The 142,593-nt window shown below is 41.5% G+C and overlaps 2 protein-coding genes and 1 non-coding gene across 4 annotated transcripts; all 3 read right to left on the reverse strand.

Annotated features, from left to right (window-relative positions):
• Window positions 1–3,928: 3,928 nt before the first annotated feature.
• FMC1 (formation of mitochondrial complex V assembly factor 1 homolog) lies at window positions 3,929–7,832 on the reverse strand. The gene is made up of 2 exons (XM_049893257.1): window positions 7,629–7,832; window positions 3,929–4,222 (listed from the first exon to the last, which is right to left on the reverse strand). The coding sequence occupies exons 1-2, from the start codon at window positions 7,764–7,766 to the stop codon at window positions 4,019–4,021; spliced, it is 342 nt and encodes a 113-aa protein (XP_049749214.1). The 5' UTR covers window positions 7,767–7,832; the 3' UTR covers window positions 3,929–4,018.
• Window positions 7,833–8,421: 589 nt separating this feature from the next.
• TRNAR-CCU (transfer RNA arginine (anticodon CCU)) lies at window positions 8,422–8,494 on the reverse strand. The gene has a single exon. It is a non-coding gene; the product is annotated as a tRNA-Arg (tRNA).
• Window positions 8,495–18,087: 9,593 nt separating this feature from the next.
• UBN2 (ubinuclein 2) lies at window positions 18,088–117,577 on the reverse strand. Of its 2 annotated transcripts, XM_049893126.1 has the most exons (17): window positions 116,926–117,577; window positions 112,015–112,107; window positions 99,651–99,752; window positions 92,273–92,410; window positions 91,566–91,669; window positions 88,592–89,081; window positions 82,751–82,821; window positions 75,736–75,865; window positions 70,242–70,360; window positions 69,620–69,733; window positions 68,942–69,085; window positions 68,154–68,204; window positions 66,124–66,166; window positions 60,169–61,719; window positions 54,478–54,709; window positions 53,784–53,873; window positions 49,489–50,885 (listed from the first exon to the last, which is right to left on the reverse strand). In XM_049893126.1, exons 1-17 carry the CDS (start codon window positions 117,337–117,339, stop codon window positions 50,836–50,838), a joined length of 3,936 nt encoding a protein of 1,311 aa, XP_049749083.1. In that variant the 5' UTR covers window positions 117,340–117,577; the 3' UTR covers window positions 49,489–50,835. The 2 variants fall into 2 exon arrangements, with proteins under 2 accessions (XP_049749084.1, XP_049749083.1); XM_049893127.1 differs by lacking the exons at window positions 49,489–50,885; window positions 53,784–53,873; window positions 54,478–54,709 and adding an exon at window positions 18,088–18,277.
• Between the last annotated feature and the right edge of the window lie 25,016 nt (window positions 117,578–142,593).

Genomic DNA, 142,593 nt, shown 5'->3' on the forward strand with positions numbered 1-142,593 from the left:
GTTGAAGAAGAGCAAGATTGGAGTTAAAGAGACCAATTAGGGAAGGGATGAAAGAGGTCTTGATCTAGGATAGGAGCTCTGGTGGCACAGCGGTTAAAACACTCAGTTGTTACAGAAAGGTTGGCGGTTTGGACCCACCAGCCCCTCTGCAGGACAAAGATGTGGCAGTCTGCTTCTGTAAAGATTACAGCCTTGGAAATCCCGTGGGGCAGTTCTGCTACGTCCTGTAGGGTCGACTTGATGGCAACAGGTAGTCTAGGATAGCAGTAATAGATATTCAAGAGATCTTTAGGAGGTAGAGTCGAATTAATTGAGTGATAGTTTAACTGAGGATGTGAAGGCCAAGAAGCAATCAAGGATAACTCAGATCCCTGGTTTGAGCAGCAGCGAAAGATAGTGCTGGTGATGTGATGGGAAATACCAGAAGAGGAAAGATTTGTAGGGGAAGATGATAAGGACCCGTTTTGGATGCATTGGATTTAAAATGCCTTTGAGTTATGTAAGTGGTGCAGTGTGCTAGGCGGTTGGACATACAGGTCTACAGCTTGGCAGGGAGGCCTGGCCTGGAGTTATCAGCACATTAATGATAACTGAAGCCTCGAAAGTGGAGGTGATAAGCTAGGGAAAGCATGTCAGGTGTGAGGTAAGCACTTGGGTCTGAACTCTGAGAAACATCAACTTATAAGGGATACACAGAAGAGGAGACTGGAGACAATGAGTAGAGCGATAGAAGAAATCAGAAGGCCATGTCACCAAAGCCAAGAGAAAAGAAGGGAGAGGTCAGTAGTATTAATTTTTTTTAGAGATCAAACAAGGAATGTAAAGGCTGCCCTGGGATCAGTGACCTGAAGGTACCCTTGGGAGGTACAGTGAAGGAGCAGAAACCAGTGTGCTGTACACCATACTGTTAGTAATGGTTACCACCTGAGGACAAGTGGCTGGTGAAAAATGAAGACAATATGCACAAACATGGATGAAACTCAAAACCAGTATGCTGACCAAAAGAAGCTGACTCAGGAATACATACTATAGGATTTCATTTCTATAAAATAGTAGAACACATCAAACTAACCCATGGTGACAGCAAGCAGGTCAGCCGTTGTTTGGGACGAGGTGTGGGGAACAGGCTACTCACTGCAACTGAGCTCAAGAGAACTTTCTGGGGTCATGGAAATCCTCCATAACTTTACTGGCGGTGGTTATTACACAGGTGCCAAAATTCATTGAATTGGACACTTAAAATGGGTGTATTTATTTACGGATGTAATACCTCAATAAAACAGTATACATTTTTAAAATGTAGAAAATGAATGTAACTCAATATAATTCACTAAATTTGTGAAGAGGAAAAAGAAGGCAGTAGCTGAAAAGGCACTTGAGATAAAGGCAGAGTAGTTTTTAGATGGAAGAGCCTTGAGCATATTTAAATGCTAATGGAAGGAATCCAGTGAGAGGAAGAGCTCCAAGAGGGTAAAAGAGACAGCAAAGTGAAAGAATGTGATAAATGAGAGTCCTAAGGCAACACAGTGCCAAACAGGAATCCCGGTTCTGGGCTTTCCCAATACAGAAAGTAGGCTGCTTATGCATTTTGTGTTCAAGGATCAACTCTTTCCATTTGTAATATTGAGTTCAGCTAATTCTCTATCATGACACTATTAATAGGACCTACAGATTGATTCTATATGGTCAGAAAATAGCCTGAGTGAATTATTTAAACCATAAGAAATCACTTGTCTTTACTGCTGAAGACCGGTGGGCTTAGAGAAGGGTGAATAAGAAAAATGGAGATTAAAAAGACGAAAACAGTAATATCTTCTTTTTACCGGGTACACATTATGCACTGTGCAAGTATTTTATGTCTACATTATTCTCATTTATCACAACCACCTTGTGAGGTAGGGATTCCCGTTTCAAAGAAGAGGGAAAAAGCTCAGGCCAAGTAACCTGCCCAGGATTACACAGCTGGTAAAGTGTAGAGCTGGATTAAGGCCTAGGTGTATGTGACCCCAAACCCATAATAATAATTTCTTACCCTGTTAGGAATTCTGCCTCAAATATCTTTTAAAGTGTTATTTGTTATATACACAATATTGTAGCAACGAAGGAAATCAGAATTTCTTGAACCTATCCTGATCCTTTTGCTTTCTTCCCTTACCAAAGTGTAAACAATCTTCAGACAATACTAACAAGCGCATGCCCATGAAATAAAGCAAGGAACAAGAAATGCATGCTAAACGTTTCTTTTTGATCTGTTGAAATGTTTGTTTGACCTCTTAGTACTATTATTTTAATGTTAATCTCTTAGACGAGAGTTTTGAAATGCTTTATGAATAGTTCTGTTGTTCAGTTTATATTCCTCAGCCAGCTGACCCATACATTCAAAAACATTTTAGTGAATGTAAGCTATGCACACATTACTATGGAAGGCGATTTGGAAACTACAAAAATGAATGAGACATGGTCCAGGGAAAAAGAGGTTTTAAGACATACCTACAATTATAACTAGCATATACCATAAACACACTGCCATCGAGTCAATTCCAGCCCATAATGACTGTATAGGACAGCGGAACTGCCCCATAGGGTTTCCAAGGAGTTGCTGGTGGGTTCAAACTGCCAACCATTTGGTTAGCAGCCAAGTTCTTAACCACTGTGTCACCGGGGCTCCAGCATATACCACAAAGAAACCAAAACCAAACCCATTGCTGTCGAGTTAATTCTCATAGTAACCCTACAGGACAGAGTAGAACGGCCCCATAGTTTCCCAGGAGCAGCTGGTAGATTCAAACTGCCAACCTTTTGGTTAACAGCCAAGCTCTTAACCACTGAGCCACCGGGACTCTGAGACACCATAAAGGGGGCACAGAAAAAGAACTGTTACTTCAGGGCATTAGAAACAAGAGGATCATATAGGGAATTATTTTAATAGTTCAGCCAAAAGATTACCAGTGCTAGAACTGAGGCAGAGGGAGTAAGGGTAGAGAAGGGGAAGGGGATTTGAGCTACTTACTGCAGAAGCAGAAATTGTTGGCTGATTAGACATGAAGAGAGGGGAACACAGCCAAGTGCATGACAGAGCCATTGGCCCAGATAGAGAATTCAAGAGGAAGAACAATTTGACAGGGAGATCAGAAGGCAAACGGAGAGAAATCACACCACCTGCCTCCCCTTCGATCCCCTCCCAGCAGGCTGAAGTTTAGTGGTGGCCCTTCCTGTTGGCCTAGGAGAGGTAACAGCTTCCCGCTGCTGTTAGCCCCTAGGAGCTCCAGCATCTCCTTGATTTACCATAATTTGCCTACACTTTATATGTAGTCCATCACCAATTCTCCTCAATAACCCTACCTGAGTGTGCCACCTGGTTCCTGCCAGAACCCCAATGCACACTAGTGTATTTTTATAACATATATAATTGTATGTTTGTATACAGGAAAAGCCCTGGTGGCACAGTGGTTAAGATTTTGGTTGCTAACCAAAAAGTTGGCAGTTCAAATCCACCAGCCGCTTCTTAGAAACCCTATGGGGCAGTTCTACTCTGTCCTGTAGGGTTGTTATGTGTCGGAATTGACTCCATGGCAATGGGTTTGGTTTTTTGGTTATACGTACAGCAAATATCTGAAAAGAAATAAACCAAACTGTTAGTAATGGTTACCACCTGGTAGTGGAGTTGGGGAAGGGCAAGGGAAAAGAAGAGGGGGCTTTTATATGTCTACACCATTTGAATTCCTTAATAGGCTTGTAAAAAAAAAAAAAAAAAAGGCTGTATTACCTTTAAAATTTTAAAAAAATAATAAAGATTTTTAAAAGTAGGTCAAGAATATCAGTCAGCCTAGTATAAGAAGTTCAGTAAATCCATTGAGAGTAAAAATTAAAACTTCTCTAGTTTATTCTTGTAAGAACCATTCGGCCAACAAAATTACAGAGAAAAGCCTCAAACTTTAAAACCATTTAATGACAAATACATATTGATAGAAATGATTAAATTCTCCCGCGAAGGAAGGGTCCGAGGCATCTCTCGTTTTCACGGCTCCCAGCCCTTCCCTCCAGGCTGCCGGGGCAGCTGGAGACCCACCAGGCCCGCGGACTCCTCCACGGAGCGCTCGCCCTGGCCGTGAAATTCCCGGTGCAGGGCCACGTGCTCCCGGACACTGCGCAGCAGGCAGAGGTAGGCGGCGGCTTGGAAGTGAAGCTCGTGTTGGGCTCTGCACAACTGCTCCCCGGTGACCTGGAGAAGCAGCAGGTTAGAGACGTCCGGCTCCACGGAGGAAGGCGTAGTCAAGCATCAGCTCAGAGGGAGTCGCACCCAGGAAATGCAGCGCGTGTGCGGGTGCCGACACACACAGAGAGGCACTCTGTATGCAGGAAAGCTGACCTCCAGCTAAGCATAAGGAGTTTCATGGAATACAGTGTCCCCGAGTCTTAATATAGGAAGAAATCATCTGGTTTCGACTCCCTCATTTTACAAATGAGGAAACAAGCCCAGAGAGGCTCAGCGGCTGGATCGGGGCAGAGACGGGAACTATATCCAGGTCACTGCTCATTAACGTCGCCTAAGGAATAGAAATGGAACTTTCTCCCCTTCAAAGAAACAAAGGGCTGCATTATTTTACATCTGCGTGACTTTGGTTAGTGTGGCATATGCCCTTCGTTGCAATGAAAATTAAAAACTTATTTTGTTTGAAAAATAACAGCTTTCTCCTCAACAGTAACAGTAAGGAAATAAAATATAAAAATAAAATGCATACATTCCTATTACGTAATTCCATTTGCTCTCACGTTTACTTGTCCACATGAAAGGTCTGGATTCTGAGGACTTTACAAGGCTAAAAAATTCATATCCATTTTCCCCAGGGACTCCGAACCTTGTTTTTTCTGCATACTTAATTTCCAGATTAAATAATTTAGCTGGGTGCCCTTTACTTAAGGGAGTCCTGGTGGCACCATGGTTAAAGTGCTTGGCTGCTAACCAAAAGGTCAGAGGTTCAAACCCACCAGCTGCTAGTGGGAGAAAGATGTGGCAGTCCGCTTCCCTAAAGATCTATAGCCTTGGAAACCCTATGGGGCAGTTCTACTTTGTCCAAGAGTTACTATGAGTTGGAATCTCGAAGACAGTGGGTTTGGTTTTGGTCCTTGACTAGTTTTGTGTTCTGAGGTAGTGGGAGGGTAGGTGAGACAGAGATGTGTGCATAGCCTCAAATGACTTAAGGAGCCTTGTCCAAGTGTGGATTATCCCTGGGCACCACTACCGATATAATCTTCCTTTGACCTTTCTTTCTCTATTTGAACACGTAGGTTGGAATCTGAGAACTACTTTCTTTCTCTATTTGAACACGTAGGTTGGAATCTGAGAACTACTTTCTTTCTCTATTTGAACATGTAGGTTGGAATCTGAGAACTAGAATATGTAGCTTAAGATCTGCAGATCACGTGTGGAACCGCTCATTAACTGCTCAGATGCAGAATTCATCTAATTTAATCAAACATACCTTTTCAGTAACTAAAAATATTAGATCAACACCAATATCAAGCATCGACAAAGGGTAACATTCATTTCTACTATATAAGCCAAGATCTGTTGGATCTGAAATGGGAATTCTATGCGAGCGTAGGACAAGAGAATCCTGCTTTTGATTTGGCTGTGCCTGAGAAGTCAGGAGAGAAGGGCCAACAAGACCAAATGGAACCAAAAACTGCATTTTTCCCTAAGGAGAAAAGGGAGGCTCCACCCTAAAGGAATCTCTTCTGCCTAAGGGAAGGATAGAGAAAAGAGGCGTAGAGTCAGCTCTTGGTCAGAAGGAAATAGAAACCGTTCCTGTATTCTCATATGCCTCCCACAACGTAGTGTCTCTAGAATTTTTAGCATGAATTTCAGATATATTTCCAAGGAATTCCAGAGTCATTGCCAAGCCTCTTTCAGTGTCAATAGTATTGCCTCCATAGGGTACAACTATAATCATGTCACCTCTTCAAAAATCTTAGAATGGCACCCATTACACTCATGATAAAGCTTAAATTCCTTCCTACTACCTACCTCATCTTCCTCTCCTTTACCTACCACATCCTGAGCTCCAGACATTCTAACAGTTGTTCTCATCTCTGGGTTTCAGTTGTGCAGCTTCTGTACCCGGATCCTCATCTTCCCCAACCCCCATTAGCTTGTGAACTCTACTTTGACCTTCAGGCCCCAGCCTAATGAATTCTCTCCTGAATGCCTTCCTTAAAAAAGCCTTCCCTCTTTATGGGAGCATCGCACGCTGCTCCCTTAGATCTAATTTATTGTTTCTTGTATGCATCCTCGGGTGTACTGTGAGCATCCTAAAAGACGAGACCCATGTGTATCTTACTTTTTTTTTAGCCGAAGTTCGGGTGTACTGTGAGCATCCTAAAAGACGAGACCCATGTGTATCTTACTTTTTTTTTAGCCGAAGTTCCTAGCACAGCCCGTTTTTAAACATTATGACCTTTAAAAAAATTAGTTGAATTTTAATTCTAAGATTTTGCGTTCTAACTTCCATGGCTCTCAGAAGTTCAATGGTTAGGATGATGGTTCTCCTTTCCCTACCCTAAAGCCCATGCTGACTCTCCAAGCTTCTCTGCAAGCCAGTTCCCTAACTCCAAAGGCAGCAGTTAGTTGGGTGCCAGGTAAAGTGCTCCTTATTCTTCTACATGTCCTTGTACAGGTTACTGTCCCTTGAGCCTCTGTCGCCACGTTTGAAAAAGGGAATTCTTCCATGTCTTGTCTAACGGGATAAGGAGTGTGGATTTCACAAAGGAACTTCTCAAGCATGGCCTCCCATCTTTAATCTGCTACATAAGTAAAAATTCAATCTCGTCATGTACCCAGCTAATGTCTATAGCACAATAACGTAGCTGACCTCATTACAGGTTTCTAGTACAGCTATACAAAACCCCCAAAAACCTAACCCACTGCCGTGGAGTCGATTCCGAATCCTAGCGGCCCTACAGGACAGGGTATAACTGCCCCACAGGGTTTCCAAGGCTGTAAATCTTTAGGAAGCCGTGTGGCCTCCATAGGGTACATGTCACCTCCGAGAGGATTCGATCCGCCACCTTTCGGTTAGCAGCCATTCGCAGCCGAGCGCCTTAACCACTGCGCCACCAGGGCTCCTCACAGCCGTAAAAGGCACCATTTTATGTAGGGCAGAGGGCACAGATAAAGCACGGCTCTCGCTCTCCGAGAGCCTCCCAGTTGGTTGTCCCTGCTCCCCAAACTGCTGCTCAGAACACCTCCACTCGGGGAAGGGCGAGCGCGAGCCCGAAGAGATGCCGTGGCCTCGCGTCTGGGGACACCGCACGCCTGCTACCGCCATCTTTTCTCTCCATCCCCCTCCGTGCCCTCCGCTCCGCTTTGCCCCGGCTTTCCCCTCCGCACGAGCAAAAGCCCAGCCAATGAAATGCTCGGGGGCGGCGCCACCCCAGAGGACGGCCACCGTGTCCCCAGAGCAGCCTGGTCCCCAGAGCGGCCTGGCCCCGCGGCCGGGCCTCGGCGATTCCGCGTCGGACCCCGGGCTGCAGGGAGGGTCGGCCCCAGAGAAGCCGGCGAGCAGCCCCCGCGCCCGACCCCGCCCACCCCGCCTCTCCCCCGGCCCCGAGACACCGGGCTTCCGTACCCGATGTGCACGGAAAGCCTTCACGAGGTACCGATAGGCCGCGGTGTCGCGATAGGGCCGGCCGGTGGCTGCGCTCAGGTAGCGCAGCTCCCGCAGAAGGCCCCGCCACGTGCGCGCTGGCGACCCCAACGCCGCCATGTTCCCGGCCGTCCCCGAGGCTGACGACCGGCGGCGCCCACGTCCCTCCCTATGCCCCCCCAGCCCGGCCGCTTAATGGTCCGGTCGGACCCGGCTGCCGGCTCCCCCTATCGACCGAAGAGCAGTGGAACGTCCCCCTTCGCTAGCCTGCGAAGCCGTATTAATTGAGCGCCGAGCGGCGCCCTAGCGAGCTAGACAGAAGCAAACGAAAGCCGAGTGTCCTCCGAAGCGCCGCGAGGGGGCGGTGATCCTCCTGTCACTGCGTCGTTACGACGCCCTGAGCCCACCGGCCGCAGGCCCGGAGGAAAAGCGGACCCAGTGGGAGTGGGTGTGCGTTTGGTGTGGAATACGTCCAGGAGGTTTTTTTTTTTTTTTTTTTAATAATTTCTAGGAGGGAAGTATAGGGTCGCTATAGGTCGGAATCGACTCGACGGCAACGGGCTTTTGGTTTAGAAGGGAAATAAAAGTTCAGTGTATTGACCAACTTGCCCGCAACCGTACAGCACCTCCGGCTCAGAGGGAGGAAATGGAGGCTCTGATACGGGCAAATCGCAGCCCAACAGCTAGTAAAACCACACATACACTCGCCCATAAAGAAATCAGCATATTTTACTATGGAAACAAAAAAGTATTTTTGAGATAAATAAAACGTAAGCACCCCAGATGGGACTCGAACCCACAATCCCTGGCTTAGGAGGCCAATGCCTTATCCATTAGGCCACTGGGGCTTCTATCAACTGTGTACTCTAACGACGTATTCAATATCTTTGTTTTACGACGTCATCCACACCTCCAATTCCCCGTAACCTATCCTCGGCAACCGCACGCCGTACCGACGCGCGGGCCGTGGCATGCTGGGAGTCGTAGTCTAGAGAACAGAAGCCGCGCTCCTGCTTCGGGAGCTTTTTTCCTAGAAGCCGCACCGAAGCCGGACGGAGGACGGGCGCGCGCACGGCTGGCGTACGGGTTAGCCCGCGCCGCCACCCCCGCGCCTGCGCAAAAGCGGGCAGCGACGTCGCATAGCCGGATGCACAGGCCGGATCTCGGAGACTCGCCTGTGAGCGCCTGCTCTGTCGGGTTTTTACCGGAAACAGCCGGGCCCCTTCCGGCGTTGTGGCCTTCCGGGCTCAGCTTCGCAGCAGCCGGCCGTTAGGTGGCGTCCACAGCGGCCACTTTCTGTTTCCGGTTGAGCCGCTGAGGGTATTTCCGCAGAGCCGGGGGCGGATTAGAAACGTTTGCTTCGTCTTCCGAAGTGAGCGATTCGGTGAAGAACAGGGCGTAGCGGGGAGTCTGGCGCTAGTTTATTAGAAATGAATTAGGCGTTGGTTCACTTCTGTTCTGTACCTAATTGTGTAACTTGGATGAGGCACGTCTGAATTTCAGCGACCTTACACTTAAACTCTCTCAGCGGCGCCCCATTGCCCGTAAAATAAAGTTCAGACTGCTTAAACTGACGGGAGGAGCCCTGCCTGAATTGGCCCTTACCTGTATCTTAACCTTCAGGTTCCACTAGTCGTTTTCTCTCATCCTCTGCTCCAGGGATCTGAACTTCTCCCCCGTCTGTATTCCCTCCACACCTGACTTGACTCCCTGCGCCTGGAGCTTAGCCACTGGTATTAAAATGTCCCGTTTACCGCTTGCACTTCAGCTTAGGCTGGAGGTCTGGGTTAGACGCTTCTCCAGGCCCTTGCGGACAGTGTGGCACGGTCACAGCAATTCTCTTCGCCTCTGACTCCTGCCTTTCCCGTGCCTTACTCTCTCGTACCTAGAGCTCCGCAGACCATGTTCTAGTTTTCTATATCCGCCATCATTGTCAGGTATTTGTGTGAACTCTAAATATCTAGGAGTGGGATTGCTAGATTACACAGAAAAAAAAAAAAAGTATTTTTTTTTTTTTTATGGTAAGTGTATGTTTCACTTACAATGACTTTTTTTTTTTTTAAATAATAGCTTCGTTTACTGTTACGGATTGAAATGTGCCCTCCCAAAAGATATGTTGAAGTCCTGACCCCTGCAGTTGTGAATGTGACTTTGTTTGGAAATAGCTTTTCTTTTATTATGGGTCAAGTGAAGTTTTGTCATTGTAGGGCCATCCTAATCCTATTCCTTTCTGAGTGGCATTTATAAGAGAGAATGACAGACTCAGAAATAATCACGCCCAGGAAAAAAAACATCATGTAAAAATCTGCCAACAAACCAAGAAATGCCAAGAAACGCCTGGGGGCTGCTGGAGGATGAAGGAGACAAGGAAAGATCTTCCACTAGAGCTGACAGAGAGAGCAGGACTCTGCTGATGGCCAGCATTTGGGCTTGGAGCCTCCAGAACTGTGACAGAGTACATTCCTCTTCAGAGCCACCCGCGTTGTGGTGTTTTGTTACGGCAGCCCAAAAAAACGAAGACACTTACCTAAACATTTGTTATTGTTGTTAGCTGCTGTGCTTAGCACCACTGTAATAATAATATCAATAATAGTATCGATCATTTATCACTTTCTCTGTGCCAGACACTATGCCAAATACTTTACATATGTTGTTTTGTTTAACCTCTCAGTAATCTGTGAAACAGCTACTATTATTTCCTCAATTTTATAAACTATAAAATATGGATTTTCTAATAATCATGAAACAAATATAATTATGAAAATATAAAATAGGAGCACTTTGTAAATCTATACATCATGTTGTACTAAAAATGTCCCAAGTAACAAATATTCACGTAACCTTAGAACAGTTGTTTTAAGTTGTGGTCTCCGCTACGTAAACACTTATATTGATTTTGAAAGAACATTTTTAAAAGCTTATTTTCAACACCAAGCACTTGCATACGTGTGGTGATAACTCAGATTCATACAGGGAATAAATCTGTATAAAGTTTCTTCGCTACTTTTTTTTTAAAACTGATTTTGTCACGTGGCCTCCATAAGCACCTCAGACCTTGGTGGCATAGTGGTTAAGTGCTATGACTGCTAACCAAAAGGTTGGTAGTTCGAATCCACTAGGATTCGAAACTCTGTGGGGTAGTTGTACTCTGTCCTATAGGGTTGTTACAAGTCGGAATCGATGGCAGTGGGTTTGCACCCTATAATATGAGAGACCTCGTAATGGTTCAACTATAAGGCAGCTCTTTTCTGGGGATGTTTTGGGTGAAGAAAACTTGTATAGTGTGCTCAATTTATCTGATAGTGAACCCAGCATGAGAACCCAGGGCTCTCTGACTCCAAAGCTGGAGTTCTTAATATTGCACATTGGTACTTTGCAGACTCGGACACAGTTATTTGTTCAATGAACTGAACATGATCTGGAAGAATGCTTTTCTGCTTTTAGTTTCAACTCATGCTAGCGGCCTAGTTCCTCTGATCAAATTCTCAATTCATTGGTGCTAAAACCTGGTCTGGTGGCAGCCAGCTGGGAGCAGAACTGAATTCCAAGGAAGGTTTGGCCTCACTGTGAACAGCAGTGCAGGTGGGAACATACTGAGGCAAGATGTTCTGAAGCCCGCTGAAGCTCCTATATCTAACACCCACAGGGGAGTGCTCTCCTGCTGGTTTCTACTGGTCAGAGCTGTGATCCTTGAGGACTTCTGGGTGGAACCATCTCCTCTCCTCTGAGGGGGTTTGCCTCTGTGTCAGTGAGAGTGAGGGCATCAGGCCAGTGGGTTTCCCCACTGGCTACACATTACAATTACCTGAGGAAACTTAAAAAAAAAAAACAGCAGTACCTGGAATCCACCCCTAGAAATTCTATTTCATTGTTGGGCTTGAGGTCCAGGCAACGGTCTAAGTGAGGGCCAAGAACTGCTGTCTCAGGCAGGTGAGCAGCTGAGGCAGTGATTGACTGGAGGGAATCAACAATCATCCTGATTTCTCCTTTCTCATTCCCGTATTCCTTTCAGGGTCCAAATTGTTCAGAGAGATCTCAAAGGCAAGACCTTTCAGATAAGAAGGAACATGTCTTATCTTTGAAAAAAATATTTCATTCTTAGGCAGAATATTCACAACAACTTGCCATACTGACCTCCAAAACCTTCTCTTACCTAATTTCATACTAGTTTCTGCCCTTTGCCCGGAAGTTTATGGTTCGTCCTTGCTGCTGGACAAACCCTGTATTACTTTAGAATTTAGGTTCATCTTCAGTTTCTACTCCTGGTTTTCTATCTTGAGGTTTAACATATTTCTCTCAGTTCCATAGTGCTGACCTTGGTTCATGTTTCAGTTGCCTCAACTTTTACCGTTGTTATTTTCCCTGTTTTCTTTCCCAATAAAAGCTAGATTATCTATGTCTCAGCTCCATCAGCTTCCACATGAGTCAGGACGGAACTTCTTAGACTCAGGACTTCCCACACCAACAACTCTCCCCTCCTGCGTCCTGGTCCACCAGCTCCAGCTGCAGCCACCCTTTGATAGAACATTTCATACTCTGGCTGGAATCCAAGTCAACAGAAAACTTGCATGAGTCAATGGAAATGAATTAATCTCTCATTTTATCAGCCTGTAGTTCACAAGTATGCAACTTTAAAGGCAAATATGCAGGAGGTTAGGGAGAATGCTATCAGTTATTTTCCTCTTCATATAAATGTTTAACCAGTTGGCTAAGATGAAGCAGATTTTAGCCAGCCCTGACAAAATGGAAGAATTTATTGGAAATTGGTCTTCAATAACCGTTGCACTGTTGTAGTAGGGGGTGATAAGTAATTCTGGAATTTATTTTTTACTAAACTGCTAAAAGGCACTTCTCTCTCACCTCTGCCTTTCTTACGCTAAGGCAGAGTAAATAATCATAAAACCTTAGCTCTATGTAGTCACTAGTCTCCAAAGATGGCCCCCAACAATCCTCTCCTCCCTGTATATGTGAAGAGGTGAAACTCATTTCCCATCTAGCTCACTCCACCCCCTGAAATCTGAGCTGGCTCTGTGACTAGCTTTGACCAATAGAATGGAGCAGAAATGACGTTCTGGGACTTCCAACCCCAGGCCTTAAGAAGACTGGCAACCTTCATTTCTACGGTGCTGTGGCAAGCCTAAGTCACATGGAGGAGCCCTGAGCCAGCCCCAGCAATGCTCTCAGCTGATAAAAGCTAACACCAATTGCCAGCCACATGGGTGAGCCATCTTGAATGTTCCAGTCCAGTGAGCTCCCCCATATGACTGCAGTCCCAGCCGGTATATGGAGCAGAAGAATTGCCCAACGAAGCCCAGTCAACCCTAAGAAACATTAGAGATAATAAAATGGTGGTTATTTTAAGCCAGTAGTTTTGGAATCATTTGTCGCACAGCAATAGAAAACCCAATCAGTCTGAAAAAACTCTCTAGAGGCAATTTAGCCAAGCTCTTTAATTCTGCAGCTTTAGAAAATCTTGATGTCTCTGATGCAGGGCTACAAACTCAAAACCATTCAACAGAGGCCAGGCAGGTGACATGAGGAGTGACTTGTGAGGAGTCAAGAGGGTTCCTACCTTCTTCAAAGGAGGCAAACTCTTTTCAGCTTGATCTCATTGCATGGTAGGAATGTGATCCCGTGTTGCCAGAGCCTCGGATTTATCAAGAAAGAAGTTGGAAATCCAGAACATTCAGTAAACCCCCTTTCTAAGTATTAGCTGTCAGTTAAAAACAATAACACTGGCTGTCAGACAAAACACTTCTGTTGTCCCGGGGCGGCAAGTTTGCAGACTATGTCCTAGAGCACTTCACGGGCAAGATCTCACTGGATCCTCACCCCTATCCCATGAGGTAGGACACTGAATGTACCCATTCACAGATGTGGGAATAGGCTCAGAACAGTTAGCTACATGATTTGTCCTGTGGTAAAGCCAGTATTCGACCCCAGGCACTCTTAACTCCAAATCCCACTTTAAAAATTATAACAGAAAACAGATTTTTATTAGAAGGATGCTGGTGACTCTCAGAATATCCCGGAAAGTCCAGAGAGCCAGGCGTGGAAACTACATGGCCAAGAACCTCACCCCAAATCCTGCCACAGATCTGGTCCCGTGACAACACCACCATGCACGGCTGTGGAAGCTGGCCATGGTGACACAGTGACACCGGGCAGGTGTGAAATGCTGGCACCAATGCTGCCACCCCAGGACACCAGCTGTAGCTGGCTTCTCTACTGCCACTTGCGCCAGAATGGATTTACATTATTATCCAAGAGTCGCATTGTTGGGTGGGTGCTTCTGATTGGTAGAGCCTGGGTCATGTGCCCTTCCATGCCTTGGCATCCGGGGAGGCTGGGAAAGCAAATATTTGATTATCACTGAGTGCCTACTCTGAGTTAGGCATTCTCCTAGATGCTAGGGAAATCTGAAGCAGACAGAATAGGTAGACCTTCCTGTATTCACAAAGCTTCCATACAAGAGAGGGGAACCCATTGCCATTGTGTGGATTCCAACTCAGTGATCCTGTAGGACAGGGTAGACCTGTCCCATAAGGTTTCCAAGGCTGCAAACTTTATGGAAGCAGACTGCCATATCTTTCTCCTATGGAGCAGCTGGTGGGTTCAAACCAATGACCTTTCAGTTAGCAGCTGAATGCTTAATCACTGTACCACCAGGGCTCCTTAAGAGAGGGAAAGACAAACAATAATCAAACAAGTAAAACATAAAGTGTGTCAAATGGCGATGCAATCTGTGTAAGTGGCTGGGGTGGCTCTGTTACACTGTGCACGGGAGGTCCTCACTGATAAGGTGACACTGGAGTAGAGACCCAGTGATGTGCATGACCTGACATTTTCAGCATGTGTGTATGTGGGGTGGGGCAAAGTCCATAGTTTTAACTAGAGAGACCTCACCTCCATCCCCCAACCATTGTGAGGTCATCTTTATCTTGTCCTTCTGGCTCTACATGAGGCAAAGGAGGGTTCTGGGACAACAGTTTTTTATGCCCAGTGCACTGTGGCCACAGCCCTCTTAGGGTTCAGGCTTTACCATGGCAACGGCAGCAGTGACGCATGTAGGAATCTGGGGTAAGTTTGGTGAGAGAGAGCCAGGACTAATGAAGGGTGTGTGTGTGTGAGAGAGTGTGTATGTGTTCTTCCATCAGTTGTGACCCTGTAGCTGCGCATCCTGAAGCACTGGTTTCTCAGCCTTCTTGATTGTGGACCCATATCTGTAAAAGTCTTGTGCCCCCGCCATAAGCCTTTGTATTTATTTTAAAATTATCTACACATGCTAGTGAACTAATGTAGTATATACATTATAAAACACGCACACAGAAATAAAAAAGATGTCATACAGATGACATAAACAATATTTTGAAAATACTTTTATTGTATTTATTAACACTAAAAAAAAAGTCCTAATTTCTCTCAGTAAAGAAAGATTAGTATTTACAATTTTAGTAAAAACAATGTAATTCAGTATGTTTCATTATTTCAAGAATCTTGATTTAACCCAGTTTTGGACAACAAAATCACATAGTGATAAACACTTCTAAACATCCATTTTCAAGTTTCTCTCTCCACAGCGTAAGTTTCTTTTATAAAGGTAATTAATTTCTTGCTTATAGCTAAAAGAAATCACCTTTAACTTAAAGGGACCAATTAAGTATGTTCATTTCTTTCAAAATATCAGCTCAGTAGCTGTATCAGCCAGGGTTGTCAGAAAAACAAACCACTATAGGCATTTCAAGCAGAAAGGAATTGAGTACAGGGCATTTAGATATTTGACACTGTTAAAAGGGACCCTAGGAGTTAAAGGTCGGGGGAGCTGCCACTAAATTTCAGGTCCGTCACCACGCTGCTGTCACCCAGGCCAGGAAAATGTGGGGAAACCCTGGTGTGGATCACAACTGCCCCAAGTACTAGAGATAGGTGGGTGCTAAGATCCCTTAGAGGCCACTGCAAAACTTTAAATCTCCCATGGCCTAACCATTTGCTGTATTCTACACGAGAAACAAATACCACATTTTCCTCCGCCCTATGAAATCTCAGGAAACCCTGATGGCTTAGCGGTTAAGCTAAGGCTGCTAACCAAAAGCTCAGCAGTTCAAATCCACCAGGTGCTCCTTGGAAACTCTATGGGGCAGTTCTACTCTGTCCTATAGGGTCACTATGAGTCAGAATTGACTCCGCGGCAGCGGGTTTGGTTTTGGGTATGAAATCTCACGTAAATACAGTGGCAGAAATAAATCACATCCAGAACCTTGGAGGCAAGGTAGTTTGGGAAATGTAGTTTGCATAATTCCAGTCCCTGTAATTCACAAAGTAGCATTTAGGTATGTGAGGATGAACCCTGGGTGCCCAAAAACACACACGGACCACACAGTAACATACTCTCGACAACTGAGTGTCACCACAGGGGATGTCAGCAACTAGAAACACTTGTCTTTTTTGCAAAAGAAAAAAAGGTAATTGTTTTTATAAGTTTGACTGTCTTAAATACTTTCCTGCAAGATGATCAGTAAATCTCTGTGGTCTATAAGATTTTCATGGTGACACCCTATTTTATTACAGAGAAGTGGTTTCTGCTATTTACACATTGTGCTTTTTATCTAATTAACCACACTGACAACATCATGTAGAATATAAACTACAACATGTCCTAATTCTCAGAAGTAAATATGACTACGACTTACAACAGAGTTCCGTTCCCACGACTCCGTAGTAAATCATAAATCGAAAAATCTTTTTTTTTTAGTTTTCATTATTATTGCCTTTCATTATCAATATCTTTACAAATCCGACCTTTGGCGATTGGCGTAAGAATGATAACATCAGCAAATTACTCACGGCAACATTGTATGTAGTACATATTACTAATGGTAAAAACCAAAAAAAACCCAAACCCATTGCCATCCAGTCGATTCCCACTCATAGCAACCCAATAGGACAGAGTAGAACTCACCCATAGGGTTTCCAAGGAGCAGCTGGTGGATATGAACTGCCGGCCTTTTGGATAGCAGGCAAGCTCTTAACCACTGTGCCAGCAGGGCTCTATACTAATGATAAGATGTAAAGAAAAAAAAAAAAAAAGGGTCGTAAGTGCAGTTCATGGTAACTAGTCGGGGACTACCTGCACAGTACTTACAGTAAGACCTACGAAAGCCGGAACCTGTATAAGGTGGAAATCTGTCAGAAGGAAAATTCAATTCCACTAAATAGTGTGGAAAACTTGCGAGACCTAGAAAAACAAGGTAGTCCTGGTGAGTCCTGGTCTCCCATGGCTCACTGTATTAGCTAACAAGCTGGACCTGGGAGATGCAAGAGCAAGCACCTTCCTCCTTCTCCCACTGCTGCCTGCGAACGAACCTCCTAGGTGGGTCCTTTCTCTCCCGCGTAAAATCTGGGGTGTTCACACAGCTTTCCCAGGAAATGCAGGGACAATAAGAAATTCGCCTTTTTTCTTTGCTTTTAAAAAGTCCCATCCGTATAACATCACAGCTCTAAAGCTTTTTCTTGCCAGCTGCAGCGTGCTTCCCACCCCACGCTCATCCTTCTCAAGTGCAGTCTGTTGACTGGTCCAGCTCGATTTAGGCAGAAACCTACTGGGATGATTTGATAAAATTGATAGGTTTTCTAGTTTCTTTCAGGTAATAAACAAGAGGAAGAGTTTTATTATTATGAAAAGAATGGTCTCTTTTTCTAAGTATTAGCAAGTCTCATCCGGTGTTAGACCAACACTTCAAATGCCATCTAATGGAAAGCGTCTCCCCTCTGGCAGTCTGGAAATCTGGCTAAGGAAGAGGCCAGGTCAGCTTCATTTCCCTCTCTTCCACTTCCTGAGCCCAAGTCCTGGGCTTTCCACAGTGCAGCAGGGGGAGAGAAGGGGAGGTCTCACATGGTCGGTGCAGGTGTAAGCTGGTGTTCGTGGCCTCTGGGAGGGAGCAGAATCCAATTGTAGCTTCTTTCTGTCACAGCTGCTTTCTTGTGGGTTCTCAGAGACTCCCCATCACTGGGGAACTCCGGCTGTGGTTGGGGACTCAGGGTCCCTGCCTCAGCCCCTCAGTTTCCAGCAGTCCTCCCTTCTGTTGGGGCTGTCTCATGCTTTCAGATGCTCCCTTTGGCTGAATTCCTTTTTCAAATGACCAAACTTGGCTCCCTTTCTTGCCCACAGGAACTCTGGGAACGCACGCCATTTCCAACGGAGCCATCTCTCCTTTTCTGGTTTTTCCAGAAGCTGGCCACCTACGCTTTGTCTTTTAGACTTTTGAGGAGTTAGATACCAGTCCCTGTGTCCCTCAGACTCCACAGGACACATCAAGCTCTCCAAAGGGTTCTCTTCAAGTGGCCCCTCATTGGCATGGGGTGAAAAGGAAGCGTCCCTGCCCTCTTCCCTTGGGAAGAAGGGAAATGTCCAGCATGCTGACACCAAATTCCAAAGAAATCTGCTCACTTGCTCTCACATAGCCTGGAGGTGAGCCCAGTTCCTCCTTCCCAATGTGCAGGAAGTGCTTCCCAAAGTTGCATCACAATCTCTTGCGTGTGGGGCACAGGTGGTCTAGCGCCTCCTCCCTTAAGAATGTGGAAGTACTTGGCACCTATGGTTTTCTTCTCAGCCTTTGGGGTCTCTGGTGAAACTGACACAGAAAGAATCCCATTTTAACAAGTGAAGCTTTACCACTGTCAGCCCCTCCTCCTCAAGGAACTTCCTGATTCCAGATGATTCCTGATACCTGTTACCCGATGATGATAGGTGGCATGAGAAAGTTGGCCTGTGTGACTGTTCAATGTCAGCCCATATATTAAATATTAGTATAATTAATTTTCTACGAAATAACAGGACTTATGTTTTTGGCATTATGGAAGATTAGATGTGCAGAGAAATCGCCCTCAATATAGGGCAACTTGAAGTGCTGGGTGAAATTTTAACAAAGAAAATACTTTTTGAAAGCATGACTGAGCTGGCAGGCAAGTAAAGGAGAACTGAGAAACTAGAGACCAGAAAGGCAGATAAAAAGGTGAGTGCCTAAAGCAGCATTTGCCCTGAGGGTACCTGCTGATCCTTGGCCACCTAACCCCCTGCTCTCAGGTGATTTGAGTCATAGCAACCCTATATGACAGAGTAGAGCTGCCCCATAGGGTTTTTGAGGCTGTGATCTTTACAGAAGCCAAATGTGCTACATCTTTCTCCCACAGAGCAGCTGGTGGGTTTGAACCACCAACCTTATGGTTAGAAGCCAGCTGCTTGACCACTGCACCAACAGGGCTTGTTCTTGGCTGCCTAGAGTCTGGATTTTAATTTGCCTCAAGCAGTCAGAAGGAAAGCAAGCCTGGGACTAGCAGGGTAGAAGTTAGAACATAGACAATTGTGCAATACTAGGACCCCCAAAGATTGGCATCCATTGCTGGTAATGAAAACAAAAATCCCTGACCTAGCCAAAAAGAGACATTTCTGTCTCAACCTTACCTGACAGTGGGGGAATGGAGTGGGAATGGAGGGCAGGGGAGGGGAATGGATGGGACCTCCTATTGTTGTTAGTTAACATGGAGTCGATTCCGACTCATGATGACCCCATGTGTGCAGAGTAGATTCTTTCAGAATCAAATCACCAGGCCTGTCTCCTGAGAGGTCTCTGGGTGGGCTTGAGCCACCAACCTTTTGGCTAGTAGTCGAGGACTTAACTGTTTGTGCTACCCAGGGACTCCATATTTGTGGCTGAAGTGCATACCATCTCTGTGGCCGAGAATCCTCAAGCTGAAAACTTAGTGTGCAGTGGTCCTGGGTTGGTAATCTCTGGAGGAATCTGGAAGAAGCAAACTCAGATACTCTTCAGAGGAACGCGGGTTAAATCTAGGCCTCAAAGAATGCCCATAGCTAAAGTTCCAAAGAGCAGGGGAATATCATAGTAATAAAAAATATCACCAAACACACACAGGCAAGTTAAAACCCAGAATCAAATGCGCAGGTGATTCAAGGTCTACCTCTGGTGCCTAGGGCTTCACTGTAGAAAACGCCCCTGAGGCTCCCAAGTCCCTTCTTAAAGCACCCCTAGGGCCTGGACCCTGGATTCTCCCCTTAGTCTCCAGTATTAGCTGAGAAAGCTGACGAACCCAGGGAAAACCAAGTGCAGAGGTCAAAATAACCAACTATTTGAAGAGTCCAACCACAAGAGAGACAACACACTGAACAGCCTGTACCAGACAAACCAGAATGGAACAAGACAGATCAAGAATTTAAAATAAGCATAATAAAGATCCTCACAGAGATAAGAGGGTAAAAAACAAGAAGAAACAAGTAGTTATATGGAAACAAATGGAAATACTGGGTATGAAATATGTAATAGTTGAGCAAACACAATATATTGGATGAAAATAAGAATGGCTGTAGATTTGAAAAATGAATAATGACCTAGATCAGCTCAAGGAATTTTCCCAGAAAGTACTGGAGAGTAATAGAGGGTTGGAAAATATGAAAGACTATTTAAGAGATGTGGAGAATAGAGGTGTCAATATCTGCATAATATGAGTCCCAGGAAGAGAGAAGAAAATGAATGGAAGGAACAGAATATCTAAAAAAATCCTAAGTGAAAACTTCCAAAAATAAAAGGTAAAAAAGACTCTAATTGAAAGATCTCATGAAGCACCAACCAGGATAGGGAAAAACCTAAACTTTGACACATGAGAGTAAAATTTAAGAACATTAAAAACAAAACAAAAAATTCTTAAAAGATTCTAGAGAGAAGGAACAGATAGCCCACAAGGGAATAAGAATTGGATAAACATCAGTTTTCTTATCAGAGACAATGGAGACGAAAAGGCAATGAAGTTACATTTTCTAAGCAATAAAGGAAAGAACTTTGAACCTACAGTATTATATCCAGCTAAACTTTTATTTAAATGCGAGGATACAACAAAGATACTTTCAGACATACTAGGCCTTAGAAAGTTTATGCCATAGCAAGCAAGGTTGTGTCATCTGCATATCAAAGGTTGCTAATGAGTCTTCCTCAAAGCCTGATGCCCCGTTCTTCTTCATACAGTCCAGCTTCTTGGGTTATTTTCTCAGCATACGGATTGAATAAGTATGGTGAAAGGATACAACCCTGATGCATACCTTTCCTGACTTTAAACCCCTTGTTCTGTTCAAACAACTGCCTCTTGATCTATATACAGTTTCCTCCTGAGTACAATCAAGTGTTCTGGAATTCCCAATTTTTTGCAATGTTATCCAAAATTTGTTATGATCCACACAGTCGAATGTCTTTGCACAGTCAGTAAGCACAGGCAGGTGAACATCTTTCTGGTAGTCTCTGCTTTCAGCCATGATCCACCTGACATCAATAATGATATGCCTGGTTCCATGTCCTCTTCTGAATCTGGCTTAAACTTCAGGCAGTTCCATGTCGACGTACTGCTGCAACCACTTTTGAATGATCTTCAGCAAAATTTTACTTGCATGTGATATTAACGATATCACATGATTTGATAATTTCTGCATTCTGTTGAATCATCTTTCTTTGGTAGCTGCCTTCCAAATTTCTTGGTATAGATGAGTGAGCACTTCCAGTGCTGCATCCATTTGCTGAAACATCTCAATTGGTATTCCATCATTTCCTGGAGCCTTGTTTTTGAGAATGCCTTGACTTCTTCCTTCAGTGACATTGGTTTTTGATCATATGCTACCTCCTTAAGTGGTTTAATGTTGACCAATTCCTTTTGGTACAGTGACTCTGTGTATTCCTTGTATCTTCTTTTGATGCTTCCTGAGTCGTTTAATATTTTCCCTATTGGATCCCTCACTATTGCAACCCGAGGCTTAAATATTTTAAGTTCTTTCAGCTTGAGAAATGCTGAACCTGTTCTTCCCTTTTGGTTTTGTAACTCCAGGTCTTTATATATTATAATACTTTACTTTCTCTTCTTGAGACACCCTTTGAAATATTCTATTTAACTCTTTTCCTTCATTATCTCTTCCTTTCCCTTTAGCTATTCTACCTTCAAGAACAAGTTTCAGAGTCTCTTCTTACATCCATCTTGGTCTTTTCTTTCTTGTATTTTCAGTGGCCCCTTGCTTTATTCATGTATGATGTCCTTCATGTCATCCCACAACTCGTCTGGTCTTCAGTCATTAGTGTTCAATGCATCGAATCTATTCTGGCAATGGTCTCCAAATTCATGTGGGATTTACTCAAGGTCATACTTTGGCTCTTACTGTCTTGTTCTAATTTTCTTCAGCTTCAACTTGAACTTGCATATGAGCAATTGACAGTCTGTTCTTGGCCTTGTTTGGACTGATGATATTGAGCTTTTCTATTGTCTCTTTCCACAGACGTAGTAGATTTGATTCCTGTGTATCATATCTGGTGAGGTCTACGTGTATAGTCGCTGTTTATGTTGTTGAAAAAAGGTATTTGCAATAAAGAGGTCACTAGTCTTGCAAAATTCTATCATGTGCTCTCTGGCATCGTTTCTATCGCCAAGGGCATATTTTCCAACTACTGCTCCTTCTTCTTTGTTTCCAACTTTTGCATTCCAGTCACCAGTAATTAATGCATTGTGATTACATGTTTGATCAGTTTCAGACTGCAGAGGTTGGTAAAAATCTTCAATTTCTTCATCTTTGACCTTAGTGGTTGTGTGTAATTTTGAATAATAGCTGTATTAACTGGTCATCCTTTTAGGAGTATAGATATTATCCTATCACTGACAACATTGTACTTCAGGATAGATCTTGAAGTGTTCTTTTTGACGATGAATGCAATGCCGTTCTTCAATTTGTCATTCCCAGCATAGTAGACCATATGGTTGTCTGATTCAGAATGACCAATATCAGTCCATTTCTGCTTACTAATGCCTAGGATATCGGATGTTCATGTGTTCCATTTCATTTTTGACAATTTCCAATTCTCCTAGATTCATTCCTGATGTTTATGAGGGGTTTTTTTGGAGGATGATGAAAATGTTTTGGAACTTAATGTATGGTTGCACAGTTCTGTGAATGTTTTAAAAACCACTAAACTGTACTCTATAAAAGGGCAATTAAAAATTATTTTGTTGTGTTTTAGGTGAAAGTTTACACAGGAAATTGGATCCCATTTAACAAGTTTTATACAAATTGTTCTGTGACATAGGTTACAATTTTTACAATGTGTCAGCATTCTCATTTTTTCCATTCTGTGCTGTTTCCATTGATCTAGCTTCCCTTCCTCTCCTTGCCTCCTTATCTTTGTTTTGGGTAAATGTTGACCGTTTGGTCTCATATAGTTGATTGTTTAAGGGAGTACATTACTCATGGGTGATGTAGTTTATTTTATAAACCAATCTATTATTTGGCTGAAAGATGACCTCCAGGAGCAGCTTCAGGGGTAAGTTCAAAGGGTTTCTTAGGGGATAATCTTGGGGGTTCCTCTGGTCTCTATCAGTTCAATAGGTCTGGCCATTTTTAGGAATTCAAATTTTGTTTTACATTTATCTCCCATTCTACCCGGGACCTTCAAATTGTGTCCCCCTGGTCAGAACAGTTGGTAGTGGTAACTGGGCACCATCTAGTTTTTCTGGTCTCAGGTTAGAAGAGCCACGGTTCATGTGGGCTATTAGTCCTATGTACTAGTTTCTTCTTTGAGTCTTTAGTTTCCTTCATTCTCTTTTGCTCCAGACAAATAGAGACCCATAATTGTATCTTAATGGTAAAAGTGTGATTTTTATGGTGTGAAAATTATATCTCATTGAAGCCATTATTTTAAAAAAATCAGAAAATATATCTGTGATGGTTCAGATTGTGTGTCAGCTTGGCTGGGCCATGATTCTCAGTGTTTTGGAATTCTTGTGATGTTGTGGTCACTTCTCTGTTGATATTTGATATGTGATCACCCCCACGATGGGATCTGCTGTGAGTAGCCAGTCGGTTGAAGGGGAGTTTCCTTGGGTGTGTGGCCCAAATCAAGTGTGGCTGAAAGTTCTGGCAGGGCTTGGGGGGCTTTTTCTCATTCTGGATCCAGCAGTTGGCTCCTGTTCATCTGACCTCTGGTTCTTGGGACTTGAGCTAGCAGCTTACCTGCAGTCTTGCCTGCTCATCTTGGGATTCATCGATCTTCACAGCCTGTGGGTAACAGCCCTGCTCTCTGACTTACCCATCTTGAATTTGGTATCCCCTGTGCCTATGTGAATCAGGAGAAGCCCTTATCCTGACCTCTGGACTTGGGATGTTACAGCCTCTCAACCTGCATGAGTCATTTCCTTGATATAAATCTCTCTCTCCATATATATTTATACACTGTTCTGGTTTTGCTTTTCTAGAGAGCCCAGCCTAAGGCAATATCCATAATCATAAAAAAAAAAAAAAAAGAAGGTTGTAACATGGCTAAGACACCAGTAGAGGGGAATGGTAGGAAAAGACCAAAGAGAAATGTTTTATTTCCAGGGGGGCATAAAGATATTGACAAAGTTGAAGGAATTTATACTTGAAAATGAACATAAATATGAACCTTAACCACATAGATAAGCCCCTAGAAGATAAAAAGTGTGCTCAAAATTTAAATTCAGCAAAGGAAAATGCAATCTATGTACTGGAAGGCAGGAATGGAGAAAAAATAGTGCTATAAGTAGAAAACAAAAAATATAGCAGAGAGGCCCTAATAGGCATTATTTACATTAAAGTTACAATACAAAAAATTACAATGTTACAGAAATTATAATAAAATCACTAATTAGAAGACACACACTCAGAATGGATTAAAAGAAGATCTAGCAAAATGCTTTAAAACTAAATGATGCAGAAAGTGAAAATAAAGGAATGAAGAAAATATTACAAAAAAATATAACCCAAAAGATAGCTGGGTTATTAAAATTTAATACTAGGCAGGGCAAAACATGTGATAAAAAATGAGATTATATATTGTTAAAAACAACAATAGATGAAAAAGATATAACCATAATGCACATATATGCACCCAATAACATTCATAATGCTTTGAAAAATTAAAAATAAGAAGCAACCTCTGGAAACACTAATCAAGAAAAACATATGAGAGAAGATGCACATACACAAAATAGAATGAAACTAGTGGGAAAAAAACAGAGGCAACAGAGATTATAAAGAAAAAAATACTATGAGTAATAGCAAAATGAATACATTTGTTAGAAATTTTCTGCAAGTGTTGTCATATATAGGTGTTAAGGAAAAGCACTTGATCTAATTCAACACATACATATGATCAACATTACCAGAATATTAGGAATAGAACTTTAAAATATATACCTTAAAAAAATACATATATATTTTTTTATTGAGTTTTAAGTGAAAGTTTAAACAGGGAATTACGTTACCATCTGGCAATTTCTACACAAATTATTCAGTGACATTAGTTATATTTTCACAATGTGTCAACATTCTCTTTAACTGTTCTGGTTGTTCCATTTCCAGTACTATAGTTTTCGTGCCCCCTTATCTTCTCATCTTTGCTTTAGAGTAATTGTTGCTCTTTTGGTCTCATATAGATGGTTTTTTAATGGAGCACTGTGCTCACGGATAGTATCTTTTATTTTGTGTGCCAATCTGTTGTTTTGCTAAAAGGTGACCTCAGGGGATAGTTTCAGTTCAAGGTTTAAAAACAGGGAGTCTTCTAGTCTCAATTGGTCCAGTAAGTCTGGACATTTTAAAAGAATTTGAGTTCTTTTCCAGGTTTTTCTCCTGTTCCTTCAGGGTCCATCTATTGTGGCCCTGATCAGAACAGTCAGGTGTGGCAGGTGGACACCATCTTGTTCTTCTGATCTCAGGGTAGATGAGTCCGTGGTTTGTGTAGGCTATTAGTTCTATAGACTAGTTTCTTCTCTGAGACTTTAGTTTCCCTCTTAAGAATAGAACTTTCTTAATGTCATAAAAACTATATACTAAAAATCGACCACACTTAGAAGACACATTAGATATTTTCTCATTAAAATCAGGAATAAAACAGAAATGCCACCTTCACCACTTCAGTTTAACATAGTACTAAAGGACAAGTCTATTCTAAGACATCATGTACCTGTTGCCATCGAGTCGATTCCAACTCATAGCATAATACTAAAAATTGGAAACCCTGGTGGCGTAGTGGTTAAGTACTACAGCTGTTAACCAAAAGGTCAGCAGCTTGAATCCACCAGGTGCTCCCTGCAAACTCTATGGGGCAGTTCTACTCTGTCCTATAGAGTCACTATGAGTCAGATGTGTAGGAGCCCCTCAAACTGAGGCACTTGGCCCTAAAAAAACGGCTAGTTTGGGTCTGAGTCCAGGCTTCATCTTAATGCTTGCTAACTTCTCTAGCATTCTGTGACCTTTGTACAGACTTAAAAGTCTGTAAATAGGAAACAGTTTCTTTGTGGTTAAGCCAAGGATAAGGGAAGAATATTCCTGAGAGAGTCCTGATGGCCTTAAGCTTATCCAACATGTCCAGAGGCAACCACCCTCCAGAAATATATTGTTCCTCTATTTTTTAAACCAAATGTCCTTGGGAAAAAATACTTTGTAATCATCTTGTGGCCACCTATATAGCCCTATAGCCACTACTTCTGCAATTATCTTGTATAACCAATCCCAATAACCCACATATATACTCCAAACCAATCCCCTTTGGCTGCTCAGTTCAAGATATCCTGCCTCCAACTACCTTACCTTACCAATTACCAATCACAGATTTGCACTGTTGTTATTGTTGTTAGGTGCCATCAATAGTTTCTGACTCATAGCAACCCTATGTACAATAGAATGAAACGCTACACTGTTAGTTCCTGGTTTTGCTACATAAATGGACCCTTTTCCCCCTCCTCTTCTCTGGAACATTTGTTTCACTTTTTGAGATCAGATGTTTCCCTGGTTTGGACTGATTTTGAACCTTCAATAAATCTCCTTGTTTATACTTAATGGAGTATGTGTTCATTACTCTTTGACGTTTATTGGCGTCAGAAGTGGAATTTGAAGGTGCATTATCTCTAGTGGGCAGCCACCTGGACATTGAGGTTTTGGCACTCCAGTACCAAGCACAGGCCCCTTGAAGCCCTCCTTTCTCCCAGAGTTCTTGTAAGCCACCCAGGTAAATAGCCTCTCATATCAAACTCCACATCCTTGCATTGAGTTTTTCAAGATTTATTGTTGGTTATCTGTTTCTGTTATCTCTTTTGTACTTTCATTTTTCAGTTTGCTCTCTGAACGTTTTGATGAGTTCTTGCCAGACTAGGCTTGGCGAGGCTATGTAGTGGCAAATCCCTTATAAGACTCCAGTCTGATCTCAAGAAAGCCAAAAGATTTACCCCTTTAAAGTTTGAACTTTTAAGTGCACACATTTGTTTTTTATCCCAATTTGAAATGAGTAACATCAATTTGCAGGGGAAGTTAGCAGCTCCTGACCTGTTTTGTGAACAAGCACTTCCACCCCATAACATGCTCATTCTTAAGCAGCTGGCACCACCTAACCAGGGACAGTTTAGAAAAATCAGTGACTAATTTGGGATATTTGGAACTTTCTAAGCTGATCTTTGCGTGCAGTAAATCAGAAAAACAAGGCTCCAAAGTGAAATAGCTTCAATGGGATACATATTCCGGTTGGTATCTAGAAGCTTCCAAAAGGTATTAGATAACAAATTGCCTCCTTACAGGACATTCTTATCTAAATTGACTGGGCAGAACAAAGAATTACAGTGCCAAAATCCTATTCCTATACCCTCTACTCTTTTGCTGACTCCCTCTCCTTTATAACCTACTTTGAAACCTGTCTGAAATGTCCTTTAAAATCCATCTTAGTACAGAAGGTGAAGAGCCTTCCTATATTACTTTTGCCCCCTACACATGCTCAGAGCCATGTAGCACTATAAAAGATTTTCCAAAGCTATGTGAATGTCCTTACAAGTCTACTGAGTAGCTTATCAACCTGGGCTCCCAAATTTGTTTAAAATAGTCCATATGATAACTGGGCTTCTAATAACTAGTTTGAAAAACTTTGATATAAATCAGTGTATTTGAAAAGTGTACTGAAAAGAATAAATTGTTCATTTTAATTGGTATAACAAGGCCTTAAAAAAGGACAAATTATTCTAAATTGTTTCTCTAAAGGATCCTATAAAGCATGCAAAAGCTACAAAAGAAAAAAAAACCAAACCTGCTGCCATCAAGTCGATTCCGACTCATAGTGACCTTATAGGACAGAGCAGAACTGCCCCATAGGGTTTTCAAGGGATGGCTGGTGGATTCACACTGCAGACCTTTTGATTAGCAGCTGAGCTCTTAACCACTGTGCCACCAGGGCTCCCTGCAGGAGATATGGTTATGAAAATATGATAATTTCCTACTTCCAGAAGGTATTATTAAATTAGACTATGGCGTCAAGAAATTTACCCTGATTGGTTAAATGATAAATATATAAATTAAATAGTCTTAATAGCCCCAGGAATTGATGAAAATAAATTCATTCTGACAATAGTTTTTATATTTATGTCAACCTTAAAAGCAAAATTTTAAAAGCAAACCCTTCGAGACAGGTTTGTATTGAGTGGCTTTGAAAGAGACCTTACAGGCCCTTTCTGGAATACTCTGATAACTGCCACCACCAGGATAATCGAGCAGCTGCAATAGTGGGGAAAACTAAAATAGGGGGGCCGTCTCTGTGTAACTAGCAACTGGGCTAGTCCAATACTGCTTGCCCTTGAAATGGTGGAGGTGTGGCTCTACAAATGACTGAGGGCTCTGTGAACTTTGCCCAAATCTTCTGACATTTAGAAATAATTAATACTGAGGAAATTAAGAGAAACAACCTTGCAGACAAGGTAGCTAAACAAGCTGCTTCTAAACGTGTTCTTGCCTTTATAATGAATAAGAAAAAAGATTTCCCAAAATTGTTTATTAATGACTTTAATTTTCATACATTAACTTTAGAGAGACTTTTAAAATACCAACAATTAGCTCGAACAGAAGAAATCAGAACATGGGAAAAGGCTAAAATGCTTTAGAATGAAATTAGAAGGAAAGAATTTAATTATTGCTTGTCTTTCAAAATACACAGACCAACTTAAACATATGCAAATGAACTGAGATCTTAATACTTAGGTTTAATAATAAGTGTGTTCATTTTTGCCCCTGAAAAGGTTGTATTATAAGATATGTAACAAAGGCAAGAAATTTAAAAGTTTTATTAAAGATAATTAATTTGATATAAAGTTCTTATTTACTGCAAGTTTAATAGGTTAATTTATGAGATTTTTAAGAATTTTAATGTCAAATAGCAAATAATTGAATTTCTTGCTGTTAAGACAACAAAATTTTATTTAATTACTGGGTTGAGGATTTAATTTTATTCTTTGTTCAATCTGCTTTGAAGGGAAAGGTTCAACAAAATAATTCCCTGAGACTAAAAAGCTATGAAATATGTTAAAATCCTAACAAAGTTTTGCTCAATTTTAATAACGTTGTTTCCTGATTTTACTGTTTATTCTGTGTTATCTACCTAAGAGGCCAAAGTTCATGTTAACTTTATGCCCTTGACTGAGAAAACAAGTCACTTGGCTTTGGAGAACAACTAAGAGTTTTTTTACCTTAAGATCTTTGGTCAAATAACTCAAGTATTGTTTCCTCGGTGACCTAGGATAAACTCCTGACAACTCTGAAACTCATGGAAAGACACATATTGAAAAAAATTGTTTCTGTCTTATAAAGAAAATAATTTTTAAAAGATTTATTTAATATGTTACCACTTATATAAAACATGCCAAATCTGGAGAAGTATCAAATTTTCTTTGAATTAAATTTTATATATCAATAATGTTAGCCTGATATTAAACAAGCACACATTATGTCATAATATTATTATTTCAATTGCTAGTTTGATCACAACTTTGTTTCCTTTGAATTTAGCATCATCAAGGCCAATGGTTTTAGCTACAGAATACACATTGTTTACACACTGAGTTTTATTACTATTCAGATGTTTAGAAACTTAATAATCTTAATATATTCTTAGTATATCCTAACTATTTAATATTATGTCTTAAGATTGTTAGGTGTTGTATCTGAAGCTCTCTGAAAATAGCTTAATCATTATATTTAAAGACATTTTCATCTAAAAGTTTTTATTTTGAACTGACTTGATTTAGCTTTGCATTACTTTTGTAGCTAATTCCCATCAAGTTTTTCACTTAAAAATATTATTATAAATTAACCATGAACATTTTAAGTTGTCATGTGCAAATAGGTTTTAAGGAACTAAATTGAAAATGTTAGCATGCCTTGAAAAACAAGAGAGAAGGAAAAATGACTGGTTGTAAGTTTTTAAGAGAGAAAGAGGGAGAGACTTAAGGAATAGAGACTGAGGGAGTAAGAGACTGCATGAGAAGAAGATTTGGACAAAAACAGAAAGATTAAATGAGAAAGTAATACAGGGGATAAAGGAAAGAATGAATGAGAGACAGGAAGACAAAAATGAGGTTTGAAATAAAGAACTATGTTAGTAGCTGAAGGAACAGATAACTAGGAAAAAGGCCAGTGTTTAAGTTAAGAAAGAAGATCTATATAAATGAAGAGAAGATAAATTATAGCTAAAGTAAGAGTTAAAGAAAATAATTAAAAAAATTAAGAGCTGTGAAAGCAGTAGAATCATAGGCAGAAAGCAAAGGAGCAGATTACAATCTAAGGATAATTTAAATTTAAAAGATTTAATAATATCTGAAAATCAGGGCTCAGATTCAGCCTCAGAAAGTGAAAGAAATGTCTAAGATATTAATTTAATGGCTAATAAGGTTAACTTTGGTACACCAGCTTCAGTTGTTTATAACATTAAACTCAGAAGGACTACAAAAGTGTGACTGCTAGAGACAAATCAGTCATGGAAAGAAGAGATAATATATTTAAAATATTTTTAATGCATTGTCCTATTCTGTTATATCAAAATATGGACATATTTTAAGCTTTCTTGTTGAATTTGCATATCCTTATAAAATATTATTTTTTATTATTTTTTTAGAGAAACATGTTCATACATTGCAGACTCTGGGTGCCAAATTATTCAGATAGCTGCCCTTTTTATATAAATATCACCTTGGCACCTTGATCAGCTTAGACCAAAGTTCTTCCCTTAGTTCTTTTGAACCTGAGGTCCATGCCATTTGGATCTCATAAACTTACCTCCTATGAAGTAGATACCAGAAGGCACATGGCCCTCCCTAATGTTGCTTATACTGACTTCAGTATTGTTCAACCAGAATTATTGAAATATTGCCAATCTGCAATGCAATATCCTAAGGAATATTTTTCACAGGTTAAAGAAGACTTTGACGACCAGAAACCAGAATCCCAAAATTTGCCTAACATTGCCCCAGTAGATTATGTATACTGGAAGAAACATCAACCAAAAGAATCCTTAGAGCCCCGTTGGAAGGTACCATATTTAATCCTCCTTACCAACTCCTGTGCTGCTAAAAGGAGTCAAGCCCTGGATCCATCTGTCCCAGCTTAACTGAGCTACTTTTCTGGAATAGTCAGCCCCCGGAGACTTAAAAATCACCTTTAAACGATCCAGTGGCCAGAAGGAGGTGACATCCAAAGATCACAGAGCCAAAATCTATGCAAATTGCTGAAATTCGTGAACTTTATTAAAACTATTCATATGGTTTTAGTTTTATTACATACTTGTGATATATAATCAAAAACTTGTTTAGCTTTTATTTTTCTTTGATAAATTTTTCTAACGCTTGGACAGAAAAATGCTTTTGTTAGATTAGTCCAATCGATCGCTAATATTGGTAATTTGACTGAATGTTGGTTCTTTCATTCTTCCTCTTCCCCACAAACTGTGCATGAAAATTCAGACCCATTGGTTTCTCCTATACTGAATTATAGTTTTGTAACCCCTGCTACCATTCATTTTAACATTTTTAAATGAGCCATACGTGTTAATGACTATGGCATCCTCCTGGGTTGTTAGCCCAACCTCAGGTACCCTGTTTTAATTTAACCCAGATTGATGACAGGCAATGTAAAATTGCTCCGATGAAAGAAACTTCTTACATACGAACAATATCTTGAATAATCCCTGAGTCCAGTTTAGAATGTCTGAGAGCATTATGACCTTGCTCCTTTTGTCACAAAAGATAAAAAACTGTCTAACTAAAACTGATTTGGATGAATTTTGTCCCACCTCTGCACTAAGCTCTGAAACATGCTAAAAATGTGATGATTATCCACCTGTAATAATTCTTTAACAGAAACAGCCCGAGCAAGTCAATCGATCCATCCCATTTCCTTATGATTACACTGGAAGGAAAATGATTTGTGCTCCTTATGTATTGTATGTGGGGGATCCAATTACCCCACAGTGAAAGAACAATGTCTGGTTAGCCAACCTTATGCTTGGGCGCTATCTTATTTGAATAGCTGGAACATGACAAGCCAATGTACTTGAGGCCTTTTGGGAATCCCTCTAGAGGTCCATTCCTAAGAAGAGAATAAACACAGGGCTGATGACTTCTAAAATCTTACTCACCATAAATGAGATGCAGACTCTTTGAAATGGGTGGACCAAATGAAATACCAAAGTCCTATAGCTGAAAAAACCCAGATTAGAATGGGTATTTCTCTGAGCCTTTCTATTCTGGTATGGATAGAAAAATTTTTTATGGCTCAAATCACTGATGATATTGCAGATGAAATGGCAGCCTACCAAAAATCTTTAAATTCTCTATATAGAATGGTTCAGACCATAGTTCTAGATTTCATCCTAGCACAAGGTGAGGTTTGTGCAATCACTAACTCTTCCTGTGTATATGGATTAACACCTCAAGGCAAAAGGCTACTTGATTACATATAGAAGATTCTGGTGCCCATCTGATTGGTTTGATATCTTCAGCTGGTTACCAAAAAGCACTGGCTTATGGATCAGATCACTGATGTTAACAGGTTTAATTATATTTATTTTGCTTGTAATTATCATTGGAGCTATCAATACTACATGAAAGCTACATCCAACATTTTGGCTCAAAGAGCCAACCTAATGCCTCTGAAGAGAATTATATATAGAGATAAAATTTGTTTCAATAACAAACTGGAGGAACCTCACACCTTAGACTAGTCTTTTGAAAAAGTTTAAGCTGATCCTCTAATATGACTCTGTTCCACATAGCTTCTCAATTAAATACCACAGAAGGAGAATGCTAAGCCATGAAATGGTGAAGAGACCAGGTGGTGGTGCTTGGCTACTTGAATAGTAGTGTTTGAAGTCTTAAAAGCTTACCAAAGTAAGCAGTCATCTAAGGGATAATATAATCATCCAGTCCATGTGGAAGAAAGCATTCTTATAGTGATCAGCGGATGTTCATAGAAATCCTTGATCAAAAGAAGGTAATGTATAGGAGCCCCCAAAACTGAGGCATTTGACTCTAACAAAATAGCTAGTCTGAGTCCAGACTCCATCTTAATGCTTGCTAACTTCTCTAATATTCTGTGGCCTTTGTAAAAATTTAAAAGCCTGTAAGTAGGAAACAGTCTCTCTTTGTGGTTAAGCCAAGGATACGGAAAGAATGTTTCTGAGAGGGTCCTGATGCCCTTAAGCTTATTAGACATGTCCAGAGCCAACTGCCTTCAAGAAATATATTGTTCCCTATTTTTTTTTTTAATCCAAATGTTCTTGGGAATAAATACTTCGTAATCATCTTGTGGCCACCTGTACACCCCTATAGTCACTACTTCTGCAATTATCCTGTATGACCAATCCCAATAACCCACATATATACTCCAAAACAATCCCCTTTGGTTCCCTACTTTGAGATATTCTGCCTTTGACTACCTTACCTCACCAAGCACCAATCATAAATTTGCACTGCTAGTTCCTGATTTTACCACATAAATGTACCTTTTCCCCTCCTGTTATCGGGAGCATTTGTTTTGCTTTGTGAGATCAGATGTCTCCCCATCTAGACTGTTTCTGAATCTTCAATAAATCTTCTTGTTTTTACTTTAATAGTGTACATGTTTATTACTCTTTGACAACATAAAAGTGCAAGAATTGGGAGAGAGGAGATAAAACGGTCATTAGTTTAGATAAGATCACCTACACTGAAAAGCTAGTAAAATAATTAGATGAGTTACTAGAATAAAATAGTTTCGCAAAGTTGCTGAATATAAAACAAATTTTCAAAAATCAATAGCTCTCCTTCATATTGGCAATAACTAGGAAATATAAGGATACTATTCAAAAAAGCAACAACTATAAAGTAGTTGCTATGAGTTAAAATTGATTCATCGACAATACGTTTTACAAAGTACCTAGAAATCAATACAAGACTAAGGCCTTTACAGAGAAAACTTTAAAGCTTTATTAGAAGACATAAAAGAGGGTTTGAATAAATGAAAAGGTATACTGTAAGTGAAATAAGAGTCAAAAACCAAAAAATCAAACCTGTTGCCATCAAGTTGATTCCGACTCATAGCGACCCTATAGTGCAGAGCAGAACTGCTCCACGGGGTTTCCACGGAGCGCCTAGTGGATTCAACTGCCGACCTTTTTGCTTAGCAGCCAAACTCTTAACCACTATGCCACCAGGGTTCCCATAACAGAGTAAAGATTCTACTATTCTTCCCAAACTATTCTACAAATTAAATTCAAACTTAACATTCCAGCAGGATTTTTAGGGAACTTGAAAAACTTATTCTATAATTCACATAGGAGAATAAAAACCCATAATTAGCTGAGTCAACATAGAAAAGCAAACAGAGGGAGACTCTATTACTAGATATTAAGGCATACTAAAAATCTGCAATCCACAAGAATGTAAAACAGCATGATACCGGTGCGGGAATACATAAATAGAACAATGGAACAGAATAGAGAGCTCAGAAATAGACCCTTGTGTATATGAGACCTTGAGAGATGATAAAAGTATTACCATAAACCAATGGGAGAAGTACTGATTTACTAGATAGTGCTGGGAAACTGATTAACTATATGGAAAAAATAGAGTGAGGCTTCAAAATTACACAATATACAAAGGTGGACACTGGATGGCAGACAATAAAATGAAAGGGAAAATACATAGCCAATAGAAGAAAATGTAGAAGACTATCTTTGTTACCTAGAAACAGGAAAGTGTTCATAAACAAAACCTCGAAACACAAATGTAAGACAAAATGTGGACAGATTTGACTATTAACAAGGTAAGGATTTCTGTTAAATAAAAGATGCCATAGACACTGTTGTAAGACAGGTAACAGACTAAGATGTCTGCCATATCTAAAATTGATAAATCAATCTGTATGACATAAAAAGAACTTCTAAAATCAAATAGAAAAGGAAAATACAATTGAATAATGAGCAAATTCACAGACAGGAAGACTAAATGTGGTCTTATTTGTGGACACGACCTAGGTACCCATCAGTAGGGGAAGAAATACGCAACGTGGTAGATGTGTACTCTGGAATCCCGTGCAGCCATAGGCAACAACAAACAAGATGTGCACATAGCAACATGGATAAACCTAAGAAAGTCACGTAAGAAAAGTAGGAAACAGCCAAATTTATTATATGGTACCACTTGCATGAACTAAAATCGCATGCACGTGAAATAACACTGCTTGCTTCAGAAGGATGTGTGCACAAGGGGCAGAATGCTCCTGAGATGCGAGGATGGCAGACTTTGGACATGGTATCAGGAGGGACCAGTCCCTGGAGAAGGACATGGTGCTTGGTAAAGGGTCAGCGAAAAAGAGGAACACCCTCAAGGAGATGGATTGACACAGTGGCTGCAACAATGGGCTCAAACATAACAAGGATTGTGAGGCTGGTGCAGGACCAGACAGTGTTTCGTTCTGTTGTACATAGGGTCGCTAGGAGTCAGGGCCAACTTCATGGCACTTAAGAACACCATCATGTGTATAAACTAGAATTGTATATGTACGACACCGCTTATTTTAGGAGAATGTGTGGATAACAAGAAGCACACATCCTATCAGAGCGAGTACTAATGGGAGGGAGGGGAGCGTGGATTCGGGGACATGGGGGACCTAATCCAAACTAAAATGAGGGAACAAGCAAGTCCTGCACTGAGGATGACAAGGTGCCATGAACTGAGGCACGTGATGAATGCATTACTTGCACGTGACGTACCATAAAGTACATACGAATGGCACCCATGCCCATTGCACACAGGGTTGGGAACTGCAGCGGTCCCTTGACCATGAAGGTAGAGCCTGGAGTTGCCCGGGCGCTTCATGTGGAATCTGACTCTTGGAACGGCCAACCTGACAGCCACCCAGACTTTGCTGACATGGCTGGAATCACTGGCTAAAGTTTCACCTAAACTAGGTTTCCTCTAGACAACTCAGTTATATGAACCAAAACATTCTTTTTAAGCCATTTCGGAGTTTCTGACACCCACAAAGACTTTTAACTGATATTCTCTCCTGTACTTTTAATATTAAAACAAACACACAATAACGACACCAAACAGATTTTCAAGAACAGGGTGGCATGCATCTCTTTGACAGGCTTGGAGCAGTTAATGTCTGCTTCTAAGGTCTCCACTACAGAAAAAGAAAAGTTCCTAGCGCTGTCTTTCTGCTTGCGGCTGCCAAGACTGAATGGGGGAGGTAGAGGGATTACTAAACAGGGCCGAGGAGAGAGGGGCAGTTTTGGCAAGTCAGAAATAACCTTGTAAACAGTTAAACGATTTCCTCCACAAAACCAAACCGTTGCTGTCAATTCCGACTCATAGCAACTCTATACGACAGAGCAGAACTGCCCCATAGGGTTTCCGAGGAGCTGCTGGTGGATTTGAACTGCTGACCTTTGGGCTAGCAGCCGAGTTCTTAACCACTGTGCCATGAGGGCTCCTTACTCCACAAAAGGAATCTTAAAATATGAATTCGCTTGAGAGGTGTTGGAAGAGCATTTCTCTTACTGGAAAAAAAAAAAAAACATCTTACAGACTTAGCAAACCAAGAGGAAGCATGAGACAAACAACAAAGGCAGAGAAGGGACAGAGTAAGAGCGGCCAAGACGTGTTAGCACTTATGATGTGCGAGGCACTGTGCTAGGTGCTTCCCACCCCTCATCTCTAATTCCAACAAGGGGTCCTGCCCAGGCCCTCATCACTGCACAGGTGCGGGAATAATGAAAGGCTCTAGCATCTTGTTTAAAGTGACTCGGCTCTGCAGTGGGAATCTGGAAGCCTGTGTCTGTCTGATGTCAACCTGTGCTCCTTCACAGTGTGCCACCCTTCTAGAAAGCAGACCAGACAGAGGGACATGGAAGGGCAAATACACAGAGAGAGAAAGGAAGTGGCATCAGGGTCCGTGTAGATGCAGAAGAGCTATGGTTTTTGAGGTAAGGACACACATGACATCCAGAGTATTCCTGCATCGGAGAGCCCGACACTGTCTTGTGCAAAGCTCACGATCTCACTTGCAATGTCATCCAACCCTCAGTGTACCCAGAATCAGCTCTTTGGGTTTTATTTCCAAATTTTGAACTTTTTTAAAGTCAAGGTTTATTTTCTCCTGTATTTCTCCAAGCTTTCTATGTATATGAAGTAATGTCACAGATCTCAGACACTCGCTTTCAGATCTAGAGTGCTGGATTGTTCAGTATCTGTGCCTACATGAGCCTTCACCTGCCTGTTTACTAGATATGCACAAGGGTGCCAATACATACGTGTGCTTTCACCTGTGATAATCATCTAAATGCCAGCCATAAAGACTGGACACAATACACCACAGTGACTCCACAACCGTGGAATACTGTGCTTGTGTTTAAAGAGAACAAGGCAGGCCTCTAGGTACGGGTATGGAGCAATCTGCAAGACAAGACTTGTGAAATAATGGCAGGTACAGAACCATGCATATGGGATGCTGAATTCACCTTAACAAGCCAGTACATATTTACGCTTAAAAACGGAGACAGTGGTGCAGTGGTAGCTCTGAGGAAGGGGAAGAGGGACCACAGGTAGGGAAGAGACTGGCTTTTCCTCACTGTACACCCTGGTACTTGGTATTTTTCCCCCTTAACCAAATTCAAGGATAACCTTTTTCAAAAAATCTTTATGAAAAGTTAAATAAGAAAGCACTCTTTTGACTTAGCTTCTCTGTTTGAATTCACTCCAAGTTACCTGAAAATTACTTATTTAAACAAGCAGTTCATTTTATCTTCCCTCCAAGCCAAATCCAACTTGAGATCCAGTAGGGTCTGAGTGGAAGTAATAGGTTCTTGTCCCCTCCCTCCTCCCAGCGAGGACACAAGAGCCTCCTGTCCATTGCTTTCTCCCACTCTTCAACCAAGTCTACCTATTTGTTTCTTAAAAAAAACAAAAAAAACAAAAAAAACCAGGAACAACAATTTACCCATGTTATCCATGTTCACTGATTTAAAATTTAAAAGAAAAATAAGAAAAAGCACTCCTACCACCACTGTCTTTTGAGAAGTATGTCTTTATATAGCTATCTATGCATATGTATGTTGACTTATAACATAGGCACCTTGGTCATTTAATATTACTATATTTACTTAATCAGTCCCCTCTAACATGGCATTAGACTGTTTCCAACTTTTTTATCTATTAGGAACAAATCCCTGTACACAAACCTTTGTATAAGTTGTATTTTTTCCTTAAAATAAATAAATCCATAGGAGTGAAATAGCTTAGCCATCCATTCGTAAAATCTGCCTTCCAGCTCAATCTATGGTGACCATTCCATGCATCCTTTTCTTAACCAATCAGACACCTTCCCATGTCGAATCTCAGGTCTGAGGCTATTTTGCTTAAGTGGAGAAGTGTAAAACATGTTCTCTGCTTTACGTATTTTCTCTACCCCCTTGAATAACCCCACCTTCTTGACACCTGACCTTCATTCTATTCAACTCTAGAAAGCTGGTTTTATTTATCTACTTGCTTATTTCTTGGCTCTTTGAATCATTGTATTTTGAAATCCTTAACTCCTGGGGCACATCTTCTTTTTAAAAACTTAGTCTTTTATTTATTTTTTTTAAATACAGGATAAATAATAAAACTAGTTGGATTTTATTGTTACCATTTTTGTAGATTTCAATTACAAATAATTGCTGCTATTATTTTGTGTCTTTTCGATACACATTTATGTATGTACCCAACAAAACTAGCACAATATCATTAGCAACTTTTTAAATACCTTTTTGAAATTCAATATATGGAAAACACTTCCTGTCTCATAACTACTCAATACTTGCAAAATATTTCATTATACGGAGATCATAATTTAGCCACTCTGAGAGCTGAGCACATTTGTTCCTTTATTTTTTTGTTATTATCAATATTATTGACAAGAATGTTTTTGTAAAGAAATCTTTGTCTTCACTCAGGAAAAATTCCTAGAAGATAAAATTAGTGTGATAGGGTAAGAATAGGTAAAATTCCTGATACACAGGACAAACTGCCCTCCATGGGAAATGAGTAGTCACTTCACATTTCTGCCAATAATGGTATTAAATTATTTGTATTCTTCATGAATGGGATTGAACATTTTTCACATATAAACTGGCTATCTGGATTTTTATTTTGCAGCTGAGCCTCTACCAAACACTTAAATAAAACTTCTTAGTTCTCAGTTGCCCTGAAAAAACAATCAGCTAGCTACCTAGTGTTTCTTCTGTATGCTGCTGACCACTAGTTCTACAGGATGACAATAAAAGCTAACATCTGTGAGGTGTTTTACCGTGTCAGACATTATGCTAAGTGTCAACTGGGATTACATGAAAAACTCCTTCTAGTCAAATACGCTTGAGTAAAAAAAAAATTAATGGGTTTTAACAAAACCTTGTTTATTAACAATGGAACCTTTAATAATATGTTAATATTACACATTTACAAGATAGTGCAAACATAGTTTAGTCAAATTATCTGGCCACATATTTTTTTGCCCCCAAAAAGCATCTGGGGCTATTACCAAGACACACTTTTGCAAAAACCGTCCTTAAATGTTAGTTTCTCTGTAAAACTAAGGATGTCCACGCAGTCCTCAGCACCACGACTTTCTGAAATCCTTTATCTTCATGACAATACACTGGAAATACATTTAAGTAAAAGGACAAATAAGAAAAGGCACCCATGCCACGACTCCTCGTATTTCTGGGTGTTTGTCCCATAGATTTTTCTACATATGTATGCAGTTACACTTATAAAATACCAACTGCTCTGACAAGTTGCTTTCTATCTCTTCATCTGTTTCTGCCCTCTACCTGGCTTTCTAAGGTGTGGATTCTTTTTCTTCTCTTCTAACAATACATTTCCTAGAAGTCCTCTACCCATAAGGCTTGAAAAGATGACACTCTGCAGTAAGTTCCATACCTGCATCTCAAGTGCTCATCCTGCAGCAGCCATCTCTAAATAAACACACCTGCACCCCAATACCTCCCCACATACCCACACCCCATTATCCACACCCACAACCCCATTATCCACACACACACATATGCCCCTATCCACAGGAAGACTCTCATAATCTGGCGCCCTCCACTAACCCAAATGTACACCCACAATCAGCAGGTCCACTTCCTGTTTCTCCCTCGCCAAATCCTCCTGGTCCCCGGAGGCCCAGCTCCAGTGCCATCCACTCAGTCTTCCCAGACCACTCAGTCCAATTCCTCCCCTCCTCTGAACTCAACTGTCAGGCAGCAGGGGCCTCGCCTGTATGACACATTCTGCATGTTTCTCTTCACTTGTCATGTGATTGTAAATTGTGGGAGTATGTGGGCGGGGGGGGAGAGTGTCCTTTGCCTGCCTAACCCATAGTACCTAGCCCAGTGTGATACAGACAAGAGAGGCTCAATCACGACTGTAAGAATGAAATCTTCAATCCAGGTTCACCCAATAACTGCGCAGACACGGGGATAATATGTACATTCCTCTTTATTTAATACAACAAACACGTAACACGTACAAAAAGAAAATCAACACTCATGTAAAAGGCCCTGTCACAGACGTTTGACGGCCAACATCTACACCCACTCAAATAAGGCTCCTGCTGGCAACAGGGCTTTGCTAGCGACACCTGGAATATGAGCAAGGCTGTTGCAGAAAACAAAGAATAAACATAAATCCCTGCCCTGAAGGAGTATATCCATGGGTTAATCTATGAAATCCACAGACTCCTATCTAGGAATGTTTAAGCTATCTCAGATGAGACGTGTGATTTTTTTTTTGGCGGGGGGGTGGGGGAGGTTAAAAAATTTAGCTGCCCTTCCTCCTTCTCAGAAAATATATGAGCTCTCTAAAAACTGAGACCAGCAACCACCAAGCCGGGTTTGACACTTTACCACTGAAGTCCAAAGGGCACGTGGAACTGACGACGTAAAGGCAGGACAGCAGTAACCAGAAGTTTAAGGTCCTAGCCATTCCTGGGAGCGAGTACTGAATCGACTGCTGGGAAAGACACGAGGGACACACCGTGGCCCAGTGCAGGGGTCAGGAGCAGCGGTTTGCCCATATTCTCGCTCTGATTAGCGCTGGGAACTGAACAAGCAAAAGCTCGTCTCACAAAAGCCTTACACGAACACACACACACACACACACACGCCCACACCATCCACAGAGCATCACCACCCCTTTCATTTAAATTTATTATTATTATTTTTTTTTTACTAAAATAATACAAAAAAGGGAGACAGGTGTATTTACAAAAACCCATGGCTGGTACAGTACATAATTTTTAAGACACACTAAATGCTACAATCTTTCAGGTCCTGAGATTATTACAAATATCAACTCAAAGCCTGTGTTTAGGTCCAGTTTTTAAAGAGGAAAAAGAAAACCCCAAAATGTTAAGTCACACACTTATTTAAAATACAGTATATCCCTTCAAGTTAGCAAAAATGCACCTCCCTGTCAACGAATGTGATACAGTAATGGGTGCCGTCCACCTAAGGAGCAGCAGTGACCTGGGCCCCTTCCTTCCACATTGATTTTGAAACACGCTGGCATCTTTGTGGAGGCGGCTAAAGAAAGAGGAAAGTTGTGTAACTGGAGGGAAGTTCCTCTACAGACTGAACGTTTGCTGTTGAAGTAAGTCCTGTTTTTCCTTCTGCTACCAAACAAAATCCACAGTGTAAGGGCTGGAAAGATGTGCTTACCCAGATTAAAGACCAGCATCGTTACTTCCAACCGGTTACAGCACACAGTTCTGCAGTCCCATAATACTTTTTACAACTGCAAATTAATTTTCTTGCTTGTAGTAAGAGAGAAAATACCACTCACTTGGTCACCTTGGTAGACTCTGACTAACACGTGATGCGGGGCATGAAATTTTCACCAAAAGAGATTTATTTTCCTCCTTTTAAGTTTGACAATGTTTAGCAAATGAAGCACAGGGAAAGGCCCCGGTTTACATATTCCTTGAAGAACATTCTGATATTTTTGATATCTTCCGTGGTGAAATAATATTCCAATGACAGCCAACAAAGAAGAGTGCAAAGCTCAAACCCTTTCTCTGGAGATGGCCATGGTTAGAGGAAAGGATTTGTAGGGTGGCACCTACTTCTACTTGGAGAAGGGCCCCTTGCTTAGCTGAGGTCTCAGAAGGTGTACATGATTAATTATGCAGGCATGGCCAAAGAACCCAAACCAGACCCGCTGCCCTCAAGTCAAATTCCAACTCATGGCAACTCTACAGGACGGAGTAGAACTGCCCCGTAGGGTTTCCAAGGCTGTCATCTTTACTGAAGCAGACGGCCACATCTTTCACCCATGGAGTGAGCGGCTGCTGGGTTCGAACCACTGACCTTTTGGTTAGTAGCCAAGTGCTTTAACCACTGTGCCACCAGGACTCCTGTAGGCATAGCCAGGATTTAAAAAGTTGGCCGTATTTCCAAATACTTATATAAAACACTAACGCCTTTGTTCGTGGAGAATGGTTTCCTTCTATCTTAATGCCTCTAGCCAAAAGTGTGGCAACGCTTGGTAATTGTGCAGACACAGGAACGGGCAGCCCACGTACTGGCAGAGGGCGCTCTGCTCCTGCAAACAGCAGCAACCAGCAAAAAGGAGGGCGGCTTGCAGCTGCAAAGATAGAAAACACAAGCTAGCTAGGATCTGCCAAGCTAAGGGCAGGTTATCACACAGGACACTATACCACGGGCTGGTCGTGGCTGTGGCCAAGCCCTAAATGTGCTTTGTGGCTGGATGGAGCCGCTACCTTCAAAAACAGATGAATTCCCAAGTTACCTCAGGCAACGGTCATCTCATTTTTATTTCAATTAGGCTTCCATTAGTGCTCTCTTACAGAATGCTTTAAAACCAGATTTAAGATAAAACAGAATTAGATTATTAGTAGCAATATGGGGGCAAATTATGAATGGAGAGTTTTCTGAGGAACGTAACATTGCTAAGGATTTGATGGCCTATCTGACCTGCACCTTCGGGAAGCAGGCTGACTCCTGGGGAGGCATGAGAGAGAGCAAGCAAGGCAGAGCACGATGGGACAAAGAGCCCCCACAAGGTCTGCGTCTCTTCCCAATCATGTTGGAACAACCTCGCAATGGAATGGAGCTACCACCATAATTCTACAGTACAGAAATCTATTCTTTAATACAAAGGAGAAGAGCAAAAAAATTTCCAGTCACCAGTCATGACCAAGTGACTCTAAGTCCTGGGCAGACAGGCCCCTTAACTACACTCCTTATTTCGAATAGCATTTTGACCTGTTTAGACAACTCTTCAGAAAAGTGAAGTTTAAGTAATAAACAAACCACTGTGAAATGGAAATATGTAGGAAAGGTTGAAAAGTATAAGTATTAGAAAACAAAGAAATAAAGATCAAGAATGGCTACTTTCAAGCAAATGGTACTTTGGGGTATTTGAGAAAAATGTAATTTAACGTCAAGTTCTTCTAAGGCAGTCGGATGGAAATTTTCTAGGAGTCCCTGCTCAGGTCCTCTGCTGGGCTATAAACAAGATCCCAGAACATCCCTGGAGCCTCTACTCAATTCAATGGGGACACAGGATAGTTTGCCCAAGCGAGCGAAGGAAGGATGTGAAAGTAAGTTAGACCTCTCCTCCCCAGACTCTTAACAACATGTAATTTAAATTCCAGTCTACCAATTGGTTGTTGGAAGGTTGACTTGGTGGCTCAGACTAGAGGAAAGAATGAAGACTACAGGAAAAGAGGAATCCAACAGGCGGCTCAGACCAGAGGAAAGAATGAAGACCACAGGAAAAGAGGAATCCAACAGGCGGCTAAGACCAGAGGGAAGAATGAAGGCTACAGGAAAAGAGGAATCCAACATTAATCATCAGAGCTCTTCTCAGTCAGACTGACCTTCCATTTAGCTCTGCAAGCCCCAACTCTGTGCCACGGAGTCTAAACCTCTGACAGAATCCAACTCTGGGATGATGTTACCATAATGACCCACTGACATCCATAAGTCCACCTACAGTTTTGTACTAGTGAGGGGAGCTGTACTTAATTTTTTAATATAAAGTTCACATTTTAGGATAGACGGACACACGACATATCTCTATCTTATGCTTATCTGTTAATTTTCCCTAGTGGAACACACATTCGACAAAACCCTTATGCCTTATTTCTTTGGGTAGAAGTCCTGGCATTTGCTATTCGAAAAACTGAAAAAGAGAAAAAATGTAGGCAAATAGCGGGAAATAAAGAGTATGTTTATCTGCATAGTTGATACTGAGAGGCTACTAACTAAGGCCTTATCTGGAAAAAGCAACAATCCCTCCCCACCCCCAAAATAATAACAGAAGTTCTTATCACTAGAGATTAACTGGGCCTTGACCAATCCTGGGAGTTAACCTCAAGCTGTTTGCTCCCTCCACTCCCATGAGCTGGATAATTCATTCATTCTCTTTCCTGAAAACAAGCTACAACTCACATCTACAAACACGCTCACTAACTAGCAAGGCAGCATCCATCCTTCCCATTGTTGTTGCCATTTTGAATGCTAAGAGGAAAGCTGCTGTATTACTACTTCACTTGCATGGGTGGGGTGGGAGGAACAATCCTGACTTCCTCCTGGGGGCTAGGGGAAGCCAGCTTTCCTCTACCCCCCCAGCCCCACCCCCCCGCCCTGGCTAGGAAGCATTAGATGCCTCCAACTCCTCCGCGGTTGACCCAGCATGACTTACCAAGGTAGAGGTGGTGTGCACAGCTGACTGTGTAGTGCTTGCCTCGATGCAAAGCCACATAAACCTCTAACTAAAGGAGAAGTACATGCTCTCTGACTTATAAGACCGTGGAGACCATACATTCTCAGAAAGTTCAAAGCTTAGCTGTCACCAAACAAAGAATTTAAGGAAATCAGATTGAGAAGATGGAAATATGAGGCAGATAAAATTTTCAAGATCACTGATCATCTCCAATAAGCAATCATCCAAACTTTATCTAGCCTGAGCTCCGGGACTGGCAAAAATCACCCAAGTAGTAACACCACAAAAGATCCAAAAACCTACTTGTAATTACGCGACTCAGTGTCATTCTCCCCCGCCCCCTCAATGAACCTGAAACTAACCATTTTATCCCACCACAAATATAATATGTTTAAATAACAAATATGTATCTAAATTAGAATTCCAGTGATTTTTTTTTTTAACTTAAAAATCGTATGGTGTTTCATACCCATTATAAGGGAAACATTTTTTCAGTCTCTGCAGGAAGATGATAATACTATTTTCACTTATATAGGACATTTTTAGAAAAACTCAAAATACTTTTGAAATAGTAAAGTCTCTGATATCCCTGGGAGGTAGGTGAATATTGTTATACCCACTTTTCTAATGGGTAATCTGAGGCACAAAGGTTACATGATATTCCCCCTAAACACAGTCATTCCAGAGTAACACCTGTCAGCACTCACTAGTGGGGGTCTCTGCTTTCTCCTTTTGGGCCACCAGTCTCCTCTTCCCAATTAAAATCTTACTTCAAGGGGGCAATTCTTAGATACATTTGCACTGGAGCTTTGAGGATTGGTTGAACTTAGCCCCTAGGAGCATGTCACATCTGTTTTCAACAAGAAACAGGTAAATCATGGATGTTGACAGTTACGTTACTTTGCTCAAGGGAGAAATCTAAGTAACCAGAAATCAGATTAAGCCAGTGTAAACTTATCTGGCAAATAAAAAGAAAACTGAAGGTCTCTCAAGAATGCTATAGGTGATGTGAGTATTTTCTCATTATTTGAATTTTTTTTTCTAAGTTTATTAACCTTTTAACAGATATGCAGCTATGAATTCTTCAAAATGCATTTCCCAGGAGGAAACACGATACCTCTTTAATGCTGGCAAAGCTGCTAACTTCCTTCACAAGTTATTCAGACATGATTTTATGGTCCTGACTCCCGCCCCTCACAGTGCCCTTACTAACGTGACCCACAGAAGACCCGTTTTTCCAATGCTTTCTCCTGTGTTAGTTCTGCGAAGTTTGAAGGGTACAGAGCAGTAGGTCACATCCAGGAACAGTCAAATGAGTCTACTGAATTTATTTTATGTCTGATAACCGACTTGTTATATATATTTTTGTTAACTTGTACGAACAGATATTGAAATAAAGATCGCATCTTGTAGAAAGGCAATGTCCCAATTGCCAGTTTCAAGCCACTAAAAGCAATAGAACAAACAAGGCAGAAGTTTTGCAAACATTATTGAAAGGGGCGTCTTCAGAAAGGATGCAATGGTACAGCAGCTACTAGTTACATATATATATATGCATTACATATATGTCCGTGTGTGCGTGTAAATACATGCACACAAACATACATACATGTATCTTACACATATATCTGTACACATACAAAGGAAGAGTATTTCAGCATGACGTGATGCTGGCAAGTTTGAGATTCTTCCTCCTGAATCCCTGACTTATCAGCCTGTCCTTTAGGATATCTGAGGACAATTTCAAAAGGGGTGGGGAAAAAAGAAAAAGAAAAAAAAAGGCACTTAACCGAGACAAAGGCCTGAACTGAGCATGTCTTAGGAGTAGTATTCGCATTTTACCAGAGCTAAGAAGTGATTTACAAAGAGTTAAACTTCTCCCCTTAAAGTTTTATAAAATAAAATTGCATAACACGTTCTTGTGATCAGTCCTTTATCTACTACTGCGTTGTTCTTCCGCTTCATTATTACAAAGACAAAAGCTACCCCCTCCCCCCCACCGCCACAAGCAAAAAACAAAATGAAACAAAAACCCAACCATACTCATATAACAGAAAATCAAAGTGCCCCTTTTGAGGATGTAGGATCAGCAGACATTACAGTGCTGAAGTACAGGGAACGTTCTCAAGTTTGGCCTGATCATAGATTTTTCTCATTCTTCTTTCCAACTTAAAAAACAAAAATGAACAAAAAAACACAAATGCAAAACCTACATGATAAAAATACAGTGACCAGTGTGCTTTTACGGTACACTCCTAAAATAAAGCATCCTAATTCTATACATGGGTCAAACTATAGGATAAAAATCCCCTAGAAATAAAGAACTGTAGATTAAAGTCAACCAGTACAGGCAAAGTTCATTATACAAACGTAGCAGCAAATATGATAGATAATTGGAGTCCTAAGAGATGATCCCAAGGGATACAGAGTTCTCATAATCGATGGCAGTTTGAATAACAGTAGAATTTTTATTTCAGAAAATGTCTTGAACCAAGTAGAGGTGGAAAGGGATGTGGTAGAGGGCAACCAGAGGAGAAAGACCAGAAGCGCCTGCCCTTCCCAACCCTGGGTAGTAAACAATTCAGATCTGCTTTGGAAAAAAAAATATCCTGGGTTAAAATCATTTCCAATAAGTTGTTTCCACCAGGTGTCAAACCCACAGCATTCAAACATATGCCCGGCTCTTCCCCTTGACCTTGGTGATACAATAAACCCAACTCAACTTCCATGATGTAAAAAACATAACTGGGGCTAACAACATCCATCGAAGGGGTGACGGGCAAGGGAGTGCACTAAGGCAATCCTCAAAATGGGATCAGGACTCTGTCCCTTGAGATGAACCTCACTTCTTTTCCCGAAACCTTTTTCTTCAGGCTCTTTAAAAATCATGATTTTTTTTTTTAACGCTTTGATCTCAGAAGCCTATGAGAAAGCATTATCATTGACTTTCAATGGAAATTATTGCTCGCGTTTCCTTTGGAGGCTCTGAACGAGCTTGACACCTTGCTCCCCCACAGTCTCCATCCGAGGCCCAGCTCTGTCTCTGAAGACAGCTTGGCTGCCCGTTATTGCTTGTGAATACTGAGGATCAACTTGTATGTACAGTAACAGCTTATATTATCAGTGAAGGCAAGTTAAAACACAAGACAGATGAAAACAAACAGCGTCATCTTCCTGAATCAAGAATCCCGTGAGGGGGACCTAACTAAGTGTGCTGATCACTCTTCCATTGGGCTAATGCTCTTCCCAAACACGTCACTCTACGGCCTTTCCAACTATTCAACGTCTGAAAAAATAACATGATCGGACTTTTCAGTGCAAAAATACAGTATGAGTCGCAAGTCTCTGTGCTAAAAATAACCAATTTACATGTTTGCTTTTCAGTAAGAAAAACTGTAAAGACGGGACCATGAAGTACGGAGGCCATTTGCAATGTAAACGGATCTAGAAAAGAAAGGGGTCTGTATTTACATGCAGGAACTCTCTGACCACTCTTTCTCTGTGTATGATCTACAAGTTGTCTAACCCATCTGTACAACAAGAGGGTGTACCTGACTGAGATGACAGAAGGAGGGTCAGTGCAAACATGGTGGGGCGAGGGAGCCTGGCAGCAGCTCTTCGGGCATTGAGACTGAAGAGAAAAAAAAAATATAAGCTCCCCATCCGGACTTTTCAGAACTGAGGGCCTTTAGGCATCTGACTAGTTAGTATAAAGTGATGCTGGGAAGAGTTCATGACTCTCTTTTCTAAAGACAACAAAGAAAGGAGTCAGCAGGGATCTTCACGCGGCATGATTCAGAACTGATGGGCTAAGAAATTAATGTCATTTCTTGATTGAAACCTCTAATGAATTTATATATACCTCTGTGCGTGCACATCTATGTATATATGTCACACACACATTATACATACGTGTGTACATACACGCACAATGGTCAGCAGGGAGATGGAGCAATGTGCACTCCGCGAAGACCTGACTTCTCTCCTGGTATGAGGAATAAAACAAAGACTCTTTCCAGAGCAAAGCTCCCATCACTTACCCAGATACTAGCAAAGGCATTTTTTTTTTTTCCAAATTAGATAAAAGCAAGAGGTCCACTACACTGGAATAAATCAAGAACTGGTAAGCTTCCCTAATTAAAAAACCAACAAAACCTTAATCAAGTATACTCAGTACAAGTCAGACCTTTTTGCAAGACGCCACCATCCTTCCAGAATGCCCACTATGGCTGACACGCCATTCTTGTTTCACTGGTAAACTGAATTCATAGAAGCCAAGAAATCGTACCAATCATTCCTTTGAAATAATTCTTTCTCCTTATTGTAACAAGTTCTCGGAACTGAAGTTTTTAGTTATTTATTAACTTTGTTGCTATGAAGCAAGCCCACGCGCCTTTGAAGCCAAAGGAGAGGCATAGAGACCTGAATAGATCTGTAGAAATGTAGTCACAGTCCTATAGATTATTTGGGACTTTTGTTTATAAAAGCAAAAAGTATTACATAAATAATACTTTTATTTAAATAAACTTGATGGTATATAGGGTGATGTGTAATGAAAACTTAGGCTCAAAATCTTGCTACTACCAGCCTGATGCTGAATAGGTTTTGTAATTCTGTTTTTTTTTTTTTTGGTTAGTCTGTCATTATACATGGACCACAGAAAGAGCTTGAACTACTTTTATGGGTATAGTCTGAAAACATTTGGAAGCCTAAACAGAAAAAAAAAAAAAAGGCAGGACCATGATGAGGTGAAAAAATCACATCAAACGCATCCGAACAGATGCCCTTCTCCCCCGACACCCTTTGAGGACTGTGCTGTTTCCGTAACGAAGGGGTCTGTCTGAGGTTTACTTTCATACCAGCGTTATAAAGCTTTAAGATCCTAACTGCTCCCGATCAGTTTTGCTACACTGGATACAGGGAGCACAAGTATGCTGTGACGGTTATAAAAAACAATCCCTTCATCCTAATGTAATTCCTCCTTTAAAATACCATCTTCAAAATTCAACACAGATGAATGCCGTCCTGAATGATGACTGAGAGGCCTATGCAGTGTGCTGGTAGCTAACCACCCCCTGCAGTGCCACTAGCTGAGAGAAGAGAACACGAAGCTGTGAACTGAGGGAAACAGGGGCGCTGGGGCTCCCCGACAGTTCGTGCTGGCTGGCCTGCGACGGCTCACAGCACTGAAGCAGCAGTCCTAGCGCAAAGGAGCCCCACTTTTCAAGAGAACAATGTGAACACAGTCACATTTTAACATCAAGAATGGCAATACTGACCATCGATACCAGATGCACAAATCACCTGAAGAAAAGAGTTAAGTACCTGCTTCTGAATGGAAGATGCAACTGACCCTTTTACAAAAAGGGGAGGTCTAGGTTTCGTCTGACTTTAGAAACCAAGGTGACTCAGTAACATGCATGACTGTGCTAACACGACTTTCCTGCGGCATCCCCCACCCACTGCTCTGCGTGGGGAGCTGCTGCCCATGGGGAAGGTTCAAGTTTGCTCAGGATTTTGAGGGTACGGCACGTGCTCAGCTACTGCTGCATCGGATATGGGGTCGCTCTTTTTTTTGTGTGGCCAATTCGCTGCATCGTCTACTCAAACAGACGTGACCACTACTCCTGACAAACTGGCCTCCTTCCAGGATACTGCCTTCTATTACACAATTATGTCTGTGAGTGTCCAGATTCGACCCCTAGGATGGATGGCGTCCACCCCCAAATCCCTTCAACTGCCTCTTTCTCCCCCGGGAAAAATCAAATTTGTACTTCTGTGGGTTTGACAACTGAGTCTCGTTCAAGTCAGTTAACATGATAACTTTGTCTTTCTTTAGAGGAGACCAAAGGTCACTAACTTTGCCCGAAAGCATTGCTTCCTCCTGCACCTGACTTTGATCAAGTAATGTTTTCTCTTTTCCTCCTCACCACAGTGCTTGGGACGAGAGAATGTAAACATCGACAGAAGCAGCAGCCCTGTGACCACACAAGTACTTTCCCTTCAGGTAGAGTCCGCCAGCCAGTCACACGCCTCCTCTCCTTTGCTTGCTGGGAAGTCACTGAGATTTCCGTGGTAGTTTAGTGTCTCCTTTACTTTGGCCTCCATCTGAGAAAAAGAGATGTTGGATTGGTGTGGGCTGGCATGTTATCATGTAAGTAAAGCAAAACAATTAACTTTTATGTGGATGATGTGGCTAAAAAGTTCACTTTTAATATCCTACATGCTGTAGCATTAAAAGGCTGATGAAACACAAAGGACATAACTCAACAAGAATGATCCTCTTGTCTCAAATGACTGGGGTTCAACTGGTTTCAGTGGCCTATAAAAACAAGTATTTATAAATCAAGTAGTTCAACATGTATTTATCGTCTGCCTCATAGCCAACGGTGTCAAACGCTGTCAGGATTACAAAGGAACCAGAAGACATAGTAATTGCCACCTTCAAGGGACCTACCACATCTTTTGATTTCCTTAGAAGACTTGGTGAACTTTCATTTCTTGCAAGTGGAATTAAATTTGTTCCCATGGCATTGGCAATTAATTCTCAATTGTTTTGTAAACGAAAGGGGGTACACTGGCAGCGAAAACCCAGCTCAGTCCTTGTTTGGTCCTAACCTGCCGTGACAGGAAGGTTAACCACTGGGGGCAATGGTTCTATTTTGTTCACGTGGCTCTTTAGCTGTTTGGGAGGAAGATGTTGATTCCTCCATTTTAACCTCAGCTGAGTTACCACAAAAGCTGAGAGAGGGGAGCAGGAGGGGACACGACACCTGGGCAAGAGTCAGGCTCAACGAGATCAAGAGCCAACAGAGCACAAAGTCTCTTGTAGGTCGCTGCCTTAGCAATAAAAGCGAAGCCCCAAAGACAACCCAGGCCTGAGAGAAAAAGAAAGGGGAGGGAGCCTCTACTCTGAGGGAGGAGGCAAGACTAGTGGAGGTGGGAAGGAACAAATGATTGTATTAAAACAACAGATTCTAAGGCTGGAAGAGACCACAGGAGTCACGCTGTGTGGTGTGCTCATGTGATACGTAACCCGCCCTGGCAAAACAGAAACACAACAGAACAACTGCCTCTACTGAAGAAATGATAAATCAGTGAGGCAAGACAGTCATTTCAAAAGTTGTAAGAAGAGACTACTATTAAAATTATTTTGGTGAGAACATCTAAGGAACTGCTTTTTCTGTTTATGGTGAGATATTATACACCTGTGTTTGTAGAAAGGGTTTGACCTGAGATATAATTAAATTCATAAAGCGGCAAGGTATTTTTAAGTGGGGTTTTACTCAAAGAAGCTTCAGTTAGTTAACAAAATACTCGTATTGCTGGATTATGAGATTCTTTAGACCAGGGTTCAGCAAACTGCAGCCCAAAGGCCAAATCTGGACTGCCACCTGTTTTTGTAAATAAAGTTTTACTGGAACCCAGCCACACTCGTTCCTTTACATATTGCCTATGGGTGTTTTTGCACTAAAATGGCGGAGTTGAGATCATATGGCCTGCAAAGCCTAAAGTATTTACTATTTGGCCCTTTACAGAAAAAGTTTGTTGACATCTGCTTCAGAAAATAAAGAAAATTCACATTAATGAGCTCTCACTATGTATCAGGTACCATGCTAGAAGCTTTAAATCAGTTATTTTTATTAACTTCTCACAAGAAGCCTATTAAAAATACCTTATTGTCCCCAACCTATAAGCAAGAGACGTGACGGTCAAAGAGGCAGTTCTGGAATCAAATCCAGGTCCGACCCCCAGTCCAGGGACTCAGGCTTTAAAATGAAAAACTCACAGCAGTTCCACTTCCATTACGTGTTGGCGGCCATATTCCTTCTCCTATCTGCATGGTGGTGCTGCGCAGACAGTAAGATAACGCACACAGAAGCCGGACGGCCGGTGTCGTCTGCAGCCACCTGTGTGTCCATCTGCCCAGGAGTGGACGGCTCTGGGCCAGACCCATGCCACGCAGTTGTCCACAGCCAGGCTGGAACTGCTCTAGTCAAGGGCAGAGACCCTCAGCATTTAATTAAACCTACCGAGGAGTTCAGGGAATTGAGGACCCTGACAGCAACTGTGCACGGCTGGGTTTTCTATCTACTCCTCCAGAAGCGAGTGTGGAGCAGTGCACCAGTGAGGACTCTCAAGGGGTTTCGCTGACCCGTGGCCTGGAGACTGCCTTACAGCTCCCACTTTTGCACTGTGGTCTACCGCAAACTGATTCAAAGTCTAGTGAGGCCCCAGTCAACTTCCTGGGTGAGAGGGCAGCTGAACAGTCTTCTTTACTCAAAAGATCCTTAAAATGGCCTTTGGAACAGTGTCAGCAGTCAACTGCTGGTGACAGTGAGAACCTGAATCTGGTGTTAATACGACCCAACCTGTATCCCATGTCCTGCAGCCAAAGCCTCACACGCCATGACGACTCCCTAACCTCAGCTCCAGAGTGACCCAGCTGGGCCTGCAAGGACATGATGGATACAAGCTGGGTCATAGTAAGTAACTTCATTACCACTCAGGGGCAGAAAAGTTTAAGGGTTAAGGATACAGGCTATGTGTTTGAATCTCAGATCAAACGCTTACTAATGTGTTATCTTGAGCTCTCTGACTCAGTTTCCTGATCTGCAAAGAGAGGACAGTTATGTACACTTCACAGGCCCACTGAGAAAATTACGCGTAAGCAGTCACACACCTTCTTGCACTTAGTAAGCTTTCAATAAACGTAAACTATTATAATTACTGTACATGACTCCTGTAAAATGCCTTACGAATCCTGTTCTTGGTTCATATAATGAACATGTTCAAAAAGCTTGGCTCTTCATATACAAGTAAGAGTTTTCTTTACTTATTCCCCCTCTTTTAAAAGGAGTTTGTTGCCGGTGAAGATTTAGTCAGATGAAAACGTTTTCCCCAACCTTTGTCATTCCATCCACGTTTTTTTCAACAAAGAAAAGCCCAATCTCTATCTGTACGCGGGAACGAGCCACGAGGAGAGGAAGGAATGGCAGCTCTTACCGTGAAACGTCTGCTGTAAGTGTGCAGGCAGAGGGGAGTGGGAAAGTGATGCTGCGTGCTGAGCTCCCGGCTGTAAACCCTTTAGTAAATCTAGAGAAAGAGAGACTTGTCAGCGACCTTTTCTAGACTTGAACTGCAGCCCTCTCAGATCGAGAACAAAAAGCAGTTGGATTTATCAAGTGCAAGCATGGCCTCTGCCTTCAATACATTTTTAAAGATTTACATATATAAATGTATATGCGTATGCACATAACCCAGTAAATCTGACTTCCTCTTATTACGAATTTCATTAAGGTAGAAAATGTGGTACAGACGGTTCATAAAAAAATTGTAAAGAAAATCTCAGACTCCAGTAATTTGGCTTGTTATGTATTGATGAAAAAAAAAAACCCGTTGCTGCTGAGTTGATTCCGACTCATAGCGACCCTACAGGACAGAGTAGAACTGCCCCATGGAGTTTCCAAGGAGCGCCTGGTGGATTCGAACTGCCGACCTTTTGGTAAGCAGCTGTAACACTTAACTGCTATGCCACCAGGGTTTCTATGTATTGATGAAGTAAACTATATTTCTTAGGAAAAAAAAAAAGCCTGTAATCTTCAGTCACTCCAAGGTGACAAGACTCAATCGGTATAAAGCAGTGCGGTTTCCTGTTCTGCCACGCCAGGTAGCTCCTTAAGCATGAGCGCACACTTACTCTGAGTTAGGCTGTGGTGGAAAGCGGCTGAGGTAGATCCCGAGGTGGTTGTCACTCCAGCTGTGTCCGTTCCAAAGCCAAGTAGCTCCAAGGGAAACTGGAAGGGCATGGTCACTGGAACAAGGCCACCCAGCATCCCAAAAGGAGTCACATTTTGATTTGTTACAGACAAAGGTGATGTCATGAGAGTCAGAGGTGAGGCATTAGCCAACAATGACGCTCCTGCTGTGGACTGCAGAAACCAGGGGTCAAAACGGAAAAGAAACAAAGTGCTTAACCTACACTGACTTATATACTCACTGCCCTCAGGACGCAGAACTGGGTCTTGTATTTGTTCATGCTCCCTCTGTGGAGGGCAGAAAACCTGTTGCTGTCCAGTCGATTCTGACTCAGAGCGACCTTGTAGGGCAGAGTAGAACTGCCCCATAGGGTTTCCCAGACAATAACCTTTACAGAAGCAGGCTGCCACATCTTTCTCCTGCGGAGCCACTGGTGGGTTCCAACAGATGATTTCTGGTTAGCAGCTGAGCACTTAACCGTGGTGCCACCTGGGCTTCTCGGACAGCAGAAACCAGGGGTCAAAATATAAAAGAAATAAAGCGCTTAACCTAAATCGACTTATTTTACTTAATCCCCTCATGGGTATAAGACTGTGTCTGATATGCTCTGGCAGAAACTTTGTGAGAAAGAAACTAAGGTGGACAATGCGCTTCAAAGAGCTACCAATATTGGTTTTGAAAATTTGCCGGTTACACTGGGAAATATTAGCATACTCAGCTCTTCATCACCACTTTTAGACTCCTCAGCAGCATGTGAACAGTGCCCACAGTAAAAACGCTTGCTCTCTTGCGGCCCTCATTCCTGACTTTAGATTTCCACTTCTCCACTTGTGCTCCTCGCCCACAGACCTGAACCACCAGTAATTCATTCTACCCGATTTCAGCTTGGCCTCTGAAAATGCTCAGTCATTTTACTATTTATCTGACAGGCCTCCCCACACAGTCCCTGCAGCTGCTGCTGCAGACTGTCATTCTCTCAGAGCCTGCGCTCTGTCCTCTAACTCCCATCACGTGACCCCAAAGAGACCAGCCTATCCCACTGAGGACGCTCTTCCACATCCTCAGCCTTGCTTGTCCCCGCATTTGCCCTCTGCCGTGATCCCACCTGTGCAGAACTTCCTTGTACAATATCTATGGTTGTACCCTTACTTGCACATCTCCTCTGCCTTCTACCTCTTCTCTCTGTTTACAACCATGTTGCTATTCCCGGCTCTCCCTGAAGCCCCAGCAGCCATCTTACTCATCTGTATTCCTTTTATTAGTGAACTTACTGAATAGCAGTCTCCATTTCCCACATTACCTAGTGTTTCCTTAACCTCTGAAAACTGGCCACTGCTTCCCTACTTTTCTGAAATTGGGCTCCCTGAGGGAAGTTACAGAGCGTTTTGACACTTCCCAGCTGGGTTCCGAGGCCATGATTATAAAAACAAACACTTAAATCAGACACATAGCAACAGTGATGAGCTTTCATCGAGACATTTCTTAAGTATATGCCATTAAGCTAATTTAAGTCTCTGACCAACTCTGTTTACAGGAATTAAATCACTTTTTCCCATTTTGACTTTCTTCTTATCTATGTGCGCTTATCAACAAAAATGATGCCATTACATTTTCTCTGTATTGGGGTATTACCTACTATAGTCTTTGCCTCTGTGAGTTTTCTTATTTAAAATAAATAGATAAATAAAAATAAAACCTTATTTTACCAACTCCAAATTCCCCTGGTAAAAAACTTACAGTTCTAAATTTGGTCAGGAAAATTGAATTCTTTGATTTTTTTAAGTCAATAATCATAAATGTTAGCTACCATCAGTTTTATGTGTTTTGTGTGTTGATTATTTCTAACAGTAAACATAATTAATAAACAGCTGATTGTCTTTTTTGGGTCTTAATGTTGGAGAAAAATGTAGGCAACTTCCCCACAGACATATACCGCATCATATACGTTTATACACTTCCTGGTCCATGCCACTGCGGAGCAGAAGATGAAGACCATCTTCAAGACGCCTCCTATGCTGGCTCCTTCACTACCACTCTAACCTCTCCTCTTCCTTATCACCTTCATCCACTCGAGCTCAAATTCACATCCACAGTTCTAACCTCTCATCTCAACCCCAGCCCCGCATTTCTAAAGGTTCAGCGGGTAATTCCACTCGGCTTCTACCACCACCCACCTGGCACGTCCACACTGAACGCAAGGTCTTTCTCGGTCAGGTTCCTGCCTTACATGTGAACTGCTATGGTCACTAAGCTCATCCTTTCCAGGCACGCAGGCTTGACACCTCGGTTGTGAGGAGTCATAAACTGGAGGACACATGAGATTCTGGCCAACAAACCCGTTCTTTCTTTTCTCCTCACCACAAGCTCCTCCAATGCGAAGAACAAATCTCTGTCACTGTAAGCTTGTGCCCGACAGCTATCACTGCCAGTCCTTCCCTCTAGGCCAACCAGGACAGACAAGAGTGGTGCGTTTACAAGAGAATAAGTAAGTCGGAAATAATGTCTTGAAGCAACTTGGATAGGAATGATCCTGTATTGATTTAAAAATCAACAACAGTCATTTCTTCTTTTAATCCTGCTTCCACTGCAGTCTTAGAGAGGATGATACGGAGTCTCTAAGGCTGTATGCCCCAAGCTAGGGATGAGAAATCCTAACAGGGAGAACTCGTCTCAAACTCTCCTTGAGGGGCTTATGGCAACATTCAACTAGATGGGAAGCAAAAATTAGGGCAACTTCCTAAACTAAGTATTAGCAATAAAAAAAGATACCGTGACATAACATTTTATACTTTCAAAGAACTTTCCCATCCATTTTTAATGTTTGTAAAACTAAATTGAAACATTAGATATCTAAAGGTTACATGGCCATTTGTAAATTTTTCTAACCTAGAAGTTGGTGACCTTTCAGAAGTGGGAGTCTACAGTAGAAGCTGTCAACATGAAGTGGGTGGACACTTCAGGATAAGGCCCAGTGATCAGAATGTTTTCCATGACCTCCACACTCCACCCCCAGGGGAAAACGTGAAGGAAACCTTCCCTTCCTGTGGTGGGCATTACATCTTTTTTTTTTTTTTTTTAAAAACACGTGTTCTTTTTTGGTGAGTACCTCTATCCCCCCTTCCTACAGCACCCAGAGTAATCTTTTGAAATGTAAATCAGACCACACCACCCCTCAGATGCCCCACCCCCCAGTTTAAGTTCCTCCAGTGGCTTCCCACTGCACACACAATACAACCCGAGAGTCCTGGTCTCGACCCACAGGTCCCCATGCCGTGATTCGGGTTCACTCTGATCTCAACACCTACTGAGCCTCCCTACAGTCAGCCCTGCTGGCCTTAGCCTCATGCTCTTTCCCACCTAGGTGGCTTCACACCTACTGTTGTCCCCCCTGCCTGCACAGCTCTCCCTCCTGTCATCACATGGCTCATTCAAGTCTCAGCTCAAATGTTACCTCCTCCAAGAGGCCTTCCCTGACTCCTCTATCCATGCTGGCAGCCATCACTCTCAGTCATATTACCCTGGTGTATTTCTTCATAGCACTTATCACATTTCTTAATGATGTTTTTTTTGTTTTTTTCTCCTCCTATCTAGAATGTATCCTCTGTGAGAGCAGGGATCCTGAGTATGTTGTTCAGCCTATAACCCCAGCACCTAGAACAATGCCTGGCACATGTTAAACAGTCAACATTTGCTTAATGATCATTTCTAGAATTATGAAGTGGCAAAGACAGGATTCACAGAAAAATCATTAATCTGAAGGGCAAGAAAGAAGTCTCTAAGTGGGAAGTTATCAACTAGAAAGCACAGAGCTAACGACCTGAACCTGGAAGGATTTTCACGTCTGCTAACCTACCCTTCTCACCCTGCAGGTGAGCAGATAGCTGGAGGTGGCCCACACTTAGGTGCTAAGGTTCTGCAGCTCAGGTAGCAATGCTGGTCGCAGTGTCGGTATGACAGAGGCAGGCTGTAGAGGCTATAGGCAGCTGACAGACGTCAACAAGGAGCTGCATTAACACCAAAAGCACCGTGGGCGCACCAAAACGTGGGGACCACCTTGCCCATGACTGCCCATTCTTTAGTCAAACCAACCAGAGAGGAAAGAGATCAGACATGGGGGCAGGACACCAGGGTCCCAGGTTACAGAGTCATTCAGGAGAGAAAAGAAACCAGGAGAGTGTGTCTACTTCTCAAAAATGCCAACTTTGCCCTGTAGCTTTAATGGCAAACCAATTATTTATTGGACGGTATCTGGGTTCTTTTGGGAAAACAGAAATGATCAAATACAGGAAATCCTCTAGGAAAAAACTGAACCGATAGATTCTACAGTAGGCAAAGGATGGAGAAAGACAACCTTAAGTTCAAAGAAAACTAAGTAGAAATAAATTTTTAACTCCAGGGAAAAAAATGAAAATTTCTAATAAGAAAGCAAATGGTTCAGAAACAATAACCAGAGTCATAATAGGACAGAATTTTCTTGAACTAAAAAAACAGTTAGGTCTGAGAATGAAAGGTGTTACTATGTTCTGGGTACAAAATTAATAAAAACCAGACAAGCCCAGCTATGGTCTGGGGTCACTTGACTTTCAAGAAAAAGGAGAAAATCTTAGTAGCATATAGGCAGCAAAAACACATTCATTCTAAATCCACACTCACTAACATCAAGTTGATTCCGAAACATAGTGACCCTACAGGACAGAGAAGAACTGCCCTGTATAGAGGCTAGAGATCTTCAGGGTAGCAGGCTGCCATACCTTTCTCCCATGGACCAGCTGGTGAGTTCCAACTGCCAACTTTTTGGTTAGCAGCCAAGCACTTTAACTGCTGTGCCACCAGGGCTGCTTATTCTCCATAAAAAAACCCACTGCCATTGAGTCGATTCCGACTCATAGCGACCTTATAAGGGAACAAAAAACATCCGAGTGGCCTCAGACTTCTCCTCAAGCCTAAATACTGAGCAAGGATCAGGGCAGCAGCATTCACAAAGTTTGGCGTGGAACAATGTGTGTGCCGGGAGTCATACCTACTCCTGAGGGACAGCACAGAAGGAAACTGTAAGATGCGCAAGAACGCAGGTAAAACATCAGTCACGTTACCTTTTGTGAAAGGATTCCAAGGGAAGTTTAAATGAGAAACTCAGGATTGGGGAAACTGTGGCCTAAAAGGACTGCAGACCCTAATACGATACAAAAACTATATACAAAAATAGTTTTAATATTAACGCAAAATAAAAAAAATTTATTTGAAAAGATAAATGCTTAAAAAAAGATAACATAAATGTATAAATGTGATTAAATAAAAAATGAAGCTGGCAAGAGAAAGGGGCCTGGGGTGGAGAAGAGAGAAGACGAGTGATGTATGTTCAGCTCCCAAGTTGCTGCTTTCTTCAGGACTTTGACAAGCGACTTAGTTTTAAAACTGCATTTTAGCTGTGTTTTTCAAAAAATTTTAAAGTGAGCACATGATGCTTTACTGGGGAGAAACAAACCAGTAACCAAACACAGCCCAACAAAAACTTCACCCGAAACAAGCCCACTCCACGTAACCTACGTTCCATCAGCCTGCGAGTAGACTGGCTGACAGGCAGCATGGCGCCCCCCTGGTTCCATCACACGGACGTGCACACCATACATACCTGCACACTGGCCGTTACCACTGAAGACCCTGAGGCAGAGGACGGTCTGTGTGGAGTAGACAACGGTTTAGTAGCACCCTGTGTTCCACTTCCTGTTCCCCCAGACAGACTAGTCCTATTAGCTCCGCCTGAGTTAAGGTTGCCACCTCTGCTGGCAGGTACACTCAGTGCGACTCCACTCAAGCTGCTCTTCCCGACAGTTCCAGTGGATGACGAGTTTGTTAGCTTTGAAGAGGCCTGAAGATTTTTTGCAGATGAAAGGCCTGAAGTGCGATTAGCGGGCAGTAAGTTCAAGGTGGGAGACTGTCTGCTGACGTTCATTCCACTGGGCTGTTTATGGACGGGGTTGTTGCTGCTGGAGTGACTACCCTGGGCTACTAGTGCATTTGGACTGGAAGAACTTGGGGAGACAGTGGGCTTGGGAGTTGGGTTGGATTTAGAAATAAGCTTAGCTGATACCGAAGGCTTAGCTGACAGCGAGGGCTTGGGGGAGGGAGAAGGCTTAGGCGAGGGCAAGGGTTTTGGAGATGTGGCAGGTTTCGGGGAGGCAGCGAGTTTGGGGGATGCAGCCATTGAGAAGGGAGATTTGAAACCCTGCGTGGAGATCTGGGACACCATAGCCTTGGCTAAATAGTTACTGGAGGTAGTGGTGCTAGGTGCTGTCCTAGAGACCAGGGGGTGAGACCCCGGAGAACCATTTCCAGATGAGGGGGTGGGCAAGGGGAGGCGGTACATGAGTGGCTTCTCTGAAGTCTTCATAAGTGGGGATGAGCAGGAAAGGTGGGGGGTATTACTTAATTTCACCACTGGGTTGGTCTGTGATTTACTAATGGTTGCTTGCAATGGAGACACGTAGTTCTGCTGGACAGCTGAATGCTGGTGCACCTTTGTGACTTGTGTTAATGAAGACGCATCTTGGGCCTCTGACGTTCCCAGAGCGTGAGAAGAGGCAGCGACTTGGGCTTGGGATGAGGAGGAGACGTGGGTCTGTGAGGAGGAAGAAGCAGGGATCTGGCCTGACCTCTGTAGCCCTTGCTGAAGTAGCCTGGCTGGCAAAGGTTCCAGGGAAACTTTAGGGTTCTGAATCGAAGACCCAGCAATAAGGCCTGAAGAGATGCCGGTCTGAGCTAAATCCTGGGGTTTCTTTGGCACTGGCCCGGTGTGACCAGCAATCAGACTTGACGAATGCGCAGTCGGAGTAGAATCGAGTTTTTTGGGAGTAGCCAGTGGCAGCTTACTCATGATGCTTGCTAACTTTTCTTCTCTCAGTCCCGGACGAGGTTTTGTCATTGGCATGTTTATCCTGGAGCCAACTGGGGGGCCCTTGTTCCCATTGTTGATAACAGCTAGAGCTTCAGAAACAAGCTCCAGTGAGGGTGAATGGAAGGAAAGGTCTTCATCCAGGGAGTCGTCAAGGCAGATGGTTTCCTGGGCTGTTGCTGAGCCAGAGCTGGTGGAGGCCACGGCAGAGGTGCTGGAGCTCACCAGAGGGCCGCCAGCGGGAGCCGCCACGGAGGTGAGGGTCTTCTGGTCCTTTTTTGGACTGCACTCCTAGTAAAAACAGCATCGTATTAGGAAAAATTAAAATATTTAATAAAAAGTTATAAAATATCAATTTTTAAGGGACTAAGAAATTCTCATGATGATCAAAATTATTTTTCTATTGCAAATCTTCTTTAGAGACTGTCAAAATCAAAATAAATCTTGAAAGGATAGATAGAGCTCTTGACTGAGCTGTTGTCCCGAGCCAAAGGTATCTGGTATATAGCACATACCTGCCCTAGCTAAGCAAGCTGAGCTATGAAGTGGGCTTGAAACTTAGTCAAGGTAACAGTCCTGTGCTGGCTGCATTATGGGTGAACCCCCTGCCGGCCTGTATCACATCTTCAGGCACCACTCCATACCCATCTGATCAGAGACCACCTTCTTTTTATTCTCCTTGACCCAGGAGAATTCCTGCCTTTATATTAAGACTCTACCCCAGCTGCCTAGTCTGATCTGCTAAGATGCTGGCCTAACAGTAGTCCTCCCATTTCTGCCTCTTTGTATGCTTTGGCCTGCAGCTACCCCCAGCCAGCACAGAGAGAAACGAAAACATCAATAACATCAAACTACAAACAAAAATAAAGCCAAACCCAGTGCTGCTGAGCTGATTCTGACCCAAAGCAACCCTACAGGACAGAGCAGAACTGTCCCACAGGGTTTCCAAAGCTGTAAATCTTTACGGAAGCGGACTGCCACGTCTTTCTCCCATGGAGCAGCTGGTGGGTTTGAACTGCCGACCTTTTGGTTAGCAGCTGAGTACTTTAACCACCATGCCACCAGGGATCCTGATTCAATCCTAGAGTACCTAAATGATGTTTTCTAGTCATTACAGTGGAAGTCGTTTGTAACTCATTCAACAAATATTTACCAAGTGTCCACTATGAGTAAAGCACAAAGCTATGCATACAAAGGTACCGCAGAGTAAAACTCTGAATGCCTAGGAGAACGCAGTCTGTTTTGACAAAAAATTCACTTTCTTAAAATTCAAGGAAGAGATGAGAGAGCAGTTTATTCAAAGGGCAAAGAACTAAAAAGTAACTGTTTCCTTCTGAAGAGAAATAAAAAGTATCTAACTCATTTCCTTTTTAAGATTAAGAAGAAATAAAACCGTTATCTAAAAATCATGTCAGTTTCTTCAGCTAGTTTCTTAAAAACAAATAAAACGAAATCCCCAAATGTGCTGAAACCCAGAAGTCTTTTGTTGTGCACTGATTGCCACAGACCCACACTTACTGTGAGCACAGTGGGACCCAGTGGAGAGGAGTAGGCTTCACCACCCGCTTCTGAGCTGTTACAGAAGTCAGTTGGTAGGAAAGCTCTACGTTCTAACTTCCTTGGCAGCTTTTCTGAGCTTCTCTACCAAAACCCCTGACTGAAGACCTCCGTGCCCAGCAGAAGTACCTGGTACAGCTACAGGAGGGCCACATTCACCTGCTGAGATGCCTGGAGGTTTACCACGACATGCCTTCCCCTTACCTGGCCAGTGAAGATCCCAGCTTTATAAAGAGTGTGGAAATTGAGATGGAAGAATCTATCAGGATGATATTGGCAGTGCTGCCAGTGTAAAATTAGGGTTTTCAATAACTTTTCTTTTTTAATTTTTATTGTGCTTTAAGTGGAAGTTTACAAATCAAGTGTCTCTCATACAAAAATTTATGCACCCCTTGCTATATACTCCTAGTTCCTCTCCCCCTAATGAGACAGCACACTCCTTCCCTCCACTCTCTCTTTTCGTGTCCATTTGTCCAGCTTCCGACCCCCTCTGCCCTCTCATCTTTTCTCCAGACAGGAGCTGCCAATATAGTCTCACGTGTCTACTTGATCCAAGAAGCTCACTCTTCGCCAGTATCATTTTCTATCCCACAGTCCAGTCCAATCCCTGTCTGAAGAGTTGGCTTTGGGAATGGTTCCTGTCTTGGGCTAACAGAAAGTCTGGGGACCATAACCTCAGGGGTCCCTCTAGTCTCAGTCAGACCATTAAGTCTAGTCTCTTTACGAGAATTTGGGGTCTGCATCCCACTGCTCTCCTGCTCCCTTAGGGGCTTTCCGTTGTGCTTCCTGTTCAGTAACTTTTTTTATTAATAATTTTTCTCTTTATAAAAACCGCCTTAAAGCCACCCAATGGAATGCTGTGTAGCTATTAAAGAGAATGAAGTAGCTTTATATTAACTGACGGAGAAAATTGTTCAGGACATATAACTGAGTCAGAAAAGCTGGTTGTCCCATTTCTATAAAATGTTAATTCAATTTGGATAAACACACAGTTAAATGGATGGACGGAAGGAATGGAAAGATGGACAGACATCCAGAAGAAATGGCAAACGTGTGCCAGAAAGAGCTTTTTTCTCTGAGTGAGGAGAAATTTCTAAATATTTTTACTTTTCTCTTACTTTTCTGCATTGTTTGCACTTTCTACTATAAGCATTTCCTTATATTACCTTTATAAGTAGAAAAAGTATATGGGGGAGGGGGAGGGGTGCCGAGTAGGAAAAAACAAGCCAGCACTACAGCTTTTCTACTTTGGGAAAAGAAAGGGTAATTTAACCATAGAAAAACAAACAAAATTCCCTCATACCATCCTAACACATCCACTGATAAAATCCTAATAAATTTCCGATCCAATTATTTTATTAATCATATGTTTGAGTAGATGTATCAAAACTGAAACAATCTTTATGAAGGGCATTATGCGTTTAATGCTCTAATAAAGTGTCAAAATAAAGCCTGAATTCAACAGAATTAATGAAAGATTGACTCAGTAGTATCTAGATTAGACGACAAAGTAGGTTACTAAGAAAAAGAAGACTATTTACTCTGTACACGTAGACCTCAACTTACAACTTACGACATGTTCCAGTTACGATGAACTGCACTTAGAACAACTGGTTTCTTTTTTTGCACATCTTATTGTTAGTAAGGAAACCCTGGTGGCCTAGTGGCTAAGAGCTCAGGCTGCTAATCAAGAGGTCGGCAGTTTGAATCTACCAGGCGCTCCTCGGAAACTCTATGGGGGCAGTTCTACTCTGTCCTAAAGGGTTGGTATGAGTTGGAATCAACTCAACGGCAGTGGGTTTTTTTTTTTTTTTTTTTTTGGTTTATTGTTAGTAATACATACTACATACAATGTTGCAGCGTGTAATCTGCTCATGCCATCATTCTCAGATGTTCACTCACAGATACTCAAAGATTAGATTTATAAAGATGGTGATAATAAAAGGCAGTAATAATGAAAAGCACAAATATTGACCTTCTGGCCATAACCTCACAAGCAAAGAAGGGCATCTATTCAAGGAGAGTATGGAAAACATGGAGAAAAGTCCAAAACCTAAGGGTATGGGCTTTCATTAAAATTTTAATTTCAAATAGTTATATTTTTCATTTCTAGAGGTTATACTTGATTTTCTTTCAAATTTGCTTTATCTATTTTGATAGAATGTTTTTTTATTCCCTTTTATTAATATTTAAATTTTTTGATACAATTAGTTTCACATCCAATAAATCCACCCCTTTACGTTCTCAGGGAATCTAATTCTGTTGTTTGCGGTTTCCGCTGACTGTCAGTCATAGTGACTTACCTCCTGTGTTGTAATTTCAGATTGTGAGCTCATGTTTGACATGGCTTTGATCTGTGGTGAGTCCTGAAGGCCTATGATGACAGTGCATGATACCAGAGAATTTGCTTTTGCTAGTTACCCTGGGGTATTACTAACCTAGTATTTTTAAGTTACTTTCTTAGCTTGAAGTATTCCTACATCGTGCAGGAGTGTAAATCATACTCCTAAACCGTGAAAATCCTCAGATTCTCAGGGAGGACTTCCTTCCCGTAGTCCAGAGCCCAGGCCAAGGCAATTTTCTTAATCTCTTTGCTGGTGGGTGAATTTTCTTCTAGTCCTTTCTTTTGCTACAGATGTTATCCTTTGAGGGTCCCAGCATTATGCAGGGTCTCATTCCAAATCCTGGCCTAGTACAAACCCACAAAGGCCTGGACTGCTGTGCTCTCAGAAGACATTAAAAGATACACTGTGAGTGATGGAACTCAGCAGACCCCCAAGGGCAACCACCGTATCAGTGACAGAGTTAATAGGCAGCTCTTTCTTTGTTTTTGGCCCTTAGAGATGCTGACATTCTTGTAATCTCAGCTGTTCTTATAAAAGATATTTGCTGTCTTTCATACAGCATTTTTAAGGAGTATTAAGCTTTATAATTTAGTTGTTTTATGCAAATCTCCCACTGTACACAGTCATCTATTCTCCAAATACAAGATTCTAAGGATTTTTACGAAGTCTACAAACATCCATCTTAGAGTCTGGTACCTGCTGACCTATTCTAAATATAAATTATCTTCTAACCTTAAGGGTGTATTTCAACCTGCCTCGACTGTGATACTTAGAGGTCTGGTTCAGGACTTACCTTCACTTTGGGTCTAGGTGCAGGGATCACCTTTTTCTTTGCCCTGAGAGAAAAGATTAAAGACGAGGCCCTTTCAGTAGTGTTTAGATCATTCATCAAGCAGTTATAACATAATTCTGTATTTACACGGGTGATACTCTCTCCTACTACTAGGAAGGCTCTTTTTGGGAAAAAAACTATACATAAGTGTTCAATTTATATGTGAATATATAGGAAAATTGTTCCTAATTTGGATTAACTGGAAAAAAGGCCAAATAATTAGTAAAATATAAAATTTACATGATAAAGTTTTTTAAGAAATGAAATATAAATACATAAAATATAAAATAACTTAAAATCTCTTAAGCTGCCCAAAGAGATCCACTTCAAGGAATGGGCAAGAATTTACAACTGTTGGTTAGAGAGCTTCAAGGAGCTTCAGGCTCAAATTCAACCTTGCCAACAAGTTCTGAAAAAGGTTTTACTTAAAATACACACACACGCACGCAAACCCTCAAGTTGAAAAAAATTTTTTTTAATGTAAAAATTCAAATAAAAAATGTCAAAATGACCAAAAAAGGGGGAGGGTGACAGGTGAGAAAAAATACCGTGGAACCTTGGAACCTCTGGAAACCAGCATGAAAAAGTTTGAAGATTTAAAAAATCATATGTGTGCCATAGTAGGAAGTGTTCAGTACATGTTTGCTAAATAACTGAAGGGTTTATGGGCTAAGATACCGCACATTATCTGAATATTTCTACTTTACTAGATTAACACTGCCAATCTATAACTTAAATTACGGCTGTAATTTTCAAAGTCAAATACTTGAGCAAGAGGCATCCCGGGCCCATTTATTCCATAGATTCATACTTGTGGCCACAAAACAAAGTTAGTGGTAATAACGAAGTTATTTTTTAAAACTTGAGGGTAGAGGACCTATGAAAACACCTGCTTTAGAATTAAAGGCATGAGTTATATATACATGAACTGTAACGTATGTGATTTTAGAATTATAGGGGAATTAGAGGTTAGAAATATTGTTGACACAAATGTATATTTTTCAGAGATAACTAAAACACTTGAAATGAAGTAAGCCTATATTGCATGAATCCAAAATATCTAAATTTATACTAGAAAACAAGCATGGCAAGAACTGAAAATCACAACCACCTCAACACATCCCTGGTAATATACTAGTAAAGTGACCTTCCTAAGAACTGAAAAAAATGTATCTATTATAACCATATACAAGCACAGGAGGAATTTTGTAACACTGCCAAAAAAGATGCTAACCAGGCCTTTTAGTAACTTGCTAATTTTATTCTGTAATAAGCCTCAATTCTTTACTTGTAGGCTACAGATAAATAGCATTAGGTTGTAGGCAAAAATAAAACTCTGGTGGAATTGACCAATATTCACCCAAAAAATGTAGCCACAGAAAAAACTTCCCCTTCTACCTGCCTATCAGGAAGATAAGAGATCTCACTAAGGAAACATTCTGTTCTGAATAGAAGGAACGACGTGAGACGTAGGTTTATTTGTGGATAAACCATCTGCAGGGCCAGGCAGGGTAGATACGAACACACAACTGTACAGTAAGCTAGGGCAGCTCCAGGCTACAAGTCACCTATGCAGGCGGTCATTAAGTGGTGCAGGAAAGGACACAAAAATACTGAGGGTCAAAGGCCCAAGAATAAAGGAAAACACCCAATCCCTTCCCATTTACACAGCCCCCTACTGCTCCACTACTGAGCCAATGAGACAGGCAACTTTATATGTAAGGAGAGCCACTCAATGGCAACTAACAACAACGTGATTCAATAGGTTTCTGGAAATTAGCATGAGAACTATTTCAGTACATAAATGTGTTCTGAGGTCCAAACAGTCAATACTCAAAATGATTTTTCTAAAAGATGGCGGAAGATGAGGATTGCCTAAATGGACGTCTGGGTCCTGTTTCAGCTGGCATTTAACAAACGATACTTTGCTTACTAAAGTACACGATAGAGACAGAAATAAAGGAAGAAATCTAGAGTCTGCTTTTACTCACGGCGCAGAAGTAAGATGATTGTGTACACTCCGGCTTTCTTTAAAAAGCATTCTGGAAAAATTAAAATGACATAGTTTTTTAATAGCAGATAATAACAAGTTAATCACTTTATTTACTTTTAAATCATTTGATTTTCAACAGGCTATTATTTGATTATTTACCAAGTAAAAGTTGTAATGGTACAGTAAACTCAATGGTCCATTTTACAGGGAGCTTTATATCACCTCTATTTATTTAAATCTTTTCACAGACCAACAGATCTTTTCCGTAGGTTTAAGATGGAGCGCTTTAACACGACAGGTTGAGACAGCCAAGTTTATTAATTTTTAACATTCTCTACTTAAAACCCTTTAGGCTGTAAACAGGGCTGCTCTAGCTTTCTGAGATACCACTCTACACCAATTATTTTCAACAGGGCCTAATGCTAGGTGGGTCTCCTTTTCTAGGCTCTAAATCTTGTATTCAGTTCCTTATTTTCACATTACTCACAGAAAGTTCCCCTCCCAAAGTTCCTTACCTTCCTTACTCTCCCTTTTTCTCCACTAGACAATTCAGAGTGTGAAATAGAAAAGGTTGTCAGTAAAAATCACCTTTACATTTATCTCTACATCCACACGACTAATCTTTTCATCTTTTAAGTGTCTAAAGTTTTCAAAGCAGACATAACCTGAGCTGGCCATATAGAATGCTGAACACATTAGGGTCTTAGCAAAATGAATGTTGTATGTGTGTTTAATAACAGCAATAACAAGAAAGTAAAATAAAGTCTAGGACGTCACATTTCTTACCTTGCCTGCATCCAGCCCTTAGGCCACAATGGTTTCACCTCTGTCTCCATAAAGGATTTAAGATAATCCTCAGCAGACTGGCTTTTATTTGGCTCTAACTCATAGCATCCCAATTTGATTTCAACAAGGTTACATAACAAAGTTCTAAACAGATTAAAAATATATATATTTATATATAAATCTGACTAAAATTATAGAAAAAGTTTTAAACAGATTGTTTAAAAAGCACATAAATCTGACAGCAATGACACAGACTATTATCTGAAGAATTCAGAAAATGAATTAATCATTTATTAATCAAGGCATCAAAGACTGAGAAGGGCAGTCCTCCACCTATACCCTCTACTTGGGGTAGAGAAACACTGGTAAGTAAGACGGCTGATCTATGTAAGTATACTGAATACTCCGCCTTCCGAAATCAGTATGACTTAAAAAGTAATTAGAGGATTAGCTTATAAAAAGTATTACGCAAAAATAAAAGTGATAGCCCTCTAAGGATATCAGGATCAAATTAATCTTCTTTTGAATAATTAATGACATAATGAGTATGTAGATAATTACACACTGATCTTGGCTGTTTCCAATCCAGTCTTCCATTTACTGTAGACACCTTTGGTGAGGAACATTATTTCTGCACTGTCTATCTGGTTAGAAGTGAAGGCTTTGGTGAAATCTTACCTAATAGTGTCATCCCAGTGGAATTTCTTTCTTGGTCCTATGACACGTTTCCCTGGCTTCTCATCATCATCTTCCTCAGATCCATTTTTTTCTCGCTCTTCTTCTGTTTGCAACCTAAAAATGAGAACAGTTTATGAACCAAAGTTTTAACCCAACAATGCCTATAATATGCTCCAAAAACACTTGATGAATAGTTTACTTAATATGAACTCAAAAGATAAACACGGGATCTACCTTTCAACCTAACACTTTGGAGCAAGTTATAAAGGGATTGGTGAATAAGGGCTTCCTTAGACTACAATGTAAAGGCATGAACACTCATCTTCTAGTTCAGCCAATATTTGTGTTCAACCCCAGCCAGTCAAGTCGGCATGTGCAAGGTCTGACCGGTGTCAGCTCTTGCTTCGGTCACGTCCATACATTCAATCAACAGACATCTTCTGCCTCTGACAACCAAAGCAACTGAGTGGGAAGCGACATGTCATTTACAGAATATTCAGTGATGTCATTTCAGTGCTGTAGCTGGATTTCTACTTGGTGATGAGGTCACGTAAGACCAATCTCTAACAGCTAAAAGTATTTGTTCAATGCAAAAGCCAGTCCAAACAGATGAGGTACATACTTGGCGCACTTCGCTTGACTACGAGCCTGGCAGTCCTCCTGGTATTTAAACAGCTGTTCAGGCATGACATTGCTGACAGCCAGTTTCAGTTTTTGCAGAGGTTCTCGTAAACGATCATCCTGAGAAGAAAATATACTACAAGTTTTTTTCAAAAATATTTACCAAATTTATCATGCAGACAGAGCCTCAAAAGATGAAATTTTTGTTTTAGGAACTGATTATATATATTTGGAACATTAACTTATTTAAATATGGACATTTCTTCTACAGTTTTGAGCTTTCATGATGCAAACTGTGTATTATTAAGATGACCACATTTCCTCTATTAGCTAAGGAGAGGGACTATGAGTTGGAACTAACTCAACAGTACTGACAACACCACACATAGACTTTGTTATTTGTAAGAAGAAAATAATCAACTGGTTGATTGAAGTGGTCAAAAACAAACCCACTTGTTTCTTCTTTTGCCCTGAACCCATATGAATAAGTATCTATCTCCCAGTTTCCCCTTTCACTTTGGCTTGATGTTACATTTTTCTTGCAGCCTAATTCACCATTACTGACAGTAAATGTGCAAACAGGATGCTAACATGATGGTAGTCACCCAGACAAATCCTGTGTCCCAGTGTTCCTGAGGAGTGTGTTTTCTTGTGGCACTTTGTCCCCAGTACAGCAGGGATTTTTGCTGTTGTTAGGTGCTGTCAAGTTTGTTCTGCCTCATAGCGACCCAATGTACAATAGAGCCAAACACTGCCGGGTCCCACACCATCCTTACAATTGTTGAGCCCATTGTTGCAGCCACTGTGTCAATCCATCTTGTTGAGCATCTTCCTCTTTTTTGCTAGCCCTCTACTTTAGCAAGCATGATGCCCTTCTCTAGGGACTAATCCCTCCTGATAACATGTCCAAAGTATAAAAGAAGAGATCTTTGCTTCTAAGGACCATTCTGGCTGTACTTCTTCCAAGAGAGATTTGTTTGTTCTTCTGGTAGTCCATGGTACATTCAAAATTCTCCAAGAACAAAAGAGTTCAAAGGCATCAATTCTTCTCTGGTCTTTTGTATTCGTCGTCCAGCTTTCGCATGCATATGAGCTGGATGAAAATACCATGGCTTGGGTCATGCCCACCTTGGTCCTCAAAGTGATTTCTTTGCTTTTTTAACACTTTAAAGAGATATTTTGCAGCAGATATGCCCAATGCAATATGTCCTTTGATCTCCCGACTGCTGTGGAACCAAGTAAAATGAAATCCTTGAAACTTCAATCTTTCCTCCATTTATCATGATGTTGCTCATAGGCCCAGTTGTGAGGATTTTTGTTTTCTTTATGCTGAGCTGTAATCTATACTGAAGGCTGTAGTCTTTGATCTTCACCATTAAGTATTTCAAGTCCTCTTCACCTGCAGCAAGCAAGGTTGTGTTATCTGCGTATCAGAGGTTGTTAATGAGTCTTCTTTCAATCCTAACACCACATTCTTAATATAGTCTAGCTTCTCCGGTTATTCGCTCAGCATACAGATTGAATAAGTATAGGGAAAGAGCACAACCCTAACACACACCTTTCCTGATTTTAAACCATGCAGCATCCCCTTCTTCTGTTTGAATGACTGCCTCTTGGGATATGTACAGGTTCTGCATGAGCACAATTAAGTGTTCTGGAATTACCATTCTTTGAAAAGTTATCCATAATTTTTTATGAGCCACAAAGTCCAATGTCTTTGCACAGTCAATAAAACAGAGGTAAACATCTTTCTGGTATTCTCTGCTTTCAGCTAAGACCCATCTGACATCAGCAATGATGCTGGTTCCACGTCCTCTTTTGAATCCAGCTTGAAATTTCTGGCACCTCCCTGTTGATGAACCGCTGCAACCGCTTTTGAATTACCTTCAGCAAAATCTTACCAGCCTGTGATATTAATGATATTGTTCAATAATTTCCACATTGTGTTTTATCACCTTTGGAACAGGCATAAATATGCATCTCTTCCAGTCGGTGGGCCAGGTGGTAGTTGTCTTGTGAATTTCTTGGCATAGATGAGTCGGCGCTTCCAGCGCTGCATCTGTTTGTTGAAACATCTCCATTGGTATTCCGTCAATTCCTGGAGCCTTGTTTTTCGCCAGCGCATTCAGTGCAGCCTGGACTTCTTACTTCACTATCATTGGTTCTTGATCATATGCTACCTCCTGTAATATTGAACATTCACCAATTCTTTTTGGTACAGTGATTCTGTGTAGTCCTTCCACCTTCTTTTGTTGCTTCCTGTGTTGTTCGATTTTTCGCCCACAGAATCCTTCAATATTCCAACTCTAGGCTCAATTTTTTTTTTTCTGTTCTTTCAGCTTGAAAAATGCCAAGTGTGTTCTTCCCTTTTGGTTTTCTAACTCCAGATCTTTGCACATTTCATTATAATACTTTGTCTTCACGACTCACCCTTTGAAATCTTCTGTTCAGCTCTTTTACCTCATTGTTTCTTCCATTCACTTTAGTGACTCTACATTTAAGAGCAAGTTTCAGTCTATTCTGACATCCATTTTAGTCTTTTCTTCTTTCTTTTCTTTTCAATGACCTTTTGCTTTCTTTACGTATGATGTCCTTGATGTCATCCCACAACTCATCTGGCCTCCGGTCATTAGTGTTCAATGCATCAAATCTATTCTTGAGATGGTCTCTAAATTCAGATGGGATGTAATCAAGGTTGTATTTTGGCTTTTGTGGACTTGCTTTGATTTTCTTCAGCTTCATATGAGTAACTGATAGTCTGTTGTGCAGTCAGTCTCTGGTCTTGTTCTAATGATATTGAGCTTTTCCATTGTCAATTTCCGCACATGTAGTCAATTTGCTTCCTGTGTATTCCATCTGGCAAAGTCCATGTGTACGGTTGCTGTTTATGTTCTTGAAAAAAGGTATTTCAGTAAATAAATCGTTGGTCTTGCAAAATTCTATATGCGATCTCCAGCATTGCTTCCATTACTACGACCGTATTTTCCAACTGCTGCTCCTTGTTTCCAACTTGTGAATTTCAATCACCAGTAATTATTAATGCATCATGATTGCATGTTTGATCAATTTCAGAATGCAGAAGTTCATAGAAATCTTCAATTTCTTCATCTTTTGCCTTAGTGGTTGTTGTATAAATTTGAATAATATTTGTATTAACCGGTCTTCCTTGTAGGCGTATGGATATTATCCTATCATTGACACACTTTAGGACAGATTTTTAGTTGTTCTTTTTCATGATGAAAGCAATGGCATCCCTCTTCGATTTGTCATTCTCAGGACAGCGGACCATAGGATTGACCAATTCAACATGGCCAATTTCAGATCCTTTCAGCTCACTGAATGCCTAGGGTATCAATATTTATGTGTAGCATTTCATTTTTTGACAATTTCCAATTTTCCTAGATTCATACTTAGTACATTTCACGTTTCCATTATTTATGGATGTCTGCAGCTGTTTCTTCTCATTCTGAGTCATGCTACATCAGCAAATGAAGGTCTCAAAAGCTTTGCTCCATCCATGTCATTAAGGTGGACTCTACTTTGAGGAAGGAGTCCTAGTGGAGCAGTGGTTACACATTTGGCTGCTAATCGAAATGTCAGAAGTTTGAACCCACCAGCTGCTCCATGAGAGAAAGATGTTGCAATCTACTTTCAAATATTACAGCCTTGGAAACCCTATGAGGAAGTTCTACTGTCTTACAGGGTCGCTATGAGTTGGAATCGACTCACTGGCAATGGGTTTGGGGCTTCTTTGAGGTGGTAGCTCCTCCCCAGTCGTATTCAGAGTGTCTTCCAACCTGATGGGCTCATCCTCCGGCACTATGTCAGACAACGTTCCACAGCTATTCACAAGGTTTTCACTGCCCAATTTTTTTAAGAAGTAGATCATCAGGTCCTTCTTTCTACTATGTCAGTCTGGAAGCTCTGCTGAAACCTGCCCACCTTGGGTTACCCTGCTGGCATCTGACATACCAGTGGCGTAGCTTCAGCATCACAGCAACACACAAGCCACCACGTATTTCTATTACTGTCACAGGTGCAGAAAAATTATAAATGTAAAACTCTCTAGCTCCTAACTTTCCTTTTCTTTATTGAAACAACTGTTTCTAAAATGTGATTTTGGGGAAGGTGGAGTTTTTAGGAGTGCAATCACTTTTATGTAATATTATTAATAAAAATATAAATAAATATTATTGCTAATAAGTATTTTAACCTATTCCATGCACAACAATGATAGCATCTGCTATAAAGTCCCTTATGAAAAATGTGACTATCTAGTATCACAGTCCGGATGATCACTTTTTAAGAACTATGTAGCTGAGACTTTTTACCTGGAAAGAACCCAAATATTCATTAACAGGAGAATAAAAAAGTTAATTGGGAGATATTCATACAGCAGAACACTGTATACACATACGATGAATGTAAAAATGAATGGATTTATATACGCTTACATACAGTTTGCGAGCAAATGAAACACTTTTATTTTGGGGGGAAACGAAATATTTTCTATGATTTTTATGAGGTCCCAAAGGATTCTTAGAATGTGAAGAATTTTAGCTCTAACAGCGTTCTGCCTCACCTTGGCTCTCTTTGGCCATATGGGTTATCAAGAATGTTACTTTTAGTTTATTCATTTGTTGTGTTATTCAGTCTTCTTCTAGCACCTGGACAATTACACCGCGCTTTTTTTTTTCCTTCTGTACAGCATGTCTGTGTTGAACATGGTGTCTCTCACAAAAACAGGTATTCAATAAATAATTTATAATTACCAAAAAAAAAAAAAAAAAGATTTCCACTATGTGTAAAAACAGATACATTTGGTTTACACAAAATTGAACGTAAAAAAGCTAGGTGCAGAAGAAAACAGTATGAATCCGTTTATAGGAAGCTCAGGAACACACAAAACTATGTAATATAATACGTAGAGACAGAAATATATGCGATAAAATTACACAGAGAAAAGGAAGGAAAAGGTCTGTGTCTTTCTTCCATTGCCCATAGGGACATTAAAGAACTTCAAACATCAAACCTAAAATGTTACTAAGAAAATACTTTGTAATCTGCAAAAAGTTGTTTTCCTACTTCCAGTTCTTTCACATTGGCCAGCCCACTTCTGTCACTTGAATGTTTAGAGGTAGGCTCCAACCGTCAACATCTAAAGGAATGAGGCATAGGCACAAACCTGATACCTCAGGTAAATTTCATTTGTTCATTACTGCTGTACCACATTTTTATGCAAATAACGCACACTTTCTATGCTAGGTTGCCAGCCTCACCCTCCCCCTCCCCCGATATTTTTGCAAGTGCACTATGCTAATTTTTTTTACAGCAGCATGTAAAAAAAAAAAAAAGCCTCCTATGGTTATCTGGGTATGGTTATTAAATACGAACGATGTGACCATAAAGCAATTCAAGGCCAAAGGCCCCAAGCGAAAACCAGCCTCTTTATTTTACAGGCTACAAAACCCCGGTGCAGATGTCCTTCCTCTTACCTGGACATTGAGATGTAACTTCCTTAGACGTTTTACCAGCGTTTCTTTATTGCATGGCACAAAAGCTTCGAGATGGGAATAGACACCACTACGAATGACAGGGCCTAGCTCCTGTAGCTGTAACTCAATGCTGACCAAAAACAACAAGAAATAAACAGTATAACATTTCTTTTAGGTGGCATCGTAAGGCAAGAAGGCAACAGCAGTATGGCTTTTTTCTTATTTTTGTCTTCCATGGTTTCCTAGATAGTACTTTTTATTGGAAAAAACATCCCAGTAAAAGTAATGCTATTCCAAGTCTAGTTTGAGAGTAGAATTTATATAAATTACCAACAAGCTAGCAAATGATGTTCTGGTAATGAGGACAAAGTCTATGTTTAGAGTAAAGCACTGGTACCCCATTACTAGCTGAAAGCTCATTTATTCAAAGATATATCCACGCCTCCCAGCAACTGCTATACTAGGTGACAGTCACATAGTATCACTGAGTTCTTTTTTTCTTTCCTTACAGGGGTTTGAAAAGACTACACATTCAGAAAAGGGGAAGCCCTGTGATTACACACACAGACTGTTTTGCCCATCTTTGTCTTGTTCCTGCACTAAGTAGGTATTTAATGGTTTGTTCATTTTATTCACATTTTCTAGTTCCTATTTCTATCTATAAATTAGGTTTTTGAGAACGAAAATAATTTACTAAACAGGTATTTAGCCTAATAGTAACAAATGAGAGAGAGAGAGAAAGAGCTCGTAACAGTCATCATATTTTCAGCAGGGTAAGCCTCCTAATAAATAACTGAGGCTCCTCCCAAGATGGAAGACAACCGACCAAGCAGCTGCTACTGAAGGAAGATGAGAAGGCATGTTAACTCCAAGGCCAAGACCCAACTGCGGCTCTTGGCAATAGCCCAGGTCCAAATCGTCACAGTTTATTACAGGAGAAGGCGCACATAGCACCTCTCACAAATGGAAGATCCATTCAAAGATTCGACAATACGGGAAGAAAAGAAACCCTACCATACCAAATGTACTCATTACCAGTAAGACACACTGCAATTTCAGAAACAATGAAATGTGGAAAACCATGCTTCCTAGAGTTGGTAATAGAAAATTACTGGTATTAGAGAAGCCAGAGAGACAATAAAAATAGTTTAAGACTTACAAGAAGCAGAGCGTCGAACGCAGAGGCTCATGTGGAAAAATCACCATGGTCATGAATTTCATGCATAAACCTTTCATCATGGACTGAATTATGTCCCTCAAAAATATATGTCAACTTGGTTAGGCCATGATTCCCAGTATTATGTGACTGTCCACGATTCTGTCATCTGATGGGATTTCCCGCTGTGTTGTAAATCCTATCACTATGTTAATTAGATGGATTAGCAGCAGTTATACTGATGAGATCTACAAGATTAGACAGTGCCTTAAGCCAATCTCTTTTGAGACATAAAACAGAGAAGGGAGCAGAGAGACAGGGGCACCTCATACCACTAAGAAAGCAATGCCAGGAGCAGAGCATGTCCTTTGAACCTGAAGTTCCTGCATGGAGAAGCTCCTGGACCAAGGGATGATTGACGACGAGGACCTTCCTCCAGAGCTGACAGAAAGAGAAAGGATTCCTAGAGCTGATGCCCTGAATTTGGACTTGTAGCCTACTAGACTGTGAGAGAACAAATTCTCTTTGCTAAAACCATCTACTTGTGGTATCTGTGTTACAGCAGCACCAGATGACTAAGACATCTTTGGTTAAATAACATTATGTGGTTAGATCTTTATTAAAAAAAGTCTGGGTAGAGGGTCTTCTAGGCTTGCTGAAGGTAAGTTGAAGCTGAAAATAAAACAGAAACTTCAAGTGCTAAGAGAGCCCTGGTAATGGACAGACTGACTCAATGACCTACTTATAAAAGGCAGTGGTTTCCAAAGAGGGGATAACTTCAGATACAGGAAGAGCTGATTCTCTGCTCCTAAGCAGATAGACACTAGGTAGAAATTAGAGAAAGAAACTTATTAATCCTAGAGGTTACTGACTATATGTAACACATGTACAAATTTCTACTGGAGAATAGTATACTTTAAGCACACACTCCTCACATACCTACTTTAGTATTTTTTTCCTCACTAGGAATTCCAATCTTTTAAAGTCTAAGAAGTATTTGGGACAAATAAAAATCATGGTAATGAAAAGTCTGAATCTCCTCAGGTACTGCCACAGATTCTATGAAAATAAAGCTTACCCGAACTTCTTTAAGGGTGAACTTCCTCAAGGTCCTGCCCCATTCTCCCTACCAGGTTCCAGTAACCTGAATTCGGGCTCCTTTTCCTTCCTTAAATCTATCTCAAAAGCAGATAGCCATCCATAAAGGGTCATAAGAATGGGCCTGGGACTTCTGATAGTAAATCGTGAGCATGAGATCACAAAAGGCCCTGTCGTTGAACTAGAGCCAAGAGTCAGTTGTGTAAGTAAGGAGGCTAGAGGCCCCCCATTACACCCCCAGCTATACAAACTCACACGTGGCTCCAGGGACGCGTCAGAGAAACGCAACGTGGGAATCCACAGCTGGAGCAACGGCCCCTTCGTAAACCAGATTCTTCTGCTTGGGAATACCTACCACGGAATCTTCTCTCCGGATTCTAGGAATACACTCTTTCCCCATAGTTGACATGTGATGCATCTTCCTATGTCACATCAATCAACTCCCTCTTTTTTAAGAAATGGGACAGGTATTTCTCATTCAGTAAAAAACGCTAGAAAAAGAAAATCTCTGACTAATTAGAGTCGATTGAATTCTGAGATCTAATTGATTTTCTAGATTTTTCCTCAATAATTTCAGACACGCTAATATTCTCCAAATAATACAGCCATCAAAAACTACCAACTGAAGGAAGACTTGGGGAGCAATAACCCAAACCCATTGTCTAAAATAGCTTATTTCATAGCAGGAATTCAAATGCTCATTGATATGTTAGCTGATAACAGACAAGAGCGGCTTTTCCTGTCCATAAACAGCCACTGTATGCAGATGGAGGGGCTCCAGTGTTACCTGAAGAGGCTTGGCGTTGACTAGGGTAGAGATAGAATTGAAAACTGTGTAGGGTTTCTCCAACTGCAAAGTAACCCCTCAAAAAAATAATGGAAAGGCTACGGTACAGGATGAACCCTTTCAGTCTAGAAATCTCCCTTTATTTCCCAGTGAAAGAGACAGAAAGCCAGAGAGCGACTAGCTGATTCATGAGTCCCTTCCTACTGAGATTCAAAAGTTACGCTACTCACTCAAGAACTCCTTAAGAAGCATCTGACAACGAGATGGCAAACGGGTCCTATTTTGAGTGTCGGTTTTATTTCGATGGTGTCCAGTTAGGTTTATCGGTAGTATCTGCCTATAGCAATTTGCTGAGCAGCACTGTCAGGATGTATCACAGGCAGACAGCGCCATGACTCATTAGTACAGCTTGCCTCAGGCAAAGGAGGAGACAGGGAAGGGGATCAAGTCAGCACGTTGCGTATTTGTCGACCGAGGCCAAATTCAATTAGGCAAAAGGGAAGGCATTTCCCCGTTCCAACAAACTGCTAACTTTCTCCCCAGGATTAGGAACCAATGATGAGGCAGAGCCAATATCCCTGAATTATTTCATGAGACTCACCACCCTAATCACTTAGGAGAGCAACCCAGTCCCAAGAATTAAGAGGTATTTGTTTAGGAAAGTAAAAAAGAGGTGAGAAGGAGTAAGATCGTGAATAAAAGGGAAAAAACTCAACTCTGAATACCAGGACCTGAGGAATGATGGAACAGCCTCTGAGAAATGAAAGATAGATGGATTCCAAAAAATGAAAGGCTGTGTTATGGAGGAGCTTGCTAATGGAATGCTGACATTCTGCTACCTTGAGATGCTAAGTCCCAAGAAAGGTCTTTTGACTTCCCCAGGGGACAAACAGTTGTTTCCTCTCAGAGAAGCGTAAAATAGACAAGAACAGTCTCAGTCACAGGAGGACATGACCCAGTCAGCTCAGGGCTCCCAGCAGAAAGAAAAAGCAGAGCTAGTCAGATCCCCGATTACAGAATCTGGGGCAGTGCTGATGAGCAATGGTTACACTGGTTACGGAGTCTGGAGTTTAAAAGGGAGCGGGGTGGAAGGAGGGGGAGGAGACAGGAAGCACTCGCCTTGCTTTCAGACAGACATGGCTACAATTAAGAACCGGAACAAGAAAGTTCTCTGCCACCATGCTAGTTGTATACTAGGCTGTATGTTTCACGTGCCCATGGGGACCAAAACCATGTTTTAATGATAGAGAATGTACCTAATTATAATGGTTATTAGAACTTCCTCCTTTTTATCTCATGACAAGCTACCTCCGTTATATATTTTAAAAAAAGGGACCACAGTACTAGAAGCAGTGCTTTCCTGACGCTTCCTGCAGGATGCTAAGGGGCCACGAAGCGCAGGCATACACTGCTTCCATCAGAGAGACGCAAAAACCTGCTGTCTTCTCCACCACCACTTCTTTTTTTGATCATTTCTGCTTGGAGTCAATTATACACTCAATTCCCGCCACCTAAGGTCAAAATCTACGAGTCAATGGGTTTATAGGATACAGATTACATGACCATGACTATAGAACCCACAGCTTCATTAGGACCTAACTCTCAATCAAGAGTGCAAAATTATCACTAAAGACAATCTATAAACAGGTAAATATACGGAAATCAATGTTTATTACTCGCTGCCGTTGAGTCAGTTCTGATTCACAGCAACCCTACAGAGGAGGACATTGTGCTTGGTAAAGGAGAGGGTCAGGCAAAAAGAGGAAGACCCTTAGCGAGGTGGACTGACACAGTGGTTGTAACAACGGGCTTAAACACGGCAACGACTGTGAGGATGAAGCAGACTGGGCAGCGTTTCATTCTGTTGTACATCGGGTAGCTACGAGTTGGAAGTGACTCAATGGCACCTAACAACAACAACGTCCATTAGTGGTTGGGGGAGTGGGGGAGAGTGGGAGAAATACTCCCTAGGTAGTAGTCACTTTTTGTTTACGGAAATGGGAAAAGTGGCACCAAATATGGGTGAAGTTTGTACAGCATGACTGATGCAACTAACATCAATAAGCTGTACCTACAGAAAAGTGATGAATGGGCCTATGTTAGGTTGTGTATGGTTTTGCAACAAAAAACAACTCAAAAAAAGGGAAGGGGGCTACAGATGCTGATACTAGTTAGATATAACCAATCACCTCATGGGACTAGTTCTATAAGTTTGGGGGCTTAGGGCCATGGTCTCATGAAACAATCTAGTCAACTGGGGATAATATAGTTGTTTTTTTTTTTTATATAATTTTTATTGTGCTTTAAGTGAAAGTTTACAAATCAAGTCAATCTCTCACACAAAAACCCATATACACCTTGCTACACACTCCCAATTACTCTCCCCCTATAATGAGACAGCCTGCTCTCTCCCTCCACTCTCTCCTTTCATGTCCATTTCGCCCTCCACCCTCTCATCTCCCTTCCAGGCAGGAGATGCCAACATAGTCTCAAGTGTCCACCTGATCCAAGAAACTCACTCCTCACCAGCACGTAATATAGTTCTTAAAATTTATGTTCTACCTCCCAGTATGGTGAGTAGTGTTTAGGGTGTTAAAAGCTTACGAGCGGCCATCTAAGATACAACTACCGGTCTGTATTCATCTGAAACAAAATAGAATGAAGGAACTCCAAGAACTGGAGAAGGAACTGGACTACAGGACTAATCGTCTACATGAACCACTGCCTCCTTTACCCTGAGACCAGAAGAACTAGATGGTGCCCAGCTACCCATACCAAAAGTTCTAATCAGAAACATGATAGAGAAACTCCGATAATAAAGGGAGAAAATGTGAAATACAACTATGTGTCTAGTGGAGTCCCTGAGGCAGTGGTCGTGAGTTGCTCTTCAAACCTTTAATTGAAACTAACTCCATAAGTTATCTTTAAACTAAGTAACAGGTTAGCCCAAGGAGTAAAGATTGTCACCCTTGAGTATTATGTTACTTAAAAAAAAAAAGAAAGAGATTATATAAGACCAAAGGGTCCACAGGTATTTCAAAATATAGATGAGAAGGTTGAGGGGCAGGGAGATTAAGTAAATGGAAAGAAACAACTAGAAGAGAAATAACAATGTTGACACAGTGTAAAGAATGTAGCCAATGTCACTGATCATTCTGTCTAGAAGCTGTGAAATGGGAGTGGATTTTGCTGTGTATATATGTTCACCACAAATAAAATTTGAAAAAAATAAATACAACTGATATCATGTACCAGTCTTCAACCCCTCCTTCCCAATCTAACGTCTGTCCTCTCCACATTCCTCATCCCACCCCACAACCATGATTTTTTCATTCAACCACACTTTCCATTTGGCTGCAAACATCTGTATGAATTATAATTAACCTCACTAGATGTCGATGGGATTATTTTTCCTGAGTCTGGACAATGAAATCAGATGGAAAATTATACCAAATTTAGCATAAACACTCTGGGCTTTTCATGTAACCCATTACCATGGAGCCGGTTCTGACTCACAGAGACCCTACAGGACAGGGTAGGACTGCCCCATAGGGTTTCCAAGGCCATAATCTTTATGGAAGCAGACTGCCACATCTTTCTCCTGCAGAGCAGCTGGTAGGTTCAACCACTGACCTTTCAGTTAGCAGCTGAGCACTTAACCACTGCATCTCCAGAGCAATGTAAAATACATTTAAGTCTAGGTTAATATTCAACCTGTACAATGGTCACTTTCTCAAGGATATATAATACTAAAAGTTTTGACTATCATAAGTGCTTGAGAATCATGACATGGAGAAGCACAGTTTTGCTGAGAAACACACGTTATACTCATTCAGCTGTGAGGCTGAGATGTGGAGCTAATGCTCACAAGATGACCGATCACTCAGCAGCTGTGTCTCAAAGGCCTTCCTTCTATATTTTAAGTGGATAAAATAATCCTTAAAATTTTTTCATCGAAGAAGAAAATTACTTACTCCAGAAGAATATTATTCATATCCTGCGTAAAGAATTTTTTCCTTCCCTCTTCATCAAAAAGTTTGGCAGCCTAGAAAAACATAAGATTGTCAATGTAACTCACAGTGAACAATCAATTTGAAATGAGTATCTAATGAGAAAAACCCAAGAACTTCCCATCAGCAGAGTGTGACATGAGTTGTGGCACAGAGACAAAGCCATTTGAGACCCAGATTCCACTGGATATTAGCTCCCTGTATTAGCTTCCTGCAGCTGCTATAAAAAATGATCACGACAGAAATTTATTCTCTCACAGTACTGGAGGACAGAAGATCAAAATCACTGGCATCACTGGGCTGAAAGCAAGGTGTCTGCAAGGCTGCACTCCTTCCAGAAGCTCTAGGGTAGACTCTGTTCCTTGCCTACAGACTCGCACGGCTGCCAGTATTCCTTGGCATGTGGCTGCATCACTTCAGTCTTCAAGGCCAGCATCTTCCAATCTGTCTCTGCTTTATCTTTACACCACCTTCTCCTCTGTGTGTAAAACCTCCCTCTCTTCTAAGGATACATAAAATGGCATTTAGGGCCTCCTGGATAATCCAGGATACTCTCCCCTTCTCAAGATCCTTAACTTAGTCACATATGCAAATACATACACATATATACACACGTGTGTGTGTATATACATATATATATGTTTTTTTTGCCATATAAGGTAACATTGACAAGTTCCAGGGATTATGTATGACGTGGATATCTTTGACAGAGCCATTCACAGGTTATAAGAAGAACGAAACTGAAAATTAAATAACAATTTTCTCTTCACAATACCTACAATGCTTACCAAAGGCTTGAATAAAGAACAGACTTATTTCCTTTGAGTAAAAACAAGAATTTTTTTTTTTTAATTTTAAGCTTTGTATCCTTACAAGCCTTTATAAGGCCTCGTTATGGAAAATTAGAGTCGATCCCCTGGTATTCACAAATATACATGTATATATATATATACAAGAATGTTTCAAAGCAACACTTAGTGGGCCTACCGTTGATGTATTAATATTCTGTGTTCTATTTATTAAAAATGGTGGTCTTTACCTACACTGAAGTGATTTTGCAGCCCATTTATAGGTCTCGATCCACAGTTTAAAAAACAAGACATTGTTTGTTCCCATATCTATTTACCAGACAATAAGCTTCTTGAGGCTGGGGCTATGACTCACTTATCTCTGTATCCTCAGGACTCAGCTCAGTATTTGCCATAAAGTAGGCAATTAAAGAGTGCTAAAACAAACTGCTGCACATGTACTGTTCTTTTATACTAATGTCCGTATTTATCTCAATTTTCCTAAATTAACAAAATTATACATACAAGACCTGTGTAGTGCTTTGGTGTCTTGTGTGTTCTGACTATCCCTAAGGGTCATCAGTTCTTGCTGTGATCTGCAAGATAACACTCTCCGGAAACATGTCTACAACACGTCAGACATCCGATTATCCACTTTATACTCATTACCAGGTTTGTTGTCAGTTGCCGTACAGATAATTCTGACTCACAGCCACCCCATGTCTGTAGAGCAGAACTGCTCCATAAGGCTTTCAAGGCTGTGCCCCTTCAGAAGCAGACCGCCAGGCCTGTCTCCCGAGGTGCCTCTGGGTGGGTTCAAATTGCCAACCTGTCCTCCTAATATTCTGAAGAAGGTGGTATTACAGGCCCTACATTGTAAAAAGGAAGCTAATTCTCCCACTGCTCACACCATGTGCCTGAAATCACAGTCAGCAAGCCCCAGGTACGAGGTCCACACCGGAGCTTTCTGACTCCAGCCGTGCAGCACTGCCAATAGCACAGAGCTGCTCTGCTTGCCACAAGCACGAGAATGACAAAACGATTTGCCGAGATCAAGACAGAAAGCAAAAAGATTAAAAAAGTTTAATATTTCCACCACTGTATCCCGATTTAACCAGCTGACCAGAAGCAAAAAGTACATAAACCAAGACACTCTACCATAATCATCTGGGGCAGAATTCACCTTGAGATCCATGAGATTTAGACCACTGAGACCCAATTCAACAGCTCCAGGAAGCACAGGCCAACCCTGTCAATCTGCCAAGCTACCTGACAATTTCGCACGCTATGAACAGGAGAGGCGGCTTTCTGAAACTGCTTCAGTGCTCCTTCGAAGGGCCAAGACTGGGTATGTGTAGGGGACAGAAGTACAGGAAGAAAGCTAGAATGAAAAGAAGAAAGGAAATCAAAAACAGTCAAGAGGTTGAAGAGTGGAAGAATGTTACAAAGCAAAAAAGTGCAACAATAAAATCCTGATCAGACAGACGTGAGCATTTTAGCTGAGGATGAATTCTCATCTCCTGAGGAAGGACACCAACTCATACTCCAAAGAAAACTCTGGAGAATTCACAGAGATCAGTAAGTGATAATTTCCTAGTAAGGGGTCAGGAAGGAACTGTACTAACCCTGTCGCGGCCCCTACAGAGACAGACGATCACTTCTGAAATGTGAGATATGACCAGGCCCGACAACCTTCAAACCCAGCCATTACTAACCCATTCTGACGACTGAGTGAGAACGATGACATATAACCTGTTAGGCACGGGGAAGCTGGGAAGCACGACCGCCCTGACTTTCAATCCTGGCTCAGCCACTAGAAAACTGCATGGCCGTGGGCAAATCGCTTCTGAACCTTAGCTTCCTCATCCACTGAATGGCTGGGAGGACTAGACGACGCAGTCTGGACATCACACACAGTCGCGCACCCTTCCTGCAGGGCACACAGTGTGTTGTGCAGGGGTGTGGCACAGCAGCACTGGACTGTGGGAAATGAACAATAGCTACTATTATGAATAACTACATCTTGAAAGGCATGGGTCACACCACTAGAGAAGTTAAGGATTTTAGGCATGGGGCACCAAAAGATGGCAAAAAGCCCGCACTCTGGGGTCAGGCGAACCTCTCAGCTTAAATCCTGGCCCACCACTTATTAGCTGTGTGGCCTTGACCAAGTTCTTTAATCTGCCTCCATTTCAGTTTCTTAACCATAAAAAGGAAATAATACCTACTTCATAAAAAGGTTAAAAAAAGAAACCTAGTTATGTAATTAGTAAAACTGTAAGTAGATTATATAACTTTCAAAAAATAAGCACAGAAAACAGCAAAATAATAAAAACAAAGGATGAGGAAGGAAGGATAAAACAAAATATTAAAAAAAAAATCAATCTTAGGTCAATAAGCCAATTTCCATTTATATACTACCCAGAAGAGAAAGAGCTAAAATAAAGGAACTCAAAAAGGTTGAGAGTAAACAATGGGTAAAGTGATGACATGCAAAAATAAGCAATGAGAAAGGCATCACTACAGTAAAATCAGAAGAAGCTGCACTTAAGGAGGAAAGCGTTACCAGGGTCACATACAGAGAATCACCACGACGGACATACAACCAGCAGGAATCTCATGGGCCAAACAACACAGCACAGAAATAAACACAGTAAAAACTACAATAAACATATGCTATACAGCTGGAAGAAACATTAGCAATGAGACACAGTCACAAATTTCTCTAAGTCCTGGACTGATGAAGTAGACTAAAATTAAATTAGTAAAGATACAGAGGAGCCAATTAATAAGTCATGACTTCAGAAGAAACATTAATGAACAAAAAACAGAAAAAAGAATTGATAAATAAAATCCAAGTGCCAGTTGTTCGAAAAATTAGACAAATCTCTCGCTCCCCTAACCAGATATTTAAAATTGAGACAGACCTAAGAAAAATAAATACAAATAAATATAACATGTTGTCAGGCGCAATTAAGTCAGTTTTGACTCACAGAGACCCTAGTCCTGTATCACTGTGTCAATCCATCTCATTGAGGGTCTTCCTCTTTTTCACTGACCCTATGTTTTACCAAGCATGATGTCCTTCTCCAGGGACTGGTCCATCCTAATAACGTGCTTAAAGCACATGGGATGGATGAAGTCTCACCATCCTGGCTTCTAAGGAGCATTCTGGCTGTATTTCTTCCAAGACAGATTTGTTCATTCTTCTGGCAGTCCATGATGTACTCAATATTCTTCACCAACACCATAATTCAAAGGCGTCAATTTTTCTTTGGTCTTCCTTGTTCATTGTTCAGCTTTCACATGCATGTGAGGCGACTGAAAATACCACGGTATGGGTTAGGTGCACCTTAGTCCTCAAAGTGACATCTGGCTTTTTAATACTTTACAGTCGTCTTTTGCAGATTTGCCCAATGCAACACACTGCTTGATTTTTGACTGCTGCTTCAATGGGTGTGGACTGTGGATCCAAGCAAAATGAAATCTTTGACAACTTCAATATTTTCTCCATTGATCACGATGTTGCTCACTGGTCCAGTTGTGAGGATTTTTGTTTTCTTTATGTTGAGGTATAATCCATACTAAAGGCCGTGGTCTTTGATCTTCATCAGTAAGTATTTCAAGTCTTCTTCACTTTCAGCAAGCAAGGTTTCATCAGCGTATCACAGGCTGTTAATGAGTCCTCCTCCAATCCTGATGACAGGTTCTTCACAGAGTCCAGCTTCTCAAATTATTTGCTCAGCACACAGATTAAGTATGGTGAAAGGATTCAGCCTTAACTCACACCTTTCCTGATTTTAAATCACACATTATCCCCTTGTTCTGTCTGAACAACTGCCTTCTTGTGTATTGTATACAGATGACTAATAAATTTTAGAATGTTATTCAAATAGATTATTGTAATCCTAGAAGAACAGTCAATATGTTACAATCCTATTAATAATTATTTTAAATAACAGTACAATATTTGCAAATACATGGATTAAAATCTAGAAAAATAAAGAGCAGTTTAACAGTGGTTTGTTAAGGAGCCCTGATGTCACAATTGTTAAGCACTAGGCTGCCAACCAAGAGGTCGGTGGTTCAAACCCACCAGCCATTCCAAAGGTGAAAAGACCTGGCGATCTGCTCCCGTAAAGATTACAGCCCTAGAAACCCTATCGGGCGGTTCTACTCTGTCATATAGGGTCACTAAGTCAGAATCGGCTCAATGGCATACAGTAGCAGTTTGTTGGGGTCAAGGAATGTGCAATAATGGGGGAGTCTTTCCCTAAGTACAAAATACATTCTGCGGGATTTGTATTACTTTTGTAATTAGAAAAAAAAACAGATGAAAAAGCGACATGTGTTCAGACGTACACGCTAAAATAAATAAAAAGCAGGCATCTTGAGCTAGGTTTGGCTCACTTTAAGTCAAAATTTTATCTTCCTGAGATAAAATGGAGAACACGTGTGCTAACATAACTGGATTTGCAGTGAGTTAAACTAAGAAGGTTGTGAATCCAAGTCGATTTGGAGAGGAATCTACGGTCATCCTCCAAAAGCCTGACTATCGGGTTTGTCCTTGCGGGAACACAGAAAAATGCATGGTCACTAAAGCTGCGGACTAGCTGGTAAAGTAGATTCTACAATAACTAGGTACCGATATAGTCTCAGCCAAGGTCAGGCGCACTTCTGCAAGGTAGTTATTTGCTCCTTGCTTCCCTCCATATTCCTTACCTTACAGGACCATGTAGCTAATAAAAACCGTACCTATGAGACCTATGCAAAGAAATGTTTATGCTACAAGGTGAAGTGAAATAATAAAATCGTCACCTGTATCCATGTTATAACTATAGTTATTTCTATTTAAAAGAAAATGCCTGTATGTATAGCCAATACCTACAAAGAAACGTGGAAAATAAACAGCAGCTATGATAAGGGTGTTGGGATCGTGAGTTATTTTTGTCTTAAAAAAAGTATTCATTGTTATGTTTGTAGAGAAAATAACAACAAAGAGAACCATTACACTTACGACGCGGAGGTCTTCGATACGTTTTTCAAGAAGCACAGGCAGACCCTCTGGGAGTGTGGGTACCAGCTTGGGCGTAACCTGAGAGGCGTAGCTTGGGTGGGTAGTGTTTCCGTTCTCTCCCCCTGACTCAGACAGGGGGCTCCCATCAGAAGCAGCATCCAGTAATCTGTCAAAGTCAAAATCATCTAGCATCTCTAGGGCATTCTCTGCTTCCTGAAACAGTTCATGTTCATTTGTGCTAACAAAAATGGGGAGGTCTGGGTCGGCACTGCTCAGGTTTAAGTCCGAGACATCATTTCCCAATGCAACAGTGGCAGAGGGGGGCTTATTCAGACCAGAGGTCTGTAGGGTCGCTGGGACTTTGGGGTTAGGTTCCTTCTTCAATGCATCCTTCTCTTTCTGAAATTTCCGGATCATGGCAGCTAGAGAAAGAGAATCTTTATAACGTTTCTTCTTTTTTTCAGACTTGTGTGAATTTAGAGCCACAACTCTGTGAAGACAGAAGGTGAACGGTTAGGCTATAAATGATTTTGAAGGTTAAAGTCTCGTGTAAATAAGCAGGCAGAGAATTAAAATAATCACTTGACAGGTGGCAGAGCAAACTGCTTTCACCTTAATATCTCATTAAATTATACATTTACAATAGTGTCTTCTTAAACATTACCTGGATTAAGTCATCTATGAAAGGTAGACTGAGAAATGGCCATTACAGTGATGTAAAGGAAGTGGGTCAACAGAAACAAACCTGAATGTAGCTCAGGTTTATTGAAGTATATACCCACTCCACACTTAGTCATATGGTTATGCTCCAAAGACCAGGTTGTTAAGCGAAAATGGAGGGTGACCACATCATATCACAAAATGGAGAATGGTTATACCATTATATAACTGCCAAACCACTGAGAATCATGGCCCAGACAAGCTGACACATAACCTTAACCATCACAGCCAGCGTTACTCTCACCTTGCACCTCCATGTTCATTACTGTCAGATATACGTCATTAATGCATAAAATAGTGGGACAGATTTTCTCCTATTGTCGTAAATGTGCAATGTCAGATAACGAGAGAGTCGATAAGTGAGAAGTCGGTGTACTAAGTTATACTGGAATGTTCACATTCTTTAGCCTACCTATAGTCACCTAAAGAATGAACTAAGTAAAGAAATGCACTTTTGCTGAAAATAGGTTTGCCTTACAACTCGAGAAGGCCATATGATACACCATATCAAACTGGTACCCAAGGTGGTTTGTGCTTCAGACCATGAAAGAAAAACAAAATCTCCTGTATCTGAGAATCTTTATCCACCATGCCACGTCGTCCTAGACCCTATTCTAACTGCTAGTAACTGCAGATCATATTCCACTTTCCACTTCAGTAAGGGGAACAGCAGCGTTAGACAATCAGGTAGAGATGTGTGATTTTCAATGACAACACTTTCCCTACTGAGACTATGCGGAAAGGGTGGTCTCAGTTTAACTATCACCTAAGGAAACGTCTCCAACTTCCACGGCTTAGATGCTTTGGTGTGTACTAAAAAAACACAAAAAAACAAAAAACAAACCCATTGCTTTTGCATCAATTCCGACTCATGGCAACCCTACAGGATAGAGCAGAACTGCCCCATAGAGTTTCCAAGGCCACGATCTTTACGGATAGAAGCCCTGGTGGTGGAGTGGTTAAACGCTTGGCTGCTAACCGAGGTCTGTCGTTCAAACCCACCAGTCGCTCCGTGGGAGGAAGATGTGGCAATCTGCTTCTGCAAAGATTACAGCCTAGGAAGCCCTATGAGGCAATCCTACTCTGCCTATAAGGCTGCTGTGAGTCAGAATCAACTCAGTGGCAGTGGATTTTTAAAAAAATCTTTACAGAAGCAGACTGCTGTATCTTTCTTCTGCGGAGCAGCTGTTGGGTTTGAACCACTGACTTTTTGGTTAGCAGCCGAGTGCTTAACCATGGTGCCACCAGGGCTCCTTCAATGTACACTACAGGACCTAAAAGATTATTAGTACCTTGCAGGCAGGCCCATGTTTCATGTATCGCTACCCACCCAAAATCTAATCTAGAACAGTGCCTGGTATATAGCAGGTGATCAATAAGTATTGCTGAATTAGTAAGTTATAAAGTTGAAAGAAGGATAAATTCAATAAAAGGCATTACTGGAGCTTTTGTTCCTAAAGAAGTGTGATTGTAAATAGTGAACATTTAAGTCAACCATATATGCTTCTTTTCTTAATAATTTCTTAACAACTCAAGGGTCACTAAAATCTCAGACTTATTAGGAGAGAAATACCTCCCTACATCAGCTTTTTGGAGAGTGAAAGCCCAAATTAGCATGCAACTTCCCTGCTACAAATGGGAGGAAAATCCAGCCCCTCCCAAGTTACTTTTCCTTGGTTTGGCAAAAAACAGCCAGAGACAAGAGCGGGCAATTGGTAATTTTATGATTGCATACTACGAACATTTTATTCTATTAAGGCTTTTGAGAATTTCTGTTTGGTTTTTAAGGGCAATACAGTCACTTAAAATCACAAGCTTTAAGAATGGCTAAATAAAATCAAAATGAAATTTTTAATATTAAAAGAACCCAAGTCATTTAAATGTTGGCTACTGCCCATCCTCAACCCCCAGGCTTTGAAGCTTAGTTTTAGTAACAAAAGATTAAAACAATCTGTTCAATGTTTACACCATTTTCTCAAACTAATTGTTTGGTAAAAAGTTGTAATGAGCAAAGAACTCAGTGAACCAATCTATAAATCTGACGTAAATCACTGAGTCTCTATGATGTCAGAGCCCCCACTTATTAATAAATACTACAATATTACTAAAATACAACAGGCCACTGACATCCACAAATGCTGTACTAAATGTGACCCAGCTTCAACTAGATGAACTGGTGCTGAATCTGCCCTTTTAGAGAAAAGGCGGCCACACTCTGACACTGGCCCCCTCTTACATGTTTAATTCAACATACCCCAGTTGTTTGGGTACTTTCTTCCTGGGCTTCTTCTCCTTTTCCCCTTCCTCTTTCCGCTTCCGCTTCTTCATCTCAATATCATCTTCTTTTATTTTGGAAACCTGTAAAATGAACAGAGAATGCACACTTGTCCAAATACCAATGCTTTACTCTCTGACGCAGCCGTCGGTATCCCAGCCAGCGGTTCATTTCACCTTTCGGTGGGCCTCACAATCGCTTGTTAGAAGTGGAGATCCTTGGTGTCCGTGAATCAACCCCTGGTTTTGATTCACTGGTCTGGGGTAAGGCCTGGGAGTCTTCATTTTTAACAAACAATCTGGTGATTCTAGAGCAAGCTGTCTTTGGGCCACACTTCAGGAAGCCGTTATCGAAGGTCACTCATCTATCCATTTCCCAAATACTGTATCTACGAGCTGTATAGTTCGCTATTAACAATCATTCCTATACCAAGTCTTAATTTCCTAGAAATAGTAGATCATCAGACCACATACGCAGAGAGAAGTTTTAAAAGACACCATAACCCTACCATGGTCTAAATACCTCATCTTCCCTTCTCTACATACCTTGGTTTTTAAAGCATGTAATTAACTGTAGATGGTTAGCATTTTATTTTTCCTGACGTTCACAGCTGTGGCAAAATGAAAACTAGATATATCCTAATAATTAAATGTTCTCAGTACTGCTGCAATGTCAGACAGACTCACTTTGGGTGGCTTGTGCTTTTGGTTGTCAGTAATATCTTCCTCTTCAGTATCTGAAGCTTGACGAAACTGGAGAGTGCCAGTGTTGATGTAAAAACCTCCATATTTTGTGGTTAGAGAAGCAGGAACTAATTCGTCATACTAGATTAAAAAAAAAAAAAAGGTTTCAGATTCACCGTATTGTCTTTAATTATGAAGTAAATACGTACCAGAGAAACTCATTCACCATGGCAGGATCTTCCTCACAACTGACTGCAATGAAGATGTTTGTGTACACTTGTTATCACTGCGGCATTAGTCACAATTGCAAGATCATAGAAACAGCCTAAGTGCCCCTCAGCGGATGAATGGATATGCAAAGTGCGGTGCAGACATAGAACGGAATAATATGCAACCAAAAAGAACAATGAGGGGGCTGCAAAACATATTATAACATGGATGGATCTGGAAGACATAAGGCTAAGTGAAATAAGTCAATCACATGAGGACAAATATTACGTGACCCTACTTTTATAAGAGGAGAGAAAACACACACACACAGAACAATGTTCACTGGTGGCTGCCAAATGGAAGGGGGAAATCACTCTCTAGATCACAGACACTTGTTATTTTTTGTGATGGGAAAAGTAGCTCAGAATGTGGATGTAATGAGCACAGCCTGACCAAAGTAAAAGATGCCACTAAGAAGCGCCCAAGAGAAAATGATGTTTGTGCTAAAGAACATGACATGCTCTTCGGCAACAACACCGACAATAACCTAAAATACAACAAAAAACAAGTACATGGTCACATATGTAGGTATACAGGCACATGTGTACAGATAGGTACAGGTGAATACCTGCGTGTGTACAGACAAAAGTATCTATATGTACGTGTATGTACACATATGTATATGCATGCATATATATTCACAGAAGACACAGTTACAGATACTTCTCAGACATAACCAAACATCTTACAAGAATGGTTTTCTGAGTTTGAAGGCTTAGGACCTTAGTCTCATGGGACAACTCAGTCAACTGGCATCACAAAATTCACGTTCCGCATCCTAGTGAGGTAAGTAGTGTCTGGGGTCTTAAAAGCTTGCTAGCAGCCATCTAAGATACAACTATTGGTCTCTACTCTTCAGGAGCAAAAGAGAAAGAAGGAAACCAAAGTCTCACAGAAGAAATTAGTCTACAGGGCTGACAGGCTACAAGAACCATGACCTCATCTACCCTGAGACCAGAAGAACTAGGTGATGCCCAGCTACCACTACCAAGCGTTCTGATCAGGGCCACACCAGAGGCACCCTGACAAAACAAGAGAAAAACACAGAACTCAAATTCTTAAAAAGTCCAGATTTAATGGACTAGTTGAGACTAGAGGACTCCCTGAGACTACTGCCCTGAGATACTCTTTAAACCTTGAACCGAAACTATCCTGAGGTCACCTTTTAGCAAAATAACAGATTGGCACACAAAATAAAGGATATTACCCATGAGGACAGTACTCCATTAAAAAACCATCTATACGAGACCAAGAGATCAACAATTATTCTAAAGCAAAGATGAGAAGATAAGGGGACAGGGAAACTTGAGCATTGGAAACAAAACAACTAGAATGCAATTAAAGAGAATCTGACACATCAAGAAAAATATAAACTAATGTCACTGAACAATCTGTGTAGAAATTGTCAAATGGGAACCTAATTTGGTGTGTAAACTTTCACCAAAAACATAACAAAATATTATTTAAAAAAAAATTGTGGAATAAGTTGAGAAAAAGTTAATATATGGGATAAAAATTAGATCTGATCAATAGGTATTTATCAAGAAAGAAACTTCTGGAACAATGAAGTAAATCCTAAATATATCATCGCTGAGAAAATGTGAATGATCACTGCTACTTTTCCAAACGACAAAAGACTCTGATGAGAAATCGAAACAAAAAGTAAATCTTGGTCATAAAGTAATAAAGAATAGCAAGGCCATTTCTTCTGTCTTAGCTCTCAGCTTTTAAGTAGGGAAATTGCTGAAAACAATGTTTCAAAGAACCTTAGCATGTCTGTGTTTTAAAGGAGAAAAACCACGGCCCAGGTCAGTAAGCACCCGCCGCGGAGGGTGTACTATGAGCTGGGCACTGCTCGCTGCAGCGGCACTGACGGTCAATGTCAGGCTGGCACTCTGACCCCGAGGGAAACCTTACGTCCTCAAAGCCCAGGTCTGAATGTTTATCATTCTCTCACCTGATGAAGATGGACAAAAAGAAAACATTAAACAAAGGTCAATCCTAACCGAAGGAAGGGGTTCACATTGGGAGAGAAAAAAGGAACTGCTTATCCAACAACAGCAAGATACCTCCTACCTGAGGTCCCTACAAAGGGGCCATTTCAAATTACATAACTAGTCTTTAAGGAAAGGCAGGTTTTTAAGGACAATTCTTTACTAGAGGCAAGGAATAGACACAACCTAAAAGTTACTGTAAGAATTAAGAGTAAGTACAAAAACTGTGATTTTTAACCTGTATCCTTGTAAAGTTGCGGAGAATGGAAAAGGGAAGCGCTGCCAGTGTATCAGATCGAATCAAGAAGAAATCAGAAAAATAAATAAGCAATAATAGCAACACGGAAAAAGAAAAGACACGAAGTGAACTACGTTCTTGGTACAGATGAGACTTCACAAAAAAGGGCCGGCAGTGGGTGTCCGTACAGGAAGGACGTGAGGAAGAAGGATTCAACGTGAAAAGACTTAGAGATTATTTTGAAAGTGTTGAACTGTGATAAGATAAACGGACCTGTGCCTTTGCTTACACGGGCTTGTATAATGCTCTCTAATTTTCAAGGCTTCTTCGAATACGTTATTTCATTTGGCCCTCCTGATGCCCTTGTGAGGCGAGGAAGGCAAATATTATTGCCGTTTTATAAGTGAAAACCAGGCTCCGAGAGGTTAGGCACCGTGCCACTGCAGTTGCTAGTCAGGGTAGAGTCGCTGGCTGACTCCCAGCCTATCCCTGCAGCAAACCCAGTCATCACAGGCAGACAGGGCTCTGCGTGCTCAAGTCTGTGTCCTGCAGTGCCCCGCAGCGTTCTGAGCTCCCGCTATCAGGGGCTGCTCAGAAAAGTCAACTCCTCAGGCGCTTTTCATCTCGCCGTTTAAGTAGAATGTGTGAAGAGGACACGGAGTACGGAAGCTGAGAATCAGAGCCGGATTCAGGTGATTACCTACTATAAACCCAAGAACCCAGGGCTGTTAAGTCGATTCCGACTCATAGCAACCCTATAGGACAGAGTAGAACTGCCCCATAGAGTTTCCAAGGAGCGCCTGGCAGATTTGAACTGCCAACCCTTTGGTTAGCAGCCGTAGCACTTAACCACTACGCCACCAGAGTTTCCTTACCTACTATAATCCAGGGCAAATCGCTTAGCTTCAATTTGGGGGCTGTAAAATGGGGACGGTACTTACTTCACAAGGCACTAGTGAAATGTAAAAGAGACAACCTAAATAAAAGTGCTACTCAGTCTGGTATTATTTACTAATCATAAGGCAAACGTTTTTCTTTCAGTCCTTTTATAATTTGGAAGCATGAATGTGGGACTAAAAAGAATCTTCAAAAACATTTATTTTCAGGTGTTTGTAGTATTTTCACTCTATCAAATAATAAACACTGAAAGTACGCTGACTATGCAGTCAGTGAGAAGAACGGGGCATAACGTTGGTCATGACTACACAATCACGCTGTGTCACTGTTTTATAGGTCTGAATCATTTCATAAAAAGAACGGGGCATAATGCTGGTCACGACTGCACAATCACGCTGTTTTATAGGTCTGAATCATTTCACAAAAAGAACCAATGAATCTGCTAAGGGCAATGATACCAAACTATCTTGCAGGTCCATAAACAGCCTGTATTTTTAGCTCAATTTCCTCCTATATAACAGGGACCTACTTACCTTGTCCTATACATGTCAGAAATGAATTTTATGACCCAACAACTTAGATCTACAAAATCTACCCTTATTTACTAAAATAAAAAAAAAAATAGTGGCTTTTAATTTTTCTTTACCACAACTCAGAGTAGAAAATACATCACACACCAAAATGCAGTGCACACACGCACACACAAATCAAATAAAAATTATTTAATCTCACTATCAGTGATGTACTCTGGTAGTTTCTATTCTATTCTATTCCACTTCTCTTTCTTTAAAAATGCTGGTCACAGCCTCTAAATCGGTATATAATCCAATTACAGGTTATAAAAGCCTGTTTGAAAAACACTTTATTCAAATATTCTGAATGCTATAAAAGAAGCTATTAGAAATGCTATTTATATAGGTCTGAATACATGCAACCCCCACTTATATACAGCTGAGTTCTCCCTTGGGTAATTCCGAATTCAGAATCTCCTTTCCATACAATCACGCAGTGTTTACACTGATCCTATAACGCATTATACTTGGTTTATGCTTTTCAGAGCAGGTTTATATTCATTATCTTATTTGAGCCACAAAGTAATTCTGCGGGCCAAGCAGCCCATGGCAGGGGACACTGGGTGATGCTAAAGGACTTGCTTCATGTATGTTTTCAACACAACACACACACACACAGAAGATACTTAAGAAGAAAAAAGACTTTCTCCAGGTAACAGGACAAACGAGAAACCGAGTCAGGACTAGAGTCTAAGTCTTCTGACTTGAGCTCTAACTCATGAGTTCCCCATCAAGGACGAGACCCTTGAGGACATCCCATGCCCTAACTTACTGGCTGACACTCTTTTAGGTGACAGGAAGCCCTCTCCACTCTAAAGGGCACTGTGCACATCTTACGTCTGCCGATCAGGTTGCCTGGCATGGTGAACCGTGTATGTCAGGACAGCAGAAATGACGTAGGAGTGTGACAGGGCACCCAGTGTGCCTCTGCTCTGAGTCCTTCCACCACTACATGCTGTCATCACCTCTACCACCAAGCACTACAGGGACAGGAAAAAGACATGCTTTCTGTACTGTGACAGTCACCTCAGTGTCACTTTCTGTACCTCCTAATTAATCACTAACAGTGCAGGGGTATCCTAACCACAGGCTTTAGATTACTGTAGTATTGGAAGAATGTCAGAACACATGCCTCACCTATTCCAAACCATGGAATGCCCTCATTCATTTGCTGTGTGGTCAACGGACCGCTACAGGCTCTAAACACTCATTGTTTTATAAGAAAAAGAGGATTCCAAAGGAAAAGCTGTAGGGTTTGATCAAAAGGCATAGCAGCAGTAAACAATTAAATGCATTCTAATGATGTTTGCTAGATTAATTCAACCCAGTAGCACCAACTTTCAAGATCACATGGTTCTCATTGGGAAGTTATTTCGAAATACACCTGCCCAAGTTTGGGAGTATCAATAAAAATTCAACATACACTCTTTTGACCAACACATTTCCAAAAACAGAAATTCATCCTGCATATCATATTTGCTCTCTATAAATATACTGCGCATGTATTTACTCTCTATAAATATACTGCGCATGTATCTACCCAAGTACACAAACTTAAATGTGCACAGATGCTCAAGTCTCTGTAAGGGCATAAAGTGGTAACGATCTCAATGTGCGTCAACAGGGAAAACATTTCACAAATTACACAACAGAGATATATTCCCTGCCAGCCATTAGAAGGAACAGATCTACATGCCGATGTGAGATTCTAACAGGTATTTTTTATCATGAACATACATTATGTCAAGGCACAGGGCGGGGGGGCTACTGATTGATCGGCAGGACTTTGATACCTCAGCCATTCGCTTCTATAAATTTTTCCTAGATCCAAAGTAAATGTTACCTTCTCATTTGGCTTTTACTACTTTAAACTCTTTGTGCTAGCTTCTTCTTTCCAAACCTGAATATGCTTATCTTGGATAAGTAGGGCTTGACATATAAAGATAACATTTTCACTTCAGGAAATTTTTTTTTTCTGTATAACATATGAAAATTGTCCATGGAATTTTGGAATGAGTTAATACTTTACATGTAGAATGAGTGAAATTAAAAGGAAATGTGGGATACATAAAAAACTACATACATAGAAAAGCTAAAGTTAAAAATATTACCTGTACTATGATCTCATTTGTGTTAGCATTCTTCAAGGACATATAGGTATATGTTTACTCTACACAGAAATTTTTGGATGACTACACAAGCTTAATAGCACTTAAGATTTGGAAGTGGGACTTTGGAGTACTTTCGCATTCTACTTGGTGCCCTCTTGTACTTTACTGTTGTTTTGCCATAAGCATATATTGTTTTAAAACTGAAAAAAACACACACACACACACACACACACACACACACACACAAAAATAAAACAAAACCCCAAACAGCAAAAATCTCTTATTTGGGCCTTACCTCCAGGAACTGTAATTCAGTATGTGTGGTTCAAGACAAGTGCACTACCCCTGACTGAGAATCATTAATCTAATGTAACGGTTTTCAGCATCTTGCTAGAAGTTTCTTCTTCCTTTTTCTTTTTTTCCCAAAACAGTTTTTTGCTATCAGTTAGCAAAAAGTAGATGACGAAATCAATACTAATCACACGTGTCTGAAAACTATTAAAGAACTAAAGAGACTCTTTTAGGAACCCTAGGATGGAACACAGCATATTCAAAGTAATGGTCTAGTAGAGGGGTCAGCAAACTTGTTCATGGGCCAAATCTGGTCTGCTGTTTGTTTTTGTACAGACCGAGAGCTAAGAATTGTTTTGCATTTTTAAATGGCTGGAAAAACTAAAAGAAGGCTAATATTTGTGGCACAGAAAAATTATATGAAATTTAACTTTCAGTGTCCCAAAATAAAGTTTTGTTGGAACACAGCCACACCCCATCATTTATGTATTATCTATGGCTACACTCACGCTCCGATGACAGAGCTGAGTTGTGACAGGCTGCATGAACCACCAAGCCTAAAATATGTATCATCCGGCCCTTTACAGAGACAGTCTACTGAATCCTAGTCCAATACAATCATGTAAGAACGACATCACGGGCCCACCCAACATTAAAAAATTTTAAATCCACCAAACCCACTGCCGCTGCGTCGATTCTAACTCATGGCAACCCTACAGGACAGAGTAGGACTGTCCCATAGGATTTCCAAGGAGTGGCTGGTGGATTTGAACTGCCAAACTTTTGGTTGGCAGCTGAGATTTTAACCACTGTACCACCAGGGCTCCTTTAAATCCACAGTATCCTTCAAAAAAAGGAAAAAGAGTGAAAAATCTTTAAGCAGTGAAAACGGCTTTAAAAAACACAAGCAAAAACATTCATTGAGCTATTTTCGTTGCTTTACCCTTGATTTCTACTACCCCAAACAAACAAAGAATTCACTGTTATAGTAAAAGGTACATTACTCACAGCCTCTGAGTTATCAATAAATGGATCTGTCTCGTCATAGCCAAAGCCTATATCAATTAAATCTTGTAGCCGATCCTTCCGGTGTTTACGGGGTTTCCCACCCTGCAAAGAATAGATACATTAGACTGACTCAGTACTCATGCTGTTTCCATGAAGTTAAAAAATACCTGTTAGAAGAATTCCTAACGATTTTTGTAGATCATCTCCCTTCCAAGAGGTTGAACTGAATTCTCCGACACCTTAAGTGTAAATTGCACTTGATGGTTTGCTTCCAAAGAGTAGAGCATGGAAGAAAACAACAGAAAGCTAGTTGCTGTCAAGTGGATTCCAACTCAGGGTGACCCTTGTGTGTCAGAGCAGAACTGTACTCCATGGGGTTTCCAGGGGATGAGTTTTCGGAAGTCAGCTCTACTCTGACAAGGGGGGATTTCTAGGATACGAGTTATCCTATTGAGAAAAAGTTACACAAAAGCAATTAAGTATGTGAAGGACTGTTTCACCCTAAAAAAAAAAAGAGGTCTAACTAAGGAGGACACAAAAACTCACAGAAGAAAACTAGTAAAGAGGACCAGTCCCACTACACATTAAATAAATTTACAACAGTTAAAACAGACATTGCATGAGTATAAGAATAAACACATTCACAGAACTTTTGTAAACCTACATTAGTATATAAGAATTTAAGATGTAAAAGGCAGCATTACAACTCAATGGAGAGCAATTACCTTAATAAATCAAATAAATGCGATTAAAGTAAGATACCAATTTCTATCCAATTATAAACTTTTAAAATTCTGGCAAGGTAGAGAAGAAATCGGAATGATCAAACATTTCTGAAAAGAGGATATAATAAAGCCCTTTTAGGAAGCAATCTGCAAGCATCTGCCAAGAGACATTTCCAAACTCTTTCATTTTCGTCTTTTGCCTCTTCTATGTTTTCTAAGCTCTCTATGAGGAATTACTGTCAGGATGGAAATATGATAACATACTTTAAAAAAAACCCTTTATCTCATTTAATTCAGTAATTCTACTCCTAAGTTATGGAGCCTATTCCTAAGTACTACTTAGATTCAGAAGTATCTGCTAAGAATTTATGTTACAGAAGGCAGTATGTTCCATATTAGAAGGAATTCAAATTTAAGTATGAGAAGTCCTTGTCCTCAAGGAACTTAAACAATCTACTCAGCAAATGTAGTTCCGAGGCCCTACCACAAGCCACACGCTGTGCCATGTATTAGGAACACAGCAATGAAGACAGACACAGTTCCAGCCTTCACGGGTTTTAGTGCGGTGGAGAGGAGAAAAAGTAAACAAATAATGACAGTCGTGATGAATGGCAGAAAGGAAAAACACAGGTTGTACAGACAGCTTTAAACCAAGGGCCTAACCCTGGCTTCCTGAAGAAATTCACGCGCAGACAAGGATGAGTGGAGTCAAGCATTTGTGGAAGCCACTGAAGGGATCAGAACAGGGAAGTAACCTGAAGGGCTGTGGCTACTGCTATTGTGTGTGACCACAGGTGGGGAGGAGATCAGCCAGAAAAGTAACCAGAGATCTGCAATGCTGATGCTGATAGCGAGTACTCATGAGTGCAGACTTTGCACTAGATCCTATACTAAAAATCTTTATTTCACATTTGTCAAATGCAAAAAAAAACTGACACTGATAAAGGCCAAGTAACTTATCTGAGGCCACAGAGTTAGAAAGCGGTAGAGCCAATCTTCAAACCCATGTCTGACTCCAAAGTGCCATTCTGGTAAAGGTGCTAGAAGCTGTAGAACCTATGGGGTCATTTTTAGTCAAGACACCTAAGTTCAATGCACCAAATGGAAATCAGCGCCTCCACTGTTCTCCAAACAAGCTTCTCCCACTTGACATTCCCATTTTGTTCCTCCTGCCTTAAAACTTCATTATTATCTAAAATTAAAAAGATAGAGGATACTAAGTGTTGACAAGGATGTGGAGCAACTGGAACTCTCCTGTATCGCTGGTGTGAATCCAAAGAGATACAGCCACACTGGGAGATACTTGGGCAGTCTTTTATGAGGCTGAACGAATGCTTACAAACTGGGAACAACACAAATGCCTATCATCTGGTGGGTAAGGTCCGTACATCCATACAACGGCTTACTACTCAGCAGTAAAAAGGAAGGAACTACTGACAGGTGCAATGATGTGGAGGAATTCCAAAAGCATTACACTACGTGAAAGAAGCCAGGCACATTTACAGGAATTTCTAGAAAAGGCAAAAACTGTAGTGACAGGAAACAGGTCAGTGACTACCAGGGGCCAGGGCTGGGGAGAGAGGACTGTCTGCAAGAGGATACAAGGAGACTCTTCTGAGGTGGTGGAACTGTTCTGCATCATGACTGTGGCTGTTACACGACTGAGTGCATTTGTCAAAATTCATCAAATTGTTCCCTTAAAATGGACGAGGTGTGTTTATATTATTTATATTATACTTCAATAATGCTCATTAAAAATACCCTCATTATCATTTCTGCATCGACTCCCTGCAAACTTTTGTCCACACGACTGCTCACATCTTTTAGCTTCCTTTCCATTCCACCTGCCACTGCTCCTATGCTGGCCCTTGTGTTTGACTTAAATGCAAGGAATGGCTTAACCAGCCCTTCCTCCCTCAAACTTACCCTGCACAATACCACCTAATTAACATTGATAGAACAACATCTTACATCATTCCCTTCCCACTCCCACCCCCCACCCCGCCCCGTTCAAAATGCTTCAGAAGCACTCTACCTATTACAAAATAAATCCAAAACCCTTAATATGGCATTAAATGCCTTCTACATGTTGACTCAAAGTACCTTTCCAACTTTTTTCTTACAATGTTCCAACTTGAACACTATGATCCATTCAAACTATCTTTCCTCTCTCCCCTAAACATATCTGCTTATCTTTCCTCATGCTTTCCCCTTATTTGGAATAGTCTCTTACTCCTCTCGGGATCCTCCCACCCTTCACAGCTTAGTCCAAGTTTTAGACCTTTCCTCCATGAAATGTTCTAATTAAAAAAAAAAAAAAAGATCTTTTTCTGCTGTCCTAACATACATTTTGTCTAAGCAGAGCTAGCTCCCTCTAAGATTTACCTAGGGAAAATTTAAAATATGAATAGGCTCTGTTGTCATGAGTACAGTCAGACATATGTGGCAGTGCAATTTATGGAAAATCAGAGAGTCAGGAACACTTAAATCTAATCGAGGTGATCAACTTGTTACCATAGGAAATTCTGAATGTTGTTAACAGTTCTGGGTCCATAAACTAATGGTGGCTGGTGGATTCGAACCGCTGACCTTTTGGTTAGCAGCTGAGCTCTTAACCACCATACCACCAGGGCTCCGTAAAAGAGTTTAGTGCTGTTAAAATAGCAAACGTGAATTTTATCAAGCACAGTAAAGAAAATGGCTAAAGCTTTTACTTGATTATAATCGTATTAATCTGAACAAAAGCCCTCTCAAAAAGTTTAAGATCTTCCCCAAGCATCAGAACAATGACAGAATCATAACAATAAAGGTATAAATTATATAAACCATGATACATCTACTCAATGTTAATACTGTCATTTAAAAACAACATTGCAGAAAAATATGTATTAATATAAACCAAAAAAGCCCAAACCCGTTGCTGTAGAGTCGATTCCAACTCATAGAAACCCTATAGGACAGAGCAAAACTGCTCCAAAGTTTCTAAGGCGCACCTGGTGGATTCGAACTGCTGACCTTTAGGTTAGCAGCCATAACTCTTAACCACTATGCCACCAGCGTTTCCATGAATTAACACAGAAAGGAAAAAAAAAAGCCATTGACAAAATGTTATGTATACCCATTAAAAAAATCCACTGCTGTTGAGTTGATTCTGACTTATACCAACCCTACAGGACAGAGTAGAACTGCCCCATAGGGTTTCCAAGGAGCGGCTGGTGGATTCAAACAAATGACCTCTGTGGTTAGCAGACTCTTGACCACTATACCACCAGGGCTCCAAATGTAATGTATAGCTTCGGCTATTCTCAGAAAAGGTAAAACCAGTGTTTACCAAGCATCTGCAAAGGTGTTCAACCTGAATGGTGATCAGGGAGGCGGCATTAAAATGCCAGGACACTGCATTTTTAACTACAGTGTCATTCAAACAGCATGATTTCATTTATAAAAAATAACACAGCAAATACATAACGTGCTGGGAGAAAAGGCAAGCAGATAACCACGCTTATTACTACTGGAAATGGGATATAGCTGGAGGCAGTGGTGAAGGACTTTGGTTTAATATGCATTATCTGAAAAAATTTTAATAACAGGAATGTACTCAGGTGATTAAAAAAAGGGGGGGGGCGGGCAAAGAACCACATACGTAAGCATACATTTATTGAAAAAGCCCTTGAAGGATACACATCTAGCTGTCAACTGTGGGTATGCATGGCAATGGGCTTACAGATAGGTAGGTGATTTTTATTTTCTCTTCGCCAATCTAGATTTATACATTCCTTTATAAAGAACAACTCTCTGAAATATATGGAAATACTACATATGCACAGGTGACCTGGGAAGAAGTTGCTGGGGAGCTGGGAGTGAGGGATGGGACATTTACTTTTCATAGTATTAAGTACATGCAGGTGTTGGCCATTCAGGAAAGTTTACTTTCTTAGGTTTGGTCCACCGAACTTCAATACCTACCTTTCAGATTTTTCAACTCCTTAAATGGCTCTGCTTCCCAGTTCCACTGTGGGGAAAAGCTCTGGATAGCCTATATTTGACACACCCACACCTGAGTCAAAACCTGCTGCCGTCGAGTCGATTCCAAATCACAGCGACCCTATAGGACAAAGAACTGCCCCATAGAGTTTCCACGGAGCGCCTGGTGGATTTGAACTGTTGACCTCTTGGTTAGCAGCCGTAGCACTTAACCGCTACGCCACCAGGGTTTCCCACCCGAGTGGCTGTGTCTTAAATTCCTCTCCGACAGCCAGGGTTCCGCAGCCTTTGCTCCGCCATTTGTTGTCAGGCACACCCCACCTCCCTCCTTCCTCACAGAGGCCACCGGTTTTCTGGCCTTGGTTTCCTTTTCCTCACTTTTGGGCCTTTCTAGAAAAAACCTGTGCCCTTGGCCCGCCTTCTGCCTGATGCCCCCTTTTCTATTCTCTAACCTCCAGTCCCCTGGTTATGCTAAAATTCAGTGCAGTGCAAAGTGTAGTCACTGAAATCAAACTTTTTGCAGTTGCCATAAGGGCACATGTAAATTAACTCACAGATACCAAAATTCCACCTAAAGGAACTCAAGGTTCGCAAAGGACTCTACTACAGCGCCTTCCCGCGAGGCCTCTTCTAACTGCCCCCTTTTTCGGCACCCTCAGCAAGAACGCTCCCTGCACAGGAGTCCAAGGCTCACTTCATACACTCGCTGGGCCCTCGCAGCTGTTCACATCACACGGCTTACACGTTCATCTTATAAAAACACAAACTTTATTTCCTAAAAAATAAACAAAGCTCCCCTTTAGTGTTGCTCCATCTAAAATGAAGAAACTCCTTTCAATCTACTCCTCTGGGGCACCAGCTCACCGTGACTCACACAGCAGAACATCACCTCCTGAGTCATCCTCAGTACCTGCCTAACCTGATAAGCAGTGTTTCCAGCCAACGCAGTCCGCTTACACTGTAACTCCACACTGGAAAACAAGCAAGGTGGGCTGAGAAGAGGGCCCCCTATCGCCTTCAGGTGCCACCAACCCTAACTACCATCCAACAGGCAGGGAGCGCCTGCAGTGGACAAGGCAGGACACCAACAGCTCAGAAAGTCTCCGGTCTTGTAACTGAGAAGAAAACATCCCCAAGTCACACAGCTTCCCTTCTGTCCCAGCCCTGCCACCGCCTTCTCTTCCCCCATCTCTGCAGGTGTCCTCGGCCTCCCCATAGAAAAGGGCGGCGTTTCAAGCTCGCGGAGAGGCCGCCGAGAGGCTGACTTCAGAGCACTGAGATTCCAATAATGATTGCTTACAGACAAGGGACCTTCCGCCCAAATAACCGAGCGCTGCTGATTCTCACTTGTTCCTAAGGGTCTAGGAGGGTTTAAGAGAATTCGTTTAGCTCAGAGAGGCCAAGGAATTAAAAGGGTATGCCCATGGCAAGTGATCACAACTGGTAACTGTAATAAAAGAAACCATAACTTGAGCTGGAATTCTCCCTTGCCCTTTATGTACGATCCCCTCAGTTTGTTTGTTTTAAAAAGGTTCTTATTTGATGTTTTTACCGTTCCTGTAATACCATACTATTGCTATTCTACAGAACCCTAAACACACTGCTATTTGCGTTTTCTAAGCGGAATTTATTTTGTGGTGGTATTAATAAGTTTGCCCAAACATACTCCTTTACCCAGAGCCCTATCAAATTAGTCCTTAGGGACCAGATCCAACATAAGGTCAAACAAACCGAGGAAAACCCGCCCGGGAAGCTCTAATCCCTCAGCAAGTGTGGATGGTCAATTAGTACTATGAGAAACTGATATAAGTCTCAAAACTCCCAGAAGGAACATATAAATGCTTCCATAACTATCTGTACCAGTCTCACATGTGAGAACACAATTTTTTTAAACAAGGCACTCGAATGAGTAGTATCTGCTGTGAAGAAGTCACTCAATGGAAATTACTCTTTTTCCAAGATATTGCCATTCTTTAAAACATGTATCCAGACACAATCAGCTCTAAAAGCAACACCAAAAGAAAATAAAGACTTTTTATAAACATGCTGTTTTTGAATAAAAGCTGTGAACTCCATTTGATCAACTGCTTTATTTGTAATACCGCTCAGAGTTATTTTTACCATCAAATCTACCCTATCCTCCCTTTCAAAATAAATATGAAGCTACAGGGGGTCTGAGAGTCCAAAGTCACGCAGAATTAACCATTAGGGGTGGTATTCAAAGTCTATACGGTACAGTAAACAGACTTCAGAGTCGTAACGTGCTGTCATGAACATGAACACATCTCCCAACTCAAGAGTCATTCAGATTCCAACAGTCTTAGCTGAGCACCTGCTAAGCACCAGGTAGTACTACTACAGGTGCATTTATTTAGGTTACTCAGTTTATAGACCGTCTTAGGACAGCAGGTCTTTCAAGATGGCTGGGGTGACGGAATGAGAAAAATCACCAAAAGAAATCTTTCGACCACCACAAGGCTGTCCTGTGTCCTGAAGGCTGAAAGAACACCTGCCCAAGTAGGCCTCATTCTCTGCTCTAGGGTATATGACGACACTGGAAAAAGCATACACATACAACTTAGAAACCATCCAAACACTGGGCTGGGAAGTGGGATAATCAGGCTAACCATGCGGAGCCCTGACACTGAGAATGCGGGAAGGCTTGGGGGTCTCTCTAACCTGCTTCCTCCCCACAGTGACCAGCAAGACTGATTTGGAGCTTACTGAGTAGAAGAAATCTCAAAACCCAGACTTAGCTATTTAATAAGATTTATGTACAACAGCCAGTTTTGTATATTCTAGGTAAAAATAAATACTTTATAACCATATCGCCCTTTTCCCAAAAAAACCGTTTAGCAACTGGTGCTGAATACACACAGTCACGTTACCTGAGCAGAGGAGCAATGTAACAGGAAATAGGCCACAGGCAATAAAAACAGGACAGGATGGGGGGACCCTGGGCACTGCAAATGGTTAACATACTCAGCTGCTACCCAAAAGGTTTGGCGGTTCGAGTCCATCCAGAGGCGCCTGAGAAGAAAGGCCTGGTTGATCTACTCCTAAAAGGTCACAGCCATTGAGAACCCTGCGCAGCACAGTTCTACTGTGACACACACGGGGTTGCCATGAGTTTGAATCGACTCCACGGGAACTGCTTTTCAACTACCAGAACTGTCTCAATCCTTCTTCCCAGAGGAACTGCAACAAGAGAAAGGCCACGTCCTATGTTCCATAGTTTTCCTTCTGGCTCCCTCAAGTGGCTAGTATGCTCCACTTCCTGTAGCTCCTCTCAGCACAAGCACAGCTCCGCACACCACAGGCCTTGAAGCTCCAAGCTGGCCTCCGAGGCCTTCAAACAAACCACAGAACTTACCATGGGCGTCACCCTCACACCCAGCTACATCCCAAAGCGTCTTATTTCTCCCCTACCTGGAAACCCCAAATCAATTTAACTCCCTCAGTTCTCTGAAACCTCCTACACACATTCCCCTTGACAATGGAAATGGCATGCCCGCCCACACGCCACCAATCATTTGGCTCGCAGAAGAGAAAGGGCAGAACGTAAAAGTGGATGGAGTGATGAGCGAAATGTACAAGGAAAAAGCTGTAACGCACGTACAACAAGGTCTCAAACCGGGGCTCGCCAGCTGAATATGGCCCATGGGTGTACTGTTTGGCCCACTAGGTATTGTTTGAATTAGAAGCGAACATTTAAAAGTAAGAGTTATCTATTGCTGCCATAACAGAAATACCACAAGTGGATGGCTTTAACAAAGAGAAATTTATTTCCTCACAGTAAAGTAGGCTAAAAGTCCAAATTCAAGGCATCAGTTCCAGGGGAAGGCTTTCTCTCTCTGCTGGCTCTGGAAGAAGGTCCTTGTCCTCAACCTTCTCCTGGTTGAGGAGCTTCTCAGACACAGGGACCCCAGGTCCAAAGGATGTGCTCTGCTCCTGGTGCTGCTTTCTTGGTGGTCTGAGGTCCCCAACTCTCTGCTTGCTTCCCTTTCCTTTTATCTCTGGAGAGGTAAAAGGTGGTGCAGGCCACACCCGGGGAAACTCCCTTTACCTCGGATCAGGGACGTGACCTGAGTAAGGGTGATGGTACAATCCCACCCTAATCCTCTCAACATAAAATTACAATCACAGAATGGAAGACGACCACACAGTACTGGGAATCATGGCCTAACCAAGTTGACACATATTTTGAGGGGACACAACTCAATCCATGACAAGAGGTGTCAAAGGGAAACCCAGATTTCTGCCTTCTTTTCAGAAATGGAAAGACCTGGAACTCTAAGCCCAAGTTCCTGCAAAGTAACAGGAGGCTGGAGCTGAGCAGCGGCTGCCCCCTCTACACGGGGCATGTGCGGCCCCTGTGTGGGGCAATCCCCACACTCTCCTCCATCCGGTCTGATGAGTGAGTAGCTTGGGGGCACCGGAATTGGCACCCCTGAACCACCGGACACCAAGAAGGACCTGCGATTGTTGTTGAAGCATGATCTTTTCTGAGAGCCTAGAGCTGGACAGGGTATCTTCTCCTGGGTCACTTGTGGCCTGATCATTTTCTTAAAAGGTCCCAAATAATTTGTTGTGGGCTTTAAGGCCACAATAGTTGAGAAGACTCTGGGAACAGTGATTGAAGGACCAAAGATAAAGGCCATGTGGAACAGAATACCTGAACTAAAAGGTTAAAATCAGTGGGGGAGAGTCAATTAACAGAAGTTAAAACCCCACAGATGATCATGCTAAAAAGCACCGCTGGTGTGTACAGAATAAGAAAAGACAAGAGTGGTTCTCTGTCATAGCCACAAGAGTAGTATGTTCATGGAACTACACGGTACCTCACACTTATTTAGTACTATAATATTTCAAACACAATCTACTTTTTCATCTGATGTTGACAAAAACCGTGTGCTCGGAGGCTGGCTGGGCAGATATTCTTGTACTCTGATAGATACCAAAGCATAAAACAGCCAAGAGCCTTAGCTAAGGTCACATCTAGTTAATAGGGGAGAGATCAGATTAGAATCCAGCTGTCCTAACTCCTGACCTTGAGCCCCTTCCACTACAATACACCGCCTTCTCCTGCCTCTCACCCACCACTCTCCCACAAAGGGAGAAAGCCACTTCAGGGATTACTGAGAAACATGGTTCCACAGGGGACTGGAGGTAGTCACTAAATGGCGCTGCACCTGCGTCCAAAATTTCTTCCAGTTTCAAGAAGATACAGACCCCTCCGCTCCTGCCAGAACAGCAAAGGAGAATCACACTTCTGTGGGCACTGCTGGCTCTGTGCTTCCCTGTCACCGTCCTGCCTCCCCATCACAACTGCCGCACCCCTTCATGTTGCTGTTGTTGTTAGGTGCCATCGAGTCGATTCTGACTCATAGCGACCCTATGTACAATAGAATGAAACACTGCCCAGTCCTGTGCCATCCTCACAATCATTGTTATGTTTGAGCCCACTGTTGCAGCCACTGTGTCAGTCCATCTCGCTGAGGGTCTTCCTCTTTCCCACTGACCCTCTACTTTACTTTTTGATCCCTCTTGATAACATGTCCAAAGTATTTAAGACGCAGTCTCGCCATCCTTGCTTCTAAGCAGCATTCTGGTTGCACTTCTTCCAAGACACATTTGTTCATTCTTTCGGCAGTCCATGGTATATTCAATATTCTTTGCCAAAGGCATCAATTCTTCTTTTGTCTTCCTTATGCATCATTCAGCTTTCACATGCATATGAGGTGACTGAAAACACGGATGTCTCAGGTCAGGGGCACCTCAGCCCTTAAGGTGCTTTTGCTTTTCAACCTTTGCTTTTCAACACTTTAAAGAGGTCCTTTGCAGCAGATTTACCCAATGCAACGCGTCTTTTGATTTCTTGACTGCTGCTTCCGCGGCTGATGATTGCGGATTCAAGTAAAATGAAATCCTTGACAACTTCAATCTTTTCTCTGTTCATCATGACGTCACTTATTGGTCCAGTTGTGAGGATTTTTGTTTTCTTTATATAGTACCTAAGGGACCCCTAATGACGCAGTGGTTAAAGTGCTCGGATGCGAACCAAAAGGTGGTTTGAACCCACCAGCTGCTCCAAGTGAGAAAAATATGGTAGTCTGCTTCTGTAAAGATTTACAGCCTATGGAGCAGTTCTGCTCTGGCCTATAGGGTCACTATGAGTCAGAATCAACTCTACAGCAATGGTTTGGTATGGATATAGTACTATCTGAGAACACGGTATTATAATTAAACACTATAAGTTACCGTAAGTAATAGCTCTGGCTATTCCTTCCATCAAAACGCCCACCAGTCTGTCCTTAAATTTACTACTATGCAGTCACAGAATATAGGCCCAGAAGGGTCTTCAAGAGACTTGAACCTCTCAATTTACAGATAAGAAAACTGTGGCCCAAAGAAGTTAAATAACCTCACCAAAAGGACACAAGTAGTAGGTAGCAAGTATGGCCCAGAACCCGACTTGCACTCCAGTCTATTCTCAGATGTTTCTCCCACCTTCAAACAGTTTGTTCCTCACCACAAGAAGCCAGCAAGTGTCTACCGGGACCCTTGCTGCATTCTGAGGATAACACGAACGACAGGGCTCCTGCCAGCAGATAACCTATCTCTGTGAGATACTTTTCACAGAGAAAGCAGAAGGGCTTGCTATAATAGGGTCTGCTTCTCAATTGGGTTATGTTTCAGCCAAGTGTCAAGGAACAGTTAAAGCCAGAGGATAAACTTGGGGTGGGGAGTAAGCCTACAAAGTTAATTATACTAGGAAATTTGAGGAAAAACATTAAGCAACTTAACAGTCAGGTAATTAAAAATTATTTTTATACTAAAACAAACAGCAAAATATCGGAACACAGTATGTAAAATGTACATGAATTTTTAAGGTAAAGAGGACACTTTCAAAGACATTTCAAGCTCCTTCTGACTGATTCCGATCCCAGAGGCCTACATGTGCACATGTCCACTCTCTCAAACGCTCAAGGGGCAGGAAGGTTTAGGACCACTACACCTGGGGAATTAAAAGAGCATTCTCCGTGGGCTAGCAGAAAAGGCATACAGTGACAGTTAGACAGGCCTGGATATGCAGCCTTGTTCTTGCCACTCTGATCTCAGATCAGCTACTTAACATTACCCTGGCTCAGTCTCAGTTTCTTCATCTGTAAAATGTGGCCAATAATACTTATCTTATAGTTTTATCCTGACTTGGAGATAATATATATTAAGCAAGCTATCTGGGCTAGTGAAGGAGTCATTCATATTACAGCGATCACAAAGCTGTTAGAATTTCCATCTGACTGTCTAACCATTCAGGAGCTCTGGTGGTATAGTGGTTAAAACTCTCAGTTGCTACAGAAAAGGTAGGCAGTTCAAATCCACGAGCCGCTTTGTGGAAGAAAGATGTGGCAGTCTGCTTCTGTAAAGATTATAGCCTTGGAAATCCTACGGGGCCGTTCTACTCTGTCCTTCCGGGTGGCTACGAGTCAGAATCCACTCAATGGCAATGGGTAGGAGCACTGTGTCCAGCCACTCGGTTGGATTCAAGATAAGGGGGAACATAGATTCTTATGAGCCCTCCCAACCAACCCCAGAAATAAAACAGGCTGAAAGGATAAAAACCCTAAGTGAACACGGATGATTATACTCACATATTTCATTTCAAACTTCTTAGCCAACATTTCTACTTCTTGCCTCTCCTGATGCTCATTGTTAAATGGGTCTTCTGTATGAATGGGTTTCCTCTGATTCAAAGTGAATGGGAAAAGAAATAAAAACGTTAGTAATACTTCAACCAGAGTTAAACATATCCTTAAATTTAAGCAATAACAAGAGTCAATTTTTCCAACTACTAACAAATGTAGTCAAAAGTATTACAAGCAACAAGAAATGTTGGTTCTAAAAACGTTCATGGTTTTAACGGATCCTTACACACTCTACAGCGGTCTTTTTTTTTTTGGTAGCTAAGAACTCAATGATCCAAATGATCTCCATCTGCACAATGATCCCACGGTCATCCCATCCCAAGTAACAAGGCTGAAAACACCAAGAACGTGAGATAAAATGGAAGTTCCACTTATAACCCCAGCTTGCACCTTTCTTAACAAGGTGAACTGCTGTGGTCAGGGAATACTTCTAAAAGCATCTCTTGATCATGAATTAGAGTCAACTTTCTATCATCTGCCCATGAACTGTCACTAGGTTATCTGTAGCTAAGAGAGCTTTAGGCTTTCTGCTGAGACCCAGCATCAGCCAGCTCTACCTTCTGTCAATGGATATCCATCTGGGAAACACAAACTACTTTTAAACAAAGCTTGAAAGTGAAGTGGCTGCAAAAAAGATCACATTAGCACAGCTTCCTTCTAGCAGAGTTTACTATAACACACGGCTGACATACCACACACTGTCCTAGAAGCTCACATTCACCACCTAGTTACCAAAATAAAGATCGATCACATCCTTTACTCAAGTCTTCTATTTAGCAGGCATGTTTTATATATATGGTTTTTCAATACACAAAACAAAAACCTACTCATGGATAAAAATGTTTTTTTTATCTGATTATGGACAATTGGCTAGAAATTAGTAATAAAAACGGTAAAAGGAAGGCTAGATGTTTTCACTAAAGTAGCACCTTCAAAGTATTTTAAAATGAAAGTATATCACAGCTGAAATGCTAGACACAGATTTGGCTGACCCTGAAGGGTACGGAAAAAATGCAGACGGGATGAAGATATGCACACTTTGGAATTTAAAAGCTTCATTCTGGATGCAAAGGCTGAGATATCATCAGTCTAAAACACACGACAGAAAAATACGGACAGAATGAGCACAAACCAATTCATTAAACTGGGACATGAGCAAAAAAGAGACACTCCTTAAAGCTTAAAGGAGTTACTTTTAGAATCAATTTTAAAATCATCTATTGTATTAAGTAATAAATATACAGACTACTTTATCCCAACAGGGGTTACCAATGGAAGTTATGACCATGATTTAAAAGAAAATAAGGAATAGGCTGATAACGGAATAAGGAATACTGCGCATGTTCAGGGGATAGCCTAACTTGAGGCTAAGGTTAAGGACGGTGAGCCATCATAAACTGCATGTCACTGTGAAGTTAAAACACTAGGTCTTAATGCTGGTCTGGTCCGTTTTGTATGTGGAAATGTAAACACATGGCTACGTATTTTCACTAAGAATCACCTTACATGCTACTTGAAGGTATTTCAGTAGACTTCATCTAGGCATCAAAAAGTAAGTCCCTTATTTACTCCTGACAGTCTATGAAAATAAATTTAGGAAAACTGACTCACTTTCCTTTCACAGTTAAGAATTCCTTTGATCTTAACTCATTAATACTATTTTCAAGAAATATGTCATATATCTTATCCAAAACGTGCAACAGGAGAAGTAACAGATCACCTCGGAATTCTCCAACGGTACAGTTACCGTAACACTATAATCACTTATTTTTCGTTTTACAGTAAATGCTTGATTAATGTCCTGGTTAACTGCTTTTCTGGTTTACTAAGAGTTATAAAGAACTTCTTGTGTACCAATCGTTGCCAAACTTATTTCTGAAACGCACCAGTACAATTTAGCCAGAAATGGTGATCAACTTCACCTTTCAGGATAGAGAAGACTGCCGTGCCCGTGCCCCGTGCCCCGTGCCCCGTGCCCTGGCCACCATCCTGGGCCCCCTCAATCCCCGCCCAGCACTGTACAGAGATGACAAGGTTAAAGATTAGCAATCCCGTGTCCTGACAACCAGGAAGGCGGTTGTGTTCGTCATATTTTGCCAACATATGCTTATTAAGGGTGCCTTGCCTCGTTAATAAGATACAGAAAAAATTCTGATTGTGTTCCTGTTAATCACGGTTTTATCATTCGGTGTTTAGGAAGGGTGCTGGTTTAACACAGCCCCAATACCGACAGTCTTCACCTGTAACCATATTTGAACAGCTCCACACGTTACAACTCAAGGATGTGGGGCTAAAACCTTACTCAGCAGTAAACAGCTATTTCAAAATTTTATCGCCGTTTTTTTCTTTTAATTTTTACAAAATCTCTTCTGCTTCTACTCTCAGCCTGCTACATGGTACACTGTTCAACTACAATAATGCAAAATTAAATCCATTTTGAAAATATTACAACATTCCTAAATATAACTGGACTTGCCTTGAAGGGAAGGAAAACCAAATTTGGGAATGGCCACATTCCAGACCAACTGTAAAGGCCCCGCTTTGTTTACAATGGTCTCTCTTCCTAGATTTCCTTTCACGGAACTATGACAACTTTACTTTCTTTGGAAAGGTGTGTTCAGTGCTTTCTTACATAAGGAACATACTCACTAAGAGTAACCATATGAAAACCGGGAAAGTCTTTGCTGCAAAAGTGCATTGTACAAAAAACGTATTTTCTTCTTAAGTGGAATATGCCAAATGATGTGGACTCTCACCAAAATCATCAGTTATGGTTGAGAAAATTGGCCTGATTAAACACACAAATTGAAAATAGAGAGTAAACATAAAAATTAAACTGAATTATTCATCTTTTTCCTCCTATGTGACCGCAGCCTTTCTGGCATTATCAAGTTAACAAAGCTAGGGATCAAAATGAACCTTTTTCCTAAGCTTTTCTCCTTTTTTGTAATTATAATATGCATATCTATTATTAATTTATCATTGCATGCATACTATAACAAAGAGGGTCACTATAGTGGTCTTTGTATTTTTACTACAGCTTTCATTTTACTTCATTTCAGCAGGATCCTCTAAATTTAAATTATAAGATCTTTCATTTTACTAAGAATTATTTCCATAATAGAAAGCAGTATTTATAAAATTACGTACCCCCACTCTGTGCATCAGTCTCATCATCTGTAAAATGTGGACCACAGTCCTCGCCTCATGGAGCGCTGCTGGTTTCACTAGGTATGCCACGAGCAGTGCTTAGAGCTGTGTCTAGCACATAGCAAGTGCTTACCAAACCAAAAAACTAAACTCAGTGCCGTCAAGTCAATTCCGACTCATAGCGACCCTACAGGACAGAGTAGAACTGCCCCATAAAGTTTCCAAGGAGCGCCAGGCAGATTTGAACTGCTGACCCTTTGGTTAGCAGCTGAAGCACTCAGCCAGTACGCGGCCAGGGTTTCCAGCAAGTGCTTAGTAAATATTATATTATTACGTATTTTTCCTCAAACATGATATTTTTCACCTGTAATTTATAAGCAGATTACAGAGTAAAACTGCAAATTTACTTGTATGAGTTCAAATACAATTTGAAAAATACTCCAATCCAATACTTTCAAAATTATGGCAACATTATGAAAAAGACAGCCATCACATTTCCTACATGATAGGGTCGTTTTCACTGAAGTGAGTCTAAAGTGCATGTGGCAATGCCCAAAATGAGCCTTACCCTTATCTCATTTTGGCAGAAAACACTGAGCAATGATCTCCATACAAGAATATTTGTAAACAGTCACTGAGAGATCAGTTGGCCATAAAACAAACAAAATCCTGTGACACTGTTTAATATGATACTTTTTGAGCAAGGGACCACTCATTTTAACTATAAAGATAGCTGAGGCTGACAGCAAAACAAATGACTTCTGGAGGCCATGAGACCTGTCCTCAGCAACCTAATAAAGGACGCAATCTCTAACTAACACAGTAACCTGCTGGCTTTTTACGGTTACTGTATCATTTCCATTTCTAACTTCTAAAGATCACCAACCCACAACAATAAAAAGCACCACAATGAGCAACAAACCCCTCTCCCACCTCCCTCCACTCATCAGTTCCAGCAATACCTAGGCATTCTCAATAAAGTTTTTTAAATATTAAAAGCTAAGATTTTCTTCATCGCTCTCCAAAAATTACAACGGCCAAGTCTTAAACGCTCCAACCTGAACCTATCAACCAATTACTGACAATCAAGTAAAAAGTAGGTAGGGAGGCGCCATGTAAAACCGACGGGAGAGACACCTTCCCACTCCCTGACGACGTGAACCAACTGCACCGAAAACAACGCTAAAAGCCTTACCCGTAGGAACCCGAGAGAGGAAAACAAGCGGCCAGAGAACCCCTCTCCCCCTTATCCCCCAAGCGGGACTCCTACTTCTAAATCCCCTTCAGTGGAGACAAACACCACACACACACACACATCTCCGCAGGCACAGCGCCACGCATCACACATACTGACGAAGACGAGGATGCCAGCAAAGGGGTGACACAACCTCTGGGCTCCAGGTTGGGGGGCGTGTCCCCCAAGCTATTCTCTTCCTTCCACGGGAACGACAGCTGGAGCGCCACAGGCAAAGCCCGACAAGACAACTCGCAGGGCCCCGAGACCGTGCGCGCAGCAGAAAGGTCGGGGGAGGACGTGAGGTTTCGAAAGGAGCGCAGGAGCTCGGCCTGGGCGCAGCGTGAGGGCGAGCGCGGAGACGGGTCGGCTGGCCCGGAGCGCCCGGCCCGGGGAGGCAGCCCCGGCCCCCCGCCCGCCTCCGGGCTTCCGAGGTGCACGCCCGCCGCACCGGGGACCGGGGTGCTCTTTACCCGTTGTTCTCCGCACAGCAGTAGCTCGGGGTAGCTGAACTCCACGCAGCTCTCGTCCGTGGGGTCCTTGAGCACCAGCTCCAGGCGCACCGTCTGGCGGGGCGGCCTCGGCGGCGGCGCGGCCCGGGCGGCCGGCTCCCGCGGCGGCGGCGGAGGCGGCGGCGGCAGGGGCAGCGGCGGCGGCGGCTCGGGCCGCGGAGGCTCGCGCTGCAGCGCCATCGGCGGCTCGGTGCGGCTGAGCTCGCGCGCCGGGGACAGCGCGTCCGGCTGGGGGGCGGCCTCGCGCGGCGCCGGCGGCTCGGCCCGGGCGGGCTCGCGGGGCGGCTCGGGCCCGCGCTCCGCGCCCGCGCCCTCGGCCTCGCGCCGCCTCGCCGGTGACAGGCTAATGAACGCCACCCTGCGCGGCTCCGCCATCCCCTCTGTTGTGGCCCGCCGGTCGCGCTCGGGCCGGCGCGCGGTCCACGCCGAGGTGCTCGGCCGCCCGCCCTGCCTGTCCCTCTCCGTCGCTTCTTTTCCCTCCAGCGCCTTCAGCCGTCGCCGCCGACGCCACCGTGAGTGCGGACCGTGCCCCCTGCCCCGCCACTACGTTCGGACCGGCCCGGCCGCCATCGCCCGGGTCGCCGCGGCCGCCATATTGTATCCCCCACATAAATAGAAGCTGGCCGCCGAGCGGGCGCATGCGCAGACGCCAGGCGCTCGCGTCCACAGTCGTGGCTGCAGCTCCCTTTTCCTCTTTTCCTCCCGGCAGCCGGGAGTCCGGACAGGTCCGCGGAAGTGACGTCACGGCCCTGCTCGTTTCCCTGGCGACGGGGACGCTGTCGGCGCCGTCCGCCGGAGGAGGGGTCGGGGCTTCCCGGGAGCTTCCGGGAGCGGCGGAGCGCTTTGCAGATGCCGGGTGTACCAGGAAGTCGGCTGGGGTGCGGGCTCCGACGGGGCAGGGTGCTGCCCGCCCCGGACCCACAGCCTCGCCCGCGGCCCGACGCCGCGAGGGGAGAAGGAGATGGCCAACTCCAGCGATCCTGTGGGCCGCCTCGTTCCCGAACTTCGGCGGTGCTCCTGGGCCTCTCTCCCTGGACCCGAGGTTTCTAGGCCGACTCCTGTTTCTGTCGCCCAGCCGCCGGCAGGACTGTGGGCGGCAGGGTCCTAACATGCTCGTTAACGCTTTGCACTTGGAAGGTTGAGCAAGCAAATGAACGGTTCTGGGCTCCTAGAAAAGTCTGAACTAGTGAAATTAATGGGAAACTTAATAAGAGGTTTGGTAATGTTTTAGGTGGAGTACTGTTAACCCAGAGGAGCACTGGTGGCACAGTGGCTAAAGCGCTCGGCTGCTAACCAAAAGGTCAGTGGTTCCAATCGCCCAAGCCGCTCTAGGGGGAAGGATGTGGAAACGCGGTGGGGCAGTTCTACTCTGCACACATGGGGTCGCCCTGAATCAGGGCCGCCATAAGTCATAATCGACTCAACGACAACTACCAGCAATTCTCTGAGTAGAATGCTAAATGACTCATTTCACGGTGGGGGCGGGAGAGGAGCCCCGATTAGGCTTGCCTTGTGAACCCACCTGTGATAAACTAAATGTAATTCAGATTTACAAGAATGGGAATCTCTGTCTGTTTTTGTCCTTTCAATAGAAAGTGCATTTGAGGGCTCGGGAATTCCTGCTTATGTTAATTACAGTAACCAGGTTAACAATCACCCACTGATGATTCCTTGATTGCATCAGTGTGATGTCATAAACACATTCCGAGTCGGGTCAGTTTCTTGCTCTCCTGTTACTTTCCTGATTTGTAAGAAGATGGTGATGGAATTGATTCCGAAGGTCCCTCCCAGCTCCGAAATGCTGTTATCTTTCTTGTGATCCATCTTATCTCCATCATCTCCTTCCCACGGCTCCTATCCTCATTCCCAACTAGGGTCTCATGTTGTCATAGTGGCACTTAAGTGACCTGTCTGTCCTCAGTCTCTGTCCCTACCTGACTTGCAATGGGGCCATCTTTGTGTTTCTGAAACACCGTTTTTACTCTGTCATTTTCTGTCCTTACCTACAAAGGAAGTTCTGTATTTATTCATATTCGAAATTCTCAACAGTTTAGCTCAGAGGCTGCAAACTGGTGGCCCGCAGGCCAAATTGTCCTGCAGGCGTGTTTCCCCGGAGTATTAGACCACAACCTAGAGTAAGAACTAGATTTTACGTGGTGACTCAGGGTATACACACACTTGAACATTTCTGAAATAAAAGTGTCACAAGATAGTACGTACCATACTGTGCAGAATAAAGTAAAATCAAGGACGTTAATATAAGCATTTTAAAGTACAACGTAGAAACAAATCTCAATACAAAAATACAAAAAGCAAATTAGGAAGGCCTCCGATAGAATGGGAGGAAAATGTAGAAAAAACCTCAAATTCCTAAAAAAGGCCAGACTTATTTAGACTGATAGAGACTAGGGGAACCGCCCTAAGATACCCTTTGAGCTTGGAACTGAAACCATTCCTGGAGGTCACCTCTCAGCCAAATAATAGATTGGCTTCTAAAATGCACAATATCATCCATGAGTACTGTGCTTCCTTAAATAATCAACTATATGCGACCCAACGGTCAACATTTACCATAAAGCAAAGATGAGAAGATGAGGGGCAGGGAAGCTAGATTAATGGAAATAATGAGAATGCTGACATGTTGTGAAAAAATGTAACCAATGTCAGGGAGCAATTTGTATAAAAATCGTTAAATGGGAACCTAATGTGCTGTGTAAGCTTTACCTAAAACAGAACAAAATATATTCTTTTAAAAGGTAAATTAGGAAAGCTTTTACTTACCACTGTGAAAGCCCTTGCCTGTTGATAAATTTATTACAGTGCAGAATGCGTGAAGACCGTGCCCGATGTGCATCTGGTCTACTGTCAAGCCTGATCTTTTCCTTTATTTTTAAACGGATCAAAATTGAAAATCCAATTTCACATACAATTGTTATTAGGTGCCATGAAGTCGATATAGCAGACTCATAGCGACCCCATGTAACAGAGTAGAATTGCCCCATAGGGTTTCCTAGGTTGTAATCTTTATGGAAGCAGATTGCCAGATCTTTCTCCTTGGAGCAGCTGGGTGGGTCCGAACCACAAACATTTTGGTTAGCAGCTGAGCGATTGCTGTTGTAAATAGTAACGTCATTCCACTTTCTTCATCGTGATAAAAAAGTTCTTTGATCTTAGGCCAACATGATGAAAAATTTCATGGATAGCAGTTGGTTTTCTGGGTAAAGGAAGCACTAAACCGCTATAGTTTACTCTCTTCTTAGAGCACCAAGTTTTATTCAGTTATTTAAGATTTCGAAACCAAATGAATCTTATTGTTCTAACTGATAGTGACCGTATGTACAACAGAATGAAACACCGCTTGGTCCTGCGCCATTCTCACAATTGTTGCTGTGTTTGAGCCCATTCTTGCAGCCACTATGTCAATCCATGTCGTTGAGGGTCTTCCAATTCTTCGCTGACCCTCTACTTTACCAAGCGCGATGTCCTTCTCCAAGGACTGGTCCCTCCTGATAACATGTCCAAAGTAGGTGAGACAAAGTCTCACCATCCATGCTTCTAAGGAGCATTCTGGCTGTAGTTCTTCCGAGAAAAATTTGTTCGTTTTATTTCAAATTCTGATTTTAGTAATTTCTAGTGTTTTTTTTTTAATATCACCATTATGGTTCCTGATCACATTTGCTGTTCCATCACTTGTAATACCTTTATAACTTGTTTAATTTATAATGCTGTTTTCTAATTCTGAATATGTTTTTTATGCACACAGACAATAACTCCTGTACAAAATTGCCTTGCTGCACAGATTTGGCTTAAAAGTGCTATAAAGTTTGCAGGATTAGCGAGCTCCTCAAATTGGACTGTAACTACATAATAAACGTAGCCAATCCTTGTTGCTTCCTCCAGATGTTCTGTGGTCATGGGGTTGATACCGTGTTATCACCAGGAAGCATGGTTTTCAGTTTATCAGCTGATTTGTCGCCAAAAGTTGTATCTTGCTTAGCCATATATACCAAAAAAAAAAAAAAAAGTGGGCTAAAAAAGTTTTTCAGCACTTAGTAGGATCCATTCCTCTTTTGCCACATTAATAGGAAACTACAAGGATTGGCTTTTTCATGATGATTTGTGGAGCCACTTAGAATCATGCCAATAACTTTACGTCTTTTTTTAAAAAGAACATACTTGAGGGGCTTATTGAGAAGTTCGTCATGCTGTTATTTCCAAATGTCCTTTTAGTTTTGAAGGTATTAAGCTGCCATTTGCAGGAATATCATTAAAAATAATATATTGGAGGTCTTTTGGTTATGTTCGGTTTTGAACATTTGATAAAACTTTTAAATAAGCATCATTGTATTAAAAAGCCTTGCACTTCCGCTTTTATTTGTAGAATGAGATGCAGTCAACCTTTACTGATTACAGTGAACATCTTTTCTCAATATTTTTATTATTTACACTTCCAGATCCAGCAGCTGAGCCTGAATGTGTTTCTGTATTTTTCATTTCATTGTTCCTTTTTCTTCTAATAAAACAACTTCTTTGAGAGCGATCTGCACTAGTTTGATTAAAACATTATAGTTATAGTTGTCATGTATACACATACCTACACACAGAGTCCCACACACACACAGACGTGCAAATCATACTTAATGTCCTTTTCCAAAACACACTTCAAGCTCTTCACTAGAACTCAATAGAAAATGCTGGGTGTTTTACCAGAAAATAAAATTCTCCTGTATTTCATTTCATAAGTCACAGCAGTAATAATACAAAATGAAGGTGCCACCAATAAATGCCCTTTAATTTTTGCCAGTCATTAGTATTTTAATTTGGATGTATCTCATGACTAAAGGATTAGAATACCTCTTCCTATGCCTGGTAGTCTTTTATGGTTCAAATTGGCTGTTTTTAATCATTGTCCATTTTCCCATTATGGTTCCTGTGCTGTACTTACTGAATATACATCGAGTTGATTCCAACTTACAGCAATCCTATAAGACAGAGTAGAACTGCCCCATAGAGTTTCCAGGGAATACCTGGTGGATTTGAACTGCCAACCTTCTGGTTAGCAGCTGTCGTGCTTAACCACTACGCCCTCAGGGTTTCCAAGAGATTCTTGTATATTCTAGATACTAGTTTCTTACAGGTTATAAACATTGCGAATATCTTTCACCAGTTTGCCAGTGATCTGTTAACTGTGTTCACAATGTCTGTCATTGAATGGAAATTCTAAGTTTTGATATAATCCCATGAATTTTTTTCCCCTTAGCTTTTGCTCTGGAAGCTTTAAGAACTCCTTCCACACCGTAGGTGACAGAGATTCTCTATTTTCTTCCACTTTATTCTTTAGTGTAACCTTTCATGATTAGGTCCTTAATCCATCCTGAGTTAGAATACATTTTAATTTTCCGCATATAATAAACCAGTTTTCTCAATACTATCTGCTAAACAGTCTATCCTTTCTCCATTGATTGACGGATCACCTTTATGATGTGTTACAGTGTGCATTTGTATGTGTCCGCACACACGTACACAGATTTCTCTGAGCTCTTTGTTGTTTTTCCTTTGTTTACCCTTTTTTTTCCAGTATCACAGTCTCTATTTCTTTGCCCTTGAAATATGTCTTAATGTCTGAAGAGGCAGGGCCCCTTCTTGTCTTTCTCAAGGTTGACTTAACTATTCATAGACCTTTATTATTTCACATTAATTTTAAAGTAAATTTCTCAAAAAATCCAATTGGAATTTTTATTGTGATTGTATTAAATTATACATTAATTTGATTAAAATAGACATCTTTATAATATTAAACCATCCCATCCAATTTATCTTCTATGTCTTTTATCAGAGCTTTAAAGTTTTTCCCATCGAGGTTTTGTGGATTCTGAGGTCAGTTAGTTCCTCGATATTTTACACTTTGTGTTAGATTTTAAGTGCTACCTAATTTTTAAGTGTTTATTGCTAGTGTAAAGAACTGCTATTGATTTTTGTAAACTGGTCTTGTATTTGGGATCTTTGCTTATTATTAGTTCAAATAGATTTTCTGTTGAGACAGTTTTCTACATAAATAACTATCTCATCTGTAATAATAAGAGTTCCACCTCTTGCCTACCGGTATGGACTTGTCTTATTTCTTTTTCTGTATAGCATATCCAGGGTCCTCCAGTACTATGTTAACAGCAGTGTTAGAGGGTATCATTGTACAGGAGCAATTTCAGTGAAGGGGTGGGAATGGAAGCCACGTTGGAGCAGATTGAAGAATATATGGTACTGGCACACAGACAGGGAGATAGATCAACCAAACAGAATAGCAAGTCTAGAAATAATTCAAATAAACATGAAAACTCAGTATGTGATAGAGGCTGCATTTCAAAACAGTGAGAAAAGCATGGATTATTCAATACATAGTTTAAGACAAGTAGGTAGCCGTCTGGACAAGAATAAAATTGCATCCATGTCTCACACCTTACAAAAGAGTAAATTTCTAGTATATCAAGGCTTTATATATTTTTTTAAAAACATAAAAATTTATTAGAAACCAGCTGAGAAATTTTTTATGTCAGAGTAGTGAAGCATTTCCAGGTATGATTGATAATTTCAACTATTTAAAATAAATTTCTGCAAAACAGAGAGACAGCATTGTTATTGTTAGGTGCTGTTGAGTCGGTTCCAACTCATAGCAACCCTATGTGCAAAAGAACAAAACACTGCCCAGTCCTGCGCCATCCTCACAATTGTTATGCTTGAGCCCATTGTTGCAACCACTGTGTCAATCCATCTCATTGAGGTTCTTCCCCTTTTTCACTGACCCTCTACCCTACCAAGCATGATGTCCTCCTCCAGGGACTGATCCCTCTTAATAACATCCACAGCGTGTGAGACGTAGTCTCGCCATTCTTGCTTCTAAGGAGCACTCTGATTATACTTCTTCCAAGATAGATTTGTTCATTCATTTAGCAGTCCACGGTATATTCAATATTCTTCGACAACACCACAATTCAAAGGTGTCGATTCTTTTTCGGTCTTATTCGTTGTCCAGTTTCACGTGCATATGAGGCTATTGAAAATACCATGGCTTGGGTCAGGAGCACCTTAGTTCTGAGAGTGACATCTTTACTTTTCAAGACTTTAAAGAGGTCCTTTGCAGCAGATTTGCCCAATGCAATGCGTCTTTTGGATTCTTGACTTCTGCTTCCATGGGCTTTGGTTGTGGATCCAAGTAAAATGAAATCCTTGACAACTTCTATCTTTTCTTCATTTATTATAATGTTGCTTATTGGTCCAGTTGTGAGGATTTTTGTTTTGTTTATGTTAAGATGTAATCCACACAGTCAAATGCCTTTGCATAGTCAGCAAAACACGGGTAAACATCTTTCTGATATTCTCTGCTTTCAGCCAGGATCCATCTGACATCAGCAATGATAGCCGTGGTTCCACATCCTCTTTTGAATCCAGCTTGAATTTTTGGAAGTTCCTTGTCAATATGCTGCTGAAGCCGATTTCGAATAATCTTCAGCAATATGTTACTTTCACATGATTTTAACGACATCGTTCAATAATTTCCAAACACAGTTGTATCACCTTTTTTGGGAATAGGCATAAATATGGATTTCTTCCTGTCTGTCTGCCAAATTTCTTGGCATAGATGAGTGAGCATTTCCAGTGCTGCATCCGTTTGTAGAAACATCTCAGTTGATACTCTGTCGACTCCCGGAGCCTTGTTTTTCACCAATGCCTTCAGTGCAACTCGGACTTCTGCCTTCAGTACCGTTGGTTCCTGATCATATGCTACCTCCTGAAATAGCTGAACATCAACCAATTCCTTTTGGTATAGTGACCCTGTATATTCCTTCCATCTTCTTTTGATGCTTCTTGCGTCCTTTAATGTTTTCCTCATAGAATCCTTCAATATTGCAACTAGAGGCTTGAATTTATTCTTCCGTTCTTTCAGCTTGAGAAGTGCCGAGTGTGTCTTTCCCTTTTGGTTTTTCTACCTCCAGATCTTTGCACATGTCATTATAATACTTTACTTTGTCTTCTTGAGCCTCCCTTTGAAATCTTCTGTTCAGCTCTTCGTCATTTCTTCCTTTTTTTTTAGCTACTCAACATTGAAGAGCAACTTTCCAAGTCTATTCTGACATCCATTTTGGTCTTTTCTTTCTCTCCTGTCTTTTTCGTGACCTCTTGCTTTCTTCATGTATGATGTCCTTTATGACATTCTACAGCTCGTCTGGTCTTCGGTCATTAGTGTTCAGTGTGTCAAATCTATTCTTGAGATGCTCTCTGAATTCAGGTGGGATGTAATCAAGGTTGGAAACCCTGGTGGCATAGTGGTTAAGTGCTACAGCAGCTAACCAAAAGGTCGGCAGTTCAAATCCATCAAGTACTTCTTAGAAACCCTATGGGGCAGTTCTACCCTGTCCTATAGGGTTGCTAAAGGGTTGCTATGAGTCAGAATTGACTCGATGCCAATGGGTTTATACTCAAGGTCATACTTTGACTCTTGTGGGCTTGTTCTAATTTTTTCAGTTTCAACTTGAACTTGCATATGACCAAGTGGTGCTCTGATCTGCAGTCGACCCCTGGCCTTGTCCTGACTGATGATATTGAGCTTTTTCATAGTGAAAATCTTAGTCATCTAGTGCTACTATAACAGAAATATCACAGGTGGATGACTTTGACAAAGAGAAGTTTATTCTCCCACAGACCAGTAGGCTAAACATCTGAATTCAGGGCGCCAGCTCCAGGGGAAGGCTTTCTCTTTCTGTCGGCTCTGAAGGAAGGACCTTGTGATGCATCTGTCTTCCCTTGATCTGGGAGCATCTCAGCACAGGAACCTCAGGTCCGAAGCACACGCTCTGCTTCCGGCTCTGCTTTCTTGGTGGTATGAGGTCTCTGTGTCTCTCTGCTCCCTTCTCTCTTTTATATTTCCAAAGAGACTGGCTTAAGACACTGTCTAATCTTGTAGACCTCATCAATATAACTGCCACTAATCCATCTTATTACTTCATAGTGATAGGATTTACAACACTTAGAGAAATCACTTCAGAAGATAAAATGATAGGCAGTCATACAAGGGAATCATCACCTAGCCAGGTTGACAGATATTTTGGGGGACACAATTCAGTCCATGACAGTGACTTTCCACAGATGTAGTCGATTTCATTCCTGTGTATTCCGTCTGGTGAGATCCACATGTGTAGACGCCATTTATGTTGATGAAAAAAGTATTTGCCATGAAGAAATCGTTGGTTTGCAAAATTCTGTCATGCAATCTCTGGCATTGTTTCTATCACCAAGGCTGTATTTTCCAGCTACCAGTTCTTCTTCTTGGGTTTACAACTTTCATATTCCAATCACCAGTAATTATCAATGCATCCTGATTGCATGTTTGATCAATTTCAGGCTGCAGAAGTTGGTAAAAATTTTCAGTTTCTTCACCTTTGGCCTTTAGTGACTGGTGGGTAAATTTGAATAATAGTCACATTAACTGGTCTTTCTTGTAGGCATGTGGATCCTATCCTATCACTGACAGCGTTATACTTCAGGACAGATCTTGAAATGTTCTTTTTGACAATGAATGCCATGCCACTCCTCTTCAAATTGTCATTCCCAGCATAGTAGGCCATATCATTGTCTGATTCAAAATGGCCAGTACTAGTCCGTTTCAGCTCATTGATCCCTAGGATATTGATTTTTATGCATTCCATTTCATTTTTATGATTTCTAATTTTCCTAGATTCATACTTCCTACATTCCAGGTTCCAAGTATTTATGAATGTTTGTAGCTGTTTCTTCTCAGTTTGAGTCGTGTCACATCAGCAAATGAAGATCCTGAAAGCTTGACTCTATCCATGTTATTAGGGTCGACTCTACTTTGAGGAGGCAGCTCTTCTCCAGTCGTCTTTTGAGTGCCTTCCAAACTGGGGGGCTCATCTTCCAGCATTGTATCTGACAGTGTTTCGCTACTATTCATAAAGTTTTCATTGGCTAATTCTTTTCAGAAATAGACCACCAAGTCCTTCTTCCTAGTCTGTCTTAGTCTGGAAGCTCAGCTGAAACCTGTCCACCTTTTTCCGGGTCTCACATGTTTTCCACCTTTGACAGGGTGCAGCCTTACCGCTTTTTTATCTCTCTTTTTAGTGGAAAATATTTGTGTTTTCCTTCTCTGACAGGTTTCCACCCTTCAGAAGTCCTGGCTTTTGCAGGTTTTACTGCACTACGAAATAAAAGGGTATGAACTATTGATACATGAAACAATTTAGATAGATCTCAAGAGCATTATATATGAGTGGGAAAAGAAAAAGCCTATTTCAAAAGATTACATACTATATGATTCCATTTATATAACATTCTCAAGATGACAAAACTGACAGAGAACATTTATCAGTGGCTGCCGGGGGTGGGGGTTGAGAGGGTGTGACTATAAGGAGGTATAGAGATGGAACAGTCTTGATTGTGATGGTGAACACACACGATAGCATTTCGTAGAACTAGACACACACACAAAGTGCGTGTGAAAACTGATGAAATGTTTATGATGATAGGAAAGGTGACACTAAATGTGGGTGCAGTTTGCACAGCTTGACAAAGGTCATTGATGTCAATAAGTTATGCATAAGTAAAAAAGGATGACTTAGCAAATGCTAGGCTATGTATAATTTTGCAACAGTAACAACAACCAAAAACAAAAGCGGGGAGGCTACCAATGCTGATACTGATTAGACATAACCAATCACCTCATGGGATTAGTTCTTTTGGTTTGAAGGTTTAGGGTTATGGGCTCATGGGACAACCCAGTCAATTGGCATAATATAGTTCTTAAAGTTTATGTTTTATCTCCCAGTATGGTGAGTAGTGTCTGGGGTCTTAAAAGCTTACAAGCGGCCATCTAAGATACAACTGTTGGTCTCTATTCATCTGGAACAAACGAGAAAGAAGGAAACCTTAGAATCAGAGAAGGAACTGGACCACAGGGCTAATTGTCTACATGAACCACTGCCTCCACCCTGAGACCAGGAGAACTAGGTGGTGCCTGGCTACAACTACTGAATGTTCTGATCAGGGACATGATAGAGGGATCCTGATAGAAACGGGGAAAATGTGGAAAAGAACTCCAGATTCTTAAATAACCCAGACTTATTAGACCTATTGAGGCTGGAGGAATCCTCAAGACTATTGCTCTGAGTTATTCTTCAAACCTTGAATCAAGACTATCCCCTGAAGTCACTTTTAAACTAAGTAACAGTTTAGTCCAAGAAGTAAAGATTATCATCCTTGAGTATTGTGTTCTTTAAAAAAAAAAGAGAGAGAGAGACCAAATGGACAACAGCTATTTTAAAGCATAGATGAGAAGATGGGGGGCCGGGGGGGGGACATGGAGATAAAGTCAATGGGAGTGAATCAACTAGAACAGAAATAAGGAGAATGTTGACACAATGTGAAGAATGTAGCCAATGGCACTGATCATTTTGTCTAGATACTGTTGAATGGGAGCAAATTTTGCTCTGCACATTTTCACCAAAAAAAAAAAAAAAAACCTTTCAGAAAAACTGATGAAATTCAAATACAGTCTGTAGTCAATAATATTGTTTCAATGTCAATGTCCTAGTTTTGATAAACCTACTATGGTTATGTAAGATATCACTGGAGGAAGCTGGATGGACTGGTCTCTCTGTACTATTTTTGCAATTTCTTATGAGTCTAAAATAATTTCAAAAGAAGAAATTAAAAATAAACCTTGAATATATTTATGAAATTATTCTAGAAAAAAAATCAAGAAATTTAAAGTGTGAATCATCTGAAAATGAAAGGCATTGTGATTTCCTTCTGCAGGATTTTATGGCAGACTTACACAACTTGAATGGTTTTGTTTCGTTCTCATTTCAGAAAGCATTAGTGACAGCAGTTACCCAGGGACATATCAAAATCTCAGTGGGCAGAAAAAACATTTTTAAACTTCACAGGTCTCCCTTCTCTAAACCCACTCCTGCCCCACTGCCTCATGTTGAAAATTATATAAAAAAAAAAAAACCCAAACCCATTGCCATCAAGTCGATTCCGTCTCATAGTAACCCTACAGGACAGAGTAGAACTGCCCCGTAGAGTTTCCAAGAAGCGCCTGGTGGATTCAAACTGCTGACCTTTTGGATAGCAGCCATAGGTCTTAACCACCACACCATCAGGGTTTCCTGAAAATCATCGCACATGATGAAATAGATTACTGACAGTAGTGTACTGCCTGTGTGAAAAGTTGGGAGGCAGACAAAGGCTAAGAACTATTTTAAGATATTGATGAATGCTATTGGATGATTCCGTTCTTTCCTACAGGGTTGCTATGAGTCCGAATTCGACTTGATGGCAATGGGTTATGGGTTACAACTCTAAGGCAATGGAGACCAGATGGTTATAACTGAATGAACACAGAAATTTCTAAGACCCAGGACGTATGAGGTATTTTTAACTCCTAGGCTGAGACGAGACAATCCAGCAGAGCTTGTCTTGACTTGGAGCAGACTGATAGCTGAACGTTTGCATTTGGACTTCTTTCCAATTTTTTAATTAAGGAATTTTTAGCATACAGAAAAGTACGTGAAACGTAATGTTTCTTTTTGCATGTTGTGTTGTTGTTAGGTGCAGTTGAGTCGATTTTCAATACTTGGTGACCACATGTGACAGAGGAGAACAGCTCCATAGGCCTTTTTCTTGGCTGTGATTTTTCTGGAAGCAGATCGCCAGGTCTTTTCTTCTGCAGAGCCACTGGGTGGGTTCAAACCGCCAACCTTTCAGTTAGCAGGAGAGCATTTAAATATTGTGCAACCAGGGCTCCTTTTCCTTTTGCATACACCCTTGTACCTGTAACCATAAGATTTCCATTACCCTAGAAAAGTCCATGGTGCCCCTTTCCAGTCAACAGCCCCCAGAGGTAAACACTATTCAGACTTCTAACACCAGAGATTAGCTTTGCACGTTCTTGAGCTTTGTGTACACGGAATTATTCAGTATATACTCACTTATCTGGCTTCCTTAGCTCAACATAATGTTTTTGAGATTCATCCACGTTGCTGCATATTATCGGTAGTTTGTTTTTCTTGCTGTGTATTATTCCATTTATGAATATGCCACAATTCGTTTACATGGTGTTATGGATTGAATCGTGTACTCCCAAAAGATGTGTTGTAAATCCTAACCTCTATGCCTGTGGTTATAATTCCGTTTGGGAATGTGTTGTCTTTGTTATGTTAATGAGGCAGGAGAAATGTAGGGTATGTCTTAAGTCAATCTCTTACAAGATATAAAACCAGCAGATTAAGCAAGCAGAGAGGAAAGATTGATGCCAAGCCACATGGAGATCTCCAAGGAACCAGGAAGCAGAAACTGAAGAGATAAGGACCTTCCCGCGGAGGTGAAAGAGAGAGAAAGCCTTTCCCTGGAGCCAGTGCCCTGAATTCGGGTTTCTAGCCTCCTAATTTTTTAGGAAACTGTGAGAAAATAAATCTCTGTTTGTTAAAGCTATCCATTTGTGGTATTTCCGTTATAGCAGCGCTAGATAACTAAGACACGCAGTAATTTATCAATGGACTTCTACATACTGTTCGGGTTTGAATACTGGTGTCATAGGTTCCAGCGTCACAGCAACACAAAAGCCCCCACCGTATGACAAATTGACAGACACCTTGGGGAGGGTGGAAGCTATGCCACCAGTATTCAAATACAGGGGTCACCTGTGGTGGACAGGTTTCAGCTGAGCTCCCAGACTAATACTAGGAGGAAAGACCCAGCAGTCTACCTCTGAGAAGAATTACCAGTGAAAACCTTATGAATAGCAGCGGAACATTGCCTGATAAAATGCCAGAAGATGAGCCCCTCAGGTTGGGAGGCACTCAGAATAGGACTGGGGAAGAGCTGCCTCCTCAAAATAGAGTTGATCTTAATGATGTGGATGGTGTCAAGCTTTCAGGACCTTCATTTGCTGATGTGGCACAACTCAAAATGAAAAGAAACAGCTGCAAACATCCATTAATAATTGGAACATGGAATGTACAAAGTATGAACCTAGGAAAATTGGAAATCATTAAAAATGAAATGGAATGCATAAATATAGGTATCCTAGGGGTTAGTGATCTGAAATGGACTGGTATTAGTCATTTTGAATCAGACGATCACATGGTCTACTATGCGGGGAACGACAACTTGAAGAAGTATGGCATCGTATTCATCATCTAAAAGAACATTTCAAGATCTATCCTGAAGTACAACGCTATCAGTGATAGGATAATATCCACATGCCTACAAGGAAGACCCGTTAATATGACTATTATTCAAATTCATGCACCAACCAATAAGTCCAAAGATGAAGATATTGAAGATTTTTACCAACTCTGCAGTCTGAAATTGATTAAACATGTAATCAGGATGCTTTTATAATTACTGGTGATTGGAATGCAAAAGTTGGAAACAAAGAAGAAGGATCAGTTGTTGGGAAATATGGCCTTGGTGATAGAAACAATGCCAGAGATCACATGACAGAATTTTGCAAGACCAATGACTTCTTTATTGCATATACCTTTTTTCACCAACATAAAGGGTGACTATATGCGTGGACATCACCAGATGGAATTCACAGGAATCAAATTGGCTACATCTGTGGCAAGATATGATGGAAAATCTCTATCACCAGTCAGAACAAGGCCAGGAGCCAACTGTGGATCGGACCATCAATTACTCATATGCCAGTTCAAGTTGAAACAGAAGAAAATCAGAACAAGTCCCTGAGAGCCAAAGTACGACCTTGAGTATATCCCACCTGAATTTGGAGACCATCTCAAGAATAGATTTGACACATTTGAACACTAATGACCGAAGACCAGACGAGTTGTGGAATGACATCAAGGACATTATACATGAAGAAAGCAAGAGGTCATGAAAAAGACAGAAGAGAAAGAAAAGGCCTAAATGGATGTCAGAAGAGACTCTGAAACTTGCTCTTGAACAACAAGTAGCTAAAGCAAAAGGAAGAAATGATGAAGTAAAAGAGGTGAGCAGAAGATTTCAAAGGGTGGCTCGAGATGACAAAGTAAAATTTTACAGTGATATGTACAAAGACCTGAAGGTAGAAAACCAAAAGGGAAGAACCCACTCAGCATTTCTCAAACTGAAAGAACTGAAGAAAAAATTCAAGCCTAAAGTTGCAATACTGAAGGATTCTACAGGGAAAACATTAAACGACGCAGGAAGCAACAAAAGAAGGTGGAAGGAATACACAGAGTCACTACACCAAAAAGAGTTGGTCACCGTTCAACCATTTCCAGAGGTAACCTATGATCAGGAACCAATGGTACTGAAGGAAGAAGTCCAAGCTGCACTGAAGACATTGGCGAAAAACAAGGCTCTGGGAATTGATGGAATACCAACTGAGATGTTTCAACAAATGGATGCAGTGCTGGAAATGCTCACTTGTCTATGCCAAGAATCTGGAAGACAGTTACCTGGCCAACTGACTGGAAGAGATCCGTATTTGTACCCATTTCAAAGAAAGGTGATCCAACTGAATGAGGAAATTATTGAATAATATCCTTAATGTCGCATGCAAGCAAAATTTTGCTGAAGATTATTCAAAATCCGCTGCAGCAGTATATCAACAGGGAACTGCCAGAAATTCAACCCAGATTCAGAAGAGGATGTGGGACCAGGGATATCATTGCTGATTTCACATGGATCCTGGCTGAAAGCAGAGAATACCAGAAGGATGTTTACCTGTGCTTCATTGACTAGCATAAGGCATTCGATTGTGTGGCTCATAACAAATTGTGGACAACATTGTGGAGAATGGGAATTCCAGAACACTTAACTGTGCTCATGAGGACTCTGTGCATAGATCAAGAAGCAGTCGTTCGAACAGAACAAGGGGATACTACATGGTTTAAACTCAGGAAAGGTATGCTTCAGGGTTGTATCCTTTTACCATGCCTATTCAATCTGTATGCTGAGGAAATAATTCAAGAAGCTGGACTATATGAAGAAAAACATGGCTTCAGTATTGGAGGAATACTCCTTAACAACCTGTGTTATGCAGATGACACAGCCTTGCTTGCTGAAAGTGAAGAGGACTTGAGGGCTTACTAATGAAGATCAGTATGGATTACATCTCAACATAAAGAAAAAATTCCTCACAACCGGACCAATGAACAACATCATGATAAATGGAGAAAAGATTGAGGTTGTCAAAGATTTCATTTTACTTGGATCCGCAATTAACACCCATGGAAGCAGCAGTCAAGAAATCGAAAGATGCATGGCACTGGGCAAATCTGCCGCAAAAGACCTCTTTAAAGTGTTGGAAAGCAAGGATGTCACCTTGAGGACGAAGGTGCACCTGACTCAAGCCATGGTATTTTTAATCGCACCATATACATGCGAAAGCCGGACAATGAATAAGGGAGACTGAGGAAGAATTGACTCTTTTGAACTGTGGTGTTGGTGAAGAATATTGAATATACCACGGACTGCCAGGAGAACGAACAAATCTGTCTTGGAAGAAGTCCAGCCAGAATGTTCCTTAGAAGCAAAGATGGTGAGACTTCATCTCACATATTTTGGACATATTATCAGGAGGGACCAGTCCCTGGAGAAGGACATCATGCCTGGTAAAGTAAACGGTCAGCAACAAAGAGGAAGACCGTCAATGAGATGGATTGATACAGTGGCTTCAACAATGGGCTCAACATAGCAAGGACCATGAGGATGGCACAGAACTAGGCAGTGTTTCATTCTGTTGTATATAGGGTCTCTATGAGTCAGAAGCAACTTGATGGTACATGACGAAGTAATGTGTTAGAACTTCTGCATGCAAATATTATAAATCAGCTTAAGCTAGTTTAAACAGAGGAGTTTATACAGCAGATGTAGGGCTATCTCCCAGAACCCAAGGGAAGAAATGCAGCCAAGCCCCAAGATGGTACGAGAATTAGGAACTAGAAAAGCCACACAGACTTCAGGTAATATTCCCTCTGGCTCTCATTTGGCTTCTCTCTTAGATCTGCTTCGATCTGCTTCCCTCTCTGTGGACTAGCTTTCTCTGCTCCCTAAGTTACATGGTTGAAAATATGGCCTCGTTATAATTCCCCAAATTCTCTACATTCTTCTTTGCTGGCGGGACCAGCCCAGACAAGACTGGAAACTCTTACATCAATTCCAAAATCCTCAGGAAGCATCTCTGATTGGCCTTGTTTTGGTCAGAGACTCAACCCTAGATCCGTCAACTGTGACCACAGGTATGGCTACCAGAAGCTTGTGATGGTGTGTCCTGCTCCCTCCACCTCATCCTGTTCCAAGCAAGGGTGAGGAGTCCATCTGATGTCCACTACATGAGATGACAGAACAAGACAATGGACGACTCACAGTGGTGAAATGTCAACCACAGTGATGGCCTACCCACAGAAAAATATATAGCAAATGTAACAAAACTGATTCCAGAAAGGACAGAAAATCCAGGTCATTACTATAGAAGAAATCAAGACTGCTACCAAAGAGCTACTGGCTTCAACAGCAACGACTACAAAAAGCCTAAGAGCGGACAGTTTCACAGGGAAATCAGACTAAGCATTTGTAGAAAAATAGGCTTAGTATTATTTACAGTGGTACAAACATACATGACAGGAGAAAAGCTTCCAACTTCTTTCACGACTCGAGCAAAACACAGATAACAATTCTAGCAAAGACTATACCCACAAAAAAAAACCCCAAAGTATAGACATTAAAAAGCTACCTGAACCCCAAGCGTATGGCCCCTGGAGACACTTTTTTTTTTTTTTTAATAATTTTTATTGTGCTTTTTTTTTTTTAAGTGAAAGTTACAAATCAAGTCAGTCTGTCGCATATAAGCTTATATACACCTTACTACATACTCCCATTTACTCTCGCCCTAATGAGTCAGCCTGCTCCCTTCCTCCAGTCTCTCCTATTGTGACCGTTTTGCCAGTTTCTAACCCTCTCTACCCTCCCATCTCCCTTCCAGGCAGGAGATGCCAATACAGTCTCAAGTGTCCACCTGATACAAGTAGCTCACTCTTCATCAGCATCTCTCTCCAACCCATTGTCCAGTCCCTTCCATGTCTGATGAGTTGTCTTCGGAAATGGTTCCTATCCTGGGCCAACAGAAGGTTTGGGGACTATGACCACCGGGATTCCTCTTAGTCTCAGTCAGACCATTAAGTCTGGTCTTTTTATGAGAATTTGGGGTCTGCATCCCACTGTTCTCCTGCTCCCTCAGGAGTTCTCTGTTGTGCTCCCTGTCAGGGCAGTCATCGGTTGTGGCCGGGCACCATCTAGTTCTTCTAGTCTCAGGATGATGTAAGTCTCTAGTTCATGTGGCCCTTTCTGTCTCTTGGGCTCATAGTTATCGTGTGACCTTGGTGTTCTTCATTCTCCTTTGATCCAGGTGGGTTGAGACCAATTGATGCATCTTAGATGGCCCCTTGTTAGCATTTAAGACCCCAGATGCCACATTTCAAAGTGGGATGCAGAATGTTTTCATAATAGAGTTTATTATGCCAGTTGACTTAGAAGTCCCCTTAAGCCATAGTCCCCAAACCCCCGCCCTTGCTCCGCTGACCTTCGAAGCATTCAGTTTATCCCAGAAACTTCTTTGCGTTTGGTCCAGTCCAGTTGAGCTGACCTTCCGTGTATTGAGTGTTGTCCTTCCCTTCACCTAAAGTAGTTCTTATCTACTAACTAATCTGTAAATAACCCTCTCCCACCCTCCCTCCCTCCCCCTTCTCGTAACCACAAAAGAATGTGTTCTTCTCAGTTTATACTATTTCTCAAGAACTTATAATAGTGGTCTTATACAGTATTTGTCCTTTTACATCTGACTAATTTCACTCAGCATAATGCCTTCCAGGTTCCTCCATGTTATAAAATGTTTCACAGATTCGTCACTGTTCTTTATCGATGTGTAGTATTCCATTGTGTGAATGTACCATAATTTATTTAACCATTCATCTGTTGATGGACACCTTGGTTGCTTCCAGCTTTTTGCTATTGTAAACAGTGCTGCAATAAACATGGGTGTGCATATATCCGTTCGTGTAAATGCTCTGATTTCTCTAGGGTATATTCCGAGGAGTGGGATTTCTGGGTTGTATGGTAGTTCTATTTCTAACTTTTTAAGAAAACGCCAGATAGATTTCCAAAGTGGTTGTACCATTTGACATTCCCACCAGCAGTGTATAAGAGTTCCAATCTCTCCGCAGCCTCTCCAACATTTATTATTTTGTGTTTTTTGGATTAATGCCAGCCTTGTTGGAGTGAGATGGAATCTCATCGTAGTTTTAATTTGCATTTCTCTAATGGCTAGTGATTGAGAGCATTTTCTCATGTGTCTGTTAGCTGCCTGAATATCTTCTTTAGTGAAGTGCGTGTTCATATCCTTTGCCCACTTTTTGATTGGGTTGTTTGCCTTTTTGTGGTTGAGTTTTAAGAGAATCATACAGATTTTAGAGATCAGGCGCTGGTCAGAGATGTTATAGCTGAAAATTTTTTCCCAATCTGTAGGTGGTCTTTTTACTCTTTTGGTGAAATCTTTAGATGAGTATAGGTGTTTGATTTTTAGGAGCTCCCAGTTATCTGGTTTCTCTTCGTCATTTTTAGTAATGTTTTGTATTCTGTTTATGCCTTGTATTAGGGCTCCTGACATTGTCCCTATTTTTTCTTCCATGATCTTTATCGTTTTAGTCTTTATGTTTAGGTCTTTGATCCACTTGGAGTTAGTTTTTATGTATGTTGTGAGGTATGGGTCCTGTTTCATTTTTTTGCAAATGGATATCCAGTTATGCCAGCACCATTTGTTAAAAAGACTATCTTTTCCCCAATTAACTGATACCAGGCCTTTGTCAAATATCAGCTTCTCGTATGTGGATGGTTTTATATCTGGGTTCTCAATTCTGCTCCATTGGTCTATGTGCCTGTTGTTGTACCAATACCCTGGACGCTTTTTACCTCAGTACTGAAGTCACTCCTGAGATTCTCCCTTCAGCCAAAGATTATTGTTGTTGCTGTGTGTCGTTGAGTCGATTCCGACCCGTAGACAACCCATAAGACAAAATGAGACTAAAGGGGCACACCAGCTCAGGGGCAGGGAGGGACAGGAAAGCTGGTAACAGGGAACCCAAGGTCGGGGGTTGGGGCTATTTACGTGTCGTGGGGTTGGCAACCAATGTTACAAAAACAATATGTATGTTAATTATTTAATGAGAAACTAATTTGCTCTGTAAAACTTCATCTAAAGTACAATAAAAAAAAATCTATGTGGAGATTCTGTTCAACTCTGTTCTGTCAGGTTGGAACAGATCAAAAGCTGGTATACTGCACTGCTGAGGGTATGGGGAAACACTTCATTCACTGGTGGAGATGGGAATTGGAATACAGCTATTCCACGCTATCTCTCAAAATTGTCACCATATTTACTCTTTAAGGCAGCATTTCCATGTCTATGAATTTACCCTAGAGCTATAATATTTTGTGTATCAGTGTTCTTTTGTCCCACCCCTTTTTTTTTTTAATCGGTTAGATAAAAGCTTATCTATTTTACTGTTGTAAGTTTTTTTCCAAAGAATTAGCTCCTTGACTTTTTTTTATTAGTACTACCATTTTTAATTTCATAATATATTAGCTTTTCTTTGTGAAGTCTTTAAGTTTATGTCAATGCTCCTTTTAGTAGCTTCTTGATAATATGCTTAAATCATTCATTTTTTGATTTTTCTTTTTTATTAATGTAAGGATTCAAGACCTTAAATTGTTCTGAGTTTTAACTCTAATCCAGTTTGGATTTTCTTTTACCCAAGAAGGGGTTTTTATTATACTTTGGTTGGTTTGGTTTTCTTTTAAATTTTTTAGGTGGCAGGATTCTTAGTTCTCTGGTTTTATTATTAACTTCTAGTTCACTGGCATTGTTTACAAACCGCCTACGTTGGTTCTTTTTTTTTGGTTGTTTTTGAAGAGCCGCTAGCTTAGTGGTTCAGGGCACAGATTGGGTACCAGCCTGCCTGGGCTCGCGCTCCAGTTCTGCTGCTCCCCAGCTCCGTGACCTAGGTGCAACTGATGTAAACATTCTCTGCCTCCGTGTCTCACAACATGGACGTGATACACACACTTTATAAGGTGGTTGTTGGGATCAAGTGTGCTGATATATGTTAAGTGTTTCGAAGAGTGGCTGGCGCATACATAGTAAGCATATGTCAGAGTTTGATGTTATTTTCTTTGTGGTCTAATGTACAGTCGGTTTTACTGAATGTTGCATGGGTCCCTTGAAAAGGAGGTATATTCTCTGTTTTCAAGGTATGAGCCATACTGGTAGGCTATTCCTTATTATTTGTGGTGTTTACCTATAAGCTTTCCTTGCTTTTTCATTTCAGCTGTCATGAACTGTAGTCTTGCCCTAGCACTGTCCTTGCCACTCTTAGGATTTTTGTTTTTTGAACAATTGACACTCTTCTCTTTGTTGCATATTCATAATGGTTATGTCTTCGTTGAGAAATGGACTCTTTATCATTCAAAATGTGTTTCTTTGACTTGCCTAATGGTCTTGCCCTGGATACAACCTTGTTTGATTGTGACACCTGCTCTCTCTTTATTCGCATCTGCCTGCTTGTACCACTGCCATCTTTTTATTGTCCCCGTTTATGCACCGTTTCGTTCTGAGTCGGTGTAAGGGCACAGTGTTAGCTTTCGCTTTGTGATCCAATCTGCCAATCTTTTTCTTTTAATAGGTGTGTTAAGCCCATTTACATATTTCAGCATGAGAGGTATGTCTGAGCATAGGTCTATCATATTGTTTTATGTCACACTTTCTCTTTAAACCTTAAAAAAAAATCCTCCATGAGTGATCTGTTTGCTTTGTTTTGTGTATGTTAGTTCTGATAATTTGGAAAGTTTATGTTTTTGTTCTGCTGGGATAATTTGATCATGCCCTTAATCTTTAATTTCTTTGGACATTGTCTATAATTCCGTACGACGAGCAACAATTCGCATATTTTCTCTTTTGCTACACTTTTGTGTTTAACTTGGTATTGTGAGATACACTTACACATCCACTACTTGATTTTGTGTTGTTGTTAGGTGCCATTGAGTAGATTCTGACTCACGGCGACCCCGTGTGCGTCAGAGAAGAATTGCATACCATGGGGTTTGCAAGGCCGTGACCTTTCGGAAGCACATGGCCAGGCCTGTCTTCCAAGGCCCCTCTGAGTGGGTTTGAACTGCCAACTTGTCTGCGAGTAGTGGAAGTGCTTATCGTTTGCCCCACCCAGGGACCTGCACTACTTACCACTTTCAAATTTTACGTTACAGATGAGAAAGCGACGTGTTAACACTACCTCCTGGTCAGAATGAAATATTTGGTTATAGCTTTCATATTCACGTCATCAATTTTCTCATCATACTATCTGTTAACCATTTGATTTTCTTGTTCCTTTCATTTTATCTCCTTGTGTTAATTTTTTTTTTCCTGTGTTAACCTGACGCAGGTTTGTTTGTGTGTCTTGGTTACTCCTTTTTGTGGAAGATGGGTTTTCCGGACCGGCTATTTTGCTGGCTATGCATGTAGGAGCCCCAGGGCCGTGTTCCCACCTGGCAGGGGTTTACCACTTGGGGTTTTGTATTTACTTTTCTCCCACCTCATGTGATGAGCAGCTGTGGGGGTGTTCACAGTCACGTCCCTTCTGCTACAGGGACAAACCACTTCCTACAAATATGGCTTGTCTCTGGGACTCTTTGCTCTGCCTCCTCTGCTTCTCAGAACAAAACTTTAGACGTTATCTATTGTCATGAAATATGAGGATTCAGCTCTTTCACACACACACACACACACACACACACACACACACACACACACACACCAAGCAGGGGCGGTTCCCATCCCCATCTTCCTAATACAGTTGGATCAATTTATGGTTCAGTGTTCAGTACTTCCAGTTTTATGATGATAGGAATGCTTTTTATAGCTGAGCCATGATGGGTGTTACGGTTTCCCTTTCCTGCACACCTTCCTTCACTCTTCGTGGCTTCTGTCCCTATTTTGTTATATATGTTTTGGTAGAGTACTGCATATCTTTTCTGGAACAAGGTAGGATATAACTAACTGACCGAATAAATGGCTGAATAGACAAGACGGATGATATACAAGTTAGACCAAATGCACCCATAGTTTATGCTGTGGATGCCCAGCTCTGTGTTCCCCATCGTCCCAGGCTAGCCTGGCAGGACACTCACCCCCCATCTGAGGACTGAACACTGTGTCACCCTCACGGGTGGCCTGAGTGGTGGGCCTGCCTCCTTCCAGCCACTGGTGAATTTGGAATTCAGACTTTATTTGAAGGAATTGGTTTGATGTTAACATTTTGCAAACCTGCCTATGGACTCCATGGTCAACACACGCACATCAGCTGGTTGTATTTGGGAGTGTTTCACTGTGTGCTCATGTGGTCCCAAGTTGAGGGAGGCTACAGGAATAGTGTTTTAGTTATCTTACATACTTCAGATATTCTGTAAACATCTTTCTGGTATTCTCTGCTTTCAGCCAGGATCCATCTGATATCAGCAATGATATCCCTGGTTCCGCAACCTGTTCTGAATCCGGCTTGAACTTCTGGCAGTTCCCTGTCGATATACTGCTGCAGCCAATTTTGAATGATCTTCAGCAAAATTTTACTTGCGTGTGATATTAATGATATTGTTCACTCATTTCCACACTTGGTTGGATCATCCTTCTTGGGAACATAAATACGGATCTCTTCCAGTTGGTTGGTAGCTGTCTTCCAAATTTCTTGGAATAGATGAGCCAGGGTTTCCAGCACTGCATCAGTTTGTTGAAACATGTCAATTGGTATTCCGTCATTTCCTGGAGCCTTGTTTTTTGCCAATGCCTTCAGTGCAGCTTGGACTTCTTCCTTCAGTACCACTCATTCCTGATCATATGCTGCCTCCTGAAATGGTTGAGTGTTGAGTAATTCTTTTTGGTATAGTGACTCTATGTCTTCCATCTTCTTTTGATGCTTCCTGCATACTTTTTTTCCCCATAGAATCCTTCAGTATTGCAATTTGAGGCTTGTATTTTTTCTTCAGTTCTTTCAGCTTGAGAAATGCTGAGTGTCTTCTTCCCTTTTGGTTTTCTATCTCCAGGCCTTTGCATATATTATTATAATACTTTGTCTTCTCTAGCTGCCCTTTGAAATCTTCTGTCCAGCTCTTTTACTTCATCATTTCTTCCTTTTGCTTTAGCTACTTGACGATCAAGAGTAAGTTTCAGAGTCTCTTCTGACATTCATTTTGGTCTTTTCTTTCTTTCCTGTCTTTTTAATGACCTCTTGCTTTCTTCATGTATGATGTCTTTGATGTCATTCCACAACTCATCTGGTCTTCAGCTGTTAGTGTACAAGGCGTCAAATCTATTCTTGAGATGGTCTGTAAATTCAGGTGCTATATACTTAAGATCGAACTTTGGCTCTTGTGGACTTGTTCTAATTTTCTTGAATTTCAACCTGAACTTGAATATGAGCAATTGATGGTGTGCTCTGCAGTTGGCCCCGGCCTTGTTCTGACTGATGATACTGAGCTTTCCCGTCGTGTCTTTTCACAGATGTAGTCGATTTGATTCCTGTGTATTTCCTGTCTACGTGTATAGTCACTGTTTATGTTGGTGAAAAAATATTTGCAATGAAGAAGTTGTTGGTCTTGCAAAATTCTATCGTGCAATCTCTGGCATTTTTTCTATCACCAGAGCCATATTTTCCAACTAACAATTCTTCTTCTTTGTTTCCAACTTTTGCATTCCAATCACCAGTAATTATCAATGCATCCTGATTGCGTGTTTGATCAATTTTGGACTGCAGAAGTTGGTAAAAATCTTCAGTTTCATCTTTGACCTTAGGTGTTGGTGTGTAAATTTGAGTAATAGTCATAGTAACTGGTCTTCCTTGTCCTATCACTGACAGCGTTGTACTTCAGGATCCATCTCTGCTTTCAGCAGAGAATACCAGAAAGATGTACACCTGTGTTTTATAGATTATGCAAAGGCATTCGACTCTGTGGATCATAACAAATTATAGATAATATTGCAAAAAATGGGAATTCCAGGACACTTAATTGTGCTCATAAGGAACCTTTACATAGATCAAGAGGCAGTCATTTGAACAGAACAAGGGGATACTGCATGATTTAAAGTCAGGAAGGTGGGTCAGGGTTGTATCCTTTCACAATACCTATTCAATCTGTATGCTAACCAAATAATCCCAGAAGATGGTCTCTATGAAAAAGAATGAGGAATCAAGATTGGAGAAGGACTCATTAACAACCTGTGTTATGCTGATGACACAACCTTACTTGCTGAAAGTGAAGAGGACTTAAAGCTCTTACTAATGAAGATCAAAGACCACAGCCTTCGGTATGGATTACACCTCAACGTAACGAAAACAAAAATCCTCACAACTGGACCAATAAGCAGCATCATGATAAACAGAGAAAAGATTGATGTTGTCAAAGATTTCGTTTTACTTGGATCCACAATCAACACCCATGGAAGCAGCAGTCAAGAAATCAAAAGATGCATTGCACTGGGCAAATTTGCTGCAAAAGACCTCTTTAAAG

Source organism: Elephas maximus, chromosome 8 (assembly GCF_024166365.1).
Source record: "Elephas maximus indicus isolate mEleMax1 chromosome 8, mEleMax1 primary haplotype, whole genome shotgun sequence".
In the NCBI taxonomy this organism is placed as follows: Eukaryota; Metazoa; Chordata; class Mammalia; order Proboscidea; family Elephantidae; genus Elephas; species Elephas maximus.

Bases quoted from the DNA above. Each gene is read 5' to 3' on its own strand.
- UBN2 (XM_049893126.1), bottom strand. From the start codon at position 117,339: ATGGCGGAGCCGCGCAGGGTGGCGTTCATTAGCCTGTCACCGGCGAGG. The intron at 70,361-75,735 runs GTAAGAGGAAGG...TTTTCTTCTCAG, and splicing joins AGTTACATCTCAATGTCCAG to GATGATCGTTTACGAGAACC. The intron at 50,886-53,783 runs GTAAGAGCTGCC...TCTTTTTCTCAG, and splicing joins CTTACAGCAGACGTTTCACG to ATGGAGGCCAAAGTAAAGGA.
- FMC1 (XM_049893257.1), bottom strand. From the start codon at position 7,766: ATGGCGGCGTTGGGGTCGCCAGCGCGCACGTGGCGGGGCCTTCTGCGG. The intron at 4,223-7,628 runs GTACGGAAGCCC...CTGCTTCTCCAG, and splicing joins AGGCTTTCCGTGCACATCGG to GTCACCGGGGAGCAGTTGTG.